The 144,179-nt window shown below is 36.7% G+C and overlaps 3 protein-coding genes, 2 long non-coding RNA genes and 3 pseudogenes across 5 annotated transcripts in view; 5 read left to right on the top strand and 3 right to left on the bottom strand.

Moving 5' to 3' along the window:
- Window positions 1–639, top strand: part of LOC109056090 — a 6,757-nt gene extending 6,118 nt beyond the window's left edge. The window contains exon 4 of the long non-coding RNA XR_006159840.1: window positions 453–639. This is a non-coding gene — a long non-coding RNA (uncharacterized LOC109056090). The remainder of the gene's footprint in view (window positions 1–452) is intronic.
- Window positions 640–653: 14 nt separating this feature from the next.
- LOC109099195 (fibrinogen-like protein 1) lies at window positions 654–9,426 on the top strand (the record flags this gene model as incomplete). Its single annotated transcript, XM_042755962.1, has 6 exons — window positions 654–983; window positions 3,615–3,849; window positions 5,144–5,281; window positions 6,401–6,617; window positions 6,750–6,945; window positions 7,929–9,426. Coding segments are annotated over 6 exons (1,263 nt in total), but the record flags the coding sequence as incomplete, so codon positions are not given.
- A 147-nt stretch (window positions 9,427–9,573) lies between these two features.
- On the bottom strand, window positions 9,574–28,660 carry LOC109052627 (sorting nexin-9-like). Its single transcript, XM_042755961.1, is given in 20 exon segments — window positions 9,574–10,396; window positions 10,487–10,578; window positions 11,533–11,647; window positions 11,854–11,943; window positions 13,314–13,390; window positions 13,592–13,669; window positions 14,232–14,335; window positions 14,424–14,530; window positions 14,680–14,810; window positions 14,895–15,012; window positions 15,102–15,227; window positions 15,715–15,796; window positions 16,769–16,907; window positions 19,168–19,330; window positions 20,738–20,809; window positions 23,691–23,714; window positions 23,716–23,790; window positions 25,825–25,899; window positions 26,012–26,098; window positions 28,364–28,660. Coding segments are annotated over 20 exon segments (1,815 nt in total). The 5' UTR covers window positions 28,376–28,660; the 3' UTR covers window positions 9,574–10,348.
- Window positions 28,661–38,819: 10,159 nt separating this feature from the next.
- LOC122144792 lies at window positions 38,820–54,624 on the top strand (annotated as a pseudogene).
- A 2,522-nt stretch (window positions 54,625–57,146) lies between these two features.
- On the top strand, window positions 57,147–58,278 carry LOC122134573 (DBH-like monooxygenase protein 2 homolog). The gene is made up of 3 exons (XM_042755946.1): window positions 57,147–57,496; window positions 57,911–58,060; window positions 58,264–58,278. Exons 1-3 carry the CDS (start codon window positions 57,230–57,232, stop codon window positions 58,276–58,278), a joined length of 432 nt encoding a protein of 143 aa, XP_042611880.1. The 5' UTR covers window positions 57,147–57,229.
- Window positions 58,279–60,129: 1,851 nt separating this feature from the next.
- LOC122144796 lies at window positions 60,130–63,236 on the top strand. The gene is made up of 3 exons (XR_006159839.1): window positions 60,130–60,181; window positions 62,124–62,220; window positions 63,144–63,236. It is a non-coding gene; the product is annotated as an uncharacterized LOC122144796 (long non-coding RNA).
- A 6,641-nt stretch (window positions 63,237–69,877) lies between these two features.
- Window positions 69,878–77,111, bottom strand: LOC122144791 (annotated as a pseudogene).
- Window positions 77,112–79,413: 2,302 nt separating this feature from the next.
- On the bottom strand, window positions 79,414–129,167 carry LOC109079036 (annotated as a pseudogene).
- Window positions 129,168–144,179: the final 15,012 nt, after the last annotated feature.

Below are 144,179 nucleotides of genomic sequence, written 5' to 3'. Positions count from 1 at the left end.
TCCAAATAATCCAAATACATTAATAAAAAAAATCAGTTCTAATAAAATATGATAGAATAATAAACATGAAATAAAATAATGAGTATATTCATATATGTAAATGAGACATTTTAAAGATATAATAAATATCTAAATAAATTAATAATAATAAATTGTAATAAAATATGATAGAAAACTTAACATGAAATAAAATAATTCGTATATTTATATATTTAAATATAAGACATTTTAGAAATATAATAAATATCTAAATTAATAATAAATAAATTCTAAAAATGATATGATATGATAGAAAAAAAAATAAACATGAAATATATATATGTCCTGCCCGGACATAATATATATATATATATATATATATATATATATATATATATATATATTTTTTTTTTTTATTTATTTTTTTTTTTATTTATTTATTTATTTTTACTGATTTTTGGTTTTGTTTTCAGGTGAATTGCATCAGAAACCGAGCATCAGAAACAGAGTCAATACAGTGTTCAGTGCTCAGTGTTCCTGTGTGACAAGTTCTCCTCAAGACTGGAGAGACTGGAGGTCAGAGAGCTTGTACCCTGGCCGTCTCCCCCAGGGTCCTTCCAACAAGGTGGGAAGGGGGGTCAGCCGAAGCGATCACATGGAGGCCAGGGCCTCTCTTGCACCTCTTGCTGGCCGTACTGTTTTTTCTGGCAACGAGTGCGAGCGATGATGACCACTCACTGCACAAGCATCAGGTCAGTACGGCTCAGTGTGGAGAATACAGCAATCAGGTCCTGGAGGATGGCATGTGTCGACTCATGGCCACGCTACCCCAGCTGGACGACCAACGCTGCCCGGACATGTTCCGCTGTACGGATGAAGTGTCATACTGGCTTCATGAGAACGAGGAACGCAAACAGCAGATTCTGGCCCTGCGGGAAACAGTGTCCGAACTTCAGGAGGAGCTTCGCAACCACCGTCATCGAGTCAAAGTCTTAGAACTACAGGTGTGTGGATATTTTGGACTTATATTGTTTCTATAATTGCTGGCTCAACTGCTACTATATATATATATATATATATATATATATATATATATATATATATATATATATATATATATATATATATATATATATATATATATATATATATAGTGTATATGTATATATGATTAATTGATTAATCGCATCCAAAATAAAAGTTTTTGTTTATATAATTTATGTGTGTGTACTGTGTATATTTTTATGTATATATAAAGACACACACACATACAGTATATATTTTGAAAATATTTACATGTAGGCCTATTTATATTCATATAATTTATATTTTTCTTAAATATATACATGCATGTGTGTGTATTTGTATATCCATAATAAATATACAGAGTACACACACACATATAGCCTATTATGTACATAAAAACTTTTATTTTGGATGCGATTAATCAGAATCAGAATCAGAATGAGCTTTATTGCCAGGTAAGTTTACACATACGAGGAATTTGCTTTCATGACAGAAGCTTCTGCAGTGCAACAGAATGACAGCGACAGAACAAAAAATACATAATAAAAGAATAAAAAATACAAATAAGTAGGTAAGGAATAACAATAAACAAATTGACAATTGTATGTGCAGGGATATTACAATAGGCAGTTTTGTATGTACAGGTATATTATGTGCAAATTTGAAGTGTAGACTAAGTATGTGTGTTAGATAAATAAGTGTATGTGTGTAGATAGTGTTGTGTGTTGCACAGTTATTATCAAGTGTTCATGAGATGGATTGCCTGGGGGAAGAAACTGTTCCTGTGTCTGGCCGTTCTGGTGCTCAGAGCTCTGTAGCGTCGACCAGATGGCAACAGTTCAAGGAGGAAGTATGCTGGATGTGAGGGGTCCAGAGTGATTTTGCTAACCCTTTTGCTCACTCTGGATGAATACAGTTCTTGAATAGAAGGGAGGGTTGTACCGATGATTCACTCAGCACTCCGGACTACCCTCTGTACTCTTCTGAGGTCAGATTTGGTAGCTGAGCTGAACCAGACAGTTACTGAAGTGCAGAGGACGGATTCAATGATGGCGGAGTAGAACTATTTCAGCAGTTCATTGCCCAGCAATAATAAGACGAACCGATTCAGTAGTCTGATTCGAATTTCTGACGTGACTTATGAAAGAGAGTTTAGGATGTTTAGGATGAACCGCTGTTGTATTATAGATCAGTGGTATGAACCGATTCAGTAGAATGACTTGAATTTCCGCTGCTACTTACTGAATTAAAGTAGGTCGTTTAGGACGAACCGATTCAGTAGACTGATTAGAACTTAAGAAGATAAGAATAAGAATAATTATAAATGTTATTCTTCTGATTTTAACATTTCTCCAACCCCTTATAAATGATGCATCAATAATGATAGTTAGACAAATTGTTTACAGTAATTGTTTATGTTTTGGAGCTGTTCAATCAAATCACTTTATTTTCACAAAAATATATTGATGTAATTTGACAGATAGCATGTTTTTGAGCATGTACCATAAAAATACCACTGATGTACCATGATATGTTTTGGACATATATTATAGTCATACCATTGTTTTTGGACATTATGAAGTATGATGGGAGTACCATTGCTTTTGGGCATTTACATAATACCATTTTTGGTATGTTGACCTGACTAACATAAAGTGTTACAATAATACTGTGGTTTTAGGATATGGACCATGGAAACATATACTATACACTACTATTTTACATGTACCAAGTTTTTGGGGGGGCATTGTATCATGTTACCTCCTTTGTGTTTAGTATATGTACTGTGATACTACCATGTTTTTCTCTTTTTTTTTTTAACTACTGTAATTATCATGTTGGTACCATGGTTTTTAGACATTTACTTTGTTAATACCATGGTATGTTGACAATAATAATACTATGTTTTTTGTACCATCGTAACATACATGCTGTGCACTAATATTTTACATATGCCAATTTTTCTTGGACATGGTATCTTGGTTTTACCATATTTTGAACATTGGTTTTACCATGTTATTTTGGACATTTACCATAATAATACCATTTAAATACATGTACTTGAATTTCAGTACCATGGTATATTTCAAAATACCATATATTGTCAAGGGTGGTAACACCATAGTGTTATTCAAAGTAGTGTACTTTGGAGTAGTATGAAAATATCATGGTATATCATAATCGCTAAATACCGTTGTACACAGTACTAGATTATTACCATCTGATGCCATCACTAGTGCTTTGTTGTACAGTAACTGTTCCCTTCTAGCGCTTCTGTAAATTCCTCGTCGCTCCGGCCAACTCGGCTTGACAGTTTTCAGTCTAAAGTCTCCTTGACCCGAGGTTAACGAGATTAACACCAGAGTCCTTACCGCTCTCCACGTGCCTTCATTAATACGCACCCTTAAGCTCTTCATGCTGTTAAACGAGGGGATGATTCACACGGACAGTTCCTGTCTGCCTCTCCCTCTCCTGGCCTTTTACGCAAGCACACACAATGTACTGCAGCCACTTGAGAAGGTCTCATTTTGCAAAAGCTAACAGGAATTGTTCTTCACATCACTTTTTTGATTAGGAGTCGTGATGTTTGTCTTTTTGGCCTTTCACAGAGTGAAGAGAAGAACCACAGTAATTCATCTATTGAGCAGCGCTTGCATGAGCTGGAGGATCATTACGCAGAGGCCACAACCTTGTTGCACATCCAGGGCTCATTGATCTATGACCTCCAGGCCCAGATTCAGAACCTCTCCCTGCTGGTGGAAAAAGTCAGACGTAACCCGGGCTGCATGATCAACATTGTCCGCACCAGCCCAATGCTCAGTGCACAGGAAGCCCTGCATCCTGGTAAGCCACATCTGGGAAATCTGGAAAAGCTTTATCCCAAAGCTGCGTGAGTAGTTTTTTCTTAACCAGTCAGTATGCAAAATCAGGACTTGGCAGTTCCTGTCAGCTAGTTTAGAAGCCTGGTTGGGACAACATCTTGCCAGCAGGTATAGTGTGTGTGTATATATATATATATATATATATATATATATATATATATATATATATATATATATATATATATATATACATATATAGTATACACATATATATATATATATATATATATATAGTATACACAGCCAATAGAGTGTGGACACCCCCTTCTAATCTCATAGCTTTTCTTTTCTATCATAAAAATATTCTTGTGATGCTTTAGTTTAGGATAAGTTTTCCCAAAAATGACATATTTATCATCATTTACTCATTCTCATGTCATTCCAAGCTTTGAGTAACCTTCAAAACACAAATTAAGGTATTTTTGATGATACCTGAGATGTTTCTGTCCCTCCAATGAACGGGGTGGCCATATGCGCCATTCATACGGGACACGTCCTGGCCAGGATTTTAATATTGCCTAAAATATCCAGGTTTTGGCTGTTTGCACTGTGCAGGTCGATCATTGTGTGACGTTCATGAGAGCTTAAGAGAGCAGAGCAGACGGATCCTTATGCTTTCGAATTGCTCTCACTCCTACTTTGGTGTCTTTTTTTGATCGGTGCGTAGAGACGCTTCAAACGAACGAACAAACACGTGCGCATATTTGCGTACCTTCTCACATGCAGCCCCACGATTGGTCGATTATGTACAATAATAAAATTTATTATTTTTTATTTTTAAACACATTATATTATATTCACGATTTTGACAGAGCTTTTCTTTTCTATCATGACTTTCAATGTTGTGAATCTTTTGGTGCAATAAAGGCATAGTTCACCGAGAAATTAAAGTTCCCTTTTTCATTTACTCACAAAATTACATTCCAAACCCATAAGACTTTGGTTAATCTTTGAAACACAAATTAAGATACCAAGGGGTATAGGTCTTATGGGTATGAGAATGAGTAAATGATGGCTGAATTTTCATTTTTGGGTGTACTATCCCTTTAAGTCTTTAGATAGTATTGAACTTTCGTCAGTTACTGGCCTGAACCAACAGAGGGTGACAAATCATAGCACAGTTTATGAGACAGCCAAACGTATGACCTCTTCATCATCTCATATGGTTTATTGGGAACTAAAATTGCTTAACCTTTATACAATGTATGTTTTTTATATTAATTATGTTAATATAGTTGTATGTGTTTTTACTCCAGAGGTGCAGCATGTCAGGAACTGCCCCATCGACTGTGCCTCCATCTACTATAACGGAGTGCGGCGCTCTGGGATCTACACCGTGGTGCCCTCACTAGGGGCCATGCCTGTTGAAGTCTACTGCGATATGGACACGGACGGTAAGAAACCACACAGCACATGCAGTAATGACTTTCCAGGACTCGTCAATAAAGATAGACCTGGTGGGTCAGCTAATGATCTTGATGATCTGTAGTAATATATATATACACTGTATATATAGAATTCAGATGCAAAAGCCTCTAAGCGCCATCTGAAATTTTCTTCTAAAATGAGCATTTTTTTTCCTCATGCTTCTATATTTATGTTCAGTTATTTCATTTGAATGGGAATGAAAAGAACCTGTTCATTGCCATTAAATTGAAATTGCTGAACCTACACATACAAGCCTGAGAGAAATACTCATTTTTTGGTAAATATATTTATAATTAAATTGAATATATAAATGTGTATTAAGTAAAAACATGTACACACACATACACACATTTATGAATGAAATCCAGCTATCTTTATTATATCTGATACAAAAAATCTTTTGTTCATATATATTTATTAAATTTAGATTATTTTACCACATATTTTTATCAAATGTATATAGAAATTGTAAAAATTCTAAAATATTACATATATGAATAAACTATAATTATTTGATTATTAAATAATTGATGTATTGTTTATTTTCTATTTAAATTAACATATTAATATAATTAATTTAAATTATGTTTTGTTTTTTGTCTTTTTGTGGGGCCAGTGAAAATGTTGGCAGTGAAAGTATGATGCTTATCGTTGTGGCCTGTGAAATGTTTTGCTGGATGTCTTTTGTGGATGAATCATTGGGTTATTTTTATATCATTTATAGGAAAATGTAGAGAGACTTTCAAAACTGTAGCAAAAGAAACTCTGATAATGAACGTCTAAATTACTTCTCTTTTATGTCTAAGACTTCAGTTTTGTGCTGAAATAGCACCGTTGGGGCACATGAGGAACCTTCTAAAGCTTAAAATAGGATGTGCAAATATCATTTTGATGACCTACAAAACACTTCCTGACCATAAGTATAATTGCAGTGGTCATAAGATGAAACCAAATGACTTGGCATGTGCATTAAACTCATAAAAAGAGATTTGATTGTCGAATGCTTGAACGTATACTCTTTTTACATTTTTCTTCCTAATAAAAACATGGTCATAATTGGAGCCCATGCATAATGTACATCTCAGGTGGCGGCTGGACTGTGATCCAGCGCAGGCAAGATGGCTCCGTGAACTTTGACCGTAGCTGGAAGGAGTATAAAGAGGGATTTGGAGACCTGCACACCGAATACTGGCTGGGAAATGAACACATCCATGACCTGAGCGGTCAGGGAAACTATACGCTCCGTATCGACCTGGAGGACTGGAGCGGGAAACACAAACACGCTGTTTATCAGAGTTTCAGGTGAGGAACATCCATCACTGATTGACTGGAAGTACTTCAAACGGACGCATAATGTTTAATAGTGATTAAACATCTGGCCTTGTAATTGAAAACACTTTAAACACTTGATAAACACTTGATGTGTGTTTGCAGTGTGGAGGCCGAGAGCACTCAGTACCGTCTACATGTGTCGGGCTTCAGCGGGACAGTGGAGGACTCCTTCAGCTGGTACCATGACAAGCAGAGCTTCAGCACACCCGACACGGGCAACATCTGTGCCGAGATCTCCCACGCTGGCTGGTGGTACAACCAGTGTTTCTACGCAAACCTCAATGGCATCTACTACAAGGTATGATGTGGCCTGTTGGTTATAGACACAAAGGTTGTAGGTTTAAGCCACAAAAGTTTAAAAATCATCAGCTACTGTTGTCTTCTATTAAAAAAGCACTGAACCCCTGGTAATAGGCAACAAAAATAAATAAATAAATAACAAAATTCAATAGTTAATAGAAAAAAATATAATATTATATATATATATATATATATATATATAATTTATTTTTATGTAGTTACATTTAAGTTTTTGGCAGTGTTATTTTAGTATCACTGATATACTATTACAGTTTTATTAATATTTTGAATTAGACTATTTTTATATTTTCTGTTTTCGTTTTAATTTGAGTTCACTTTTTTAAATGTCTTTTTTTTTGGTTTAGTTGTTGTAATACTTCATTAAACTAAACAAAAATTAGAAATGTTGGCCTGACAAATAGATAAAATAAAATACATTTCATTTTTTAAATTATTTTATTTCAGTTAACATTTATGTTAGGTACTAATTTTTTTATGGCTTTGGGTTTAGATTTTTGGGAATGTATTCTTGTTGTTTTTGTGTTTTGAAAACCTAATTTTTTTTTATGACTCTTTAAATTTCATTAAATTAATTTTTCAAAGTTCAAAGGGTCAAGTGATATGAACATCAAAACATACTGACCTAACGAAGTTATGAAGGTCTACAAAAGTCCTCTCTGTAATATAATATCATGTATATGAATTTCTTGCTACTTGAACAACAAAATGGTTACATTACATTGACATTTTTATGTAACTAGATTAATAATACAATTATGGCATATGACAAATATTTTGTCATTCAAGTTCAGGACTGTTACACTATACATTTTAACTACACAAAATTAACAAAATAAATTTTAGTTTAGAAAAACATACTGATGATAAAAGGTGTGCTCAAATCTTTCTCTGGATGAATAAATGCATAGACTTAAAAAGTGCAATGATGTCTAAGTGATGTTCGGTGATCCTGTTGGACAGGGCGGCCACTACTCGCTGAAGGGGAAGAACCCTCTTGGTCCGGACGGTATCGTGTGGTACACCTGGAAAGATTCAGATTACTACTCTCTGAGGAAGGTCAGCATGATGATCCGACCCAGAACCTTCCGACAGCATCTGTCACCCTGAATCAGGCCCAACCGATGAGCTTGGGCCCGTACGTCAACCAGCCAATCACAGTTCTCATAGCCACAGCGACACAGGACGGATGTATTCTTCCATGGTGAAACAGAGGAAAATCTGTGTATGGACTGAAGGTTTTCAAGAAGGCTGTGAAACCATATTTTAGGTTTATACCAAAGACAAGAGAAGGACTGCTCCTGAGACAGTGAAAACGATAATTGAAAGTCAGTGTTTGCCATTCAGTGAGTCTAAAGTGTTACATGCCTATATTTTCTATACCCATGGTTTTAAGAATTAAATATTTTGTTGACTTATTTTATAAATGTGCATTAAAAGTAGATTTAGTTTCTGTAGCATACAATGGGACCAAAGATTTTTTTTTTTTCTTCTTCTCCAAAGCCCTAAATAGCAACAAATATCCCACAGAACTTTCTTAAACGCCTGTTTGCCACTATCTCCTGATCAACATTTATTTGAAATAATCTTTTGTATTATAAATGTCTGTACTGTCACTTTTGATCAAATTAAATTAACATGTACATAAAAATATTTTACTGACCCCGGTATTATATAATTTTATTGAATAGAAATTTGTAAATATAAAAATATTTCTTTGAATTATGTATTTCTTGAGATTATGTAGAATCCCTGACGTCATCACAAAAACTTTGAGAGAAAAAAATACTTGAGTTTAGAGATTTTTTTTTTTTTGTAAACGTTAAATAAGTGGTTAACTGGTAAAAATATGTAAAAGGGTAGTATTTGGGGTAAAAAGCCCCCTAATTAAGGGGGCTCATAAGCCTCACAAAACAGCCAAAAACCGAAGCCAAAAACACTGTGGCACAATAAAATTTTCATTTGTGAAATATGCCTGTGATAATATTGTAGGTTCATGATGTACAGTACTGTGTTGAACTGGTCATTTTAAATTTGTTCTTATTTCTGCATATTACACACTTACCTGCAAATGATTTTTGGGTAACACTTTATTTTAAGGTGTCCTTGTTACATGTTACATGTACTTACTATTATAATAATAAATTATGCATAATTACATTCAAGTAACCCTAAGCCAAACCCCAATCTTTTAAGTACATGTAGTTAATTAATATTACTCAGTACTGAAATGTACATTTACACTGTAACGAGGACACCTTAAAATAAAGTGCAAGCGATTTCTGTTATATTATGAAACGTATAAACCACAAAATCACACAAAACATTGGTCTTATTGGTGTGGAAAGCACATTGAGACATAAAACAACACATCTTTTGACACTTCCTCATTCATATTGACCATAAACACAACGCTGACTCACCGTTCTCCATTTCGAAACCTCGAGAGCCAATTTCACTGTTAACAAAACAGCCTTCTTAACTAAGCAGAGTCACCATCTACATAGGCAGCTTGCTAGGTTTTAAGACACAGCCTCCATCTCAAGTTTCTTGTTATTCACAGTCTACATTCATTTTCAGACACTCGCACAGAAACAAATTCACTGCATAGCATACAAATCAGTATTTATTAAATCAATCTCAATCGTTTTGTCAATCTGTGTGCAAAAGACTTGCGAACACTGCTATACATACAAAATATATGAACAACATGCATCAGATGGAGTATAATTTCATTTTTACAGGATAAGAAATTGGTGATAATTGCACCGAGGTGGAAGCATCAAGCTGAGCACGATCTCTGTTTGTGATTTGGCTTTGGGGAGAGAGAAAAACAACCTCAAAATGTCTCTTATGGGGAAAAAGGACCAGCCCTCCTGTTATCATCTCCAGAAGCCTCCAAAGAAAATAATCGGGCTTGTTCTTGGCTGTGATCAAACACAAACAGGATGATGCATCTGAAAGGCCACAGTAAAGTGCAGTTGATAAAAAGCATGTTTTTTTGCAGGGTCTCTACAAAACAAGGCACAATCAAACTTGGCTTGGCCTCATATGTGCCTCAGAATAGGTTTAGATCACTTGTATAAAAGTACGTAAAGTTACGTCTCTCTCTGCATCTTTCATATTTATCAGAACTTGGAACATCTAAATCAGCAACTACATAATTATAATAATTAAAGGCCCATGTAATTGGATATTTATATATCTGTAGCTGCTTTTTAAAAACACTTGAGCTTGGCTTTCTTTGGCCTGAGATCAACAGGATATTTTTATGGCACTGACATCATGACACAGATAACATGAATAGAAACAGAGAATGAGAATAATCATGTAAGAGGAACAGAGAGAACGAGTGAGGCAGCTTCCAGACAGCCGCTCCGCCGTTACATAGTAGTGAACTGACTGTGAGCGTTTCGTAGTTTCTCTGCAATCTGCCAAAACAGAAAAACCAATTCAATGTTTTAACATCTCCCACCATTATGGAATGCTCTTTAACTTTTACTGTCGTTTCCACATTTTACCATCTCATAGAATTTGACTTGCTGCTCCAGGTACTGCTGCATCACCCTGTTGTAGTCATAGATACGGTTGCTATGGAAGTGGTTCATCTCCGCTGCATAGAGGACAGAATGAGTCAAATTCATCACTTCAAAGTTTGGAATTTACAGGATTTTTCTTTTTTCAGTTGTATTATTATAAACAGAAAAATTTAATATCTGAAGTGATTGACACATTACAACAGAACTTAAAAAAAACATTAAGAATTTAAATAAAAAAATATTTAGTTTTTTTTTATTACTATATACATACAGTGCCTTTCAAAATTTTGGGATCAGTAAGATATTTAATGTTTTTTTTTTTTTTTTTTTTTTTAAGTTTCTTATGCTCATCAAGGCTGCATTTATTTGATCAAAAATACAGAAAAAAGCCAGAATTTTGTGAAATATTATTGCAATTAAAAATAACAGTTTTCTATTTTAATATACTTTAAAATATAATTTATTCCTGTGAAACAAAGCTGGATTTTCAGCATCATTACTCCAGTCTTCAGTGTCACAAGATCCTTCAGAAATCATTCTAATATACTGATTTATAATCAATTTTGGAAACAGCTGCTTAATATTTTTTGGAACCTGTGATACAAAAAATAAATTATACATTAATAAATTATATATTAAAATATGAAACCAATATTAGAAATTGCAATAATATTTCACAATATTACTGTTTTTTCTTCTTCTGTTTTCAAGCATTATTTGAGCTTACTGAAAAATCTTACTGATCCCAAACTTTTGAACAGCACTATATATATAGTAATAAAACATTATTTTACAGTATAATAAGTAATCTTATTTTATAAAGTCACGTGCAGTGTAATAAAATACAACAAAATAAAATACAGTAACAGCAGTACAAGAAAAACCTCTTTATAGAATTTGTCTATTGAAAATTCTAGTTATGTTTCAGCATTCTAATATTGTGTTAAGATCATGTACAGTAAGACTTAGTGTAATTATGACTTATTCAGTGATATAATCATTTTAAAGGTGGTTTTGGAGTGACATACCTTGCAGAGCGTATGACATGGTGCTGGCACGTTTAGACATGGCGGTCTTCTCTGAGGTGGTGATTTTACCGGTGGCCACTAGTTTATCCCCTTCTTTCACTTTCTCTATGGCAGCCTGTGCGAAAGAAAGAGGGCTTAAAATACAGCCAATCAATTCTCCAATGTTCATATCTTTGTATCAAATCTACGGCTCTGTTAAAACACCTAGTGAGATGCCTACAAAAAGTTCACTTATGAGGTTCTATGTTACTCGCTAAGTTTTTAAACAGAGTTTGAGTCTATAAGGACTGCTAGCCTGAGTAGTCACCCTTTCTGGTGTACCTTGTGAACTCCAATAGTGTCAGGAAAGCATCCCAGCAGGCCTTTGTACTCATTGTTAGTTTCCATGAGGAAGTGAAGGTCTTTCTTGGGCTAGAGATAGGAAGACAGACATAACTGAATGATTACATCAGACGGTGCACAAACACACCCAGGGTCACCTTACTCAACCGCTCACAAACGTTTGCGTCACTCGCTTACATATGCATGCGGACGCACGGAAACACTCTCACTCACAGACAAGAATCAGAACTCAACTGGACTAAAACAGCCATTAACGGCTGAAGAAAATAGCAAACTCCCTTACAACTAGACTCAATTAATCATTAAACAACAGGCGATTCAGTTCCAGGCCTCTCATCCGATTGGACAACAGCAACAGAGTGTTCATAACTATTTGAATTGTTTAAATTTGAATTAAATGTAATTAAAAGAGATTCATGTAAACCAACTAAAGAACTTCAGTCTGACTCTGTTTACACTTGATGTGATCCAATCATATGCAGTCAGCATTTAAGGGTGTAAAAAAGGTTTTATGGTCCAATAACATTCAGAGACAGTCAGAAACGCATATGACACTGCATTTGTAGTGTTAACAGTAGTATCTATCTGTTGCATTTTTAATTTTATTATCTTTAAAGACGATTTCCATTTCGGTGCTAGATCACATGAAGGGTTAAGAGATCTCTGAAAATATTCAAGGCTACAATGACGACACAGAGCCACTTACCAGACAGTTTGGAGGCCAAACAACAAGCATGTTTTCATTCACTGCAAGTTTCAGTGGTAAGGTCGAAAACAAATAAGGCTAAATGAATGTGGATCACATAACTATGGCTTCCTTTCACCTATACAGCTGCTTTCAGGGTCCTGATCCTGATTATTTTGTGATAATAACCTTACATGCATTACTATTCAATCGTTTGGGATTAGTACTTTTTTTTTGTAAAGAAATACTTTTGATCACTGACAAAAAAAGACATTGCTAATGTTATAAAAGGTTTCTATTTTAAGTAAATTGTTCTTTTTTTTTTTTACTTTATATTCATCAGAGAATCTTGCGGGAAAAAGATGTATCGCTGTTTCCACAAAAATATTAAAGTGAATTACGGTTTTGATAAGAAATGTTTCTTGAACAGAAAGATTTCTGAAGGATCGTGTGACACTGAAGACTGGAGTAATGGCTGAAAATCAGTTGTAATTCAATTTAAGTAAATTACATTTTAAAATAAGAAAACGGTTCTTTTAAATTATAATAATATTTCACAACATAACTGCCGTTTTGATCAAATAAATGCAGACCTAATGAGCATAAGACTTCTTTCAAAAGCATTTTGACACTCATCTTGTAATATAAGGATGTTTTGATGCTCAAATGGTTACACTTCTTGTATAACACAAGAGGCTGTACGAGACATAACTTCCTAATATAAGAGAGAACTGGTTTTTTTTTTTCTTAATACCTGCTCCGCCACCATCTGAGCGATGTCCTCATAGGTCTTTCCTGCAGCCGTCAGCGCATCTGTGAGCGCAGCCTCTCCTTTGAGTCAAACCACACATTAAGAATAACAAAAATACTAACGGCTGATCATATTATACAAAGACTGCTGGTCGAATCTTGAGTGAGGTGAGTGAAAAAGGAACAAGAATATGCTAACAGTATCTAAGAACTAGACCAGATGTTAAAAAGAGAAGCGTTTTTTTTTTTCTTTACTAAGAGGAAACGAAGAGTTTCATATACCTTCATATCCACTGCTGGTGAACACTGAGGACAGGTTTTGGAAAGCTTTGCCAATCCGTTGATATTCCTTTGGAAGGGCTGAGAAAAAAAAAAAAAACAGGAAATAAGACTAATCAGCATGAAACTCTTAAAACTTAACGTATGTTATTTGCAGAGATTTTTATTTATTTATTTTTTAAAATAAAAATCACAATGCATTCTAGCTGAACTTTGTTTTTCAAAGTTGGACAGTGAAATATGAGCCCCTGTTTCTGAAGTACAAAAATATCGGAAATAGGCAAATTTTGCTCAAAATTACATACATTAAAAAGACAGTACAGAAATATTATTACAATTTCCTTTTTTAATATTTTGGAAAATGTCATTTATATCGGTGACGTGAAGCTGAATTTTTTTACTCCAGTCTTCAGTGTCACATGATTCTTCAGAAATCATTCTAAGACGCTGATTTGGTCGAATAGAAAGAACAACAGTGAATTAGAAATGTTTTGTAACAATGTAAAGCTTTATTGATTCATTGAATGCTTCCTTGCTGAATATATTATTATTATTATTATATAGTATTTTCATTTAAAAAATGTAATTTTCTATATAAATATATTCACATGTAGGCTAATGGAGGGTCATAAGTCATACTCACGGCCTGTGCAGCGTTTCCAGTGTTCATTTCCTACTGTCAGCAAGTCTTTCACACCGTCATCCATCGCCCTGGTGAAACGGTTGAACTGCTCACACTTCTGCTCTCTGAAGGCAACAAGACAACACAGATGAACTTATTAACAGCTAGATTTTCCATCAGGGAAGTGATCCTGAGGTGGGCTGTAGGACTTACACTTCAGTCAGGTCCAGGTCTGGCAGTCCCTCAGGCTCTATCGTGGAGAAAATCATGACACCGACTGTCTCGTCTTTTTCTGCTTTTCTCTTTCCTGTTTTCCAGTCCTGTAATACAGATTTAGAGTAAAATGCTGTAACAAAAACAAAGGCCATGTTTCAAAATCTACAGTAATTCGCTGAATATTTAGGTGGAAGATGGAAAAGAGATAAAGAAAAACGGATTAATCAACAGCTGTATATTTTTTTAGATTTACCTTCTCATCTTTGTAGGAGAGGAACAGCTGGAAGACTTCACTGCTGGAGATAACCGGATGCCGGCACATTCGCGACATCCAACCCTGAAGCCTCTCCATGCGCATTTTTATAAATTCCTCCTCAAATCGACCTAAAAATGGGGTATTAATGAACCATGTGTTATGTTCATTTTGAACTTCTTTACACCAAACAGTTTGTGATAAAAAGGGCTCACCTGTCACCTGTTTGTCAGGCAGGCAGGGGATTGGAATCGCTGAACCAAATTTATCCAAAAGCCTTTCATACAACCAATCAAAGTGCTTGTATCTGTGATTGACAGGCTTGTTTGTGGTCTGCAGAAACATTGGATCACATATAACAACATCACCTGGAATCACTAACATGGAGATGTTCATGCAGACATGATGCTTTCTGTACTTACAGTGGGTGTGACTTGGTACTCAATGTAACTCTTGAGGCCGTACATTTTGGAGCCCTTTTTAGGGTCAGCGACAACACAGTCCAGCTGATAGTCTGGATACGCCCACACTGGGCCAACCTCTCCCCCCTGAAATACAGTATATATACGCACTCACATCATATTAAATGATATAGCAATTTAAACCCTTTATGGAGCCTTGGATATCATTCTAGTATGTGGAAAAGCCTCAACGCAACAGATACATTACATAAGAAGTCTTGTTTTATGAAAAACTCGATCAAAATGAAGTGAGTTTATGATTAAAACAAGAACAAATATCTGCCAATGTACTAAGAAATATCAACTTAAACCCAAAATCACACTATTATTCCTCATTGACAGATGTTTGTTCCTGTTTTAAGCACCAACTTACTTAATTGTATTCAGTTTCTCAGAAAACAAGTCTTCAACTATGTATTTTAAGGATGTTTAGATATTTGAATTGGAATAGACTGCAAAAGGTCTTCATTCTTTTGCAGCGCATGCAAAATTTAATGCCATGACTATGAATTTCAGGCCTTAATTTGTGGAAAGGCAAATTGAGACTTTAAGACCTTTTTAAAGAGTGGCTTACGTAAACAGGCAACTTGGTTCCTTTGGCAGGCTGTTTGGACAGCAGGTACAGCTCAGGACCTGATTTAGAGAAGCCAGGGAATCTGCAAAGAGAAGATGCTTTTTACAATGGACGTAGGGCTGTGCAAAAAAATCGAATACGATTTTCATGCGCATCTCTTCAGTAAAGACGCTCCTGTAATTAGTAGTATATCTCCAGCATGTGCGTTCAGATCAGGGTTGCCAGGTTTTCACAACAAATCCTGCCCAGTCGCTTCTCAAAACTAGTCCAAAACTAGCCCAATCGCGTTTCCAGGAGGTTCCCCGATAAAAATTGCATCCCGGGGTTAAAATGTACGTTTTTCGGCAGGGTTCCCTTTGTAATATTCACATTTTAGGGGCTAAATATCACGTTATTGGTATTGGGGTCGCTTCAACCCGCGGACATGAAAAACAACCACAGACTTGGCAACACTGGTTGGCATTTACTACACAGAGCCGTAATTCACTGACAGTCTACAAAAAAAACGATTTTAAAATCGCAGGCGATTCTTTGTCGATTTTGAAAGCGATTTTGTGTAGCTTGTCGGTGGACTACGGCTCTGTGTAGTAAATGCCGCTCCACCTGAACCAGTGTTGCCAAGTCTGTGGTTGTTTTCATCACTGGGACCACTCCATCTTTGAGTATCAAACGATATACAAATCTAGCATCGAACGGGGCCTTGTTTATAAAACATTCATCACCGAAATGACGGGAACAAACTAACACACTTGCAAATCTCCATTGCTACCCTGCTAAAACAAACTGCTTCCACTGTTCACATAATGCTGGGTTCTTATCATTCCCTTTAACAGACTTCGTTAGAGACATTCTTCTCAAGCAAGTCCTGTGCAGCGTTGCTGACAATGTATGCAAACCCGGAAGGACTGTATTTGACACTCTGAATGCATGAAATAGCATTAGACTCCCTTTAATAAATTCCATTATTGGAATCCAGAAAGCATGAAAAAGCACATGAACTAGATTACTTGACTCTTGGATGTGTGTCCAATCTGTGAGGTGTGATCTGACTTACTTGTTGAGGGCAATTTTCATAGATGAACCATGAGCTCCGCCTCTGTTTATAGCCCCGCCCTCTCCAGCCTCAGATTCAGCATAGCCACCCGATGACTTCACGTCATCCCACTCCTCATCCCACTCATCGTCTTCTGCACCTATAAACAGTCATTACACACACTTCAAACATACTTCAAAATAAGAAAACATGGTAAGAACCAGCTGTTAGTTATCCAAACACACTCAGGACAAATCAGCCATGCTAACTAATCTTGATGAATCTTAGGTTATAACAATTTGTGCAAAAACATTTTTTTTTTTTGGGACAAATTCAAATCCTGAAAGTCTAGGTGAAACAATAAAATCTATATAGAAGAGGTATTTAAAAAGTACTAAAAAATAAATGAAGGAATGCTAAAAAGTCACGACCATTTAACAAAACATAAAACACACACACACACACACACTTAAATATGTTAGTTTTAATAAACCCCCTGGACAAAAGTCCCTGCACTAGAAGAAATGATCATAAACTGAGGCTGTGTTACATAAACAACAAAATTCACAGCAAGAAAATCCCTACAAAACACTCTCATGCACATTCTTGTGAGTTTCTGGTACCTCCTGAGCTCATGCAGCTTGTTATTAAAACCACATGAAAGCCCTCACATGAATATCATGGTTTACCTGACAGATCAATAAGACATGGGTAGGGGTAAATGTCTTCAGAAAAAAGGAAAAGATTGTTTGTTACAATAAGTTTGTTTATTTTTAACAACAAATATCACCTCTACACATTCTCTCATGTGCATTATGCACTTCCTTTTCAAACTGTTGAACTGATTGCACAAGCGCTCAGTGGAAAAATCCAACCATATTTAATTCCCAGAACATTATTAGTTGAGTAATTCGGTGAAAGAGTGCTTATGGAAATAAATCAGTTTTCAGGGGAAAACTTCTCTAAAACAAATCCACATGCTCTGCTTGTCTTTATAGGACACAGACTTGTAGAAGCTGTTTTTTTCAGCACATGGAAATGGTGAATTTCAGCTCCTTATGACTCCAAAACAGACCAAAACTGACGATCTTCCAAAGATGACATCATTGCTGGCACACTTTAGTTTAACACATGACTCAAAGTAACATAGAGATCACTGAACCACGCCCACATATTCCACAACTACTCATAAAACAACTTTCATATTTTTTCATACTTTCTTATACAACAATATATACAAAATACTATGCATTCCAGCTGCCTTTCCATTTTTGGTGTTACTAATGAAAGTAATATCAGCCTTTTCTAAGATCTGACTGCCAAGAGTTACAAAAAAAAATCTGTGCAACTAGGAAAAAGTACTAGGAAATATACTGCTTATACTGCATATACTGCTTATGCTAGTTTTCCACTATGAATGTATTCTTACTCTCTTGTAATTTGTTTTGGTAATAAAAATTCTGCCAAGAACATCCATGTAACAATAAGCAGCACTTTGGCTCCTCACAAACTGCAGAAGCTTCTTGTTTTCTAAATATGCTGGACTGAAACCCTTAAAAGAGGAATGTAATAGCTCCCAGTCAGGAATAAACATTATGATAAGTATTTTTGCCTTGTGGCTGTGGTGTTCAGTTTTCCATTTAAGACACAAGCAAGAAGACAAATTGCATTGAAAGACATTTAACAATGAAATTACTGCAGATTATTACTTGCACTATATAACATCCAGGGTTCCCACACTTTTTGACCAGTGCATTTTTCTAAGACCTCTCTATTCATTGGCAATTACTGAATAAGGACTTTAAAAAATCAAATTGATTCAGACTTGTTTGTTAATGAATCATTAGGCCAATAAAAGTACAAAAATTGTAAGTTTTAGTCCAATGTGATAACAGTACCTAAGACAACAAGAGGGCTAAAATAAGATACAACAAGCAATAAAATAAGCTAAAACAACTAAAATGAAATATTTCTTATTTTAATTTTAAGTCTTGGATATATGAGGCCAAGTGTGATTTTAGATATGGAATATTAATAAAATCTTTAAACACCATGGGAATTTATATAATTATACATTTTTAGAGCTTATGTTGAGCTCTAAAATGTTTTATTTTGTAGAAATTGTAATTGAGAATATTTTTTAAAAATCTGTATCCTTAATTCTTTCTCACTAAATCAAGAATGACTTTTATGGAAGATATGGAAATTGATTGGTTAAAAAGAGTGAGAACTGTGAAAAACATTCAACTTCTAATATTTCTGAAAAGTAATTATTTTAATTTTAAGTAAATGCACAAAAACTATGAGGTCCTAAAGATTAAAACAATTTTTGTGGACAACGGCGTGCCTTTGAAGGCAAGAAGTTTGAGAACCACTGGTCTAGACTGAATAATCCAACACAGGTTTATTTGAGTTGTTACCTGCACCCTGGTAGGCCTGCGGATGCACGTGTCCTCCAGAATGCCATGCATTGCTGCTGGTTTTCCCGGTCTCTGTGCCCTCTGGCTGAGCTGCCCAGTTATTAGAAACACCCCCAGACGCATTATTGTCAAACACCGCCCATGGGTCATTACCATTACTTGTCTGAAATAAGAAAAAAAAAAAAAAACAACAACAAAAATTTTACAATTAGTAAGAAACAAAAAAGCATTAAAAAGGAGCATTTCACTAGTGGTCTCAGAGCAAGCAATGCATTTCAACCATTTACAAATAATATTATCATTTTAAAAGGTTGAACATTTCCTGGATACCAGCGAAAAGGTCTTTTAACTGTGAAACTCTCAAAAACTGATACAAAATGCCCACTCACATCCAATGAAAAGCACTCTAATAACCTTTGGTTGTTATTATATTATCGTGAAAGACTCCATTTGAGCAGCTATTTTCAGATGTCAACTGATTCAAGGACTTCCAAAGAAAGCCCATGAAATGGGAATATACACATATAGATGGACATGATGAAAGGAAAGAGATGTTTACCTTCCTGATGCATGCTTCAGCTTGTCAACACTGAACAATTGACTCTCAATGGACCTCTAGCCTTGATGAAACAAAAGCCCAGAGCCACAGAGACACAAACCATAAGCTCTGTGCTTTCGGATCATCATCTGGGCCACCACAACACACCCATCATCCAAGCCTAATTCATGTTATTATCTAGTCACAATAAATATCACATCTGAAAAAACTTTGACCTATTGCTCCGAGCACGGCATGTATTTTCTGGCAAATGCATGTCAAATGATAGCTGCAGGTATCATTCTGTTATTTTACCACAGTTGACAACAGACAGGCATCCAAATCAAACACTATCTGTTTGGTTGCCTACTTTATTATTTGCTCATGCCAAAACTGCATGTCATGCATTGAGAATGTAGCACCATGCGGCGAAAGTGTGTTTATGTGGATTTGTGTGTTTGGAATTTAAAAGGCAATGTTTTGGAAATTTCTGTCCGATATACAGATTCAGACTCTACTTATCTGACTTGCATTAAACCTAATTCAATAAAGGGCTAATTTTGCTTTAGAAAATGTGTTAAACATTTCTGCTTTTTCTCAGTTCGTCATACTGTTTATCAGTTTGCAGGTAGCTAAAAACGCAGTCTTAATTCCAGACCAGCTTTCAGTTAAACAATAAACACATGAAAAACAAAACTGTGTCATAAATAGAAAAGAATTGCAACTATTTCTGTAACATAAAAAGCAAATTCTGCAACATAAATCAGAAGCGGCTATCCAGCAGATGATTGAATCATTGCATGTATGTTTTAAAAGCTGGCAGATAGACAGTGATGTAGCCATTTCGCTGAAACAGTGCTGATCAGTTTGATCGATGTGTGATTTGTAGTTGTCTGGTGTGATCAGTGGGGTCTGATTCAATCTGAAAGCATTCAGAACCCGAGAACAGGGTGTTTAGGTTTTGGTCTTGTTAGTGAGGTCTCCTAAATCGAGCATGCGAGGCGTCCGTCATGCCAAATGCATTAAGGGTACCTCATCATGGGAGGTGGGGGAAAATCCTGGGGTAACTGGGGTGACTGGGGTTTCCGGTTGAGCTACATCCACCTTTAGGGGAAAGACGTTACATCATCATAATGCACTGAAAGGGAAGGGTTACCCTGACATGACCCTAAAGACAAGACCTTCTTCATCAAACCACTGAGGCCCAGCTGAGACCTGCAAGGGTTTATAATACACACAGTTCGAAAACTAGCACAAAAACATTATTCATCAAATAAATAGTTTTAAAGCAGAGTGCTAATACACAGTCATGCAACTTCACCATCAGTGTCCACTTCATTTCTGATACATTTCCCAAGGCCACAGCTGCTCCATTATTTTAATTGTTTTCAAATCAGCTAATTATTGTAGTATGATCCATTTCAGACAATTCTGTCCTCCATTGGTACATGCTCAAAAAATATTTTGTCCTAAATTTAACATTTATGCATCTGAATTTCATCTAAAATTCCCATCCATTTGGATTATACAGTTTTAACCTACAGGAATTAACAAGCTAAATAAGTAAATAAATGAAACAAGCAAAAGGTAAAACAACAAAAACAAAAATATTTCTGTATGAACATTTCTGTTTCTGTATTATGAAGGTAATATTTCAGTATGAATAAACTGAATGCATTTTAAATACATAATTTAAATGTATATATTTTTGATCAATAAATCTAATTAGTTTTTTAACCAACCAATTAACCAAATGAATAAATTTTAACCAACAGAATAATGCTTGTTCCATAGCGAGCCATAATTTTAACCATGTTCACACTTTTAACTAAATAAATGTAATTGTTTTCACAATATTTAAGCATAAATGCATTTTAAAAATTTGATTATTTTACTAAAATAAAATAAATGGAAATTTTTGATTTAGGTGCAGGCTGTTTCTTGTCTGTATGATTAAATATGCATCATATTTAATTTAATAGATCATGTTAAAAACAGTATAATCCAAATGAAATCCAAATTTAAAAACATAATTTAGGGCTAAATATTTTTTGAGTGCACAGAAACAAAACTATTTATGGTGGACCAGTTTACATGTCACCGTCATCCACCCCACCCCCATCTCTTTCTACCTAATTTTACCATGACTCAAATATCTCACACTGCTGCTAGTTTCACAACTGTTATCAGTGATTCATCAAGCACACGCAGACTACAGCTACTAGGTTAAAGTCTGTCCCTTGACTAGCCAATCAGCTTCAGGCTTTGAGATGACACCATAAACAACTGCTTGTCATCAGGGATGGTTTTACATGATCAGTTCTGATGAACTTGAAGACAACATGAACTCAACATTGATCCTATTAATGGTCTCAATAAATGTAATTGTTTCTTGTAAGCATGATTCATAATTAAAAGAATTTCATAATTTTTAACCAATTTTAGCCAACAATTTAACTACATTTTAGGGCTGGACGATATGACCTAAAATCAAAATCTCGATTAACTGAACATTTTACCTTGCTTAGAATTAATGAGCAATTATTTTATTTATTTATTTATTTGCCCTCGTAGTTCATTGATAAGGTTTGTACTGTAAATATTCTCAACTATTAAATGTGGGATAGTGCATTTCTTATCTTTGTGATTTTAAAATAATTGAAGAAAACATTGATTGAATATTTTGAACAACTGAAATCAAAGCACACATTTCTTGAAATAAAACCGTCTTATGAAAAAAGCCACATTTCAGTTTGAACGTAAAAAGGATATTTTCACATTAAAAAAAAATGTAAAACGCATATTTTTACACTGCTCTGGTTGCTCAGATGACTCTGGGTTCAAGGTTGATGTTGCAGCCACGGGTTGTTTTTTTAGTCCTTTTATTTATTAAAGCACTCGCCGTTAGTGTGATTTTGATGGAGGGGACACATGAGCGAAACTCAGAGAAAAAACATGATTGGTCTAGTTTTGAATGGCAATCAGGCTTGTTTTGTTCTGCGGACCTAGCAACCCTGGGGAAAAGATTGAAAAACTGATACTACCAACATGGGAAAATCATGCCAGTTAGAGGTCCTGAATTTCGATTACTTTTCGATGAATTGTCCAGCCCTACAACATATCCTGAGTATTCTATCAATGTAAAATATTTCACCCTAATATTAGCTCCTGCGGAATGTTCTGAAATGTGTCACTTAATGGAAGTCAGATGAAAGTGGTTTCATGTTGTCTTTAATACTGCTAAAATCTCTTCAAAACTAAAGCCAATGGCAGGGCCACTGGAAACAAATGAAGAGTTCAGATGCAAACGCCTCTAAATGCCGTTTGAAATTTTCTTCTAAAATGAGCATTTTAACCAGGCTCCTATGTGTAGGTTCAGTCATTTCATTTTAACAGCAATGAATAGGTTCTTTTCATTGCTATTTAAGTGAAATAAACGAACATAAACAAACAGCACTTACAGTACAGGCTTTTGCATCTGAACTCTTCAAATTTTCTGCAACTAAAGGCTTCCCACTCTTAAAAATGCTGCTGATCAAATCATGGTTCCTCCAAAAAAACAAAGCATCCCACTCAAAGAAAACTTCAGTCTCAGCACTGAAGGCCAAACCCACAGTATCTCACTACCATATGGTAGAATCCAAACACTAAATCCTGCATGTTAATTAAAAATCATCATCCTTCACATTTGGCTCCTCGCTGATCCTCTGAATAAGCGACACAGGATGTTTTATTCTCAGTCTGAGAGTTTGCTTGCACACACATTTTTACATTATGAGTAAGACATTTTATGCTTTGGAACTGGAATCTCCCTTCCTGCTCACTTCCTCTCAGGAAGTTAAACAGTGGGAGAAAAGCACTGAGAAGGAGCGTTACACAAAGAATGAACAGAAAAGCGTGTTAAACAGACATGATAAATAAAACCAACTAGTTTATGTGCGGCATTAGTCAACAGAAATGTACCATCTTAATCACAAAGGCTTACCTGTGCAGTGCTGGCCGGGGCCGGGTATGTGACTGTCAAAGAGCGAAAGATCGAGGGATGCTGCATTTCCTCCAGAGGTAAAAGGTTGAGCCTGTTTAATCTAGAAAAACACGAAGAGACAAATTCACAAGGGTCAGTCCTTTTCAAATAAGAATTAAATAAGCGTGTTGGTACACTAACTCAGATCTTTGTGTTATCTGAGACTAAATGCAAGTTTTGTAAAACATTTTAGATTTTATAGCATATAATATTTTTAGTATAATACAGGAATGCCTCCTTTCTTAAATTTTAATCTTTACTATTTCATTTATTTTTTTTTTTTTTTGACCCCTAAAATTTGCTTGGCATCTGGGAATATGATATCTCATGCATTATGGTTGCTGGTATCATATGAATTGGTAGATGCATAGGCAGACTTTTTCAAGTCCAAATAGTTGAAAGCCTCCTCCTGCTGAAGTTGAAGAAAAGTGACATTTACAGACACATTAGGATTAAAAATATCCATAAAAAGGCCAATACATTTTGGTCTTCAAAAAACATAAGCCTTGATTGACTTTGTCAACTCGAAATGTGAGATTAAAGTTTTGGTTTAGTACAGTGTGATATTTTGCTCACTTTGAGGCACTCATTAGACAAAATATTGCCCCCAGATGACTTTATATGAAAGTCTGGACTAGTTAAAGGCATATTTTCAGTTATTTTTCCTACTTCTTATTCATAAACATTTAAGAAATGCCTTTTACTTCTATTTAAAAAAAAAAAGAGAAAAACATCAAAATCCAAGCATTAACATCTCAATCAAAAACAGCTTTGGGTGCGCAAAAAATGTGAATTTGGAGAAGTGTGAACATGCGGTCATTTGTTTGGCTCTGAGAACAGAGAAATTAAGGAAGCACGTGAGTTTGTACGATAGTGCAGCTGTGAGTTCGGGTCAGGAGGGAAATTGAAAATGTATGTCTGTGGCCAGCAGCAGGCGGAATCACTTCACAGCCTATTTATACAGAGAGTAAAACTGTTTACCATGTCTCCATGTGCACGACTGCCTCAGGATGGCTTTATAATGTGATCATGTTCAGCTACACATTATGATACTCTTTAACACAAAGACACTGCTGCATCTTTATTGATAAACAACTGGATGTTCAGATTTCCAAATTCTTTTTTGGCTTAATTGTCTATAAACAATACTGGTATAACTCTTGTATTTTTAAAATAGCAAGGAAAATCCTATTTTTCCATACCAAGTATTGTGAAATAAAGCGAGCATATTCATTCAGCCGTACATTAAGCCTGAAAATGAACAACACTAACACACTTCAAATCTGGCTGGCCACAGGAAAAGAAAACACTTCCTGTCGATCAAACAGGCCACATTCCAGCAGCGTTAGTTTCTCTGTCCTTTTGGTTTCAAAACACTGCCAGATGTGCATTACAACACAAGAGAGACAATCATAATAAAACTACATTATATCCTTTATCATAGTGAAAGACGCCCAGGTACAGTACTTAATCAGCTAATGTTTGGAATTATTAGTTGACAAACAGATATTAGCTAAACTTCAGTATGCATATTTTCTGTTTTTAAATATTTGTTGGAGTTGTATCCAAGTATCTATTGTGTAAAATACACGTTCATTTATGTTTGTATATGTATGTTGTAAATCTTGTTTTAGCCATTACCGTCAGTAAAATAAAATTTTTGAAATAAGTCTCTTATGCTCAAAAAGGCTGCATTTATTTGATCAAAAATACAGCAAAAAACAGCAATATTGTGAATTATTACTATTTAAGATAACTTTTCTATTTGAATATATTTTAAAATGTAATTTTTTCCTGTGATGCAAAGCTGAATTTTCAGCATCATTACTCCAGTTTCAGTCACATGATCCTTTAGAAATCATTATAATATGCTGACATTTTTTTTTTATTATTGTTATTATCAATGTTGAAAATTGATGTGCTGCTTAATATTTTGAGGGTATTTTCAGGATTCTTTGATTTTATTTGAAATGGAAATCATGACAAATTTTTTTACATTAATTTATTTCTTTCTGACCCCAAGCTTTTCAAAAGTAGAGAATACACATACAGCATGTCGCCTTTGTAAAAGCCATTTTTGGAAACCACTGCATACCTCTATATAGTCCTCTGGTACCAATCCGACTTCTCCTCTAGAGTTCTTTGCCTCGATCCATCCTCCACCAACGTTCTGGGAACAGAAAAGAATGGATCACATTTACAAAGAAGGTTTTGATCCATCCATACACATGCAACAACTCTGAGCAGACATGGAGAGTCGGGTGTTATAAAAATAAACTCACCTGATTGGTTAATGTGATTGTCTCACCCTCTCGAACCGACAACTCATTATTTCCAGGCTCTGCTGTGAAATCATATAAAACCTGTGCCTGTGTGGAGACCAAACATGCTTAAATAAAACACATGCATAGACAGACACCAAGTGTGCTAAGCAATCATATATTAGTATTAGAACCCAATCAGCTACACTTGTTTGACTGGATTTCTTCTTGGACACCATTAAATTCACATGACCTCAGCATTAACCTGTTTAACATTTATCCAACACTGTTTCTGGGATTTTATTTTTGTACATGCGTATAATCAATGAATTTATGTCTTTTCAGATGAACAAATGTCACCATTGCTTTGGGTCATTTTTAGCACAAAATCATAAAAAAACATTAAATTATATATTATATAAAGCAAATTCAAGCTTATTTTGACCACTGCAATTTTAATATTTTTATAAGACAATTAATCATATTTTTCTGCATTGCCAAAAACCCTCTCATTCTCATTACTGTAATGGAATAAATAAATAATAATTGATTAAATTTAAGTAGATTTCTAGGGTACAATCATGGTAGTGTTTTCTGAATGCAATTAATGCTGAGTTTAATAAAAAAAAACATTTAGTTTAAACAGGATATTTTTTCAGTAATAAGAGTTTGGGGGTTGAAAGGTTCTTAAAGTCACTGTATTAATTATTTTTTTTTTAAGTGCAAAATCTTATTCAAAATCTCTTTCCTTTACTTTTAGGGTAAATTATAAAACAAATAAAAAGAATAGATAATGAAGAAAAAAACGGAACTACACAGAGCACATTTTTGTGATGAAAAGCATACAAATGGACACAAAGCAGAATCAATTCCACTGTACACTGCGAAAAAAAAAAAAAAAACACCTTCCACAAAGCTCTCGTTATTCTAACACACACACATCCTGAAACTATCGAAACGGCAAACAGTGAGGTCTGTATGAACAGTGAGACAGGCTCTCTCTATGTAGGAACTCACAACCACGACTCCTCGATGCTCAGACATAGAGTCTGTGTGTGAGGGAATACAGCACTTTAAAAACAGTGATGGATACGCCACAAAATCGTCTGATGTCATAAATGTGCATAACCATTTACACAAGTCTTCCAGAAAAACAAAACGAAGTGATGATGAAAATCAAATTATGATATGCGAGACAAAAGGAGGATATACGATGAGGAACAGTGATAAAATAACAGAAAAAAAATCATAATGGCAGGATCTGTGAATTCAGTCTTGCAGCAGGAGTGAGCTCATGAAATCCTCCATCATTAGAAACATCCTCATACAGACAGTCAAGGGAGCAGGACTTAATTAGAGTCTAAAGCAGGGTGAATTTATTAAAACCGAAAGTGATTACTAATTTAAAAATAAGGCTAAATTAAAACAACGCAATTTTAAATCAAGTCAAGTCACCTTTATTTGTTTAGGGCTTGCATATACAGATTATATCAAAGCTGCTTCACACAGATAAGCTGTAATTTTAATTGTAAAACAATTTTTCCTATCATACTTTGAGAATACTTTTACAGACAGGAAAAAATATAATTTTCTGTTTAGCCCTGTTAATGATAAACTAACTAATATAAAATTACAGAAATGAGTAGTCTTTTAAATAAAGGTCATTAGGCATGTGAGTTAAAGTGAGTCTGTTTTTACAGTTAAGGAATAGTATTGATACAGAGACAAAAGTAATTGAAAGCAAATTTATTTGAGGTCATTTACAGGTAAACACGTACAAAAGAAAATGCTGAAATTACCAAAAACTATTTCACTTTTAAGGCATCAGAAGTACAATAACTGACCAGGAATATGATCTGTTTTAAGCAATATCTGAATATATAAATGTAATTATGACATACGCTCATTAATGGGTCCCATAAGACTTAACATATTATCCCAAGGAGAATTGACATTAAGAGACCTAAGCTCTCACTTATGTGGATAATTAGTTAGTGTGGTGGTTCTAAGATTAACTAAACTTGGTGAATGATTGATCAATTAAAATTTAACTACATATCCCAGTATGCATTGCAGATGACGTCATGGCCCCACTAAAATGTCACAAGACCCTTAATGATCCATATTTTCCTACGTTCACCAAAAAAACCTTAAATATCGTTAAAAAAACAACAAGGATACATATTAGGCCCATTTCGGAGTGTTAAACAGGTCGGTTATGATGCACATGACGGTTATAAACACTTAAGAGCAAATATATCGGCGTGTTTGGGAATACTTTTCCAGTTCAAACCCAGTATGATCTTAGTGCAAAGACATGACAAACAGATCAGACACAAAGTTTAACCCAAAATACGACAAATAAGTCCTTACCTTCGTCTCCATTATACCCACATTAACCAGTCATTACAGAAACCTGCAGTTTAATGGCGATAAACTCTCTCTTCTTCATCCAGACATTTTTCTTCTGCCAGAAACGGTCCTTCACAAAATAGTTTATTTACATCACCAAATACACTTTACTCTCTTGTTAGAACCCGACAGACTCAAATGAAGTGGTTCAGAAATGTGTGTAAATCCAAACTCGTCGTTTCCAGCAGACACGAGCTGTTCAGCTTGACTGCAGCGGAGTGTGTTACACATAAGAGACACAACCGGAAACAAACTCACTGATCGAGTGGCCTGAAAAAACTCACAGCTGCTGGGAATAAAATAATAAATAAAAAATATAGCACACATAACATTTATGTAGTGTATATAATACATAAACACATTACACATATTTATTGTTATTATTATTATTATTATTATCATCATATATAGCATTAAGGTTTAATATAGGCTTATGCTGTATGTATATATTGTATATTCTCTATAGTATGTTAGGCTGCAGTGTAGGACTTTTAGGATCACATTTTAGACTAATAATAAGAAAAAAGATGCTAATGTTAAATAAGGTAGTGATAAATACAAATACGAAGTTTTTGTTTTGTTTGGTTCAAGTGGATATTTTAGCTTTTGTGCCCATAAATGTTTTCATTTATGACTGTGTCAGCTTTTCTAACTTTGGTCAAGTTCAATCTGAGAGGGCGTGCTGAAACTACAGATGTGTGAGTTTAGAGCGGCCTCTAGTGGAAATGTGTAGTATTTAAAAAATACATGACAGCGGTAAAAACGACACGAGTTACGAATAATAATTTGTTTTTTTTTTCGGTTTTATTGGACGGAGCACACGTGACTATTCGTGATTTTCCCGGGCATGCGCGTGAAACTGAGAATTTTAGTTCATGCTCCTTGTATTTAAGGAAAAAAGGTAAATTTATTTCTAGCGTCGTACAAACTTATGCATGAACTGAATTTGTTCAACTTTCCCTAACAGTTTATAATATTTTTTTCTAGTTAGATGTACACCTTTTTGTTCACACAAACGTTGCACGTTTTGTGCATTCGTCCTGACGGAATGATTAAATTCTTTGATTGGCATTCTTTGTTTAATGTTTGGGTTTATTTTTTTTGCAAAATGAAATTTCATTGTTTTTTCATGTTTCCAATAGGCTATAAAACATTTAAACTTTTACAAACAAATATAAATTAACAAATGAAGATTAACAAAAACATCTGGATGATTACATCTACACTGATTTCCAATAGTGATATGTGCACCAACTACTGTACCATTTCATTTATTTATTGCTACGCTCTTATGTTACCTTTTAAATATTAAACAATCTTCCTCTGGCAATGAGTTAAATGACATTCACCACCATATCAGTGGCCTAATAAACGTTTTGCAACCTACACTGATGTTATTCTCTGTCATCTGTTCTTTGTGTTGCACACCTGGATGATACACAGTGATTATCACTGCTACAAATGCATGGTTTATTTTGATGCATATCAAATACTCATTCAACATAATTTATAAGTCATAAAGTTTCCTAAACATACATATTCTTAATTAGGTTTTAATTAGAGGCACTTTTTATAAATAATAAATAAAGATTGGATTATTGTCTTAATTAGATGTTGTTAGATGTTGGTATAACATTGATGTGTTTGATATTATTTGAGACAGTTTTTAAAAATATGAATTCAATAGTGATTCACACTCAAAGGAAAATGTTAGCTATGGAGGATGGCTGCAAGTAATAAACTAAAGTTTTCCTGAATTTTAGGTATGAACCACTATTGAATTGTTACAAACTAAAAAGATTTGTATGCACCAAAACAAGACATCACAGGAGTCAAGAGATGGTGATGTAAACACCCTTGTTGAATCTGCTAGTAAATTAAAAAAAAAAAAAAAAAAACAACATACAAAAAGCTATTATTCCAAGATCATATTTACGATATGTTAGCCAAAAAAGAATGACAGATAGTCATGTTACATGTCATTTGAAAGGTCTCTCACCAAGTAGAAATAAAAACAAGCATAATTGTCATAATTTTTGGAAAATAAATCACCATAATCTGTCTTTTGGATCTAAAGATACTACTCATTGAGTTATAACACATAAAACCCCATAGGCACATATGTTTTAACTTTCACATGGGTTTTACGCTTGCCATTTCATGAAACATGCTCCGATCATGGAAAATAGCATCATTATTTGCATCATATTCTCATGATTAAAATGTGTAAAAAATCAAACAATACACTGCATCTTCCATGTGTAAATCATACCTAAACTTATGAATTGAATACATCAGTTGGAAAGCTTTATTAAACACTTGGCAAGCAAAACGTAAAAACCAGCATGTTCCAGTCTATCGTTTTATAACTTTTTTTATATAACTAGGTACCATTTTAAAGCTTAGAAATTCAGCTTTCGAATGCATACAACCTTTTTTATCAACTCTTAACAAGTGCTAAGTAGTCCTATAAACCAGAATGTACCGCCAGTGTTTTCAAAGAAGCCTGAAGGACCTGATTAGCTGGATCAGGTAATTAGGGTTGAGCTCATGGGCTGTGGCAGGAACTGAGTTTGACACGCCTGCCCTAGATCAACACAAAATAGATGTCATTTGAAAGCTACAGTCTGACCTTTACAATGCATGGCCACTTTGATTAACTGCTGAAAAAAAAAATTGTTTTCATATATGAAATGTTTTTTGTGCCATGCACTCTATGATGTCAAAAACATCATACAGCTCAGATAGTCATGTGTCATATGAAAGGTCTCACAGAGTAGAATAAAACAAACATAACTGTTTGGGGCTTTGACTAAACTTTAACGAGGCATTACTTCAAATTCAAAACAACAATTTCAAAATTGTCAAGGGCTATGAAAAAGGCTACCTTTAAATCTGAATAAAAATGTTGATCATAAAAAAAAAGAAAAAAAAAAGGCTACCTTGATTCCAAATGCTGTAACTTTTGATAACTTCATGATATCGCCAAAGATTTAAATCACATACAGCCCACATGTTGGGAACATCACAAAAAAAAGAAAGAAGTTTTTTCTCTTACCGTATTTACGTTCCTGAGATATTGAATATCAAATAAGAAAGATATAAAAAATTTCCCTTGAACACAGTTTTTTTCTTATATTTTTATCATCTATTTCTCAATTAAAATTCTCAGTTCTACATGCATGTCCAGGGAAACTCCTGAATATTCATGTGTGCTCCGCCCACTGAAACCGAAAATCTTGTAAAAAACCGGCTGGAAACAGATTTGTACACAGATATCTATACATATCTATGTTTGGAAAGCTAGTACAATGTGTGGATTTCCTAAAATGGGCATGGCTTGTGTATTGTACATACATAGCCTACATAAATACATTTATGTTATAATTTGCTTATATTTCGATATTTATTATTTCTAAATATTTTGTTTTTATTTTTATATTTTTCTTTCTTTTAATATATGCTGCTTGAATGTATTGCATTTGTGTTTAGCAATAATAATTTCAATAATGATAATGCCTGTTTGTTATTTTAACAGGTGTAATAATGGTAAAAAAGAAAAAAAAAAGAAAATATAAACTATAGCTATTGCTCAGAATCAGAACACTGCAGCCATGTTTGTTACTTTTTCTCATCAGGACCAAATCACAGTCAGGTGTGATTACTTGATTTTTTAAAAGTTAGATGTAAGACAAAGTAAGAAAAATTTCTAAGATTTGAATGTGGATCAATTCGGCTGTATTCATTAATCCTTAAAACAGCTATTCCTTTATTTTTTTTTTATTTGGTTTTCATGGTATAGATCATAACTCCAGTCCTGAGGGTTTTCTCCCATTCTTAAGAGAATATATAGAGTTTGTTCAAACAGAAAAAGCAACATACATCCATCAGGTTAAATAATCAAACTAACCTAAAAAAAACTGTGGGAATGATGACGCCATGTTTTTATCTGCTCCATGTGCCCGGTCCACTTGCTCTTCCACAACTTCATCATTAGCTTTAGTGAAATAACCCGGGGAAAGCTGGGGATTTTGCTGAATAACTCATATCTTTTCTTTCTTAACTCATTTCTTTTCGTTTTTGAGCCTCTCTCTCTCAGTATAGCCAGGGCTATACTGAGAGAGAAAAAATTAAGACCTCACTGGGACTTACTGTAGGGCCCCCCATCACAATAATGATATTTATATATATAGCTTAAGATAGGATTTGATGCAGTGCAATTTCATAGTACTTGTTGCCAATTTCAGTATGTAAATTTTTTTTTTTTAAAAAACTAGCCTACGTAAAAACAAAACTTACTGAAGACAAGTTAACATTCATGAATTACAATAGAACAAAGAATTGACCTACAAACACTTAAAAAGCACCGAATAAGAAATATTATATTGTATAAAATAATAAACTACAAACAGCCTGAACAGTCTTCATTGTATACATTTAATAAACACTATTTTACAAAAGTGATTCGGTCAAGGACATTGAGTGATTTTCTTTCTAATGTTTAATTTACATTTTTGACACAAATGACAACAGCAGGTATATTAGGCTGCTTTGGAGGAATAATTATGTCGTTGTTCTAAACCTGTATGAGTTTCCTTGTGCTGTTAAATGCAAAAGGTATATATGACAATTCGGAAGTCACAGACTCCACTTTATGGGAAACTTTTAAAGTTGTAGATTCGGGGTCACATAATATCTTTTGAATCTTCTCTGAAAAACGCAAACGGCGTAAGCGACTGTCAGAAATCGAAATTGAACTATCGCAGTTGGAACTTGTCTATAGGACCTCCTCCAGCCCTTCCCACCTTACAAAATATTCTTAAACTCAAATATGAATATAACACTATACTTTCCAATCAGATATGTGATCAATTGTTTAAGATCAGGCAGAAACATTTCGAGTTGGGGGATAAGCCCCCTAAAATTGTTGGCCCAACAGTTGAGAGGCTTGCAAGCTAGTAGAGCCATTCATAAGATTAAATCAAAGACTGGAGATCTAGTTATTGATCCTAAAAAGATAAACGATCGTTTTAGGGAATATTATGAAGAGTTATATAGGTCAAAAGCAAAAGGGAATGTTTTCTGACTGGATGGAGCATCTAAGACTCCCTAAATTAAGTGCGGCTGCTTGTGAAGCTTTGAATTCTGACATTACCACGCAGGAGATTTTGGATGCTTTAAAATCATTTCCCAATGGCAAGGCTGCTGGCCCAGATGGTTTCGAAATTGAACTGTATAAAAAATTTTCTATGAAGGTTGCTCCTCTTCTTTTGAGGATGTTCAATCATTCATTTTGGAGTCCAGAAATTTCCGCCCACATTGTATGAAGCTAATATTTCATTGTTATTAAAAGAAGGTAGGGACGAAGCTGAACCTTCATCGTTTTCGTCCTATCGCACTACTGAACTCAGACATTAAAATTTTTTACCAAGTTACTAGCAAACAGGTTTAAATAAATATATATATCTTTCCATCATTCACACTGATCAAACTGGCTTTGTCCCAAATAGATATTCCTTTTTTAATGTCAGAAGATTGATGAATATAATGTATCATAAGTATAGTAAGGGCTCGAAGGTGGCTGCCCTTTGCCTAGATGCGGAAAAGGCATTCGATCAAGTAGAATGGGCATATATGGTAAAGGCCTTGGAGGAGTTTGGATTTGGTCGTCAATTTGTATCGTGGATTACAATGCTATATGCCGCATCCATCTTCCTCCATTCTCACGAATCAAGAAAGATCATTGCCGTTCCGATTACACCGCGGGACACGCCAGGGCTGCCCCCTCAGCCCATTGCTCTTTTGCCATTGCCATTGAGCCTCTTGCCATTAGTATCAGGAATCACGCTTCTATTGAACCCATCCGACTGGGTAATGTGGATCACCATATTTCCCTATATGCGGACGATGTTGTTCTTTTTATATCACAACCAGAAAAATCAGTTCCTGTATTGCTGGATCTTATTAAAACATTTGGTGAGGTTTTCCGGATACACAATTAACTGGCAGAAGAGTGAGTTCATGTCACTGGTCGCGGGATCTCAACACTGAATTTTTGCATAATCTCCCGTTCAAAATTACAAACAGGCTGAAGTATCTTGGTGTAGTTTTTGCCGAAAGACCAGAAACTAATTTTTAAGATGAATTTTCTTGAGAAACTGGAGAAAAACTGAGGAGGGACATTGAAAAATGGAGGACTCTCCCTCTTTCTATGGTGGGTCGTATAAAATTCCATTAAGATGGTTTCCCTGACGAGGTTCTTGTATCTCTTTCAAAAGTTACCTATTTTTTTGGCACGATCTTTTTTCAAATCGTTGGATTCGATAATTCTTCCTTTTATTTGGGGCTTTTAAAGCACACAGAATTTCAAAAACTCATTTACATAAACCAGGGAAAATGGGTGGGTTAGGACTGCCGAATTTTCCTGCATTATTACTGGGCAGCGAATGCTAGAGCCCTGGTTTATTGGCAGGAAGGATATAATATGGAGGTATCTGCCGAGACTCCCCCATGGGTTTGCCATTGAAATGAGTGATGTCAAAAATGGCTCTCTTCCAGCACTTCTTTTCTCAACACCCAGACCTCCTGCAACTGTTAAGATGGATAATATGATTATCTTTAATTGCTTAAAAATATGGCAGCAAATTAGGAAAGACTGCCGACTACCAGGCACTTCTATCCATGCTCCGGTGTAATCGCAATCATGCATTCTCTCCATCCCTCTCGGACGGGTCTTTTAACAGTTGGGAGGCTAAAGGGTGTGGTCACTTTGAAAGACCTGTATGTTAATAAAAAGTTTGCCACATTTGCACAGTTTACAAAATAAGTTTTCTCTTCCCGCAACACATTTTTTTCAGATATTTGCAGATTAGGAATTATGTTTCGTCAATGTGTGCCTAACTTTGAGTCTCTTCCGGAAGATAAAAGGATCTATAAGCTTTTGTTGGGCCCACTTGATTCTAGAAAATTGGTCTCTGGCTTTGTAAATATATTCTCTGAACGAACAGTTTATGCTACACACCTTTTTGAAAAACTCCTGGGAGGAGGAGCTGGGAATGCAGATTGGCGATGATGTTTGGAGGGAGGGTCTTGCTAGGATCCGATCTTGTTCTCTATTAGCACCAGACATCAGTTAATCCAATTTAAGGTGATGCACAGGCTTCACTACTCAAAGACCAAATTGCACAGAATTTTTCCCACCATTTCATCACTTTGTGACCGATGTAAATCTGCAGAGGGCTCCCTGACTCACATCTTTGGGACATGCCCGAAACTGAATAATTTTTGGTGTAGCATATTTAAGTGGTTCTCTGACATGTACAGCTGTATATTTGAGCCTGACCCAATGATTGCATTGTTTGGGGTTTCCTCCTTCTTTACTTAATCACAGAGTTCCGATGCAAAGCACAATTATGTATGGAATGGTAGTTGCAAAGAAAATGATTTTAAAAACTTTGGAAGTCAGATACTGCGCCTCATTTTAGGATCTGGTTAAGTGAGCTTATTGGTATATTGCATATGGAGAAGGTCCGCTATGGCATGATGGACAATCTTAATAAATTTTCAGATATTTGGGAGCCATTTTTGGCTCACCTTGACAAATATAACACTGAGTTGGAGCAGCAAGGGAGTTCATAGAGTGCCAACCACCTTTATCATCTCTGTTTAGTACTTGTGTTGAGATTCTAATGTCAGTGGTGCAGCAGTGTACTTAATTACTGTTGTTTTTAAATATGCCCTGTTTGTTTTTTTTGTTTTTTTTGTTTGTTTTTGGTGTTTTGGTGTCTGTGTTTCTGTTTTGCTTGTGTGTTTCTATTCTGTATATTTTTTTCTGTCTGTTTTTTCTTCTGTTACTTGTATACAAAATTCTAATAAAATATATAATTAAAAAAAAATGCAAACGTATATATTTGGAACAATACTGGTAACCAAACAGTTTCTGTCAGGGGCGTTCGGGACTGGGGGTAAAACCAGTACTGATTACCAGGGCCCCAAAGAAAGAGAGGTCCTTGAAAGTCTGGAATATCTTTTATTTTTCCTGGATATTTTCATGGGGGGGGGGCATGGGGGCCCATCAGGACTGCCTATGCATAGGACCCGGGATCTTGTGCAACGCCCCTGGTTTCTGTGCCCCCATGACTTCCATAGTATGAAAAAAAAAGAAAAGAGAACCCTATTGGAATCAAAACAGGGACCAGAAACTTTCTGGTGGTTATAATTCCTCAAAAATCTTCTTCTACGTTGGGGAGAACATAGAAATTCCATACAGGTTCAGAACAACTTGAAACTGAGTAAATGATGAACAGTATTTTAATTTTTATATATTCTTGTATACCAATAGTTGACATTTTTACTTATCGAAGATTGTTCTTTGCATGACCATTTCTAGACTAACTACCAGAATGAAGTGAAGAGAGGTGGAATGCAGACATAGGCGCAGCCATCACCTGATAGGAGATACTTGCACATTTTGTTCAGGAGTACAATATATAATAAATGCATTTGGATCGGTAAACTACCAAATTCAAATGTGACGTTTTGATCTCTTAGGGCAAGTTTTTTATTTTTCATTGGCTCAAGTTAAAAATAAAGTGAATCATTACCCTATTTTTTTTTTTTAATTGGGATGAATGAAACATTTTTTTTTTCAGTGTATTTATTGCATCAAAATGTGTTTATACTTTAGGTACTAGGCTATAGGTTAGGGGTGGATAATTTTATCAGTTGTTTATTATTCATGCAACAATACATATTACTGTTATAGTTAGGCTTATAGATAACTTTGTCTAGTGCTCTTATAAATGTTTTAGCATGACTTTAACTACTATACTGAAAGAAAATAGCATAAAGTTCTTAATAGGGCTAGAGTTTGCATATTTCATTTCATTCTCTAACCCACAGATCTGTGTACTAGTGTTAAAATTCTTTACTGGTTTGTGATAACGTTTCTAACAGATAATATCATGATTTTTTTTTTTTTTTTTGCGTTTGCCTTATGGCATCATGTCAACAATAACCTGACCGTGGGATTTTTTGATTACTGTTAGTTTAAGTGCCGGCAATCAGTGTTGCAAGATATTTCTATGAAAACAAATAAAAAACCTTAAAATAAATGTATATAAATATAAATAAACCAAAATTATTTTAAAATACTTTGCAAATAAGATAAGCTTAAATTATCCCTATCACTAAAACCAAAACAACAACTTTTCACTTTGTTAACTTTCTAAAGTGTCAAATTAAGTGGAATAGACAAGTCCAAAGACGCTTATATCTGTGCCCATGCCCAACACCGGCAGAGGACGCGAAAACATTCTTGCAAAAACTGTCTAAACATGCGGACACTCATATAATATAAGCAAATTTGTCATTCAGAAAACATCTGTATTGCTGAACATGAAAAATGTACAGAGGTCCGGACCTCTGTGACCTCATGGCTATGGGCAATAGGGCGTGGTGGGGATCTGGCGATACTGACGGCCAGTCCATCTACTACACAGCAAATCATGGGCCCCCCTCCCCTGGTCGGGCCCCGAGGCTTCCCCTAGCCAGGCCACCTAGCCCTAGTTTAATAAAGCTGCATATTTCTACAGGGTTATCTCCCAACCCTTAAGAGATAATATAGCCTATAGCCTACTTCAAAAGCACATAGTACATCCTGCTTATAGCAGGTTAATAATCAAACTACCCTAAAATTTTAATGTGGGGATGATGATTTGGGTACATGCACGGCTTAAGTCGTTCAAAATTCTCTTTTAAAGTCAAATATATGAAGAAACGTAATGTAAGTTGTGATTGGCTAAAAACCAAATTTAGATGTTATCTCTAATGGTAAATGCAAGGAATTTAGGGAATTAGTCAATCTATTTCACAGCCAATCAATCATTCACGGGGCCCTCTCTTTGCTCATGGCCCCGGGGCTTCAGCCCAGCCTAGCCCAATTGTTTACTGAGCGCCTTGGTCCTGGACCTCTACTCCTTTGCATTGCTTTGAAGATACAGCAACGCAAAAAAAAACAAAAAAAAACAACAACAACAAAACAACGCTGATAAACGTGGATTTGCGCAGCTTGTCAGTATGTGAAATCACGGAATTGCATCCAAATCATGGAATTTACCGCTGATTAGAGAACCGGTTTTTACTGACCAGATGAGACCGATATTTATCGTGCACCCCTACTTTTCTTTAGAGCTTATGTAACATCATTAACTAATCCATCTCTGGGACATAGTCCATCATGAATTAGTAAATGCCACTATTCTGGACTTTCTGTTCACCCCAACAGCGTCAGCCCTAAAATAAATATTTATTTAATAAAAAGACATTTTTGAATGCTTGTTTAATGAAAAGATGAAAAACGTGCTTTTAAAAGCTGATCGTATCTCTCTCTTAGCCAATAATACTGGAAAATCAGGTGATGAGGAACCTGATTCACCAGACCGGAGTGAGAGGAGGAGAAAAGATATCAGGTGAAGGGGGGGGGGGGGGGGGTTTACAGACAGCTTAAATAGATCTGTTAAAGTGCCAGTTTTATCATGTCACTGCCTTCTCAAACACCTTACAAAAGACAGCATTTGTCAGATTTTGAAAAGCAAACATGGTCAAATTAGCTCTTGTTCGACTTCTGCTTTCCAAGTTCCAGTGAGTCCTGGGCTCTGGAAGCCCCTCTTCTGCCTTTCTCTGAACACCTGGACCCTAGAGCACAAGGTGCAGCTGAAGTGGGGATTGATGAGATCAAGGGCACAATCTTGTTCGAGCTCACGGTCAAGCACCAGCGGCTGGGTACGTTTTTGGCTTCAGTCCCAAGGAGGAATGACTGGAGCCGATATCGTTATTGGACTGAGTTGGACCCAAAGGCAGTTACAACTTCACGGTAAGAACTGATAACTGTCAAAAGTCACTTACAGTGGAATTAACAACTAATAGTATTTTCGCACTATGATCACATTCATATTTCCAATTAGTTATATTTTATCTTCTATTTGGGTTTTTTTCTTAGTTGTTCGCATCCTCAAGATTGAGACTAATACTGTCACTTACAGTTGGAGTTCCAAATATTTTTATCTTTTTTGATATTTAATTCTTTATATTATTTTTATCATATATTTGGATATAATCTACTCTGACACAGACATCTGATATTACTCAATCTTGTGTTTTTTGAACTATTGATTGTCAGAGTGTTAATTGATAGCCCAGTTTAAACTGCACTGGGATCTGTACATCTATAACTACAACATCATAAGCATACATACTTCATTTCTCTTTTCTGTATTCAGGACCGGTCATGCTGTGGGGTTTTCAATTCCTTTGGTTGGACAAAGCAACAGAACTACAAACTCCTGTCTCTGACCGAGTCTGATGGAAAATAAAGTCATGAAGTTTAGAGGTCCTCACTCTTGTGATGAAAATGATTTACCCATCACTGTGAGTTTAATCATTATATATATATTATATATATATATATATATTCATTACAAAGAAAAAGTATTTAACACAATATTTAAACTGCAGTGTGCATGTGGCCCAAAGAGCTTCTCATTTCAAGTAGAAGACATCAAAGGTAAAAGTGTTTTTAGTACATTATCGGAATCTCCCCATGAAGCTGATCTATGCGTATGGACCAGGACCATTAATCTGAGTGCAAATCCAAGTACCACAGCACACCGAAGAGGCACAAAGGATCTGAACCTGTTGACAGTACAAGCCTCGTGTCAACCCTCCAAACAGCAAGTATTTCGACGTGACTTTGATCAATGTAAGAAAGACTTTTACTTTGTTGTTTTGTTGTTTCTGTCTGTTAACCACAGTTTTTCTGTTGCTGGCATTTTAAGAGCAACATTTCAAAATAGCAGCAGTAAATATTTACGTGAGAAACAATCAGTAACATCTTTCTATTCAGAATTTGTTGAAGAATAGAAACTCAAGAGAGCCGCATTTTAAAACGGATCAAAATAATCTGTAACGTTTTAAATATGTCACTTTTGGTCAATTTAATGTGTGGCTTGTTGAACAAGTATACATTTTATAAAAATAAAATAAAAAAAATGAATAAAAAACCTGACGTGTAGGGAGGACCCCCTAATGGTTTACAGTGGGGCCAAAACCATAGTTTCAAAAGATTGTTTATTCGTTTACTCTATTTAAAGTGGCGTAGACGATTGTCAACTTTGAACATGTTGCTACACTTACCAAATCAGTTCAAGCTCAAATTACCAGCCAACCAGAACGCCTACTAATCACTAGGCAAGACCACGGAAGCCCTCCAACATTTTTGTCGCAAACAGCACCTTTAGATGGTGGTTGGTTTGTGGGGATGTTGTTTCGGCGTAAGTGAGTTTAAGAACTTTAACAAACACATGAAGCTCGACTAAGCCAGAGAAGCCTGTCAATCATCTCTGACTTTATTATCATTTCTCTGCATGTGTGGACCACTGGGATCACAAACAGGGGATGTCCTGGTGTTGCTCGCGGGTCCAGGGTGCGCGGTGCGTGGGCTGTACCTTCTGGGGGCCCTCCGAAGGGGCGAGCGTGACCAAGCCTATTTGAGGCGGAGTGTTATGTTGGAGTGGATGCAAAAGTGGTATAGGAGGCCGTGGACTGTGTGGGTGTGTAATTGTGCGGAGGGGTAAGTCCTCCACCCCTGTGACTTAGGTTGAAAGCATTTTTTCATGTGAAAACAACCAGATTTAAGCCAATTAATGTACCTGAATAAATCGTAAAACTGCTTTGTGAACGCACATCATTTAATCAGGAATTGTATGCAGTTTTTGAATTCTTAAGTGAATCATTCTGAGCCATGTTTTCTGAACTGATTCACATGAAAGATCCACAGCCGGCGGCTCAATGGGGAGAATTCATTTTTCAGCTTTATTAGCAATGTATAATTACTAGGCCTCGGAAATTGTCCACACATGTTAATGATGTAACTTTTCGATTACATTAATTTTTCGCAAGCTTTTGAATTTCCTGAATGGCAGGACTACAATGGAGGAAAAGTGATGATTTTTCTACAAGTTGAAGTGCTTCACGAACACCCCCAACAAACTTCAGGTCCTCAGAGAGTGGTTTACCAATGCTGAAAATAACCACACTGTGATGACCTTTAAAGGTCGTTCAATAAACAATACTTTCTTGTCTGCACGGTCGAGGTGAAACTCAGGTCTGCGATTCTGATTACACATCTGAACTCCGTCACACGATGCAGGTAGTCTGATAACGGGCTTGCGATCTGATTGAGAGGCCCCGTGGGACGCCATCCCCCGGGAGAGAACCCACAAAACTGGCCCAAAAATCCTTCTACGTGACTCGCCTAAGAACTAAATAAGAGGCCCTAAAAAGGTGTGACTCGCGCTTATAGTTCCAAAGGTTTGTATGGATGTTTCATCGACTCCTACTCTCGTCTGTATATCCATATTCAGCAGATGACTGGATGAGCCTGTGTTCTGTGCTCTACACGGTATGAAGACCCATGTGATCTTCCGAAGTGTTCTCTTTGATGCTGCAGCACAAACCCAACAATTATCTGGGGCGTGACAGTAAAACAAGCTACGAGTCGACACTTCAGGTAACCATTTTTAACCAATGACTGACTTCCGGACATAATTAGAATATTACAAACCTGTTCGTTTTCTTTTTCTAATTGTGTTCATAGTTTAATGTTATTGTAAATAATTATTTCTTTTCTTTCTTGGCAAATTCCTATCCTCTTTCAGAGGAGGTAAACAGATGCGATCTTCAGGTGCTGCTGTGGATGAAAACTATGATGTTGAAAGCAACAAGCACACCAAATTTGGGTAAAACTAAGACAGTGAAGTTGGTAAGTGCTAAAAAGTTACCATGCTGTTAAGTTCTCAGGGATTTCAAGTCTCATGTATACAGTATTTACAAAATAAGTGAACTAAATAAGTGAAGTTAAGGAACATGTTGGTCTTTCAGGGTGACAAATTGCTGGTGGAGTGCACCTATAATACCGAAAACCGCAACAAACTCACATGGGTTAGTACTGGGAAAATTTTACACAGGGGCTCATATCACTTTTTTTAAATTTAAGGTTTTCTTCAAATTTTCACTGATTTTCTTTCCTTAAAAATCCAATTTTATATTAAAAATAAAATTTCGGGTGGGTGCACAAAATTTTCAAATAATTTTAAAAATTTCCGGGCCGGTTCTAAATTCTTTTTTCCTTTTTGGGCTATTCTTAAAAAGCATGCGGCATTATGTGATTTTGTAGGACAAACTGAAAGTTATTACCCACCCTGGTTCCCTTAAAAAACACTCATTTGTTTTTCCCCCCATAAACTTCGGTTTTTTGCGGAATACTCTGGGGCTAAAAAATTTTTAATTCTAACCCAGTTTGAAAAAATTCACAATATTGTCCAAAATTAAACTTGCGCCTTTAAACTTCTGACAATCTTATAGTCTTAAAAAAAAACTTTTCCCTAAACTTTTGAGAGAAGGTTTGAAAAAGCATGTTTTTAACACAATGGGCTAAACAAATTGACTAGGGGAGTAAATGATTTTCCACCGTTCACCATGATATTACCTGTTCACAAGCCCTTTAAAAATTTAAAAAAATTAAAGGGGTTTTAAACTTATTTTTTAGTTTTGTTTCCCAAAATAAAAGGGGAAAAAATTTTCACCAAGACCTATAACCCGGCTTTTAAAAACCAAAAAACCCATTAAAAAACCCCCCCACCTTTTTTGGGGACCCTCTGGACAAAAACTTTAGTTGCCAAAAACCCCATCCCTGCAAACTCTTTTTGTCTAATTTTTTAAAAAAGGGGAAAAATGATGTTAAACCCCCTTTTTCGCCCGCGGGGGGGTTTCTCATTTAAAAGATGAATTTTTTGGGCCTTTCCCCTCTCACTATCCAGCTAGAACTGAGCTCGGGAAACCCTTTTCCTAACCCAGCATTTTAAATGTCAAAAATTTGGGAGCAAGGATACAGCGTAATCTCATTTAAAACCTTTTTTTTTCAAATATTATCCTAATGAAATGACTTTTTTTTTTTGGGTTTTAATTTTTGGCAGTCTTGGCTCAAATGTGTCCGGAAGATTTGGGAAGGACAGGTCAAAATAAATCATACCAAAAAACACTGAAGAGAATTCGACCAGCCCCGTCATGGCCCATGGACTCAGGAAAAGTGTCCCCACCTCCAAAATAAAAGGTTTTCCCAAACTGAACTGCTTCCCTTTTCCTGATCACAGCTGCTTTTACCGGACCTTTTTTCCAGGGTTATTTCCAGAAAAAAAATATAAAACAACACAGGCGATTCCTAAACCTAAAATCCCCCGTCTGCACCCGTAAACCCGGCAGGCCCCCGGGATTTTTGCTTCACCCTCAGACCCGAAGGGGGGTTTTGCCTTTTTAAAAATCTTGCCTCCCCTTTTTTAAAATTTAAAGGGAAAACGCACAAAAAAAAATAGAACAGATATACTTTTAAACAATGTTTAAGTTTTTTTTTTTTTCATTTTTTGGGGGGTTTTCGGGTACAAAAAGGCAAATGTAAAATGAAAATGTCTTAAACAGTATAAATTTAAATTAATTAATTCTTGTTAAAACTGAAAAGGGAAAAAAAGCGTGATGTTTCCCCTTCGGGAAAACGCACACCCTTTGGGCCCCGGGTAAACTTCCCCCATTTTTCACCTCACACCGACGGCCCCGTTTGCCAATCGCTGCCCCCTTTTTTGGCAGGGGACCCCAACCCTATTTTTTTCCATTGTCTGAAAAAAGGGGTCAATCTTTTTAATGGAACAAAAACTCCGGGTCAATAGACATTTAAAGCAACCTGAAAACAAAAAAATTTTGAGAAAACCCTATTTGAAATTTTTAAATCATATAAAGATGGAATGGACTTTACCATACGTTTTTCCCATACCTTTCTTTTTTCATTCTCAATATAAAAACCTTTTTAAATTTAATTTTAGATTAAAGGGGTCTTCCAGCCCCTTTTAAACCCAAATTTGATATAAATCTTTAGGGTCTTAATGAAATTCATAACAAAATTTTTGGGAAAAATTTTTCCCTCAAGGGTATGAAAACAAAAAGGGTTTTTCCCCCCTGTCAAAAACATTTTTTTTCACAGCAACCGTTTCAGTAAATTTTTCCCTTTTAAAAATGCAAATGATTTCTGTATCCCTCCCCCTTCTCCCCCTTTGGGGGTTTGCAGTTCTCTGAGAGCCTGAAAAACTTTAAAAAAAGGGTTCATTGTGAAACTTGCTAACTACACTTTATTGGAAAAGGGCGATTTGCTAATTTTTTGGAAAAGCATCCCTCCCCTTTTCTGGGGGTTAAAACTGAATCACAAATGATTAGCCAAAACAGCTGTAAATGGCACGTTTGATATGTGCCCTCAAATTTGAAAACACCTGCTGACTTGCTTGTTTAAAGGGGTTTTTAAAACCGTTTGCTAAAAAAACATTTTTTTTGTGTTTTTGGTGTAATGCAATTTTTTTTATGGGGTTTAAAGGGTTTCCCAAAACCCAAATTTTTTTTTCCCCCAAAATCCTTACATTTTTTTTCTCCTCTATCCCCGGGGTCTTTTTAAAACCGCGTTGATTTTTAAAAAAGCCATTGGTCCTTAAAAGGGGTGGCTCTGTTTGGGCCAGCTACCCGGGTTGGGCTTTGTTTGGGCCGAAGGCCTCAAGTGTGTAAACGAAATATTACACCCCTCAAACCCTACTGTGATGCGTGTGGGCCCCCGGGTCGAAAGCCCAAAAAAAATAAAACCCATTACAACGGGGTTTGTTTTCTCCATGGGGGCCCCCCACTGATTTTTAATGAAAATTTTTTTAAAAACGTCAAAGCCGTTCGCCCACATAAACATAAAACCCTTTCCCGCCTTTGTGACGGAAAACCAACACAAACAAAAAGCTCTAAAACTGCTCAAACTCACTTTTTAATTTATTTATGCAAAACCCTTTTCTTTTTAAAACGTTATTTCAGGCCCTTTGGGGGAAAATGCCAAACTGTCCTTGCCAAATTGGGGGGTTTTCCCCCCCTTTTTTTGGGAAAAAGACCGGCCTTTTAGGGTTTCCCACAGGAAACCCCCCCTTTCCCTCCGCAATATCCCGCACACCTCCCGAATATTTTGGTTAACTATCCAGAACATGTTGTAAATACAGGGCTTTTTCAAAAAATTAGAAGGCCTGGAAAAGGGGTTTTTTATTCAGTAATTCAACTAAATTGAATCTTTTCCCATTTAAAAAAATTCAATTCCAGCCCGAAGAGTTTAAGTTTTTTTTTGATTTACTGAGAAAACATATAACTTTTAGTTTTTGAGGCGGAGTGTTAACTGGGGTGGGTTTTAGAGTGTATGGGGAAACCTTTTGGGGTATGGGGGGGTGGGGGGAGGGGTTAGCTCCCTGTGCCCAAAGGGGTTTTTAAAACATTTTTTTAAAAAGTTGGGGGAAAAAGGGCCAAAACCCCTTTCAAAGAACCATTAACCCCTTTTAAGCAATTAGGGGAATTTATTAAAAAAAAGTATTGGACACATTGATTCTTTTAAACGAAATTTCCCGCCGGGTTTTTTTTTAAATTTATTCGCTATTTATTAAAGAAACTTCCTCAAAATAATAATAAATTTTTTTTAGCTTTTTTAACAAAGGTACCTTAATTGGGTTTTTTAAAATAAAGGGCCTATTAACAGTAAAATTCAGAAATAAAATTACTGATTGAAATTTTTGTGCCTTTTAATTTATTTTTTTTCAAGGCTTTTAATTTTTCCCGAGGGGGCAGGACTTCCATTGGTACAGTAAAAATGTAATTTTAGTTAAATTATTGGCAAAAGTGAAATAAAACAATTTTTTTGGGTCTTTTTGGGTGACAAATTTTCTGGGGGAGTGCACCTATATAAAGGGATCCTTTTAAAAAATTAAAGCCAAATAAACTGATGTAAATTTTTTTTCTTTTCACTGTCTGAATAAAAAGTCAATATTTTAAAGATTTAAAAACTCCCTGGCTCCCGCCACAGAAAATTTGAGCAGGGTAAATAACTTTTTTTTTTTTTTTAAATCATTAATAGAAAAGGCCTTTTAAAATTTTTTTTTGCATTCCCACAAAAAGGGAAAAACCCGTACATTTTTTGATTTTAAAAAATTCTCGAAAACCATGATTCCCGAATATTTCCTTGGGAAATTTTAATTTTTTTCAAAAAAGGGAATAATAAAAAAAATTTCCCTTCGTAAGAAATTTTAAATTAAAGGGTATAGTGTTTTTTGGCATGCATGGGGATGTTTAAAGGAAAAATGAGGGTTTTCATAACCTCTTATTAAAAGGGAAAACCGACTGCTTTCTAAAAGAAAAGTTTACCTTTCCCAAAAAAAAAAAACCAAATCATCAATTTTCATCTTTTACATGTTTTACACATCTGTAATTCTGTTTTCTGTTTTTTTTTTTTTTTTGGTTTAAAATCCCGGGTACCTTTTAGGGCCCATAGTTTTGTAACCCTTTACAAAGAAAAACAAAACAAAAAAAACAACATTTCGGTTTTTTAAAAAAACAAAAACAAAAACCCGTTCTTCTGAAATCAGAAACATTTCCTTTTGGAACCCGGGCCTTTCACAAAAGGGGGGGGAATTTTTTTTTGAATTGAAAGGGAAACTGACCATATTTTCCAAAATTTAAATTGAAACCCGTGGGGGAGGGGTTCCAAAGACTCGAATCTTTTTAAACCTTCTAAAACCTTTGTCCCTTTTTTTTACCTTTTTTAAACTATTTTACAACCGGGTTTTTTATTAAAAATTTTTATTTGGGAAACAAATTTTAAGGGGGAAAAATATCATAAAATATGTAAATTTTTTCACAAAAAATTTTTTTGCTCCGCAACATTCACAAAAACTTTTTGACAGTCCTTCCTGAAATAATCCCCTTTGGATTTGCTTTCCCCGGGAAACCCTTAAAATATTAACCCTTTCTTGTCCTTCTGTGGGTTTTTCTTAAAATTCCTTTTAAAATAATTATTTACTATAAGGTATTTTCCCTTTCACTTTTTCCCCTTTTTTTTGGTTTTTTAAGGGAAATCTTGACCTCTGCTCTTTTTCTTTGATGTAATACTTAAAAAGGCAAAAAAACCCCCACTGGTTTTTTAAATTGCTCATGAACATCATTAACAAAACCATCTCGCCATATCATTAAATTAGGAACGTCACTATTTTGTCTTACAGTTCCCCACAGCTCTAAAATTTAAAATTTTTTTAAAAATATTATTTTTTGGGAAAGCTTGTTCTTAAAAAATAAAATCCTTTAAAGTTGATTGGAATCTTTTTTGCCAAAAATACTGTAACAAACCCGTGTGGGAACCTGATTTCCCCAGACCGGGGTGAATAAGAAACGAAATCCGGGGAAGGGGGGGGGGGGGGGGGTTAAGACAAACTTAAAAAAGCTTTAAATGCTTTTCATTCACTGCCTTTTCAAACACCTTACAAAAACACTTTTTTTCAAATTTTTAAACGGAAACTGCATTTTTAAACTCTTGTTTTTGCCTTTTTGCTTTTTATCCAGGGGTCCTGGGGTCTGGAAGAAACCCCCCTTCTGCCTTTCCCCAACCCCCTGGCCCCCCAACAAGGGGGCAGCGAAGTGGGGGATTTGATGGGGAAACCCAAGGGACAATCTTTTGGCTCACGGGGATTTTACACCAGCGGCGGGTCGGTTTTTTTGGGTTCATCCCCCCAAAAGGGGAATGGGCGGGGGCCGATAAACGTTATTGGGGAGGATTGGAGCCAAAGGGCCGTTTCTTCACGGAAAAACACTGGGTAAATGTCCCCCGGCATTACATTTAAAATTTTTACTTTAAATTTTAAATTTTTTTGATATTTTTTTCTTTATGTGCTTAAATTCCCCTTTTTCATGGTTTAAAATTTTTTATTTTTGTTTTTTTTAAATTTGTGTTTTTAAACCCGATTAATTTTTAAGTCGTTTTAAATGGAGTTCCCAAAAATTTTTTTATTCTTTTGATATTTAGTTTTTGTAACCCGTCAATTCTAATTTATCATGAAATTTTCCCCATTTAGTTCATTTTCTATAATTCTAATCGTTTTAAAAAATTTCAGTAGGGTTTCTTTTTAGCCTTTCAATCATCAGAACCTGAAAATTCATAATAAATTTAAACCCCCCGGGAAGGTTTCAAACTCTACAAATCAAAATTTTTATTTAATCCCAATTTTTTATTTTTTTTATTTTTATTCGGTTTTAAACTAATGTTTTTCATGTATTTGCCTTAAATTAAAGAAATACATTTTAGTTTTTTCTGTTTCTGTAAAAAGGATTTGTATAATTAACAAACCCTTTAAAAGAGTAAACCCTTTTACTTTTATTTCACCCCTAAATTGTTTTATTTAAAATTTTTTTTTCAAAGTGATGTTGTAAAAATAACCTGATTTACTGTAAAAGGTTTTATCAAAGGGTTTAACTGATAGCCCTCTTAAATGGATTTGGGAAAAGGCCCCCTACCAAATATAAGGGAGCACAAAAATTTCACCTGTTCCAAAGCCCCCCCGGGATTTCTTAATTTCTCTTTCTTTTTTCCCTGTTCCCGGGTCCTCCCCGCTCGGGGGAATTTAATGCCTGTGGGTTTACAAACAAAGAACTACAAAATCTTGTCTCTGACCGGTCTGATGGGAAAACAGTTCCCCTTAATTTCAGAGGTCCATCAGTTCCTGGGGAAAATGATTTACCCTCACGGGGACCTGTTTAAAACCATTTTTGGGATAAAAAAAAAAAAAACAGTATTTTTTTTTTTTTTCCAATATATTTACAAAGGTAAAGGGAAAAAAAATTAAATTTAAAACCCCCCCTGTAAATTTTATTTTGTGTTGAAGAAAATATAGTATTGGATTTTTTAATTTTTCATTTTGATTTTATTTTAAAATCTGAAGCAAAACAGAATTTTTCTATTTTAAAGCTTTTTTAAATTAATGCTTACCATAAAACCCTGCTGAAAAAAAACCTCGGGAAAAGTGCCAAAAAAACCTCTGGCCCGTGGGGGGGGCTTATGCCAAAAACGGTAAAATGAAGGGGAAAATAAAAAAAAAATGCCCTCTAAAAGTTTCTAAACCCCCCACCCCGAAATTAAAAATTTAAGGGGTTTTTCTTTTTCCCTTTTTCTTTAGTAAAATTTAAAACCCTAAAACCCCCGGTTCCCGTCCACAGGCCCCGGGCCATTCACCGCTCATGGCCACCCGGGCCCACCCCCCTCCCTTTTTTTACCAGGGGGTGTGGGCCCCAAAACGGCCATTTTAAGGCCGGCTTTTTCCCGGGTTAAGGGGAAGAAAGGGAAAACGGGGCCCGGCCCCTTTTTTCCCGGGGCCCCGAAAACAAGGGGTTTTTTCCAAATGTAAAAACCTTTCCCCCACACCCTTTTTAATATCTACCCGGGGGTGGGGGTGCCGGCGGGACACCCGACGGGCCTTTCCCCCCCACCAAAGCTGGAATCTCAAAAATTTTAGTAAAAAACCCCCGGGGCCACGGGAAAATGCGAAATTTTTTTTTTCCGGGGAAAGGGGGGAAGGGAGCCCCTTTTTTGGGGGGTAGATTCCCTTTAAACCCCCCCAAACCGGGGTTCAGGCCCTAAAAGAGGCCAAAAATTTTCCTGCAGAGGTTTTCAGACCTCGGAAAAGGTCCCCAACCACCCCCCCGGGCAACCCCCCACATGCCACTCCCGCAAACCCCCAACTTTTGGGTTTGGGCCGCCTTATTTTTAGAAACCTGGCCCATTCCCAACATGGGGAGCAACTTTTTCCCTTTCCCCCATGCAACCTGGGGGGAAACCCGGGCACCCATGCAGGGTATACACCGGGGCGAATCCCTCCCGAAAATATGAATTCCCCTTTTTGGCGGGCAGGGGTTTTTGCCCCGGGGCACCCTTCCCCCTTTTTTCCCTACAGACCAAAGGAAACCCCGACAGTTTTTGTCCAAATTTTCCCCCAAACTTTGCTCACCTTTAAAAGCGTTTCCTGGGTAGAAACCCGCTAATAACACAAAGCAAGAAAATCAGTAAATAAAAAAATCCCCAACCCAAATTTTTCTTTCCCTTTACAAAACCCGCATTCAGCAAATCAACCCTGACTTTTCCTTACAACTGAAACCGCGCAGCCTAGGGGCTGAAGGGGAAAATCTTTTACGGGGAAAAAAAAGAAAGCCGTTTTGGGGGACCCCAGGGGTAAATAGGGGGGGTCCCCATTTGGGGGCGATTTGGTTCATTCTTCCGACATTTTTGGTGTAAATTGGGGTTTCATTGTCCCAACATGCCCCGGGGGGACCCATAGTGAGATACCGAGTTTCGGTTTTTAAAAAAGAACCCTGCAAACTAGACAAAAAAAACTAAAAATTAGTTTCAAAGGGGCCACATCAAAACGCAAACTTTTTTCATCCGAACTGCATTTTTAAAGGCAGTGGCATGCGGGAAAAGAGCTCTCATTTTTAAAAAAGACATCAGTAAAAGTGTTTTTTTTTACATTATCCCCCAAACTCCCCATGAACTGATCTATGCATTGACAGACTGATGAAATCACTTTCCAAAGCCCCCAAATAGGCCAAAGGAGCTGAAACCCTTTTAAGTACAGCCTCTTTTCAACCCTCCAAACAGGAAAATTTTTTGACATAAATTGGTTAAGGGAAGAAAGATTTTACTTTGTTTCCCTTTTCTGTTCGTCTTTTAAAACCTTTTTTTTGTTAAAAAATGGCCCCCAAAAAAAAGACTTTAAAATTTTACTAAAATTTGAGCAAAAAGTTTTCAATGTTGTTTTTTTTAAAAAATAACTGCTTTTGCAAAAGTTTGGGGGGTTTAAACTTTTTTTTTTTTTTTTTAAACTTAAAAAGTTTTTTTTTTTTTTTTGTTTTTTTTGCTCACCATGCTGCATTTTTTTTTATAAAACGTTTAATAATTAAATTAAAAAACAGCAGCATTATTTATTTTTATAATTTTTTATATTATTAATAATTTAAAAAATTTTTGCAGTTTTAAAAACAATTAAATTTTGTATTTTAAAAAATTTCTTTTTTAAAAATTTTAAAAGTAATTTATTTTCCCCCCTTTTTCAAACTGAAAATTTTAGCAGCCTTATTTCCCGGCTCATTGATCCTTCGAAACATTCTAATTCCCGATTAGCCCGCTTTAACAACTTTATTTCAGGTTGAAAAAAAGACAATTTTTTTTTAGGGTTTTTGATGAATAGAAAGTTTTAAAAAAACAGCATTTTTTTTAAATAAAATATTTAAATGTCTTTTTCTGTAACCGTTGGGGCGTTTTAAAGTTTCCTTGAGAAAAAAAAATTCTTACGACCCCCCATAACCTAACTTTTTAAAAGAAATTTTTCAAAAATTGTGTTACAGTAGCTTTATCTCAAACATGCAAAGAAAATCTCTTTAAATTTAGTGATTACTTTCCCTTTTCCTTTTTTTACATTTTCATCTCATTTCAGGGTTTACTGACCACCAAACCAACCCCACACCGCAAGATCAAAAGCCCCAACATTTGATCACAAAAAGGGACATTTATCGCGTAAGTGATTTTTAAAAACTTAAAACAAAAATCATCCAAACATCTACAAACATGACAGTATTCGACTTACTTTCCCCCATTCCCCCGATTGAGCCGGGGATCCAACAAACTTTGACCTCGGCATCATTTTGCTTTCTGAAACCCCTGCCCCCCCGAGCGTGACGAAGCCGTTTGAAGGGGGAGGTTATACTGGGGTGGGGAGAGTGTATGGAGACGGGGGCGGTGTGGGGAGTTGGGGGAGGGGGGTTTGTCCTCACCTTGAACCTGTGACTTTTGGGGTTTAAAACAATTTTCCCTTTTGAAAACAACCAGAGTTAATTTTAACCTTCAAAATCCTTTTAAAATCTTAACCCCATCATTAATCAAGAATCATCAGGTTTTTACAGTTTTATTCACTGAAAAAGTTCCGCCTCCAAGATGATTCCTTTTTTTAAAATTTAAATTAAACAATTATACTTTATTAGGCCTATTTAAATAGCATTATATGTAAAACTTTATTAATGAGATAAAATTACTGATTAACTTTTCCTTAAATCATATTTTTCAAGGCTTGTGAATTTTCCTGAAGTGGCAGGACTTCCACTGGAAGGAATGTTAGTGATTTTTTTCTAGGCTTGAAGTGCATTACAACAACCCCAATAAAACTGCAGGTCAGTCAGGAGTGGTTTACAATGTGAAATACCACACTGTTGATGAACATTTAAGTTCTTTTGATATGATAAAACAATACTTTCTTGTCTGCACAGGTCGAGTTGATAACTCAGGTCTGGCGATTCTATTACACATCTGAACTCCGTCATCAGCACGATGCAGCTGTTCTGATGACAGGGCTTGCGTTAGGCAGCCCTTGGTACGCCATCCCCCCCAAGCCAAATCCTTCCTCACTGTCTGGCATGTGTGACACTGCTTATATTCCAAAGGTTTGAATGTATGTTTATCTACTCAGTCCTCTCCTCGATCAGATTCAGCATCAATGACTGATGATCCTGTGTTCTGTGCTCTACAGGTTCTGGAGACACCACATGATCTTCAGGTGTTCTCTGTGATGCTGCACACACACTTAACTGGATACGGAAGGTCTCGAGTCGGACACTTCAGGTAAACCTGTGTGCAGATCTTTCTTCTGTGGTTCATAACCTAATCTTTAATGCAACTAAATACTTTTTTTTTAATTCCTATCCTCTTCAGAGGAGGTAAACAGATCGATCTTCTAGCTGTGGATGAAAACTATGATTTTGAATAACATCAGGAAGTGACAAAACTTGGGTAAAACCAAGACTGTGAAGTTGGTAAGTGCTTGGTTTGAAAAGGATACCATGCTGTTAAGTTTACAGGGGATTTCAAGCATAAACATCAAAATATATGCACTGCACAAAACCACATTTCAAGATATTAGTCTATTTATTATTGTATATACTGTAACTATTGGCAATAAGTTAAATAAAAGAAACATTTTGGTCTTTCAGGGTGACAAATTGCTGGTGGAATGCACCTATAATAATTGAACTGCATAATAAACTCACATGGGTTAGTACATTTTACACAGAGGCTCATATTGTCTTTTCCTTTAATGGCATGTATCTTCAGAATCTTGACTGATTCTCATATTATATTGATATTGGTCAGAGTGTGGTGGGTGTTAAGTATGTTTTCATTTTCCTGAGTCCTGTTCCTGCACTTCTCCTATATTTTCCTGTTGGCTACCCAGTAAAAAGATACAGAACATAGTACATGGAGTGCTGCAGTGAAAGGACATTTGTGGGCCAAAAACAAGAAGTTAACATCACCCTGGTTGCCTTGACAAAAATCCTACCACAATTTTTTTCCATTGACTTTTTTGGATTACTGCATAAAATAAGCTCTGTGGCCATCAAAAGTGTCAGATTCTTCCTCATGATAATCTTCACAAATTAACTTTCATGAATTTTAAGCCTAAATGCAAACATAATACACCACATTCTTGCAGGACTTCCTACATCACTGCCATTAAGTTTGTCAACTCTTTTAGTTTTTTTTTTTTTTTTTTTTGTAATTCCCTAAAAGTTTGAGGTTAGGAATTATTTTTGCAAGACTGGGAATAAAAACACGCGAGACTGGAAAAAAGTGTAACAAATACGACCTTATTTCAGGCATGGAACCAAAAACCCATTCAAAATTATCTTAAGAACCAGAACCAGAATACTACAAGCGCTCTGTTTATGTAATCGCTAAAATAGAGAGGAAAGATGTAAAACTCCCCTTTCTGCCTGTAGGGGGTCTCTCAACTTCAGATGAGATGTGTTTGGCCTTCCTCTTCTACTATCCAGCTTGAGTCTGAGTGCCTGTGTGAGCTTCCCCTGATGTAACATCTTACAATCTGCAATGGGAGCAACAGATGCAGGGTAATCATTGAAAACCGATTATCAATACATTTAGCTCTTTAAATTTGCCCTAATGATTATGTGCTATTTGTTTGATAACAGCAGTACTGGCTCAATATGATGTCCACAAAGACTTGGAATGACACCACGCCTATCAATCAATACCAACAAACACCTGAATAGAATCGCACCAGCACGCTCTGGGCTCAAGTGAACTCAAATGTAAGTGTCCACACCTCCACACATCAAGCTTTCAAACTGAACTGCTTCCTCGCTCTGATCACAGCTGCGCTTTACCTGACACTCTTTTCCATGTGTATTTCCAGAACAACGGATCATACAATAAAGGGACATTTTCCTGACCTAAAAGTAATCCCATCTGCACCCTGCATGAGCTGCAGAAAGCACCAAAAGTCTTGCTTTGCCATCGCTGCTCCTCTCTGTTTGCAGTGCAGGGGGCATCCTTTTGAAACATTAATGCAACATAGAACTGATGTAACTTGTTCTTTCATTGTCTGAATAAATGTCACAAATTTTAAGAGTAAAACTCCTGGCTCACAGGGACAAAAAAAAATTGAGCAAGCTTATATGTAATTTTTTATATTTTATTTTTTATTATTAGATGGAAATGGACTTCACACTTTACTTTTAATGTTTTTACTTGTCTTATATGCATTCTACAATATGAAAACCTTTTAAATAAGTTCACATTGAGAATATGATTCAGAATGATTGAATTTGAATTGATGAATTGACTGATGAATGACCTTGAATTTTAAGTAAAAAAAACAACAAAATTAATAATAATACTTGCAATATTATTCATAATACAAAACACAGATGACATATGTCAAGTGGTATGTAAACAGATAAAATAATTGATATGCTGGGCTGCCAGGTCCCAGAATTTTTTTCCTTTTATTCTTTCTTTCATTTAATTTTCAGCACTTTTAATGAAAAACATTTAAAATTAGGGGCTAGGTGATATGTAAAACCAACAACATTACAGCAGCATTTTAAAGATGTTTTCATTGGATTGTTTGCATTCTCGAAAAATAATATAGGAAAATATAACAGTTTAACCATGGTATTTGTAGTACAAAATTTGGTTATACAAGTGGTAATCTACACTAGATTTTTACTATAATAAAACCATGGTTAAGATTTGTATGTATATACTTTATTTTTCTTTATATTGTTTTTATAACTGTACTGCCTTAATGATTTGATGTTTTGTACTGTTTACTAAAAAAGGAAACAAATCAGAAAAAAATTGTGATACGTGCTCTGAAGTGCTTAATCTGAATCAAAAGATTCATGAACCAGCTCGAAGTCCCGATCTGAATCAAATGATTCGGGATATATGCTCCAGAGTTCCAAACAATCTGCGCTCTGAAGTGCCGATCTGAATCAAAACATTCATGAACCTACTCTGAAGTTCCCATATAAATCAAATGATTTGCCCAAACCCACTCTGAAGTACCAATCTGAATAATGATTCATGAACCCGCTCCTCAAGTCCTGATCTAAATCAAATCAGTTGCAAAACCCACTCTGAAGTCCCAATCTGAATAATGACTATGATAAAATAAATAGTTGAGAAATTGTTTTTATCTGGATTGTATTCAAAATCCATATAGAGTGATAGTCAATGTAAAAAGAGAAAATGGGAGAAGCAGAAGAACACAAAACAGCTAGTGAAGGTTTGATTTTGACATTCAACTAATCCCTACATTTTCACATTTATGATAGACTTTTAACCAAAGTTTCAGGTCATCTGAAGTATATTGCAACATACTCATAATTAATAATGAGAGCTTTTTATGTTAGCATATTCATCAGACAATAATTACACAATTTTGATTATGTAAAACCAAAGACACTAGAAGCCAAGCCGGCAACCTTTAGCCAAAAAACGCTAATGGAAAGGAGACCAGAGGCATTTTGTTTCAATGGATGTCAATGAAGGAGAGGCTTCACTATGCTAAATAACCACGGAACTTACGGAACTTCTCATTTATTCCTGTGGTATTCATAAACGGAGATTGAGTGTCGACAACTGACTGAAATTTTGTGACGCCAAGGCTGTAATGTGATTGGTTATTAAGGCACACGCGGATCCAAGTTGACTGTTAAGCTTTCTCCAATAGTAAGTAATACCAAAGGTCCCTTTAAGGGTATTCTATTTGGTAATACAGACCCTCTCATCCCCCTATAGAAAGATAAAACCTGGTAAAACCAACATTACAGCAGCATGAGAGTGTCCGAATGTCTTAATTAGGGCTGCATATCATTTTATTTTAATATTAAAAATGAATTGGGCCAATGATGAATCTAGCAGAAAACTGCCCGACCTTACTGTTGCTATAGTAAAGAATGATTCAGTGTTGTTGTTGTTTAATTAATTAATTTAGTGGATACTTTAGGTAACAGTTTGCATCACTCAACTGAACTGTGCATATAATATGTCAGATGCGGCTGAAAATACAACAGCGATTACATATTTAATTGTTTGATCAAAATTATTGCTAGGGAGAATTTAGTAGTAAGCTGGATATTGGTAGGGACATGTCCCGAAGCGCCCCTACTAAATCTACGCCCTTGGATTAAATATTTTTTTGCAAGCAACATTATAATTGCATATAATAATACATATAATGTCCATCCATCAAAATTTAACAAAAGTTTATTTGTATTTTTTTTACAATCATACACTTTACAATCCACGATCCTTTCTAATAAAATTTATGATGCAATTTAAAATAATACTGTAACTGGAATGAGGAACCTGATTCACCAGACCGGAGTGAGAGGAGGAGAACTGAGATCAGGTAGGTGTGTGTGTGTGGGGGGGGGGCTTACAGACAGCTTAAATAGGGCTGTTAAAGTGACTACAGAGCAGTTTCATGTCACTGCCTTCTCAAACACTATACAAAGACAGCATTTGTCAGATTTTGAAAAGGAAACATGGACATTTTATCTCTTGTTCTGCTTCTGCTTTCAGTCCAGTGGTCCTGGGCTCTGGAAGACCCTCTTCTGCCTTTCTCTGAACACCTGGACCCCGAGCACAAGGTGCAGCTGAAGTGGGGATTTGATGAGATCCAGGGCACAATCTTGTTTGAGCTCACGGTCAACACCAGCGGCTGGGTCGGTTTTGGCTTCAGCCCCAAAGGAGGAATGACTGGAGCCGATATCGTTATTGGAGGAGTTGGAGCCAAAGGCAGTTACTTCACGGTAAAGACTGATAACTGTCAAAGTCACTTACAGTGGATAATAGTTTATTCTTTTGATATTTCATTCTTTATATTCTTTATTCTGATTCATATGCATTTCATGCAGTAGGTCAGTAGAATTTTTATAATTGGGTTTCATTGTGAGATAAGATTTCGATATCTTATTTTAATCTGAGAAGGTGGCAACTAAGCAATTTTGCATTAAACCAGATATTAAAATGATTAATATCTGCATATTGCATGAAATACTGTAAAACAACCCTTACATAAGTGTGAGTTCTTTAGCCTTTTTAACCAGATATTTCCAGATAGTTATCTGTTATACGAGTATGTAAATAAATGATGTAGAGCATATCACACAAATATATGTTGTTATGACTGAAAATATACACAGTTTATCATTAATGTTGTTCAGGATCGTCATGCTGGGGGGAATTCAATGCCAGTGATTGACCAGAAACCGAACTACAAAACTCCTGTCTCTGGATTTGAGACTGATGGGAAAACGGTCATGAAATTTCAGAGGTCCATCGAGGCTTGTGATGAAAACGACTTAACCATCACTGTGAGTCCTGGAACAACATTCCCACATTTTTACTCAGCAAGGACACATTAAAATGATCAAAAGTGACAGTAAAGACACTTATAGTGTTACAAAATATTTCTATTTCAAATAAATGCTTTAACAATAATATCAACCTACAAATTAGCATTTTTAGAGACAGTTAAGATTAAGGTTTGGATAGTTGAACAAATTTGTTATTCCAGACCAACAACAGATAATGCAGGAACACTTCCTATTTGACACCTACAGTGAACAGGTTGGATAAATGTACTGTTCCTGGAACTGGTCTAATGATAAACCTAACACCTACTTACTGAATTTTATATCAATTTTCCACAAAATTACACCCAAGGTATGTGTGCAATCTAGAAACTGTGATGCAACTACAAAGAAAAGTAGTTACAACACTGTCAGTTTTAAGCTCTCCACTTTATTGTATAGCACTCAGTAGTTTGATCCAGTAAACAATGTGAGCAAACCACAGCATAGTTAAGCCTTTAGGAGTGATGTGGGTGTCCTCTTTCAGGTAGCTTTTATACTGGGAATCTGCACAATGCTATACTCACTGGGACCAGGAAGTCAGTACTGATCCTGTTTGTTTAGGGACCCTCAATTGTTGTTGAAATGCCTTTTTAAACAGATGAACTGAACTCAAAAACCCTGAAAGTCCAGGATCAGAACTTATAGATAAAAATGTTTTGGTTCAGGTGTGGATCAGGTGTTTTAAAATGCCTATAAATGATGGGCTCTTGTTTTATTGCATGATCAGAATCTCCCATGAAGCTGATCTATGCGTCTGGGACAGACTGATGACATCATGTACCACAGCACCCAAAGAGGCATCTAAGGGCTGAGCCTGTTGAGAGTACATGCCTCGGGTCAACCCTCCAAACAGCAAGTATTTCGACATGACTATGATCAATGTAAGAAGAATTTTTACTTTTTGTTTTGCTTTATTTACTTCATTTAATTAAACAGAGAATCTCCAATTCATACTTTAAGCTTAATGTGTGGTGAAAAAATATGCCAGAATATTTAGGCAATACAATGTTTAGATGATAGATTATAGCATAGACTAGAGTTTACCTGTAAAAGTGAATTAATGGAACAGCTCACCTTAAAATGAAAATCCACTCAAAACCTGTGTAATGAAGAACTCTACAACTTGGCTGGCCTGAGGGGTGAGTAATACATTTTCACTTTTTGGGTGAGATTTAGCTATGACATTTTATATTATCCCTGGGAATCGAACCAATGACCTTGACATTGCTAGTGCCTGTTCTACTGTTTGAGCTACAGTCATTTATATTTTAATGATTTTTGCAAAAACCTCTAACTTTTGGGACATGGTGTTGTTAAAACGACGTAGAGTTGCAGCAAAAAAATGTCAATGATTCTATAGGCTGTTGCTATTCATTGCTCTGAAATTATCCCCATGCTGCTTTTGACTAAATACCTCATGTGAACTTCACTTTCACGTTGATTAATATTTACAATAAATCATTTCGGTCACGTACCAAGCCAAACAGAGACCACCTATCCACTGCCAAGGGTCATGAAAGCGCCAACATTTGATCGCAAAAAGCACATTTATCGCGTAAGGGAGTCTATGAACTTAACACACATGATCCTGAACTATCCAAGATCTTCAATCATCTTCAGTCTCTGACTTGCTTTCATTACTGCCCCGATTGAGCCGGTGATGCACAAACTTTGGACACGCTCGGGCATCATACTGCTGCCGAGTAACCGCTGCCAACTCCGAGCGTGACCGAGCCGTTTGAGGCGGGAGTGTTTGCCACATCGTTAAAGAACCAACTTGGCGTAGGCAGGGACCATATGGCACAGTGTGGGGATTTGGATGGAGTGGGTTAGTCGACTGTTTCTTGCCATCAGAAACCATACATCTCATCTCAGGCTTGTCTTAAATGATTCCCGTTAAAATATTGGTTGAACAGGACTGAGCTATTTGTGGGTTTCTCTGAGTGACACGTATCGGCATGTGTTCTGTGCTCTTTTCCAAAGGTTTGAATGGATTTATCACCACACTGATCTTCAGGTGTTCTCGGTGATGCTGCACACACACTTAGCTGGGCGGAAGGTGCGAGTCGGACACTTCAGGTGAACATTTTTAACCAATGACTGACCTAAAGCAAGAATTCACCCAAAAATAAAAATTTACATAACTCATATGTAAATATCACTCAAATATATCATACAAGCAAATATGGCTCTTTGCGTGCGATGCCGGAGAAGATTAGCAGTTAATACTGATTTAAATTACAGTCTGTTCCTCACACAGCTATCATATGACTTGAACTACAGCACACAACTCACACTGCTATTAGACAAAAAGAACAAACCGCTTCCCTGTACCACAATGACAACAAAAGACTCAAAGCTCATGCTGAGCTCATAAGACGTCTCAGTTGTACCTTTAATGTGATTTAAGAGTACAATACAATGCATTTAAGGTAAGACAAACAAATTAACCAGATTTCCAACAACAAAATGAACACTTCAAGGAACAGTTCACCCTCAAGTAGCACTTGCTCACCAGCGGATCCTCTGCAGTGAATGGGTGCCGTCAGAATGAAAGACCAAACACCACCACTCCACTCCAGTCCATTAAATAATGTCCTGTGAAAGTACTGTAGGGCTGCACGATTATGACAAAATCATAATCATCGATTATTCCCTTGAAATTGTAATTGCAATTTTTAATTACGATTAACACAATTTACATTGAATGTTTATACCACTGTTTGATAAAAATACTGCATGCCGTATTTATATTTGAAAATAAACAAGCTGAAAACACTCTAACTGAAAAACATTTAGTACTTTTCTATAGTATTAAGCCTCAAATGTCAATTACATCAGAAATACATCGGATTGGTTTCTTCTTTAAATTATAAAAAAGTAAAAATATGAATGGTATTAAAATGTTATACTAAAATTAAAATAATGGGAAAAACAATTAACATATAGAAAGGAAAAAAAAAACAACATCTTAACCGTGCAGAATAACATAAGTGGACTTTGAATGATTAATTGCCACTTTGAACGATTAAGTAATTGTGGCATCGATAATTGTAATCGCGATTAGAAATGCGATTAATTGTGCAGTCCTACTGTGAAGTGAAAGGCTGCATATTTGTAATAAATAAATCCTTTAATCCATCCATTGATTCTGGCTAAAATACAAGTCTTCTATGCATAATAATGCTTTCTCCAGAGAGCCAGTCGACTTTGAATCAATGAAGTGAATAAAGTGAGTGAAAACAGTTTCAAACAAAATATGTCAGTGGAATTTGATGTGAGAGGACAACCAGGGATGAACTTTTTCACTAGAGGAAGCATTATTATGGGTTATGGACTTGTATTTTGGTTAATAATCTTAATAATGGATTTGTTTCTTACTAACACAGCTTTTCACTTCACAAGGTGCCAATTGCGTCGTGTGGATTACTTGTGGAAGACTGTTTTTATCAGCTGTTTGGACTTTGTTTTTGACAACATCCATTCACTGCAGAGGATCCATTGGTGAGCAAGCGATGTAATGCTAAATCTCTGCTAAATGGGTGCTGTCAGAAAGAGAGTCCAAACCCATAAGGTGATAAAAACATCACAATAATCCACAAGTAATCCACACCACTCCCGTCCATAAATTAACATCTTCTGAAGCAAAAAATCTCAGTGTTTGTAAGAAACCAATTTATCAGTGTTTTTATCAGCTGTTTTGGACTCTCATTCTGACAGAGGATCCATTAGTGAGCAAGTGATGTAATGCTATACTTCCCCAATCTGTTCCCATGAAGAAACAAACTCATTTTGGATATCTGAGAGTGAGTAAATTTTTAGCAAATTATTATTTTTGTGTTAACTATTCCCTTAACTGTGCATAAAAAGTGCATTAGATAGCTCCAGCCAGGTCATGAAGATAACTCACCACATTTTCATTTTATTTGCAGTGCAAAAATTTAATTGGATTGGAAACGATGATCTTGCTCAAAATGTATCTAGGGGAAAAAAAGGTTTAGTAGATTGTTGTCTATTTCAGAGGGGAGAAACAGATTGATTTCTTAGCTGTGGATGAAAACTATGATTTTGAATACCAGGACGTGACAAATTTGGGCAAAACTAAGACAGTGAAGTTGGTGAGTATGAAATGATTCGAATAGTTGAACAGCTTACAATGCTGTTCAGTTTACAGTGATTTCAAGCATATATATATAGTATGAAATATATGCACATTCGTCACATTTATATGTTCTCTTTTTGGCAGGTCTTCCAACCAGTTCTATCATACCTTTACAATTAATCCAGAACGTGGCAGCAGAGATTAATTTTTAATGAGCCGAAAAAGAATACATGTCACACCTCTGTTTTATCAATTTGCACTGGCTACCAAAAGCTGCTCGCATAAAATTCAAGGCATTGATGTTTGCCTACAAAACCACCACTGGCTCTGCACCCCTTTACCTAAATTCATTACTTCAGACTCATGTGCCCTCTAGAAGCTTGCATTCTGCAAGTGAACGTCACTTGATTGTGCCATCCCAAAGAAGCACAAAAGTCACTTTTACGGACTTTTAAATCAAATGTTCCCTCCTGGTGGAATGACCTGCCCAACTCAATCCGAGCAGTCCATCTTTATTTGACCCTCTAACTTTTGCACTCACTATTCTTATTCTATTTAAAAAAATAAAATAAAAAAATCTAACTACCTTTTCTAATCTTTTTGTATTCTATCTATTTTTTTTTTCTTTTTTCATTTATTATACAATTATAAAAAAAAGACCTCTTACACTAGCTTGCTCTATTCTCTTTCTATTCTATCTGTTTTTCTTTTTTATTTATTATATTATTTAAAAACCCCTTGCTACGTATACTGCGTTTAGACTAACTGAGACTTGTTATAGCACTTATATATCATTGCTCTTTTGTTTGTTTTGATTGCTTCCATTGTCCTCATTTGTAAGTCGCTTTGGATAAAAGCGTCTGCTAAATGACTAAATGTAAATGTCTTAGTTTATCAGTGTATAATTATTAATAGCATACAGTCTTTTTGGACTTTCAGGGTGACAAATTGCTGGTGGAGTGCACTTATAGCACTGAAAACCGCAGCACACTCACATGGGTTAGTATTAATATAATTACTGTTCTTCATGCAGCTTCATAATCAACTTGCTTCTCTAAATATTAACTTGACATTTTTTTTGGTCTGCCACCGCAGGGGGGGCTCTCAACTACAGATGAGATGTGTTTGGCCTTCCCATATTTACTATCCAGCTATTGCGTCGTGAGCGTCTGTATGAGCTTCCTAATACAACTACTTTAAGATCTGAAATGGGAACGCCAGTTCTAAAGTAAATCTGCCTATTTAAAAACACTAGCTCTCAAGCTTAATGTCATCCATGAATGCATTTAGCTCTATTAATGACGCATTGGGTGGTCGCGTTTTATTGTGATAATTGCAGTAACTTGGGCTCAATATGAATGGTCACAGAAGACTTGGAATGACAACGTCTTATCAAATCGAATACCAAACAAACACTGAAGAGAATCGAACAGCTCAGTCGTAATTGCTGATTACGATTTGTTAAGTGTCCCACACCTCCACAACATACATCATCTCTTAGTTTTCCCGTAAATTTGTTAACAATGTTTTTGTATGATTTTTTTTCAGAAAGCCTATAGCGCTGTCAAGCCAGGGCTGATATTCCGTAAACCGCAGTGGCCATTCCGCGTCTGCACCCAGGCATAGAGTCGTTTGTGACACCAAGAAATCTTGCTCCTTACTATGGCTGCTTCTCTGTTTGTTAGTGGCATGAAAAAATCCTGGCAAAAATACAACGGTATGTAACCTGTGCTTTCATATTTCAGGTCAAAGAGTAAAACTCGAATCAATCTAGATTAGGAGCTCCTTGCAGCTCCACCGCTATAAATGTGTGCGTAAGGATCTTGGTTTCATGGCTTATACAAAATGGAGCCTATAGCGTGTGTTGGTTAGGTGGGGGGCTTTAGGGGCAGTCTATCAGATGCAGGGCCGATGAGGGAACAGACTATAAGAAGATGAGCTGGGTTTGAGTTTGTTTTGTTGTGCTAAAATAACAGTCATTTATGAGTGACAGGGCGCCAGAATTGTGGCATATTTTTTGCTCTAATGATCGCTCTTGCACGGTGACAAGTTCAAGGTAGAACAAGTGAACACAGTAAGAACTTACTCGTGACAAAACAGGTAAAAAAGGGCAACAACTAACTAAGCAGTGTTTAGCACTGAGCCAGGCCATGTGAAAATGAAGGCCATCAAAACAGTGGCGTTTGTGCCGCGTTTTTTGCTGTTGGAGTTAATTATTTTTTGTGTTTAATAGGGTTTTTTTAGGGATGAATTAAAGAAATGGACTACAAATATTCATTGGCTTAAACACTTGTAAATAAATAACATTCAATGGGTTGATTTGACAATTTTATAACCTGTTTTGCAAGGGTCTGAAAAGCCATGTTAAAATAAATGGAAAAAATGATTATCGTATCTATATATATACTATATATATAATATATATATATATATATATTTATATATGTATTTTAATTTATTTTACATGTCCTATTATATATATAGTATATATAGAGTATATTATATATATAGTCACACACACACCACATCGCATATATACACACACAAAAACACACACACACACACACCACACACAGGCCCAGCACACCTATATATATATATAGATATCTATATATATATAATATCTATAGATAATATGATTATAATATATATATATAGTATAAATATGCACACGCGGGCCGCCGGGGGGCGGCTGTCAGCTACCTTTTTTTTTTACTGTCGGAATGTTGGCGTCAGAGCTTTTGATAGTAGCTGCTTGGAGCACAAAAGTGTGACAACTAGCCCCGGTCACCTCCTACTATGGTAGAATGTTTGCTTGTTTTAAGATTGCATAAGAGAAACAGACGTATTATTGATGTAGACAACTTGTATTGATCAGTCACACGCTGACACGTCCCTTAAAGGCAATGCGCGCGATTCATTCTCATAAGGTATGGTGCGTATAATCATATTGTCGCTGTGACGAACGCAAAGGCTTCTATGTACAGCAGCATCCGCAGCATACTACGGAACATCTCTGATCATGACGCACAGCTTTCGTTCGGCCGCCTCCGCCGCAAACTTTCTCGTTGGGTCGAACCGCTCGCCAACCTCGCCGGACTGCGGCCTGTCCTTCACAAACCCAGCATTATATTTCCTTGGCCGGAGAATGGCATCATACACTGCTGTTGCTTGTAGAATCCCAACCACTCGAGGCACGAACAGCGGTCCAGAGTCTCCTCCTGCATCACATCAGCATAGTGGACCCCTTCACTCCGACGAGTCTGCCTCGATGCCATATCCCGGCCTTCCTGAGCATCGTGGAGGAATCCAGTGCTAACAGGGGAGGTGATGGGATCAGACGCGCTTTATAGCAACCCCTCTATAGAACAGTCCCATGGGCGAACTCAAACAGTCTAACAGCTTACTTTTCACACCATATTTAATAAGTTAGACGAGACGTAATTTTTGTACTTACTATGCTTATCTCTAGTAATGGATAGCATCCGTTTTTCCTGTAAACCAAGTTCTCTTCCGCAAGGGGGGCGCTTGGCGGGGAAACAACCGAATTCTCCATTAACGTTTTAAATTTTATTTTTTTTTTTTTCACCACCCCCTATTGAAGACATTACCACACTAAAAAGAATAAAAGTAGTAATGGTTCAAATCTCTCTCTCTCTCAAATATTTAATTGTTGATACCAGCAATTTGCTCCAACATAGATAGTTAAAACACAACGTTTTTTAAACCTTGTAACATACGGCTCTTATTGGTCAAACCGACAGCGCGGAGAACAGTAACAGATTCCCGTGACGCGGCCGATGGCTTACATGAAAACTGCCCCAAACTAGCCAGTTACCCCCGTTAAAATCGCGTCCCGGAGGGTGTATGGTTACCCAACTGTTAAAAGTACGCATTCCTGGTCTTCTAGTTCACGTTTATTTGAGTCGCTTCAAACCCGCGGTCATGAAAAACCACACGCGGCAACAGCCGTTAAGTAGCCCGAATTCCGCGGGAATCACCGCGGACTTGGCACGTGGCTCTCCGCTGACTGTGAAGCTCCCTCGTGGACTGTGTTTCATACAATAATTTAACATCTAAATTACTTCAGTACTATAATATTTTTTTATTATATTAATGAATTGTAACTAATTTGATCTAGAAATCGAATTGAAAACACAGCAAAGATACAATACTAATACAAGACTTATGCATTTGTAGTAGCTATTTATATACAAGTATTTGTATTTCCTTTTTAAGAAAGAGTAAAAGTGTGGTATAAAACGTGTAAACAATGGTTGACTGGTGGGCAATCTCACTAGGTCAAAGACAATTTTATATCCATTTGTCATAAATGCTTAATAAATTATGCATAGGTCGCTTTATTGAAACCGGAAAGTGCTAGCTCAAAACTTTATTTCCAAATAAGTCCCTTCTCTCCTCTCTATTGTGTTGTGTCGTATATAGCTTACACCCACACACTTTATCAGTTTGTGTAACAATAATATTTTGTTTGTAAGTGTCAACCAATTTTGTTGGGTTAGTGTGTTCATAACAACTGGCTTCAGCCAGATAAAAATCATGATTTTGGTTCTTTGTGCTCCTCAGGCCGTTGGCGGTTCACTGCATGCATGGTCATGGCAGGACGGGGACCATGCTGGCCTGCTACCTGGGTGTGAAAAACAAGGACGCATCTCAGGGTCTGGAAGCCATCAAGCGAAATCCGACGCCTGTCGAAAAGGGTCCATTGAGACAAAAGAGCAGGAGAAAGCAGATGATAGAGTTTCATAAATACATTCAAAACTGTGTCTCAAAACTGTTGTCAAAAACATTAAGTTTTTTTTTTACTTGTATTTAAAAGTCCAGTTAATATATACAACAATAATGTATATTGGTTCAAAAAATGCTTATGTTTTGTATTCAGATCAACAAAACTTCTTCAAAATGCATTAAAAATAAAAATGAAGTCGACAATGACTTGATTTCATTCCTTTTCTTACCGCGACGTTTTCATGTTCTAAATTAAAATCCTATTGTGATTTTTTTTTTGGTGATGGTTCAAAGTAGAAAACTGTTGGTGGTATAACTGTCTTGTATTGTAATGGAAAAAAATTAAAGGTTAAAAGGCTGAGGGGGTATTAATAGTATATTGTTTTTGCCAGCATAATCATTATTTTCTTTACTTAAAAAGAAGTGAAGATATATATAGTATATATAGAAACTAAGTCAGCGTAAATATCTTAGAGATGTGCTTTTTTTCCACGTTAACACAATAGTACTCATATACCTAGTGTATATATATTATTTTTTATTTAAAATAATTATATTTCTCAATATTATTAAGTATATAACCTCTATAAACCTTCAATATTCTATCAGCATAATCAAAAAAACAACTTACAGAAACGTGCTGCCGCTACACTCACAAACATACATTTATTCTCACAGAAACAGAGACAATTTTTCTGCTTAGTTTGTAACAATCCATATTTATTTATGATTACAAAAGCCTAGGGGTAACAACCATTAAAAAACGATCTCAAATGAAATCTCATCTTTACACCTAAAATGAAAACGTGTCGACGGTGTGTGTGTGTGGTGTGGCGTGTATATGTGTCAGTTTATGTTGTGTCAAAGTGGCAAAAAAGAACTAACGGATATTGACATTACCCGTATGGCATCATTTGATTTACCAAACACTCGTCTGTGTTCTCTGGAAAATTATTTACATACGGGCGCCAACAGGTCTAGACTACAAAAGGGTGAAAAGACACAGGTGCTTCGGGGGTACGACTGAAGAGACAGTCGACCTCCATGGGTATCCTCCATTAAAATAAACATCTGCAATACTGTGGCTGAGGGAAGCAGTTTTAATGCACAACCAAACAGCAGATAGTGGGGCCTAGGATGTGTTTAAATCTCACGTTTGTCACTCATCCATCAAAACGAATCTGGCAGCAGATGCTATCCAGACTTATAAAAACAAACAAAATCTGTCACTAATGTCAGTAAGGTTCAATAAATACCTGCTAATCAACTGCATCTCCTTTCCCAAAACCTCTTTTCCTCAAAGTCGTCTCTTTTTATTAAACACATCATACTACCACCAAACTTTGCTTCATGCCAAACAAGTTCAGGCTGGCTACTTCGCCCGTTGCTGCATTTAAAGCAAAAAACTCCTAAACGTTTTATAAAAGTGCGGGGGGTAACCTCAGCGCTCTTACGGAAGGACAGACTTGCAGACGGTGCATTAAAAATAATCAGAAAAAGTTGACTACATTTCTCAACACGGATATTCACAAATGGTGCTAACAAGGATGCTCGTTTTCCGAGCAAAATCATTTAAGGCAGACACGAGATTTGCAGAAAGGTGCCTGTGTATCCATTAAGCGGAAGAAACCAGATATCTGGAAAAATAAAATAATAAAGAGTGCGACAAATAAAACGTCTTGAGCCTCCTATATAAGTTTAGTTCACGCGCTACTGTTGAGCTGTTCGATAATATCGGGGCCAATGCGGACCCCTATTCTGTACTGAGAGCTGTTTACATTGGTCTATTACTGTATATCGGCACTTACTTCCAAAAGAAAAAAAAAATTAGTAGAAAGAGAATAAAATAACACCATAAAAATATCCCACATTACTTGCCTATTAAAAAAAAAATTAATGAGCAAAGAATCCGTTCATTTTTTGAGTAACATTTCACAAAAACAAAAAATACCCCCTTCATGTCATTTCAGTTTTGTATTAATTATAATTAAAACAATTACAGTGCTTTATTATAACATATCTTTCACAGGGAATTTATGGAATATCGTCTCTTATTGCAGCTAAATGATACTTACTCATGCCAGTTATTCAAAGAAAACCCAAAAAGAAGTTTGGAAATGACTGGGAAGACCGTAGCATGGATGTGTTTTGTGTTTTTTTTTTTTTTCTCCAGGGATGGGTCACATATTGGCAATTAGTCCTGCTAGGTGGCTCTTCGCTACTGTTTTATGTTCGTTCGTTTTCCAGTTTCCATGAGCTTCCGGGACGCTTTCACTTTATTCGAACACTTCCTTTCCCTGTGGAGAAGAGTCTCTGGCGCTCCTTAAATGTCAGGTCCTTTCTGAGCTCCTCCTATTTGTGTTCTCCTGATCGGGGGCCGCTGCAATTACACAGTTCACGCAATCATTTGTTAGTCTAGGAAATGCGGTATTTAAGAAATAATTACCCGACAAATTAAACATGGAATATACTTACTAAGCTAATGTATGCAGATTTGACCACCAGATAATTAACTTCAATTTCCGACTTTTACCATGAGAAGACTTGAAAGTGTAGCACAAGCAATCAAAATTGTCTACCTCTATGGTATTTTAAAGATGTTTTGTTTCATTTTTTAAAGCTGACAGGCCACCATGTCCCCATTATATAAAGCAAGGATCTTCTGCTAAATATCATCTCTTGTGTTTCCACTAACAGTTAAAAAATCAAGTTATGTACAGATTTGGAACAACATGAAGGTCAGTAAATTATGACTGAAGTTTCCTTTTTTAAGCAAAAAACTAGTCCCTTTAACTTTGTCTACAAAGTGTTTTAAACAATTTAAAGCACTGAATAAATGTCCGAAGTAGACGGGTTCTTCTGTTAGGTTTGGGTGGTTCTTCTACCGCACCCAAAGCTGTGAGCTCAGAGTTTTAGTGAAGGGATCAACTGATGTTTGTGGAGGCGCTTACTGACAAAAACCACAGCTTACAGTCCCACCCAAGCCACTTCCCAACATCTTTAGTTTATATGCATCATACAAGCACAACGTTTTGGGTTTCAAAAACAACATTCCAGGTGGCATTGGAGTGCGTTCCTCACCCTTTTGTCCACTTTGGTCTCTCGCGGGGTCTTTGTAAATCTCTCCTGATCCTAGTCCTGTTGTGTTTTCCAGTGTATGAATTAAATCCTGTTTTAATTTTGTCAAATGTAAAAACAACGTGAATTTCACAAGAAACATCAACAATGGCATTTCAAGAGCGATTATTAGCAAGATAATTGCAAAAGCTGCTGGGCTAATTATGGTGACCTAGCGCATGTATATACAATTTAAATAAATACATATATTAAATTTAATTAAATTCAAAGTTTTATATATATATATGAGAGAAATTTAAACACACACACACACACACAAAGCATGCATTTTTTAAATACTATTATATTACATTATATTATGTTATATATCATAATACTACTATATATTATATTATTGATAAAAAATTATATATAAAAAAGAACTTATGACATTATACAAATATATTTTGCCTTAACTTTTTTTATTTTTAAGTTTAATTACTGAAATAAAAACTAAAATAAAGCTAAACAGAATAAATAAAAAAACAAACAAAAAAAAGCTTTTTATATAAATATAAAACTAATTTGTAAACCAAGTGCTTTTGTCATTTTTAGTTAGTTTATTAGTTTTCGTTGTTTTTAAAATATTTCTGTTTAGCTTTGTTATTCATTTTAATTTGAGTAATTTTACTTCCTCAACCTTTATTTTCATTTACTTGCCAAGGTAAGATTTCAGTTTTTTTTTTTTTTAAAGTTTTAAGTTAAGTTAAAGTTTTCATGTAATAGTTTGCTGTGTGTGTGTGTTTGTGTTATATATATATATTATTTCTTTTTCAAGTAATTTTATATTATATTCAGCTTTATTTCAATTACAATTTAATTTCAATTTGATTATCAACTAGCTTTAGTACTAATATGTTAATACCAATATATATGTTAATATTAATAACATACTTTAAATTTTCTATATAAAGTAAAACAGGACGACATCCATTTTTGTTGACTTATCCCCAAAGCATAGACTTGATCTCGTTCAACCACTGGGCAGATCAACCACACCACTGGCATCCAGCAAAATCTGCTTCCAACATCACTCCACAGACCAGAAGCTGAGACAGCTAGAAGAAAAAGAAGCTGGTTTAGTTAGTGTTAAAAGCATTCCAAAGCACACCTGACATGAGGTCTGTGGATCACAGGTCAAAGGTGGAGGTCAAGCCCACAGCTGTTTCTAAACTGGTCTTGTGTTGAGGAACGTCTGTAAGAGAGAGCGCTCCCCAACTCTGCACAGCTGGCCTGCACAACGACCCCCACCGCTGACCTACCGTAGGCATCACCTGTGAGGCTCACGTGTCCTTGTGTCTGTCAGGCCCGAAGGGACGGTCCGCACTGAACCAGAGAATGGCAGTTTGATTCTAACCAATGGGGTGCAAGAGCACCGCCACAATCCAAAATGCATGTGGATGGTGTTTCACTGATTGACTGATAATGGAATGAGTTTGGGCCGGAGGGAGAAAGACACAAGCCCCACACATTGACTTGTGAACCAAAAAAAAAAAAAAAAAACCTTCTCCACTGGTGACGACCAAGTACTTCAAGAGCAAAACAGGGCAGCTGGTGGTTTAGAAAGAAAGAAAAGAAAGGCTCAATTAGAAGCAAATCAGGTTTTGTTTCTGTAGACACCAATGTGTTTCAATACTGTGGTTTTGAATACAATCACAAAATATGAAGCAATGGTCTGTACTTAGTTTGTGTAGTGTTTAAATCACAGCTGTTCAGTTTGTATTCATAAAACCTGGACGAGAATGACTGATCCCCTCAGGAACATTTAAGGGTTTTTAATGGTGGTTTTTGATTTCTGAGCAAACTAAGATCCGTGGTTCACATTACTTAGACATTTTTCTATTAACATTTCCACAGTCAGACCTCAAAAATACATTTTGAAACCTTGTTTGCTTTATAATTTTAAGTTTTGACATAAGCACTACAAGGATATGCCAAGCACGTAAACTCACATTTTTATTGTAGTTATAAATCCTTGTGTACACAGAAAAAGTGTGGCAAAATGTGCTTGTTGAAATTTGCTGAAATTGAAATTTGTGTTTTGGAAAGAAGCTTTTTAAAGTACAACACTAGTTAAATACAAAGTAATATTTTGTAAGTATTTCAGCATGTTTTATTCTTAATTAAACTGTATCCTTAAGGAAATTAATTGTACCCTTTGAAAAAATAATGCAATACATTTTAATTGCATCATATAATATATATAAAACCATTTAGGGGTAAATTAGTAAATACATAACTGCCACCTAGTGACAGGTCTTGCACACCTAAAGGAACAAAAACGGTCAATTTTTACCTTTTTTTTTTTCCTGAGAGGGTTGTGTCTCCATTTGAGGCATGATTGTGTATAAATGTTGTCAAAAATAAAATTAAAGTTTTTTTTTTTTTTTTTAAGTAATGTTGATTAAAACACTTTACCTTTACTCATAAAATTTAAAAATGCTTTCTAAAAACCCATTAAAATTCCCATGGGAATGCAAGTCACATTAGCCTACAAACTAATGCCATGACTGAACAGTAGTATATAGCTGTGCAATTTATTTTTTTACTTCATTAAATCCTGCAAAGCCAAAAAATGTAATTTTTATTTTTTATTATCATTTAACAAAACAACAGGAAGAAAAATGAACATTAAAAAAGACTGAAAGTCCACAGTTTGCGATCCTTTTTTAGCTCAGAGACTTTGGTTGGTCCCCCAGCAGGGGTCAATGGCACCTTCTCAAGAGAAGGTGATGGGAGGGGCTGGGAATCTCATGATCCATGCAGTCCAATGTGAGAGGAAGCAGGGGAGGGTGGGTGGAGCCAAGCAAATGATGATGCCAGACACATATAAAGATAACCAAAGAGCAAGACAGAGATAAGAAGATAAGAGTGAGAACTACAACACAGCTGAAAACCAAGCAAAATCCCAATACTGTCAATGCTAAAGCTCTGTTCCCAATAACCTAGTGAGTTGCCTTTTAAGGTGGCATATTAAGTGAGAGCGGAAACTCAAAAGGTGACTGGTTTGAGGTGCTTACATAGGCAGCAACTCAAAAGATAAAGTAGCATGCTTTTCTTAACCAGTGTAATCTCATACACCCCATTCATCTCATACATAAAATTATTTTTCGTTCTGTCAATTTACATTAACACATAAATATATCAATAATAATTCATTTGTTATGTATATTGTATATAATAATATATATACTTATTCTATATTATGTAAATAATTATTATGCATGCTTATATTTTTTGATATTTTCAGTTAAAAATTGTAATATTTTAAATAACATTTTATAATTAAACATTTTTATTGAATTCATATAATATGGACTGCATATATACACAGACATGTGTGTATAGATATATATGTGTGTGTGTGTGTCTGTGTGTATATATATATATATAAAATCAAAACTAGTTTTTTATATATGTCAAAGTAATTGGTGAAATATTTATATTAACATTTAATATACATATAAATAATAATAAAAAAGAACAAAAAAAATATATATATATCATTATTTTATTATTAACATTATATTACAACATTTATCTAGACTTGTCTACCATCTTGGATTAACATTCTATACTAGTCAAAGAGATGTTTCCTTACAACAGTTCCCTAAGTAGGCGCAGCTTATTAGGTTTTTTGGAACCAAGTCAATACATTATGTAAAAAAAAAAAATCAAAGGGTGTGTATGAAACATCTAGAGTGCACTAGTCTGGGTGGCAACACCTTTGAGGGCTGTTAGATTGAACTGGTTTGTGGTTCCATGAGAGGCTTCAGCAGTGTTGCAGACAGGTATGACGATGTTGATTTGGTAAGAGACACATTAAGCAAAGAAGGCAGCGAATTGCAGTGGTTGATTTGTGGCTTGAAAAGCTACAGTCAGTCTGAGCATGGAGGAATGCCGTGCTTTTTGATTGGTTGATTAATGCAATGTTTAGTTCCTCGATAAGCGTAAATGCATTTTTTAATCACAACAGGCCCAATGAACATTAAGTAGGGGGAAGCTTTGTGCAGTAGGCATTTACATGCAAGGTCGGGATACACTGGGCATCTTTGTGAAATAGGGTTTGAACTGCTTTTTTTTTTCGCAACCACATGACTGTTTAAAAGTTTGACATCTGATATGATATGTTGCATAAGTTACTTTAAAAGTACAGACATAGCAAATTCTAAAAAAATTATAAAAATTAAAAGTTTTGAAAAAGTTAAACAAGGACTCAGTAGCTACATTTTTTCCCTAAAAGTAATAAACTTAAGAAAAGTGCTTGGTTATTAAAATAAAAAATATGAATATAAATAAAGTATTTATTTAAATAGCATTCATATGTATTTTTTATTCATACTCATATTAAAAATACAACAAACTGTATTAATATAATCAAATTTATAATAATTTTTTAATACCATTTTATTTGAGGAAAAAATACTGAGTGCAATTTCAAAGTTATATGAACTTGAAACTGATATAAAAATATTACTTAATGTTAAAACTTGTGTTGTACTTAAATAATCTACTTTTAAACATCTATTTTTTTTCACACAGTTTTGACTTGCACTCATGTAAAAGTGAACACTTGAGAAGCAAAGCCAAAATCAAAGAGAGACTGTCTGCACCAAGGTTGCTATTATCCCAGTGCTGTACAAAAAACCATTCAGATGGCTTTTAAACCGCTAGTCAAAGCCCAAAAAAGCGCCTCATCCGACAGATCTTTTCCCCTTTGCCAAGTGTAAATTCAGGACCGTGAGGAGGAGGTGCATGTGTTGAGCCCCACCCCTGCAAGTGCAAGAAGCCAGTGTCTCGTTCCCTGAGCTGATAATGGACGGGCAGGGCCAGCGTCTAGCTGCTGAGGCCCGGCACTACCCCAAAGCAGATCACACACACATGAAACGGCTGGCAACACCAAACAGTACTTGGACTGATTTTGGACCGCAACCAGCGACTCACGAAGTCTACTGACTGTTTGTACGGCGCTAGGATGATTCGAGGAAGAGGAATCGGGGAAATATGGTGATATCACGAAAACAAACAAACAAAAACTCTAATTACTATTTAAAAGGAACATTCCAGGTTCAAAACAAGTTAAGCTCAATCGATTGCAATTGTTTCATGAAAATCAGTTTGATACCTTTACATAAAACTGAAAAACGTAAATAATAATAATATATTGCATTTAAATTAAGGTTAAATTATGTTCTTAAGGCTCAAGGCTACAGTCTGGCAAACTTAGTACCTGCTGAACTCAATGTAAATTCAAGGAAGTTATGTCACTTTGCTTGTATTTCTGTGCACAAACATTTTGCAAAAAAAATTATGTCCCTATAGTTTATAGGGACTTTCTTTTTACAGCAGTTAAATCATCGTGGCAACAAAGTTTGGTTGTAATTTTATACCCAGACAGGTTAGCAAGCGATTTTTTATCACACAAGCCTTACATTAACACACAAAAAAATGTGTTTTCTTTTAACATGTATACCTTTTCAAAGTTTGGGGCCGATAATGGTTTTTATTTTGATGTTTTTGAAAGAAGTTTTTCTGATACTCCCCAAGTCTGTATTTATTTGATTGAACACTACAGCAAAACAGTACAGATCTGTGAAATATTATTACAATTTATAAAATAACTTTTCTATTTGAATAATATTGTTAAAATGTCTATTTAATTCCTGGGATGGCAAAGCTACATTTTCATAAATCCTTCAGAAATCGTTCTAATATGCCGATTTTGGGCTCAATAAAATTTTTTGATGACAATGTTGACAACAATTGTGCTGCTTAATTTTTTTTTGAAAAACACACCTACATCTGATGATGTAAGAGTGTCATGATATTGTCATTTTCGCTCAATTGTATGCATCCTTGCTGAATAAAAGTATTTTTGTTTTCTTTCTTTTTTCAATCCCGGAAGACTGAGCCCAAACTTTAAACGGTTAGCCAGTATTGTCAGGTTAATCGAACAACTGCAGTCAGTTGAGCTCAACATGAACCTAGAAGATTCCCTCTAAAACGGAAGGATAAAATGAAAAAAACCAACATAACCATAATATGATAGAAACCAGGACATATGATTCGACTGATTGGCTTTGATACTACGAAAATTTACAGATAGAAAGGTCGAGGGAATGTGGAAAAACGGAGAGCCCTGCGTCTCCACTGGAAAATAGGAAAAGGAACAAACGAACACCAAAAAAATAAAAACATGAAAACGAATGAACAATAATAAATGGAGGATAAGCGGGCTGAGGTGGGGCCCTTTTCTCTCCTCAGCGTCTCTACCTTTCGAGTTGGCCGATGGGATGAAGCTGGGTTTGGTGGGAGGGAGAGGGGGCTGCCCTGCCTTTGGAGCAGTACTGTTGGCATTGGCCGCTGTGGGCAGCTGGAATGAGTTGGACAGAAAGATGCCATCTGAGGGACGGGGCTTGCGCGCGGTTGGCGGCGGGCTGGGGTTGGGGGCGGGCGGAAGGTCACCGTAGGACTTCCGGGTGGCCGAGAGCTTAACCTGACCTGTTAGCCCCGCGTCCTCCTCAGCCTCCTCCTCCTCCTCCTCGTCATTGTATGAGAACTTGGCAGTGTATACGGTGTCGGGGGAGGTGACCTGGGTTTTGAGGTAGGAGGTGTTTCTCTGAGGCGGGGGCGGAGGGGCGCTGTTGTTGTTAGTGGCGGGGGTGCTTGCGGGAGAAGGGGGCTGGTAGTCCGGTAGGGGGGGTCTGTACAGACCAGGCTCGTCTGGCGTCAGCAGCTTGCGCTCGGCTTCCTCGGCTGCTGCCGGCGCCCGCTCTGCCTCCAGGCGGGTGTAGTACTCTTCCTCCTGTCTCCCTCTGAAGGGGGGAACATGGGAAGAGCTGGTTTAGAGCTGCCTATGCTCGCCCACGCAGACTGCGAGGCTCTGGGTCAAAGCTAACGCTGCTCTGGCCTAATGGATGAACCAATGTAGTAAAGCTAACATTGTAGTAGAAGAAATGTGTTTGCTGATATGATGTAATGATGCTTCTGAGTGAATCGACTAGCTAAAACGGACTCCTGCATGTTGGGGAAGTAAGCCATTGGTTTTATTTTAACATGGCTACACCTGCAAGCACGCAACCATCGCAAACTAGACGGAAACGGAACACCAGCCCTGTCTATAACTGAAGTGCTGCTTGTAGCATAGAGACGTTTTGTTGATTATAATGCAAGTGGTTTTCGCAAACATTCAGTCCACTTTGCAGCTTATTCCATGTCAGACTGTAAATGACAATGAAAAGCAAACAATCTTTTTTTTTTTTTTTCACATTCCATTCAGGGGTAGTTTTATCTGAAATAGTCAGTAACACAGAAATAGGCCTGTGCGAGGGGGGGAAAAAAGGTAAAAAATTTTATCAAAATTTAACATGCTTTTTTTTTTTTTTTTTTTTTTTTTTTTTTTTTAAAGGGATTTGTGAGCAAATCTAAATATTTCATAAAAAAAATGAATATTTAATAAACCTTTTAAAATATTCACAAAATGTTAAATTCATATTTTATTATAATTTAAAGACTATATGAATTAATGAATGAATAATATTATTATAATTATATGAATTCATATTATTAAATGGTACCCCAATCATTTTCTATACGAAATGTCATTTTTGAGTGACATGAAAAGGGACTTTGTTTTGTTTTGCTGTTCAATCAAGAGGTGAGTTCATCTGAAATAGTTTATAACACAGACAGTCTGTTGTCAGGGAAAATGTACATTTTACAAAAAAAATATATTACATTTAAAAAATAACTTTAATGAAACATTTAAAAAAAAAGAAACAATAAAATTTCTAATGTAATTAAATATTTAATTTAGAATCTGAATTAATATAATATTATTTATCAACATAATTTAATATATATAGTATGGTCAGCATCATTGTACAAAAAATAAAAACATAAAAAACAACAGTGGTAAGTGTCAAAAGTCATATGTACAGATTATATATGAGAAATGGCTTGTTTACTAAACCTAAAAAACTCCTTTGAAGATTTAAATCCTTTGATTAAACCTTCTTTATAAATGCTAATTATATGAATGCAATCTAGTTTAGTTTGCATTGTGCTGCTTGCTTGCAGTGCAAACATTGTAAGACTTGACTTTGACTGTAAGCACACCAGATGGTGCTAAAGAGGAGCAAGTCACTACAGTTCACAAATATATGGAATAAAAAAAAAGCCTGGAGCGCATGTCACTGTTACAAGCTCCAGTTGAAGGTCTGGTTGGCATTTGGTGGTTAAGCTTTGGAGAAAAATACCCAGTGGCTGGCTACTCTGGTCTCTGTGCATGGATCCCCTGGTTAATATGTGGTGGTGGGAATGTCTCTTTATGAGAGCATGTGGAGGCAAAACACACATGAGCTAGTTCAATCTGGGACAACCTCCACGAAAAACCAAGGCGGGCCCATTTCCAACAGCACTTCCAAGCAATGTTGTATGGAATGGCAAAAGGTCTCCCAACAAAATGCTGGAGTGTTGTGTAAAGATCTGACATGTGACTCATGCGTTTCTTTGAAGTGGATGGGGATACATCACAAAACACAAGAGAGGAGATGTTGTGAAGACATTGCAGTTGGACATCACAACTGGGCTCTAAAATTACCAGTGGTCTGAAAATGACGCACACAGACACAAATAAAACTGGATGGTCACATAGAGGGGACAATGTTTAGGTCACATTTTAGATGTATGAATGTAAATTCAGACCCACTGGTAAACTGATGACCCGCTGAGGGCATTCTAAAAGTGTAACACATGGGCGTTAAACAAACTTAATTTAGCCTCTGTCAGTTAACAGATCATTACTAACTCCGGAACTGCTGTTAACCTTATTATTATCAGCACATACAGTACTGTATATATATACATAGATACACATTATTTTAAATTAAGCACAAGAGGCTGTGATCTCGTACAGTCTGACACATTAAATATCAGCTGCTGTCTCCAATCACACCCACTTACAAGATCGTGAGGAACCATCCACACGGAAATCGGGCCAAAACCTTGAAAAAGCTTGACGTTAGCATGAATTAACATAGCTGATCACATACGTCTCTATCAGGAAATTATGCCAAAAATCGATTTACTGTATATGGGTACAGATATTGTTTTGGGAATTTGCTCCAAAACAAAATCAAGATCTCACTGTAATTAACCTGACTAATCAGTAGCAAGAGAACTGCTCTGGGACATTCAAATCTATCTGCTGTTGTCGTGACTTGCATTTAAGGCCTGGTTGAGTGGGCAAAAAAGGAAAAGATAATCTGCATCTCATAAGAAGTGTTCTAAAATGTATCTGCAACTTGCATTTTTACACAAAAACGTATTTCTTGACTCTAAGTCCTTTTGTCATCAAAATCATCTTTATTGCATTTAACTACTTATAGAAGTTCCTAGATGTCGCTGGTCCGTTCCGATCACAATACCTTCTCCTCTGCCTCTCGTCTGGCTCTCTCCTCCTCTCTCCAGCGTCTCTCCTCCTCCTGTTTAGCTCGCTCTTCTGCCTCACGCTTAACGATTTCCTCCAACTGCTGTTTCCGTCGTCGCTCCTCGTCCTGCAGCTGAGGTGCACAATGCATAATCAGGGTTAGTTTGAAAAACGCTGGACCAAAGAGAGCATGATGGACTGGACTGACTGCAACTCATGGTCCTAAATATAAAAGACTGATTTGAAATTAAAATGATCCTAAATTTAAATCATTTTGATGTCAATTCCAACCCTAGTTGTAAAACTACTGATATATTTAAACTTAAATTTAAAAACGAACCCAGAGAAACTTAAACTTACACTTCCATTCAAAATAAAAGACATTTATAACATCACAAAAAATTTCAACAAAAAAAAAATCCTGTTAATAAAACATCACAAAAGATTTCTACCTGAAATAAATCCTGTTCTTTTTATTGTTACAAAATATTTCTATTCTTCAAAAAAATGCTGTTCTTTAGAACTTTCTATTGAAAGTATCCTGAAAAAAATATATCACTGTTTCAACAAAAACATTAAGCAGCACAACTGTTTTCAACATTGATAATAATAAATGTTTCTTGTTCACCAAATCATTTCTGAATGATTTCTAAAGGATCATGTGACACTGAAGTGATGTTGCTGAAAATTCAGCTTTACCATCACATGAATAAACTGCGTTTTAAATTATATTAAAATAGAAACCAGTTTATTAAATAATATTCCACAATATTGATGTTTTTTACTGTATTTTTGATCAAACGTAAACACAAATAACTTCTTTCAAAAACATACAAATTACAAACCCAAAACTTTTGAACAATAGTGTAACACATAACATGTATGTTAACTTATAAACCGATATTCAAACCTAAATGTTTAATTTAATTTAATGTTTCAATTTAAAATGGTAACCTAGATTAGCCTACAATTTTCAAACGGCCAACCTGAGGACTGTCAGTCTTTGTAGCACAAAATCTTATTCAAATTAGCCTGCTGTGGTAATTTGTAAAAATGTGTTTGTCAGTGTGGCCCCTGTGACGAGAGGCATCGTGCACTTCACACCATCACACACAGAATCACATGCACACACAGCTGCATGCAAAACAACTTACTGACAGAATTGCAACTTGCAACCTTCTTCACATCTACAGAAAATCATTCAAAGGGTAATCCAAACACCTCGATCAAACTTCATACACAATACAAATACAATTCTCGACAGGTAAGGAAATACAAAACACGGCCATACACCTTTCCCTCCAGAATCAGAAGGAAGCGGACATAAACAGAGACATGTCCAGTAGTCAGGATAGGGGAAGAGGAAACCCAGCACAGAAAACCATGGAGAAACGCAGAGTAAATGAGCGGCAAAGCGCCAGGGTCAATACAGACACCGGAGAGCAATGATGAGTGGAGTAGATGAAGAAACATAGCGATCATGGCACAGAAATGAGGCCCACATGCAAGCAAGCTCAGGGCCGGAGAGACTGGGCTGGAAGAAAGCATGCGCCAACCCACCCCTCATGATGACACTGCACTGAAACAACGGCTGCCAAACCAGCAGAGCATTATCATGTTCATCAAGTGGAAAAAGAGCTTCCAAAGCTTTCTTTGGAATTAATTTTCTGGTTTTCTAAAAGCAAATGTTCATGTTCACAAGGCTGCTGTCATGTGCACATTTAAAGCTGAAGTGTGTGTGTGTGTGTGTGTGGTGTGTGTGTGTGTGTGTGTGTGTGTGTGTGTTTTTATATATATAATAAAGGAATAATAAATACAGGATTCATGGCATGGCATAATGCTGAGTATCACTAAAATTAGTTTTAACTAGTACCTCTATTTCAAAAACCTGGGTTACAGTGAGACATTTAAAATGGAAGTGAATGGGGCGTTAAAATGCACATGGTTTCAATAGTATAGACAAAAAAGACAAAATAAGTATTAACATGATTTCAGTGTGAAAAAAAACCACATTTAACTTTTTTTTTGGTAATTTATATCCGTTTTACAATTTTGTTAATTTAAATGTAGTGACTATACATTATTTTCATTGTCTTATAAATAAGAATAAGACAATAATTTGGTGACACTGGCTTAGAAAGGACAAACTTCAGCTTTAAATATGCATTTTCTCTGATGCCTTTCCTTACAGATCCATTCAGCTCATCTATACGTTTACGCAGCAGTTTTCCAGTGGAGCATAATGAACATCCCAAGATGGAGTGACCAAGATGGTGTCCCATGCTTGAAAAAGTGGAACATCTCTCTCTAAATAATTCCCATGGGTAAAGGAGCTACCACGGCCAAATGAAGGGAGGGAGGTAGTGAACAAGAGGAGACACAGGTGGAGCCGAAACAGGAAGAGAGGCAAAGAGCATAAAGAACATACCAAGTCTAGTACAGAGATTGCTGGAACAGCAGTCTGCTGCAAGAGAAACAAAACATACAGAGCAACCAAAGGGGTGGGAGAGAGAGAATAAATAAAGAAGTAAGAAATAAAGAAAATGAGGGGTTTTCGAGAAGATAAAAGCCAAAAAAAAAGAAAGTGGGCCGGGACGCAGTGATGTGCTGCCAAGAACATTCCAAGGCAGTATGGGTCTGATTAGCGCCAACGGTCCACTTTCCTTCCACAAACACTTCAGCTGGTGAGGAATTTCCCCATCATTCCACGTCTCCCCCACTGAAGCACTGGCAAGATTTTTCCTTCAAACACACGGGATTGTGTTGACCTTCCCTTAGACGGCTCGACCTGCCAACTCCTCAGAGATGGAGCGATATCAAACGCAGCTTCCAGCAGTGTGCTACACTCAGCAGACTCTCAGGTGGATGCTATGCTTCGCATGACAGCTGCTACAGCAGGTGTTGGAGGAGAGAACGCTAGTGGGGGCTGAAGTTTGTGCTAGCACTGAAAGACTCAGACTTGGAAAGCACAAGGAAGCTGTTTGGAAATGCTGCACATACGCCAGCCCACCAAGAAGTCAAGAGCCTGAATTAAACCGCACTAAACTCACGGTTTTGACATTAGAGGCTCATTAAAGGCTGTTTTCTGGACAAAGATTAAGCCTTTAGTAACTAAAAGGGCTGGGTGATATATCTAATATTTATTTTACATCAAATTTTTGGAGATATTAAATCAATTGGCAAATTTGAATATTTAACACATTTAGCCATTATGCATCGTAAAAAATCACAACAAATCAGTTTCATTTGAAAGGTACATTTCAATGATTTGTTAGTCAATACTCAATGTTAAGTTTTATAAAATAGATTATTATAAGGTTATTATACTCTATATATATTAAACTGTATAGTGGTGCAATATATATACATATACACACACATTTTCTAAAATGTAAAAAATATTTATTTTGTTAATATGTTTTTAATTTTATTATTTCAACAAAAGTGCAATAAAATTAATTTTTATATTTAATTAAAAAATGTTTTTTTTTTTATATGTATTTTTGGAGCCTAGGTGTGCTGACTTTTTCCATTATCAATATTTTTTGTGGCACACCCCGTCTGAGATTTTTTTCCAGTGATGTGCCTGCTTTTGTTTTCATTTTAATGAATGTGCTACAGAAATAAAATGTGATTATTAAAAAAAAACTTATATTTACATAATTATATTTACGTATTTTTGTATCACCCAACCCTAGTTACTACCAAAATCAATGTTAAATCAAGTGTTAATTCTTCACAAGACTTAATATGTGCCTGAAAAGGCCTTGCATGTAAAAAAAACACAAAAAAAAAAACATATGGTCATGTCTTGTTACAAACTGTAAGCACATTTCAAATGATCCTGATTCTGATCCTAAGATGTTGGTTAGCCAGTAGCAACAGGTCAGAAATGATTCCATCGCTGATTTATTTTAGAAGTTAAATGAATATTTCATTTTTAAATGGCAGATGAGATCAGGAGAGATGTACTGATCTGGACGAGGCAGGTTGATGCTGGTGCAAGCAGTGGAATCGGCTCCAGTGCTTGGCATCGGAAAGCCCTGCTCCTCCCCTCCGTCAGCGCAGCATATATATACATCAGCAGTGCAGCATGGAAAAGCAATGACATAGGCATGTTGCAGGAGCACATGGCAAAACATTCATTATAACAGCGGAGACTAAAGCATCACGCAGAGAATCCCAGGTTAGTTGTTAATGATTCCATCACCAGTCTGTCCTGCTGCTGACTGCGGATTCAAACGTAACGCAAGAGTCTACAAACATAATCACAAAAAAGACCTGCAATTCGACTTCAATCAGCATTGCAGAAGTTCACAACTATCTCACGGTAGATTTAAGATCCCAAACTTTTCAACAGTAGTGTATCTCATTTGCCGTAAACTTTAGGTTCCCATGTTTTAACATTACATGAATTTCCATTATTTTTTCGAATCAAATATTCCATTCAAATTTTCCTTGTCATTTCTAAATAAGCAAATGCACTCACAGTGCAGATTTTCCTTACAAAATACTTTGAAACTGAGCATAACTAGAACAATTTATATTCAATAAAGATGACTTCACAATTTTAAATGTTTTTGTCGATGGAACCACCGGACCCTGAGTATTATACTACCTTATCTCACAATCTCACATTATAGCAATCAGCAATTAACAAAAACTGTATATTTTACTATAGCTTAATATGCAGTGACAACTACTATACCATTTGTAGATTAGTTACTGGGTGGTTCCAGATGTGGAATAAGTTTACAAAGACTTTTATGGATAAATCATTACCAAATTAGACCAAGACTTTGCATTAAGAAAGGAAATGTGGTGAGTTTTTGATTTCATGTTGACTTTTAAAAAAAATTTATCCACCCAATAAACTCTAGCTATCCCACTTCCCATGTCTGCTCACCCGTGCTCTCTTCTCAGCCTCCAGTCTCTGCATAATTAGCGTGGTGTCTACATCTTCGTCATCCTCCTCCTCCTCATCCTCCTCGTTCTGCTTGGACTCCTGCAGTCTCTTCTGGAACTGCCACTCCAGCATAAGTTTGCGCAGACGGTCGTTCTCCTCAGCCGTGCGTTCAGGTTTGGCCTGAAGCTCCTGGATCTCCTTGTCTAGAAGGTCCACGATGTGAAGCTGCTGCTGCTTCTCCAGTTTCTCTCGGGCATCCCTCTTCCAGGGGTCGGGCGATAGGCTATCACTGGCGGACAGCTCGTCTTTGCTGATGGTGATGTATTGCAGGTCACGTCTTTCGATGGTGCGTGGCTGCTGCTGGGGCAAGAGGTCACGAATTACTGTGTCTTGTGGCGGTTGGCGGGGAAGGCTGGATAGCTTGTCGGGTCGAGCGGGTTGTGGCTGTGGCGGTTGGGCCAACTGGACCGGGGGAAGGTACGGTTGGGGCATCAGCATGGGGGGCTGTGGATGGGGCATCTGTTGGTGCTGAGGGGCGGGTGGCAATGGGCCGTGCTGGTTGTTGTGCATGACTGGGCCGGGAGGGTTGCGAATTTGCACCAGCTTCCTCTCCTGATCTCTTCTCTTCCTCTCTCGCTCCTCTTCAAGCCGGGCTTTTTCCTTCTCATACCAGCGTTGTTGCTCCTCGTGCCCCTTGCGGTCAGCCATGGCTGCGGCGGCCGCTGCCTGTTGCTGTGTAACAGAGGGCGGTGGAGGGAGCGGCAGGTCAGTTTGTGGCTCGTAGTCGTAGTGCACAGGAGGAGGAGGAGGAGGTGGAAGATCTGAACGGGAAGGTTGGGAGACCCCACGGAGCCGGAATGGGGTGCTATCGGGGTTTTCCAGCGGCCAGGGCCACTCTTGTGGTTGCCTTGTATCCTAGAGCCAGAAGACGACGAGTAGTTGAGGTGCTCTTGGCTGGAGTTGCTGGACTCCACCGAGGAGGACATCTGGTGGTTCCAGTGCTCCCCACTGCCTCGCTGGTACTCGGCGTCACGCTGCTGCTGCTGCTGCAGGTGCATCAGGTCTTCCTGGCGCAGGCGTTCACCTGGGTACCCACCCGGCATCTCACACAGCTCCTCCTGAGAGCGCGCTACCCGCTAGTAGGGCACAATGACACCGCAGTGAGACTCATATTTATGCAAAAATGTGATATATATGTAACATTAATGTAACATAGCCTTAAAAAGCTAGCAAAGTAATGCAAAAATTGGGTTTTGCAGACAAATTTAAATTGTGCCTACATAGGAATTACACATGAAAAAGTAGGCCCAAAATTTAATAGATACACCAAAGTAAAACTAGATAAATATATATTTATAAAAAAAATATAAATATGTTATAATTTCAAATGACAAAATGTCATAAAATAAAAAAAAATCATTTGAAAAGCACATTTAAAGGATGCTGTCCTTAGGCATGCTTAATATAATTTAAATTACTAGTTAAATAATGCACAATTAAACAAAATTAAAAGATTTAACAAAAAAAAAAAAAAAAAATCAAATAAATGATTTTTAAACTGACATTTTGGCAAAGCATATTAGAAAGCTACAATATACACTACAGATAAAAAGCTTCCAGTCTGTGGTTGTTTCTTTTCTCTTTTTGATGTTCTTAAAAGATGTATCTTAGGCTTACGAAGGCTGCATTTACTTGATCAAAACTATAGTAAAAACTGTGAAATATTAAAATTTAAAGGCCTGTTCACACTAAGGATGATAACTATAAAGATAACGATAAAGATATAGTTCTAAAAATCGTTCTCAACATTAAAGAAAAGCAGAGTCCACACTACAACTATAACGATAAAGGCACAGAGTAACTATATTGTTGGAATCATTTTCAGAACAATTTTTTCCAGCTTATGAATGATGCAAACATTGACAGCCAATCAGAATCCATCCTGCTATAACAACTCGAGAATTTAAAGCGGCAGATGCACGTGCGCTTAGAATAAATAGACGATATCATTCGCTGGTCTGGACGCTAATATTGTTCTCTTTATAGTTATCGTTCTTGGTGTGAACAGGGCTTAAAGCAACTGTTTTCTATTTGAATATATCTTAAAACAATTTACTCCTGTGATGCTAAGCAGAATTTTCAGCAGCCTTTTCTTCAGTCTTCAGTATATTTTCAAGATTCATGATTCATTTTTACATGAATATAAACTTCAAAAGAGAAGCATTTATATGAAATATAAATCTTTTGTAACATTATAAAGATCTTTACTGTCACTTTTGATCAATCTAGTGCATCCTTGCTGAAAAAAGTATTTATTTCTTTCAAAATAGTCTTACTGATCTCATTTTTTTAAATGGTAGTGTTCATTATAACAATATAGGTTACTATACATTATCTTACCAATAAATAAATAAAAAAACAAGCATTAAATAATGTACAGTTATCGTGCTAGTGTTGAAAAATACTGTGGTACTGCCAGTGTTTTGAGTCATGATACCACTATGGCACCAGGACACCACACAGCACTCATATGCTTTCTCTTCCTAAAAAGGCTAACCTGCATAGCCATGCTGTTGTTAGAGTGGTTATCCATAGCGGGGAGAGGCTCCGGTTCATTGTTTTGCCAGGGCTGGCCAGGGCCCATCCTATCCTGAGATTTGGAGGCTGGGAAAGTGAAGTATTCCCTTGGGTATGTCTGAGTGGGGATGGGATACGCCTCTGGATGGGGTGGAGAGGGCTCCTCCTGTCGGACAAACAGGGTAAAGACAGATTAGACTGAGCTGTGACAGTCTAGATTCATTTTCCATCTCTTTTTAGTGCATTATTATTGATAACAGAAACTAGCATAAGAGTTTGCATGTACAGCATGTGTATAAATCAAAGACAATCAAGGAATGTGGATCAAAGAGTGATTGGCCAATCAGAATGTGGTTACAGACATGATTAGGATTAATTACAACAAGAACACAACAAAGTGTCACGATTCAGGTTTTTATTAGGCTTCTATTAGGCTGCAGTTTTAGAGTCAAAAAAACATGTTCTAGTGTGTGTTTGGATTTGAGAGTTTCTGGTGATTTGATTAAAACCAGAGGAGGCTTCATTGAAGAAGACCCAACCACATTACAAAAAAACAAGTGCAACACATTTTAGCATTAACTATTCTCATGTTCTTCTGGATATAAAGTAGTAACACATATAAGAGATGGCACTACTAACTTACATATTTCAGCAGTGTGTCACTAGCTTAGCAGTGTACAAAATCATTTAGCTTCTCTAGCAATGAGTCATTTTTCAAATTAACTAGGTAGCATGACAAAATACTACGATTCACTTTAGGGTTGGTTTTAAAAGGTTCATTGCAATTTGTTGAGGTCACACAGCAGTGTTCCCAGAAGTCCAGTGAAGCAATCTTACGTCTTCTTTTTTCAAACAAAATATATTTTTGTGTCAAACACTGCTATTTATACGTTTTCAATTCAGTTATAGGGTGTAGGTTGCTGTTATTTTCCCCAGTAGCCCCTTACTCGTACTTACTCGGAATCGTCCAGAATTGATTCAATTCTACGTACATATTTCGTTGATTTACTAAAAAGAACCAGCTCGTAAGAGTAATTTGCTTAAGAACTTGTTAAACTACACTAGTCATGCTGTATGTTTTGATTCACTAAAAAAGAACCAACTCATAAGACTCCCATCCATTTGGAAAGTGGTTGAACTATACTTTTCATACAGTATTTTTTTTTTTTTAATCGTTAAAAAGAACCAGCTCTTTAGAGTAATTTGTTTGTGAATTGATTAAACTACACTGGCCATGCTGTATGTTTCTGATTCAGCAAATAAGGAATCAACTCATAAGATTCATTTGCTTGAGAATCGATTGGACTGTACTTTTCACATGGTATGTTTTTAATTAATTAAAAAAAAAAGAATAATATGGTTAAACTATACTGTTCATGCTGTATGTTTTGATTTGACAAAAAACAAATCAAGTGATAAGACTCATTTGTTTGGGAATCGGTTGGAATATAATTTTCACATGGTAGGTTTTTTAATTTGCCAAGAAGAATCAAGTCAAAAGACTCATTTCTTCAGAAACTGGTTTGGACTGTACTTTTCACACTGTACTGTATGTTTCCAACTCATGCCTTTGGACAATGGTTGATCTGCACTTTTCATGTGGTATACTATTGAATTGTTAAAAAAAAAAAAAAAAAAAAAAGGGCTCGTAAGATTCATTTGTTCTGGAATCAGCTGACCTTATTCCACTGATTCACTTATTCTTTAAAAATGAGTTAGACAACACAGGTTGCACTGTAGATCCAATGCCAGTGTTGCTAAATAGCAGTGCTAGAAACACTTTTAATTCACTAGGGAAAGAGAGTTTTGGCACAAATGTGCAACATTCATCTCAGAGGTGCCGATGACTGTGTGTACTCACATCAGGGCAGAGGTTACCCGTCGAGACCGAAGTGATCTTTCCTGGGGCTCCTGGGTAAACAGGCTTCCCGCCTGGACTCTGGGCCTGGTCTTTGAGGGAAAAAATGAAATAAAAAATACATGTTAATATAATGTCAACCACTTTAAAATGAACCACACTGACAAATACGCCAAGCGTTTTGAAGTGGCACACTTACTAGCCACATTTGGGCTTGATCGGTGGTCTGCACGGTTCTTCAACAACCTGTCCTCCTTCTTTGGTTCAGGATAGGTGTCCCAAGTGCCCTGGGGGCTCTCAGGTGAGCCGTTCTGCACAGAGTTGTTGTAGAGCTCAAAGCCCTCGCTCTTTGGTCTCATCTTTCCCTTGTCTCCACGCCCACGGTCTGATGCTGCGGAGATGAAAAAGAGGCTTGAATTAAACCAAATTCAGCACTGGAAAAGTGCCCATCTCTATGAAATGGGGGAAATCATCCACAATGCACCAAATCAGAATCACTACCAGACATATGTCAAAAGCATTTATATTTAACGCAAACTCTTGAACCGTTTCATGTGTGACTGGGAACGCTGCGGGTGCCAGATCCACCACATTTCCACCTCTTTAAGGAATTAGTCACGCTAGCACGCTGTGTGGCAGCCTCTGATATTTTTTAAGCGGAACACTGCAGCTCCCACACGCAAGCCCGCTAGAGATTTAAATATATATTCGTGCCGCAGTTGCTTACCACGGGTCATCATGGGGGATGGCTGGTTGAGGAGCGTGGCCAGGCCGTGGTAAATGGCTCCCTGTTTGGCCACCTCGAGTGTTACAACAGAGCCGGTTCGTGTCATCAATTCCGCCGCCCTACAAAACAAGAGACATGTTTGAGTAAAACACACAAAACTGCAGACTATGATGAACGAATTTCACGTTCAAAGCATTACTTGTGCAATCCCACAAGAGATTATTTAAAGAGACTAATCTCATAGAATGTCTGTTTGGATTTGCCGTCGGCTAACTGTAAACAAGAGACGGAGGCTGGAACGAATCCCAAAGGCAACTCAAGTTGTGTCCATTCACAAGTGGTTTTGAGCCATATGTTTCTCATTTAACTCGAATCCACAGATTTAAGAGTTTCATCAATTCCACCACATCTCAAAACTACAGGCATTAATGCAATTTTTCTGACAGAAATGAGAACATTTTTTTAAGCTGTTTTGACTTTGCAAACAAAAGGTGCTTTGTGCTGCACAGCTTAATGCCTGAAAACTAGGAATAATTACGCTTTCAAGTCAAATCCAGGATAAATTACAAGAAAAACCACTGTGTGAGAAACTCAACTTCTCAGTGATAATATTTTAAAGAGTGCATTTTTTTGTAAAAGCATATTAAAAAAATGTACGTTATTCATCATGACAAATACTTTAATAATCCCACTAATGATACCCAGAACTTATTCAAATGTTCCGTTAAGAGTCATTTTTGCCCGACGATGTTCTAAAGACTGAGAGACGTCAGTCATATCTTGTTCTTACGCCACTTAATTGTGTATATTAATTGTGCGGGGCAGCTGTGGCCTAACGGTGAGAGATTTGGACTTGAAACCAGAAGGTCGCAGGTTCGAGTCTCGGTGCTGGCAGGAGTTGTAGGTGGGAGGGAGTGATTTTTGAACACGCTCTCTTCCACCCTCAATACCCATGGCTGAAGTGCCCTTGAGCAAGGCACTGAACCCCCAGTTGCTCCCATGCTGGATCTATAGCTGCCCACTGCTCCGGGTGTGTTTCACGGTGTGTTCACTTCGACTGCTTGTGTGTACACTTGGATGGGTTAAATGCAGAGCCGGATTTTGAGTATGGGTCACCATACCTGTAAGTCATTTCACTTTCCACTTATTAGGAAAATCCTTGCTTATGTGGTGTAATGAAAATGGTTTCTAGCATGCAATCCTTTTTGTTTATTTAACCGAGTCCTCTTAGACATAGCCGGTATATTGCATGCTATACCTGTAAGTCCATTTCAAATTTATTAAAATCCCATTATTAAAGGTCTAAATGCTACAGAATTACCTCTCCTGCGAGAGGCCAACCAGACTTCTTCCATCCACGCTGAGCAACTGGTCTCCGGCAGCCAGACGCCCATCCTAAAAAGAAAACAAGACTCAAACAGTCATAAAACAGCAAGGTTGAAAAAGATTTTTACTTTTTATGATTTATGATTTTACAGCTTTAACTCCAAATATAGTACTGAGTACTATCAATAACACTAGTAAGTATGCAAAATCAAATGAGGTCATAGCATCTGCATTTGCCCATAAAGAACATCACAATAAAAACCAAGCCAAACTCACTATGTCTGCCGCACCTCCTTTGACAACAGACTTGATGTAAATACCAAGCTTGTCCTGTCCGGCCACCCTAAAAAAACACAAAAGAAAGAGCGAAACTGTTTATTAGCACTCTGAGAAAAGATCTAAGTGTAATTTACAGGCTCCACCAGTTCCGCTGTGGAAACTGCTGTACGAAGAAAAAACCAGGCATTCATTCATGAAAGACTATAAATCTGGAGCCAGCAGTGAAGACATTCATATAAAATAAACTCATTCATAAATTCAGACCAGATCTGAAGTAGTTTTTGTTCAAACTAGCCATGATTAACCCTCTCTAAAATCTTCATCCTATATCCCGGGTCAGAGGTCATCATCTGACACGGGCCATCTGGCTGTAGGACTGTGCACTCATTGAGATATCAGCTCGACCTAAATGGCACTGCATGCTAGAAAAGCATCTTTCAAAATAAAATCTAGTAATTAACTTCAAGATAAAACGATGCATTCATTGAAGCACATCCTGTAGACTTGAAATAGTAATGCCATACAAGTTTCAACACTCAAACATAACATTTCTAACACGTAATGCTCCATAACTCGGAGTTAAATGGTCTGTTCAAAGCTTTAAGCTGACGGAGTTCCAGCGACATGAGCTTTAAAAGGTTTTTATTTGAGGACTGCGGTTTAAAGTTAGTATCATTTGTTTTTTCCCGATGGCTGGATTTGCTATTTGAGCAAGCAAGTACCCAAAATCCCCTGGCTGCTGCCAGCGGTTCTATTTGAGGGGGATCTTGCTAAAAGTTAACTCTAAAAATGTGAGGTCTGTATTACATTCCCAGCCACCTCTGCCGTTTTCTCATACAGAAACAAACTGCTCATACTCATACACCTGACAAGTAATTTTGACAAACACTCACATCAGCACAAATATAGCAAAACCAGCACTGACCTAAATTCAATTTTTTGTCTTTTTTCTTTTAAAAAAGAAAAAGAAAATTCAATACTTTACTCTTTTGTGTATATTTGCATTAATAATAAACTCATAAAACACACAAGAATTAATGATGTTTGATGTGAAACCAGGTTGAAAGTGTCTAGAAGCACCATGTTCGAATATGTGCACAATCTGAAATATTAACCTAGTAAATGTCTGCTGTTGTACAGAAACTTATCCTATGACGATTTGAAAAGACTTAACAAAAGAGTAGAGTCTGTAAGGTTTTGTTTTTGCTTTTTTTTGTTCAAAAATGTCAGAAGTGACAGTAAAGACTATTATAATTTTTTTTTAAAAAGAAAAACAGTTATGTTAAATGGCAGAAATATTTTGCAATATTACTGTTTTCATTGTGTTTTCTGATCAAATAAATGCAGTCTTGGTGAACATAAGACACTTCTTTCAAAAACATTATAATTAGTGCTGTCAAACAATTAACCATGATTAAATCACATCCAAAACAAAAGTTTTTGTTTACATAATATGTGTGTGTATTGTGTATATTTATTATGTACATATAAATACAAACACGCATTTATACATTTAATAAAAATATGGTACGTTTAAATAATAAATACATTTATATATAATGAACATGAATTTACATGAATATAAATATATGCATGTAAATACAGGTAAATATTTTCAAAAAATATGCTGTATGTGTGTGTATTTATATATACATAAACATATACACACTGTAAAAAAAAATCTGTATTTTGGATGCGATTAATCGTGATTAATCGTTTGACAATGCTAAATATAATAAAGCCTAATCAACCCCAAATATTTAAACGGTACTATATATAGCACACAAATCATATGGACTACTTTAAAGCACTTTTAAATGGTACTTTTACCCATTTCTGGAGCTTGACAAACCCAGTCCCCATCCACTTTCACTGTACGAAAAAGAACTAAATAACTGCACTTCTGTTAAATGGAAAATAGGAAGTAATGCTCCTTTAGAAGTCAACATACATCTACTGTGTTCTAGCAGCCTCATATGAACTCTTTCAACAGTAAAGTATGTACTTCTGAATTCCAGGGCCAGATCTCTAAAAGCCCATGCCAAACTCCAAATGATGGTTTCATGGTCATAACAAACCATTTACTAAATGGCACGCCACCCAAGTCTACAACATTCCCGCCATGTAGGCTCTAGGCTGAGCCCGCTAGATCTGGTTTCTCTTCTGGTTTATGAAAAACCCATGCCGATCAGCAAGCTATGAGTGTGCCGACTACATTTACCATAGTATTCTGCTGTTGTATGTGTTGTTTTTAGGCTCTCTGAAAAGATTCACACACACTCAAATGTTAATAACAATGTAACTTGTGCAGAAACTTTAAACTGAACCAGCAACCTCTTTTATTCTGCCCTCTGAAAATAAAGCCAATGTTAGCCACAGACCCCCATAACCCACTCACATTACACTGGCATAAACACATCCTATAATTCAAACACAGCCGAAACATGAACACCACACGAATATCATTCAGAAATCTCAGTTAACATTCAGGACTTAACCACAAATATAAGAAAAATATCAACATGTACTGTGCGCTTACAGGCCACTAAAATGATTGAGGTCATGCCAGTTACAAAGCAATCGGCCAATCTGAATTTTAACATTCTTTACAGTCTAAAAAAAAAAGAAGTAAAAAACCACAAAGTTCCAAAAAACCACACAGCATTAATTCAAGGGTGTGGTCCCCAAATACAGATAGATGAGCCATTTGCATGCAAATCACATTCAAAAGACAATAACGTTTTATAACACGATTAAAATGCTACAAAACCAGTCTAAATGTGAGAACAGGTAATGGAATAAGGAAAACAGCAATGGGAAAACATGCAATCAGATGTCATAAATCATCTTGTGGTGCACATGTATAAAAACCACCTAACGCAATGTGCTCTAAAGACCTATAGCACAAATAACTTCTATCCTGTATGTTGTGATGGCATTATGATATGATCCTGGACAATGACTCCTCCTCATAGTGAGTATGCACAACAAACAGGGTGGATTGGTGGGAATACTAACCAAGTTTTGGAAAGCTACTTTAAACTGCAGTATTCCAAGCTACAATGAACTGATAATTAGGGATGTAACGATTAACTCAACTCACAAAAAAATTCGATTCACAGTTTTGATTTCACGATTTGATTCACAATTTTATTAGATTTTTTAAACAAAATGAGATTTAAGATAAATTATAAATTAAATGTGTCCTTTTATTATTGCTTTGACAAAATGCTGCACATTTCTTTGTGAAATTGAAATATAATTATGATAATATACTAATATAGCTCTTTTGTTGGTTTTGATTGCTTCTTTTGTCCTCAGTTGTATGTGGGCTTTGGATAAAAGCATCTGCTGAATGACGAAATTTAAATATAATGTAAATGTATGAAAATGTAAATGTTAAAACAAGCCCCAAATAAAATAAATAACACAAATAAAATAAATCTCTTCATATAAACAAAATAAGGCTTTGTCTGTGTTCTTTCCATTTAAAATTAGAGGCAACCACTGCATTTTAATCATGATCAGAACAAAGATGCTGCATACATGCAACATGAACAGTTTTTAATCTAAATTAGAATGTATAATTTCGAAATTTTGAAGCAAAAACAGAATGGTTTGACTTCAGTTTTGTGAAACTATACATAAAAATATCTGCATGAAACAGCAGACGAGCTGAATGAGACGCAGATTCACTCTCTGCCAGTAGGTGGCTCTTAATGTGTTTCACTGGTGTCTGCTGTAAACAAAACTTTTTTTTTCTTTCTTTTTAACAGTGCTGCACATATGAAGTTTAATATGCATTATACAGAGGCTAGATGAAAAGTACCATATAAGTAAAAAAAATACCATCTAAACCCTTCTAAAGACAGTATGTTCCCCTCAGACATGCATTCATATAAACTCTTACCCCTAAATGAATCGCGATTTGTTTACCATCTAATCCGATTTGAATAGTCACAAATTTAATCCGTCTTCAACCAGCTCGCAGTTAATCGTTACATCCCTACCGATAATTTAAAGTATTAAAACTACAGTCAAGCAACCATTTATAAAAAAATAAAATAAATAAATAAATAAATAGTTAGTGACATTTCAAGCGCCTAACAAAAAGTAGTTTTAACTTTATTGAAACTAAGGAGACAATTTAATTATTGGTGTAATAAATATTGTTATGTTAGGTATCAAATGTGTTCTGATTGGCTGCTTGTGTCACACTGTATTAGGTATTATAATAGATACATCTGCATTTCATTGTCAGTGTAACCAATGATAAAATAATTATCGGCCTGAAACTCTGAGTATGCCATTTCACAAGAGGCATCAAGGCCTGCAACACACTGCCTAATGCAACACATTGGACACTGAGTGCTTATTATCAACGAGTTAAAAAAAACTAAAATACAGATGCCAATCTTGTGCACGTGAACCACTTCTCATCTGCTGTAAGTTCTCAACTTGCCCAAGTCCTGAGGGAGATAGATGTCGCCTAGCAAAGCCCAAAATCTCTCTGATGAGACTTTAAAAGCACGTATTATGCTGTGATGAGAAACAACCATTCAAAAACCAGTCTCCCCACATTAAAGAGTGAACCCGCGGTAAAAGACACATGAGAAGCCCTGAGGCTGGGCGGTTTCCAGGCCGTCTGAACACAGCTGATGCAGGAGTCTTGTGCAGACCTAGTGGGAGAGCACCTCAGCTGACCTTTCATCAGGAAACCTGCATCAAACTTGCTTTGATCAAAGCTGAAAACCTGGCGTGCATAACATGAAACAGAGCATGGTCTATAAAAGCCACTGATAAAAAACAGATGCATGTTAACAAGAGAACTAATTGCTACTGTTTTTAAAACAAGGGGTGAGGTGATACTGGCACAGTTCATCACTACGTACTGGAAAGCTAAAGAAGTCAATTTACTAAAAATAGAGCTCTTTTCTTTCGAAAATAAATGACTATATCACTAGACTGTATGCAACAACAGAGCATGGTTGAAATGTTTCCATTGAGAATATTGTCATCAAATTTAATGAGCTCACTTTTAAAGTTTGTTATTTCCTGTGACAACCAAATAGTCATTGGCAGTGCACTCAAACACTCCCTGCAAGTACACAAGCCCAAAATCTCATTTAACACGTTGTTGCATTACAAAATGAGAACACTGAGAATGTAACAGATATTTGTGTTTTACGAATAGAGTTGCTGCATGGGGGCTCTAGCGGAAACTGTCTTCCATGGTCACTCTTCTCTTTAAGGTCAAGTAGTGTCACGACAGAGCAACAGTTTGAAGAGCAAACTTGTGGACGATTTAGAACTGAATTTTGAATGGCCTTAAATCAAAATAAAATTAACTGAGTTAACTGCAGTTTTATTTGAGATAGCAAACAGAATGGATAACTGCAAATAAAATAATATGAAATGTATATAACTTAGGACAAACTTTGAATGTTAGATTAAGATCTGAAGGTTTATAGGCCTTATGGACAGTATGATAGATAGATTTAATGATAAAGACAATGATAGACAAACTATAGACAGATAATAAGAGAGACAGACAAGCAGATGGATAGATGGACAGATGATAGAATGATAGACAGATTCACAGATAGACAGAATGATAGATAACAGATAGATAAAGCAAGAAGACATACAGATAAAATGATAGACAGACAGAAAGATAAAAAAATACACAGACAGACTTATAAACTATAGACCGAACAATAGATGGAACAACGACAAACAGACATAATGAAAGACAAATAGATAGACAAAACAATAAGACAGACAGCTACAGAGATGGACAGATAGATAAAATGACAGAACTATAGACAGTAAGATAAAATGACAGATAAGTTTATTTATTTACTTTTTAATGCCATGCCAGCATTAAGGCTATTTTCATGGCGATCTCTGAATAAATTATAAATGACAGGTAAAATGACAGATAAGACAGACTTATAAATGATAGACATAAAAGACAGATAGTTAAACGTATAAATGATAGGACAGACAGACGGACAGGATAGATCGATAAGATAGATAGATAGACATACAGACAGACTTATTAATGACAAGACAAACAGACAAACAGGATAGATAGATAAGGTAGATAGATAGACAGACAGATAGATTTATTAATGATAGGACAGACAGACAAATATATAGATATTCCTCACTGTCCAATCAGAATTAACAGTTCAGAAGTTACTCACAACAAAAACACCACCTTACCTTCTAAGTTCAACACCCATTGCGTAAGTGTGCATGTCGCTAAGCGTGTGGTGTGTGGATTGTATTCGAGGTGTGGTTGTTTTCACGTTCATCTTTCCAGGGACACTGCCAGAAGCACAGTTCAAAGGCAATTATAATGTCTGTGCGGCTAAAAGACATCTTGGCATATCCAAATGTGTGCATATCCACATCTTGTGCTGTAAATAATATTTCACAGGTGCTAAATGCCTTATAAGCAAAAATATAGAAACCGTTATCCCTGCAGGCTTCTTCACAGTAGAAGGTTTTTTGCCTTTCAGTGTTTCAAAGGGGATAAAGGTCAGTAAACTTGGGGATGAACTGACGCCGTTTCTTTGAGGACTAGCAGCGGCTACAAGAACTTCTTCACACACAACAGGGATGCCACAAAAAAGAAAGTTCAAGCATATATTTACCCTGCAAGCTGCTGTCTGGCATAGTCGGCATGCAAAAATACACGTGCATCTGCAGTGCAGACATTAGACATTAACAGGAAGGTGTTGAAGTCTGAAGGTGTTCACTGATAACAGTACTTGGAGCAGATGCTCAAATCACAGAACTCCAGCTTCCTTTGAAGGTCCTAAAACCACATGGAAACAAAGTCTACAGCTTCGAGGTCCCACCCCTGATGCTTCCTGTCCACGGAAAAGCTTCCCAAACCTGCCATTGCAAATACAGGAAATTGGAAACCCAGCTTAGGCAAGACGAGTGCTTTGCAACAGAGGTAGAACTGAACTTCAGTCTTCACCCCCTTTAGTCTCAAAACACTTGTGGCATACTCTCTGTGGAATCATATGCCAAACGCACAGCTTCCTGTTAAGGGTTTACAGTTGTGATTGGTGAATGAAGCCTTCAAGGAGCTGCACGTGTAGGCATAAACGATCTTGAGTAATTTGTTAACAGCCCCAGGGAGTCAAAGTAGTGCCTGACCTCTGACCGAGAAGGTGGAGTCCACGCTGCACTAGGAAAACAGAAAATACATCTATTCACACTGAAACTTGACCCGCCACCATCATTTCCTGCCCCGATTAATCACCCACAACAAACACAGCAGTCAGGAAAAAAGCAGCCAGGACAGTAGTTTGCTCCTGAAGGTAGCTGGTCCTTACCGTCACGTCTAGACGGAGGGAAGACAGATGGACTGCCGAGGCTGTCGGCTAATGGTGTGTGCAAAATATCATGACTAACACAAGAGGCTTTCAATAATGAGCTGCTTTCAGCTGACGGTCTTCATCACGTCTGAGTGGCCTCCATTCCAGCTCTAATGATCTGCAGACTCTTGGGCTGCTTGCTTCAGTTAAGAAAGACCAAACAAAGAGGTCTGTCTTCCTTCACGGTCCTCTGGTGGTGCGTTTAAAAAGCAGCTCCATTTTTTTGGACACAAAGGAAAAACATGTCTCCTATGAAACTTTTATTGTAAAGGGACAGCATTATGTCCAAGACATGAGTCACAACATAATTTAAGGGTTTGGTTGTACATGCAAGCTTGACATCCTTTTGCTTCAAACATAAGAATGTCCCCAAGTTTTACTAACTAACAACTTGGGACTGTCCTCTCATATACTAAAATCGTGCAGCCCTTGCAGAATGGCATAATAGAAGATAGTCTCCCAAAGGGTCTTGATTCCCGTCCGCTCTCTCTGGACATGCAGAGTCAAGGCACGAAACTTCAAAAACGTGATCATTTTGATGAACGCAAGGTGACAGCTTGAAGCAACTCTATTTAGACAATCGTAGGTGCTTGTCAGGTTACATTTTGCCTGAGGACTGAAGTGAACTAGTTCTTGAGTATGGGCTGCACCCACAACTGTCAAAAGATCCTATCCTGAGCAACTAGAAAGAAGTGTTTTCATGGTCATGTTTTCTTTTGAACCTGCAAACCAAAACAGAGTCTTTGGTACACCGCCACAGTGAGTTTCTCTTCGTTTCAATTCAGATTAATAAAAGATTAGGGGACATAACGTTGCATAGACTCCATGTTGGTCTGATTTTCTGTTCTCCACTCTCCGAGTCCTCAGGAAATCCAGGACTCGCGTATGGGAGTCACATCCTTCAATTGTTGTCGTACATGAGATCAAGAAGCGCACAAAGAAGGAAGTCAGTGAGCTATTGTGCGCCAAGTACACAAACAAACAAAAATGAGTTTTGCTTTGAAAAGAAAGGTTTGGCGATAAAACAGAAAATTGATCCTGAAGGCTTTGATTCTTGTGGCAACAAGTCATTTCAGGGGTTGAAGAACAACGAATCCAGAAACGTGGGAAAATGTCAGGTAGGCACTCGTCAATGTGAAGTACGGAGGTCAGGATTTCCCTTGTTGTTCCCCCAGAAACTCAACACCATCCCAAAAGAGCTGTTATCGCGCAAACATCTGCAGCCTGAGCAAAACAAGCCCTGTGATGGTAGCACGGCCATCCAGCTGGACTGACCCCGTCAGATTGTTTGCAACAAGTGATGATGAGTCACTAGCACTGCGGTATATGATGGAGAACTCAGTGTTCAGTGCTTGTAAACATTATCCCTGTGACCCTGATTGCATGATACCGCAGTGAGCACAACCCATCACATCTAAGGCTGAAAATGTAGAAACATACAGTACAAATTTATCTCAAACTAGCACAGAATGAAATGGAGATATGTACCTTGCTTTATCTGTACAGTCACTCTTATGTGTGTTTTTGTACGTAAACTGATATAGTTTTAAAAAATGTACCATCTGTACAATGTGTACGTGCATGTTTGTGCACTCTGGTCTCATGACACTGTTTACATTGGCAAAACCTTGCTTTCTCTCACTTGATAAGAGTCACTGGAATAAATGTGTGCAAGTGTACATGTCCTCGTCCGGAATTTATAGTACCATGATTAGGGCATAAAAACTCAATTTTACAATAATCTTGATACCACTAACTAGTAAGCTAAAATGAAAGAACAATGAACAGTACTTTTACAAAAATTTATTAATCTTGATTAATGTTAATTTTTACTTATGCTAAAATATTTCTATTGTATAGATTAACATTAATTGAATGAAACTGAATTAACAACAAACAATAGGCCTCGCAAATTTATGAATGAAAAGTTAACCAGTGCTAATGAACACTGGGCCTTATGTAGTTTATGATAAACAATGCATTAACTAATGTTAACTTTACTTTTAAGTGCAATCCCGATGGCAAACAAACTGAAACCACCGTGCTGACTTTTTAGCACACCATTAATCTCTCAGCGTTTACTTACTCTCCCACATTAAAAAAGACACACACTCCATGTCAAGTGGTTTCTTACCGGGCTCCTTCCTCCCGACCACAGAGAACCACATGGTGCTGCGCTCCGGAGAATGAACGGAGGAATCAACTAATAGCACTCCAGGAAAACGTATTCAACTCTTTCAAAAGCAGGCAGGTCTACTGAGGAGCGACTCCTGGGCTACATGCTAAACACAATATGCAAATATCTGAAGCCAGAGTAGTCATATAAGAGAAACTCCCACGACTCACTAACAGTTAGGTGAAGTTTTAACGGTGCTCCCAGCTGTGTTCCAGCTCAACACCGGGACAAACCGCCCCTTCTCTTTAGATCCTCCCCTTTGTCCCAGAGCATGCCTTACACCACTTTCTTCACTCCTCCTTTCCTTCTCCTCCCATTTTCACTCCTTCCCTCCCTCTTTTTTCCTCCATTCTACCGCTACCAAACTTTATGCTTCCTTGGAGACACTCACAGATGAAAATAGAAGCACTAAAGGGAAGGTTTTGCTTTGAAAATAAACAGTTCCTGTTAACCCCCTTTTCCTCCCACTATACCTCCCTTGCTTTCCTCTTCTCTGTCGAACCTGAACCTGAAACACATCGGTTGGGAAAAACGCTCTTCAGTCCACCAAAAGTGGTGAAACACAGGCTACTCAACTGAAACTGTGTTCCATATAACCCACTAAAAAATCCCAATTTGAAAAAGAAAGAAATATTTACTTGCACAGTAAAATTGTAAACTGGTCCATGTTGGATCTGTAAGCACTTTGTAACAGCATATTAGTCAAACTGGTAAGTTTTGAGTATAAACAAAACCTTAATTTGCAATGTTGACATCGAAACTAACGAAACGAATCGAAACTTTTTATGCTTGACCAGCTCAACTGGTGGAATCATGCAAAACACTTAATATTTTAGCCTATTAACTGTGATGTAAACTCCAACATAAAAGACTGCATTTTGTAAAAAGGGTGATGACCCAGAAGACATTTCCTACTGCGGAAAGCAGCAGACTAGAACAGCGCTCAGTCCAACAAGGAAACAGAAAGATTTGCTTATGACTCCGTTTTGTATTTGAATGTTTGACAAGCACACAGACCAGTTTGTGACTGAATCAAACAAAAGCATGTCCTCTTGATCTGAGCCTAGGAAACCATGGCACACCTTTACTTCCCACTCAGAACAAGGCATCCACCAACATCAGAAACCAAAAACCAATCCTCAAAAAATTAAAACTGTTCTCATTAACTGTGTCAAACTAACCAGATCTAGTTCTATGCCAAAACCAGATGCCCTCCTCAAGGATTTAGGGATTCATTCACTTACTCTCTAGATGAATATTTATCACTTCTACAGCAGTCAGATCCATGCAAGATGATCACAGATTTTGAAAGTGGAGCAATATTACGCAATTAACATCACTAAAAAAGAAATAAAATAATCAGTTCTTACCTTGGCCGCCACAATACTGAGGCCCATCCCATTGTGTTTCTTCAAAGTCACTGTCACAATTTCCGGTTCCTTCCGCATTGGCTGTAGAGAGAGCAGACAGGTGATTTAACTTGGGGGAAAAAAGTCACTACTGTAACTTCAGCTTTAGGTCCACGCTGCGTCTGGAAGCTGTGTCTGATGGCCGTTTCTAGAGCAAACTGAGCTAAGACGAGGAGGAGGAGTAGAGAAAAATTAGGGAGGTTCTGCCACTGCTGGTTCTCAGAGCACAGCCGACCGCAGAGCGAAACGGCGGGCCCTGGAGACGAGTCAAGAATTAAAGCCACATGCGTCGGCTCCAGAGTGCATCAGGCCTCAGTGAGCTTGCTTACGCACAGAGAGGGCCTGGGAGAAAGAGACCAGCTTTTCGTGCCATGGCCTCTCCTTAAGCAAGCCCCAGTGCGTAAATGGTGCACATAGCATGCATTCATTGTACAGGGAACTTTAACTATGCTGCCAATCTGAATTGTTGTGTACAGCTTGGGGGGTGTGAGCAGAGCTGGTTTAAAGCGCAGTGGAGCTTTATGAACACTGATGGGTAATGCAAGGAAACTCTCTGGGTGCCTTTATTAAGGTTTACAAAAGCAACAGAGCAAGCTTTTTTAGCTTAGTTAAAGAATGTTTCCTTCGAAAAAGGATTTTTTGGCATAGCTATCTTAACGAACACACAGACTACTAAAATCACAACTACAACAGTCACCAAAAACAGTGTCTAAATACCCATTTTGCTATTGGTCAACATTTCTTCTGGCCTAGATGATGTCTGTCAAAAAGGATAGATGCTTCAAAGTGATCAATTTTTTTTTAAAATCTTTAAAATAATGTGTGGTAATGCACAGTATTGTTCAGAAACTGCAAACCAGGTCGATTTTGATTTCATGCCAAAATCTCATGTGAGTTTACGGTAAGCATTGGTCCTGGGATGGTTGTAAGAAAGGGATGTGGGAGTGGGTGGGTTGGTTTGGCACACGATCAAGTTGTGTTCATAAGATTTCTCTGTGGTATTTAAATGTGCTCCAAGCTCCAGCTCTGTCTGCTATAGGGCGGACCGACATTACGTAAAAAATTAAAAATAAGATTGTGACATTACATTAACAAATCCCTTATGTAAAAATACGAAAGACAGTAAAAACCAGACTAATTACAGGGGAGGAGGAGCATTAAAGGGCTTTGTGTGCTCAGGGTGAGGAGAAAGATATCATGTATAGCCAGTGCTTGGGCACTATGGTCAAATATTGCCCTCTGCGGTGTAACTAGTGTTGGCTGGAATATAAGAGAATGTTAACTTGACAGAACACACTCTATCAACTGACATTAAATATTCCCTGGTGCTGTTTTGCAAATATCGGTTTAGTATTTGGGCTTTATATTAAAAATTCAAATGTAAAAAATTCTAATTCAAATGCAAAATTCTGTTTTCTAATGCCCTCAAAGACTAATCCATCTACAAATCTACCCATCTATGTATCTATGTATCTATCCATCCATCTACCCGTCTATCTATCTATCTATCCATCCATCTACCGTCTATCTATCTATCTATCGCTCTATCTATCTATCTATCTATCTATCTATCTATCTATCTATCTATCTATCTATCTATCTATCTATCTATCTATCGATCTATCTATCTATCTATCGATCTATCTATCGATCTGGCATAATAACTTACCAGTTCTGACGTGTCAGCTGAGAAGTGACTGTCGCAATCAGCTCCTTCGAAATGGATGGTCCAAGTTCCTGGAGAGCGTGGATGAGGTGTCAATCGACAAAAACCTGGAGGACAACGAACAGATCAGAACACATCCACTAAACGTTAAAACTTTAAATCCACTGGTCTCTCACTGTCTTTGTCACACACCTGTAAAAACACACACACACACAGTTTCGCTCTCTTGCAAAAACAAATAGACTGCTGAACACAACCTTAACAAACCACATTCCAATGGCATCACGTCAGCCTTAAACAAACAAAGACAACAACCTCTGATTCACCATCCACCTGATACTTATTGTGCGCACCGCAACTGACATCAAATGCTCTGAAACTTATTTAGAATGGCAGCACTTTGTTTATCATCCATACCTCTCTGGCAAAGTGGCTCTAGGAACTCTTGGAATCCGTTGGGAATGTTCCGCACCACGTCGCATGAGTAGCCATCCTCGGGCAGTAGGAAAGGCAGCTGGAGGTCAGGGTCCTCTTCAAGCTGTACTTCCCTCCCATCGCTTCGGGCCAGTTCGTCCGCCGTGTTCTCGGCCACAGCCACCACGTGATCAATCAGCTCCTGTGAGCATGAAGGGAACAATGATCATAATGTTATATAAGAACTCTACTAAAAACTTGACATGCTGCTGCTCTTCACCTCCATCTCTGATTTGCTTTGAAGGGTGAGTTTTGGAAAGATGGGGTGCATCTGAGAGATGTTCTAGAACAGCTAACATCAGTTACAGCACCTTTTACAGTAATGAGTTTTAATATTTCACATCAGACAAGAAGGTCACATTATGAGAAACCCTGAGGTTAGAGGAAATAAGCAGAGCTACTGTGAAAGTGCAGAACACCTGGTTTGGTTTATCTCAAAAAGGACACATGTCATCAGACCAGGACTACACAGCCAAAATGAGACAGTTCACTCACAGGAGGAATGTAGGGTTCATCAGGAGCGCAGTGGTAGTTGCTCAGCAGAGCGTTGAGCTGCAGAGAGTTGAGCTTGAAGCAGGTGTTGTTGATGTTCTGCACATCTTGCATGGAGTATTTGTCCATGGTGAGGAGGGTCGTTGCCTAGAGAGACACGGGGACAGTTACTGGTTCATATTCCATGTAACTAGGACTGAGGGTTTTAAAACTTTCAGGCCAAGTGCCACCTTTGTTCAAACTAGAACATCCTAGAAGTACCCTGTAGACACTACCAATATTCTCTCCAAGAATGAATATAGTCTATGTATTACCATGTTATACAGACAAATGGTATATATTACAAATAAGAAAATATAATATTTAATTTGAATAAACATACTATTAACACTAGTAGTCCTTCTACTACTAGTAATAAAAAAGTATTTCACCACAGATTTCTACAATAATACAGTTATATGTATATAGTTTGTTTGCACTAAATTTGCTGTTGGGAAAAATAAAAACCCCTCAATTTGCCAAATTTCAAACTTTTTTTTTTAATTCTTCGGTGTCATCATGTTCTACTAGTTCTACAGCTTCAGTTTCGGAACTTTCACGCTTAGTAACATACAGCTGTGCTCTCACCACAGTGCAACGGTGAAAAGAGACCTCTCTCAAAAAGTGTCGTGTTCCGAACATTGTTTAAACGACATACACTGGTATTGAGGTATTTTAAAAATTCAATTCTTAAGAAAAATAAACGAAGGTATTCGGTATGAACCCAGCACTACTAAATTGCTAAAAGGTGTCTGTAAGGGATTGATAGTGCAGTAAACATAGCATAAACTATAGCTTAACTCAAATGGCTTAACTATAAAAACAACTCTGTGAAAGACTGATATATATATCTGCATGTGGTACCTGGACTATGCGACTGAGGTGGCAGTCTGCGGCCAACTCCAAACCCTGTTTCTCAGCCCACGCCTCGATGTGGCTGAGCTGCTGTCGCAGGATGGCGCCCCAGTAGTGCGAACACAGGCCCGAGTCGGCCTCCGTCACCAGCTTGTTAAAGAGCCACATGTTGATGAAGTGGAAGAGCTGTGAAAAAAGCTGAATGGTGAGGGCCGCATTGACACGGCACCGCCGCAGAAGAGACATGGCGCCCGTTAGTGTGTGCAGAACGTCCTCTGTGGAAAAGAGGAAAGTCAGGGCCTTTAATACAATATAAACAGAAACAATACAATCATTCCTTTACTTGCAATTATAATGGTGCAATGTTAAGAACTACCTCTATTAGCTGGAACAGATATTTATACAAAAGGTTGAAAAACATTTAAAATACATGTTTTTTTTATATTCTCCTTGAACGCTTGTTGTTGTTTTTTCTTTTTGTGGTTAGTCCCTGATGTGCATCACATTGTTCCTTGTCAAAAGGGTTAGGAAACACTCTTCTAGAGAACTAAAAGTGCTGCTATATTGCTTAAGATGTTTTGCATGGTTCTGGTTCATTTCAGCATATTTCTGTGTTGCTTAAGACATTGATACTGCTCTAGTCAAGAGGGCATGTTTGTCCATTTGTCCAAGTCATTTAGTTGAAATAGAGACTACATTTAGTTGTTTAGACTACTTCAAATTCTACAGTGATCAAGACAAAGAAATTAAGATGTTGTAAGTTACTGTAAAGGAACTAAAAGATATCACTGTTTTGGGTAGAATATATCTGCTGTTTAGTTTCAAAACCACCAGTAGGTGGCCCCATATAACTCTTTCAATTGTGATTCCTTTAACAAAATCCACTAATTTACTCAACTTTATACACGATGGCTGAAAAACTGCATCTGTTGATGAATCATACACAGTTACTAAACTGAACTAAAGCAAAACTGAACTGACTTGAGCTGAATAATGACACCATTGTCTTAGAGCTGCTTTACATGGCAGAATTAGTTTATTCCTTTATTAGTTTATTACCTAAAGCTGCTCTTTATACTATCTGTTTTATAAAAAGCACTATATAAATAAAGGTGACTTGCATCTGAAAACATGAGACTGGGTCTCTGCTCACCTATCTTGGGCCTCTGTGGGTTCTGTTCATCGGGATCTTCCAGGAAAGCTGGCATGTAGTTATTCAGATCCGACTGCAAGCAGTGCACCAGGTATCTGCAGGAACACACATTATTTAGTGTCCATATATCCACCATCAAGGGCCTAAAGGAACTTCCTGAAGAATCCCACAGTAAATCTGAGACCTGGCCGCTTCACAAACCGCACAACCCGCACAAAAGCGCAGTTGTTTCAGCTGGTCATTCCAATGCTTAAAGGAAACGGAGGCGCTCCGACCACATTGTTTATGCTGAAAACCAGCCCCAGGACCATAACTCTCTCTCATACACCCAAACTACAGCTCAGCCAACACAAGCCAGACCCAAAACATTCCTTACATTCAGCACATCCTGCCGCCTGATAATGGTTACAGGAACACAGTATGAACTTATTTGACAAATCACTTTTGTAATTGACCAGTTACAGTTAAATTATGTAATGATCAATTACAATTAAATGGATTGTTTTCACATGATATGTAAATAGTCCTGAAATTTATCTAGAATGTAATATTTAAAGGTTAAATTTGCATTTTATTTACAATATTTAATTTAAATACATACATATTTATTTTATAACATTTTATATAACAAACCTGTTTTTTAATTGAACATTTTATTTACTCTATATCTACATATTATATACACTACTTGGTTAATATATATTTATATATACACATTGTATATTAATATGTACACATAAATACACACATATACATGGATATATTTAAGAAAAAAAAAAATTATATATATATATATATATATATATATATAATGTATATATATATATATATATATATATATATATATAATATATATATATATATATAATATAAATTATATGAATATAAATATATACATATAAATATTTTCTAAATATATACTATATGTGTGTTTCTATATAAATATATGCATAATAAATATACACAGTACACTCACATATATCATGTACCCAAAAACTTTTACTTTGGATGTGATTAATAGCGATTAATCATTGCCCAGAACTTTAAATTTTATTTTAATAAACATATAAATTTAAATATGCTGTATAAGATCTCAGCTCACTAGGTTTTGAAACACGGGTAATGTTTATTGTAAATATGCATGTGCATGCAAACACTCACTTAAAAGCCATCTGAACCAGGTGAGCGAGGACATCCTGTGCATCTAGCGTGATGCGACTCAGATCCTTGTCCTGTTTGATGAAGTTCAGCAGCTCTGAGGCGTTAGCCATCCAGAAGGCCAGAGCCCCGGCGATGTTCTTCTGTTTCTGTAATGCACAGAGATGGGCCGTTACACACAGCTAAAGCAAAACAATCTGACGTACAAACAACAAAGAAAAGAGTTACAGCCATGAGAAGCACTGAGTAGCACTCCCGGGATAGACATGTGCCTCTGTCCAACCCTCCCGGCCTCCAACAACCAGTCACCGCGTCCAGACAGAGTAGAAATCATTCACATGTTAGAGTTAGCTCAAGCTAGGCACGACTGACTGGGAAGCTGCGGTGACTGGTTGCTCTGGATCCCAAATCCCTGCAACACAGAGAAGGGATACACACGGTCCAGAAGCAACTGGACCTCTGTGTATACCTGCACACGTCTATCCCACGTGACGACGACAGCAACCCCCCACCCCGACCCTCCCGAATACGTCATACTGGCCACAGGACGCATCCATAAGAACAATGACGTTAACCACAGATATGAAGTCAAATGAAAAGGAAATTTAAAGTTTCCAAACAAAGCAAAAGAACATGGGGTAGTCTCTCATCCACACTGAAGTGCAGTAAGCAGAGGTCAAAAATGGAAGATGCCGCAATTAAAATGTTGCCGCAATCAGAGTTTGTTTTTTAGTATCACATGGTCCAGGTTGAGTCGTAATGAGGGGTTATGAACGATTGCGTCCAGCTGTAGGAGGAGGGATTACTTAGTTGGCTTGGGTTGTTTGCTTTCTGTTATGGGGGGATAAAAGAGGCATGGAAGACGGAGCCAAGCCGACAGATAGAACAGAGAGAGAGAGAGAAACAGGAAGAATGAGACGCCTCCCTAGCAGTGCAAACTCCTACCTGATCACCTTCAGCAATCTCCTGTAGAGATAGTAGGTGTGGGGGAAGAGGGGGTGGGGGGACAGACATCCGACAGGACAGAGAGAGAGACTGTCAACAACAGCCATGGCATGGGACAGAATTCACAGGCATGTAAACACAGACATTCACACTCACACAGGACAGGTCACATCATCATCTTCTCACACTCACTGCTTTACGGGACGTCCAAGTCATCTAGAGCAATTTTATTTGATTTGATAATTAATGCTGAAGTGTAAAGATACAGCTGCTTTTCTGTGATGCCAAGGATGACATTTACAGATCACTAGATAAATGCTCTTTTTTAACTTCAGTAAGAAATATTTCTTAAGCACCATATCAGCTATTAAAATGATTTCTGTAGGATCATGTGACATTGAAGACTGGAGCTTCATGATGCTGAACATTCAGCTTTGCATCACAATACTACATTACGATAATATAATATAATCTAAATAATGTTACTATTTTACTGTATTTTTTGATCAAATAATGCATAATTTTTTGGTAAGCATAATATACTACTTTCAAAATATTTTTAAAATCTTTTGAACAATAGTGCAAATGTGCTAGTGAAATCATGAAAGGTTAAAAAAAAAAAAGATAACTGTCTATAATAAATAGCAATAACAAGCAGCAAATGTTTATTTTTGTTTTAAGAGAAAACTATGATTTTAAAACTATGTTAACAATCAGGATTTGACTAATGACAAACCTACTACTGAACATTTTGATATGAGTAGATAAAAAGTTACTTCAAATAACAAAGAAAAAAAAATCCAAATATCCTAATCTCTTGCTACCGAGCCTTACATTAATTCCCTCTCTTTCTGAGATTATGTTTCTTGTTTTCTAAGTTTAGGTCCTTTAACATGTGAGGCTTAAGATTTTTGATTAACCAAAAATTCAGAAAAAGAAAATAAACATTTGAATTAATTATGACACTAATGCTTTTTTTTTTTTAGAGAGAGAGAGACAGACTGTATCCGTTTATATAAACAACAGTCTGTTTTCTCATTTTAGATGCTAAACTCAATCTGGTCTTGTAACCAGCAGTCTTTTCAATTGTTAAATGGAAGATCTATTAAAAAAAAAAAAAAAAAAAAAAAAAAAATATTTGCATTTGAAAATTGCTGTCAGACTATGAGATATAAATTTTGAATACTTGGGTGGGCCACTCAAAACCTGCAGGCGCTGACCAAACAAGATAAACAAACAGAGAGCATGTGGACCTCATTTCTGAACTGTAAAGAGGCGTTTATATAGTTATTTGTGGTGAGCAAATGATAGAAGTGAACATTGGCGATCCAATGAGGCCGTATGCAGTGACTTGACAGTCGAGAAGAAAGGTTTAACTTTATGCAAATAAGCAACGACTCCTCGTTCATGTTACTGTGAGCGATTTCACTGTTCTGTAGAATTTGTGCCTGGCCATAATTTGTAATCATTATCATTGAGTGTGATTCATGATTCACTGAGTTTGATTCAAGCACTGATAATCAGTCTTGTTCATTATATTTACAAGAAGGGTTGGGATAGAGCACAATTCTTTTTTCTTTTTTTTTAAAGAAACTGAATACTTTTATTCAGCAAGGATGCATTAAATTGATCCAAATTGACAGTGAAGACATTTGTAATGTTACAAAAGATTTGAACTTTCTATTCATCAAAGAATCTTGAAAAAAATTAGCAAAAGGCTTAAACAAATGCTTTCAATGAAAGCATAACTGTTTCAAGCAGCAAATCTGCATATTATTTCCAAGGATTTCTGTAAATTACATTTTAAAACACACTCTTATAGAAAACTGAAACTTTGAATTATAATAATATGTATGTATTTTTTGATCAAATAAATGCAGACTTGGTGAGAATAAGAAACTACTTTCAAATACATTTAAAAAAAACCTTGCAGACTCCAAACGTTTAAACAATAATGTATATACAAACATTTCTTCTTCCAGAGGCAACAAGAAAATCTTGTATCGCGAGAGAAAAAAAGTCAATTTTTTAAATTTTCCATATCAATATGGCAACTTGGTGACAATCAGAAGCTGTTGAACCATGGGCTGCTGGGAAAATATGGTGCATGAATCAGGTAAAACAAGGCACAGAGACACAAACACACATACACACGTACAGACATCCACATACAAACAAACACAGGGGGAACACTGAGTGCAGTAGTTTTAGCACTGTTTGCTGAGGCAATGACCTGAATCGATGAAAGCAGAGTGAAACAAGCTTTAACACTACAACTACAAAAGCATGTATAATGTAACTTCACAGACAAATCTCTACATCAGAGCTACAGCGATATCTCTAAAGTATAAATAATACAGTTATAATATAATAAAGTCACAACTTTCACTGTAAAAAATTATTCAGATCAATAATTACTATCAGAAGATTATTCTAGTAAAAATGGCCAACACCCACCTGGATAACTCCTTCCATCATGCTCACCATCTTGTTGACAATGGCAATGACCTTGTGCGTTCGCTCAGAGGGGCTGATGTCGGGCCGGTATTGGCTGGACATGACGTAGCGGCAGGTCATGTACAGCACATAGGTGGGAGACAGCTTGAAATGCACCGTTGAGCTGTTGGTGTAGTTAATGATGGCAGACAGGAAGGCATCCTCGGCTACATGGGGGAATCATGGGATAGAGAAAGCAGCTCTGATGAATGATGTTAGCATGCAAATTTAATTTACCATTAAAGTTGCACATGCAAGTTTTTTTCTTTTTTAGCCTGTCACCTGAGCTGTTAACTCCACGTTACTGATCATCACACTATATTATAGCTCACAGTGAAAAGCATGTGGAAACATCTACTGTAGTATAATAGTTCATTACAATAGAATTCATTTTGCAAAGTATACGTGTTGTTTGAAAACATGTATGTAGATATATTTTTATAAGCTGCTCAGCTATATCAGATTTGAAGACTGAAACTAAAATAACACATAAAAACAACACAGCCATAACATAAACAAAGACATAACATAACACAACAAAACAAACCACAACACATTTCATAACGCAACATACCTATATCACATCATAACACAAAACATGACTGTCATGACACATAACACTCATAACATAACACCACAAAACCATAACATTTCAAAACATATAAACACAACATGACACCGTAACACCTAACATATTTCATAACACAACAGATAATATGAGACATAACATGACGCATAAGACACAACATACAACCACAAGACATAAAGTAACAACACATAACAGGAGTTTGTCATCTTATTTTGTGATGCTTTGAGCTAAATAGGAAAACTGTAATGTACAAATGCGAATGAAACATATAGTGGGTGATTATCTGCTCTGGGTTTTGATATGCCAGCGGTACTAGGCTCAGTCCATCCATGCATCTACACAAAAGGAAACTGCTGGCTTCTGGCATAATACTCACTCCTGCCACCTAATGGCATGGTGGGACAACTAAATATTCTATTATCATTTCGACATTTTTTTTTTTTCTGATTTCCGATATTTTGGACAGACAAAATTTGTTAATTACAATATAATTTATCTTGAACTGACTTAATGATAAAACCAGTTTTCTAGCAGTCATCAATAATTCCCATCCACTGATCTATGAGGCAGCAAACCATGCGATTTCTATAATTAGCTGGCTTTTTTGCTTTATAATCAGCAGAGCCAGTAAAAGAAACTACATGAAGGCATTAACCAGGTCAAGTGGAAATACTATGTTGTGTCTGCAACACCCGGCAAAAACCAATGACAAAACATGAAAACAAACAGAACATTAAAAAGCTGCCACACACCAGACAACTCACATGACCCAGTTCAGATCAGATCGCTGAAATTAAACCAGCACAGATCAATTGGTTTTGCTTTGCACATGGATGTGGTACTCACAGTTTTCCCTGAACTCGATGCTGGCCGGCAGAATGAGTTCTGGGCCATCCTGGGACCTGCGGGGAAAGAATTGTTGCTCGATGAACCAGTTGAGATAGGACAGATTGACACCACTGTCTACAGACGCCCACCGCTCTAGAGACCCTGCTCCTGTCCTGCCGTACAACATCCTGTCACAGATGCCAAACTGTGCGGTGTGTGTTTGAATGAGCATTCTCATCTTCACTGGATTATTGATGACAAGACTGAAGCCAGGTGAGCGGCGGGCTCAGGTGTCTCAGGTTCAGACAGAGGAAGAGTGTTAGGTTACATATAGAAACCTGTACCCAGCGCTGACTCCATAGAGACCCTCACTGACTGACAAGCTGACGTGCACAAAACCTGCTGTTACTAAACAGAGAATGTAACTAGCATGGCATTGCTTTCTGCGTCAATAACTACAAAATTTGTTTTCACATTTTCTACTCTGTCTGCAGAGGAAAATCCACAGAATTCTTAATTATGCATTTACAAGATCATCCTAATAAAAGATAATAAATAAAAAGATTACAATAATAACGATTTGTGAAAAATAAGGGTAGGATCATTTACTTAATAAAAAAGAATAAATATTTCACTTTATTTTTTATTTAAAAATTGTAAAAAATAAAAGGTTTTAATAAAATAATAATAATTTATTTTTAATTTAAAGTAATTCATTTTTTTACAGTAATAATAATAATAATAATAATTTATTATCATTATTATTACTACTACTTTCTAAAAAAAAATGCCCCAGCTTTACTTTGCATTATTCATTTACATAATTATTTGATTATTTCCTCTTTCTTTTGGAACATTATGAACACAACCCAACAGGTTGCTTTTATTTTCTTCCCACTATTCTTAGAAAAATACATAATAATAAAACGTGTTGTGCAATTAAATAACGTAAAATGTGTTAATAATGCTACACTCATATTTGCACAATAATAATCAAAATAATGAATCAAAATAATTTAAATAATCAATATAGCCAAAAAAAAAAATTACATTTTACATGGAATGTCAAGGCTAACTATTATATACAAACACACAGTTTTGCGTAATTCTGAAGAAATGATCAGAACCCTAAAGGCTGACAGGTCAAGACATTTAAGTCGAGACATTTAACAAAAATCCTGTATCAAACTGAATAAATACACATATAAGCTTGTTTTCTTTCTGAATTACATAGAATTAATTGCAGTTAAATATTTTAAATGTTTGATGGCCTCAAAAGTCAATTTGGCCCAACTATAAAAACGAAGCACACAGTGTCAACAGAATTCTTACCTTCCGTCATGTTTGTTAAAGTCCTGCTGTTCTCCTCTAATCATGGGTTTCACCAGGCCTCTTTCACTGTTTCCTGTGCGCTCCATCTCCAGCTTCCCTGAGCTCTGAAACCACCAAATATCCCATCAGAGACAGAACACACAAAAACATGCACAGAGAGCTGAAAGCAGCAGGCAGATGTGGCACCTTGCTTGTAGGGAGAGCAGAGCCACCATGAACGTCCCCGTGAAGGTCAAAGGTCGTCTCTGGCACACTTCTGAGACAGAGAGAAACACAAAAAGGGGGTGGGAGGAGTTAATAATTTCAGCAGATGACAAGGAAGTAAACAGGATCAGTGGCCAAACAAACAGACACACACAATATTACCACCTGCGTATGCTCTAAAACACACAATTACATAAAACCTGAGCTGAATGGAAAGTCAAACAAAAGCAGCGGCCCACAGCCTCATGAACACCCGGATACATTTGTGTGTGTTTATGAGCACCGAAGACAATCAATAACACGCCGGCATTCTGACCAGTCTAAATGAATGAGCAGAACCCCACAGCCTAAAGATACAGCCACACAGTGTTTGAACAAAATTACCGTAAATTACAAAATTACAAGGCTACTGTGTTTCCAGCTCTTTGGGTTCAGATGTAGAGACGTAGTATATTCAGGTATCATCTATACTGCAGCTTGGGAGTCATTTCCATGACATTCATTACATTTCCAGCTAGAAACACTTTACATATTAAATAACCATGTTGTAATATACATTTTGGATAATCCAGTGAATTGAATACTTTACAAATGAAAAGTACAGTACTTTTAAAGGGAACTTGATGGACTCAAACCAAAAGACATGATTATACTGATAATAAATTAAGCTTGGCAACAATGTGAAAACAGCTTTACATTATGTAACTCCAAACAGTACAAGTAACATTACAAAATGTAGAGTTCTGACTCTATTAAGCCACAAAAACAGCCTGTATTGTGGTGTTTTAATGCGACAAGTGACAATGGCAACCACAAACAACTTAATTTCTTAAATTCAAAACATGCCCTGCTCTGAATTTTCACTCTCTTACATGCAAATCATGCAGCTGTCCTACTCACTGATAGTGATCAGAATGATACCTGAAAATTTCAGCTTTGCCATCACAGGAATAAATGACATTTAAAAATAGATTTAAATAGCAAACAATCATTTTAAATTTGGGTTAAGGTTAAATATTTGTGTTTTTACATTATTTTCTATCAAATAAATGCAGCCTTGATGAGAGCAAGAAACCTATTTTTTTTTTAATTCTACCCATCCCAAACTGTCGAAAAGTAGCGCATATGGAACTATTCTTTGCATTTACCTGCAGTATGAGTAAACATGCCATCCAGCCTACATGCTTCCACATAACACAAATCAGTAAAATCAGATATTACAAGGACTGAGCCATCAGCAAGCGTCTATGTGCAGTGCTGTTATCCAGCAGAACATCAGGACACCAGATTAGAGACTCAGATTAGCTTACCGCCACAAACACTTTCAACAAGGAGACGTTTTCACATCAAATCAATGCAGGAAATGAACCTAACTGAACCTAGACATTATGGACGAATGACCTGAAATGAACGCAGATTTAATTACTGCATATTCACATGCATGTCAATAGGATGCACATGGGATTACTTTGCATTAAAAGTTGTGTTAAAAAAACTCAGAAACCCAAAACAAGAAACAGGAATTAAATTCTAGAAAAGCTTTATAAAGAAGCTAAACAGGAGAAAGTTCACATGTTCTAACAAAGTCATAATAACAATAAGAATAAACTATTACTAATGAGGAGGGCTGGGAAAATTAGTGTATTATACAATTAATGTTGACTGTTCAACGCATTAAAATGAATGCAATCAATGTACTGTAGAAACATTTTTTCCTCCATATCCTGAGGCTATGCTGTTTTTCCCCACTTTTCACACAAACAATAAACTTATGAATCCATATATATTATGTTACATTATATTATATTATATTATCATTTGGGGATTTTTTTTTAAAGAAATTAATACTTTTATTTAGCAAAAATGTATCTATTTGATCAGAAATGACAGTAAAGAAATGTATGTTACAAAAGATCTCTTTTTTAAATAAATGCTGTTCTTATGAACAGTATCATGCTTTAAAAAAATCTTGTTGACCCCAAACTTTTGAATGGTAGTGTATGTGAATGTGTGTGTATGCATTTGTATACACACACACACACACACACACACACACACACACACACACACACACACACACACACACACACACACACACATCAACCAATATTACTTAAAAACACAGGTTTCTGAACAAACCTACATGTTTAATTAACGTTAAAACAATGTTTTAATTAGCATTTTATGATTAGATAAACAAAAACACGGCACTGTTAATAGTTTTGCTTTATAACAAACAAGCACAACAAATCTTCATAGTCACCTGATAACTCAAGTGAAGCGTTTATGCTCCATGAAACACGTGTAAAATGTGGATGAACTCACCAGGACAGCTCTACACTCCTCTTGCTCCTGTCTGATATGTTTAACAGCGGAGTACAGTGAAGAGTGTGTGTGTGTTGGTGGGAACGTCACTACACTCCGCCCTGTCTCAAACACACTGTTTCTCTCTGAAATGACACTGGGACACACCCCTCTCCAACCCACACTGATCAGATTATAGAGTCTCTCAGCGCCTGTGGCCAACATAACCTTCCACTCACCCTCTCCGGGTCACTCTCCCAGCCTCTTTTCCAACAGTTCTCACAGTAAAGGCTGCATTTAACACTAGAAATCTGACAGGACGGTCACTGCAGAGAAAATCCACATGCAAAACCTGAAAAACTCCTGTTGCCATGGCAGCAGAGCATCCCATAACACAACTCGCACTGGTCGTTCAGAGAGACACCAGAGTTAAACACACATGCATCATAAAGTGAGAACAAACAAACCAGAACACGCAAGCAAGACACTTAGACATTGAAATACTGCCATCTAATGGCTCCACAAGTACAGAACACCTCATAAGCAACTGTGTGTTTTCTCCACTTTTGAAGAATTTTGACATCAACTTATAATGTTATTAAACCTTTCTTGCACCACAAAAGAGGCATTATTACGTTATTTCATAATCACTTTCAAGTGTCACTCCATCTCTTGGAACTAAACCATCGGTTTTTGCTACTGTACCTTTAAGATTACTATTTTCACCCAGATACTGGGGTCAAAACTTAATTAATTATCTGCTCTGTTCCTGTGACATGTGTAAACTGTGTCTGTAAAGAACCTGCATATCACTAGAGCTCTTAAAGCCTGAATTAAAACTTCAAAAAAACTTTCTATTAAATCACAAAATCCTGAAAAAAATATGACACAATAAACAGGCTCTCCTAAACTGTCCTTAAATGTAGCACTGAAAAGTTAGATTAATTTAGGTGAATGGCATCATACAAATGATTCATCTGAATCAAGTGATTTAAAAGAATGATTCACGATCCATTCCATGATCTGCAGAAGTCAGAGTTGGTTTATACATTATTTTTATAGTTAAAGGTGGCTGTTCAACATGTTTTTGACTCTGATATAGAAACTAAAGTGTTTCATAGTTGTGTTAGTTGCATTTAGTATCAATTCACCTATTCATTCTCATGCTGTCATCCAAGCTAAGATCCTTTTATAAAGATATTAAATATCTTCAATGTACTTAGCTACTTTTTGTTAGTAGCTTTAAATACAGCTAATGACTTTTTTTTTTTTTTTTTTTTTTTAAGTAGCTTGGCAAGCTATAGTTTTCAAAGAAGCTTCCCCATCACTGTGTCTAATGTTACACAGTACAACAGATGGCTCATTGTGCTACGCTGCCACAGCTGGTCAGTAAGGGATCAGACAATTGTATGAGTTCAAATCTTTCTGGACACACTCAATGTGATTCGTATCAGGTTATATTTGCTTTTCAGCTCTTTTTGGGTAAAAAATTAATATGACTCACCCTGATTTGTGTCTGCCCTTCATCATGGGCCCTGGGTCTCTCTTGGACATGCTGTGGTCATAGCTGGGGTCTACGAATTTGAAGACGTGAGTGGCTCCGAACTGGAGCGTCACGCCGCTGCGCAGAACCGTAGTGTCGGAGATCCGCTGTCCATCCACGAACGTCTCAGCGTCCAAACTGACAGGGGTCACGGTCACAAGCCCTTCCGCATGCATCAGGTCACAGTGGTGAGGCAGAATCCCAGGCCCAAACAGCTGCGGTGCGACAAAATCAGGGATGTGTTTTTAAACGTATTTTCACCATTCACTCTTCTTCACTACTTCGCTGAAAATGTCATCTTACTTGAATGTTTCCATCTTCACTTCGTTCAGATCCGACCTCAGTGACGCTGTGCTGAAGTCTGTAAAGTTTGGGTTTATCCCTGGAGTCTGAGCCATCTGCAGAGCAGCCACAGAGCAGTGAGACACACACGTTTGCGTTTGTCTGCATTTCACTCACACTCGATTCAAAACACAAGCATTCTTGCACAACTCATTAGTGTCACTTCTGTGCTTTGGGCCATGTAATTAAGAATATGTAAAACTATGTTTCTAAATTCGTCTAGTCAATGGGCTAACTAAACTACTGTGCAATTAGGCTGTTTTCCATCCTGAACTTAAAGACGCAACTCCTCCGAGAGGGTTTTCCAGGGTTGTACAGTATGCTAATTAAAGCACTGACACTAAAAATACACCACCGTTCAAAACTCAGTGAGAAAGTAATACTTCTATTCAGCAAGAACGCATTAAAATGATAAAAAAGGGACAGTTATAATGTAACAAAAGAATTAAAGAAGTAAATGTTATTCTCCTGAACTTTCTATTAATCAAAGAAACCAGAAAAATGTATCAACATTTATCATTTATTACAGACATTTATCATTTTTTCACATTCTTAATAATAAGAAATGTTTCCTATGCAGCAAATCAACATATAAGAATGTTTTCTGAAGCATCACGTGACACTAAAGACTGGAGTAATGATGCTGAAAATTCAGCTTTTCCATCAGAGGAATTAACTGCATTTTAGAAAATATGTAAATAATAATAATAAAAAAAAGGTAAAATTTCACAATATTACTGTTTATTGTACTTTTGATCAAATAAATGTAGCCTTGCTAAGCATAAGAGACTTTTCAAAAACATTAAAAAAAATCTTACTGACCCCAAACTTTAGAATGGTATTGTATATAAATACTGACCTCACTAATCAACTAGTTGGTCATTAAATGTCTAGTCATCCCTCGTGACATATCCTTACTAATAATCATCAAATACCTTCCATGAACACTGAGCAAAAACATAGACACTTCTGCTATCCGAAATTGGAATTTGATCAGAATTCTTAGAACTTGCTGAGAAACAATGAACTTTAATAGGAAATCCTGGGTTGTAAATGATGATGGGATGGTTAGGTTTGTATTAAAATTCTTAGATTAGTGAGATGATTGGCAATTAGGAGTTGTAAGCAAAATGCAAAGCACAGACAGTAAAAGAAGGGAATAGGGCTTAAAATATGACATTGTGTCAAAATATCTTCATAATACTGATGTTAGAGCACCGTTTGTATATATTTTGGGAAAAGTATATTTTCCAGTCGACAGCCTAGGCGACTTTATAGTTATTTTATGACACTTTGTTAAATCAAAAATACAGACTTTTAGGCAAGGATCTCTTACCATGAATACACTGTAAATAATACCCTATGATATTTACACTTACGTAAGAGTCTAAGTGGGGAATGCTGGGAACTTTGTACCAATACAAGGAACAATAGGGCCCTTCGCACCGCAGGAACCTTTTCATAGTACCAGAACTAATTGTGGAACTACCCACTTTTGGGCGTTTTCGCACCACAGGAACTGGGTGCAATTTTAGCACCGGACTGGCTTTTTCAAGAACCAAATTAGCTCCTACTCCAGAGCAGGGTCTAACCAGCACAACTGGTACTACCCGTGATGTAAGTAGACATTGATTGGCCAGATGCTACGAAAACGCCCTCATCCGCCATGATTTAAAACACTGTGTAACATACTGTAAACATTGTATCAACTTATTTACCAAGTATGACAAACAGCGATAAATATATGGAGACTGAAGTGCAGGCACTTGTAGCAAATATAGCACTGCCAGTTGTTGTTGGAGATTCTTAGTCCTGCTTTCCATTTTTTCAATCGCTTTACGTATACGTCAACATTCCATGTCCATTATTGTGAAACCCACGAGACAACAAAAAAACACAGCTCCGATCACAGAGTCCTCCCTCCTCCTGTTGTTAAAGTTGTTCTTCTTTGCTTTCATTGTTGAATACCATGCACAAATGACATCGCTGTCGACCGGCTTACGTCATGTCCTAGTACACACTATCGGTGCGCATGCAACCCTTTAAATGGTACTGGGAACTAGTTCGCGCAAAATCGTCCCAGTACTTTAGTACCGTACATTTAGTTCTGGAACTGAAGCGGTGCGAAAGGCCCTAAGGTGCTATAAAACTATATGCTTTACCAGAAAGTACCACATCCATCTCCTCTTGTGCCAACAATTTGACCACATAACTGCACACATTACTTTTAGGGCACAAAAACACCAAGTAGGTCAGTGAGTTTTCATTTTGCAGAAGTGTTTAATAGCTTCTCTTTCGGAGCGTGTGAGAGAGAGAGAGAGTAGAGCTGGGGGAGGGTGGGATGTGCAGGCTGGTTTGTGTTACCTTCATGATGACGGTAGTAGTAGGCATAGTGACTCCCTCGCCCTAGGATGGGACACATGCACAGGAGCCAGGAGCAGACAGAACGGCGGGACACACACCGACACACGCCAACAAAACGCCAGAGAGAGAGAGAGAGAGAGAGAGAGAAAGCGAGAGTGATACAGAGAGAGGAAAAGCCAAAGAGTACCAAACGCAGCAAGAAAGAGAAAAAAGCGCCGTAAGCAAGTGGTCAGTCTGTCAGCTGACACACACTCCAGAGAGGAGTGAATATGTCAATCAAATCTCAATTTCCAAGGCCCAGAGAACCCTCACGACCAATACTACACCATATCTACATCGGACAACAGCACGTCACAATATGACAAAACCATAATTCTCCCATTATAATCAACAAACAGTCTACACTAGAAGCAATTTGGCTAAGGATTGTGCAGTTTCTTTTTTTTTTCGTGAAAGTGTAAATCAATAATTTGATTTGGTATGACTTGTGTATTTATTTTAAAAAAAATACTAAAAAAAAAAATAATATAAAAGTACTTTATGAGTATTTTATTAAGTATTTTTCTTTCCTCTCTATATATTCTAAAACAATACAATGTAATATAAAATAAAAAAAAAATAATAAATGATATAAAATAACGTTAACTGAGTATATAATCATTTAAAAATAATGTAATATACTGTAATATAAAACATAAGACTTGTTTACATACATAAATACATAATATATATAAATATATAAAGTATATTTAGTATAATAAAAATAGTATAATAGTATATTAAACAAACAATTTGGTATAAAGTATAATATTAAATAAAGAAATTATTATAAGTTTTATTAATATTAAAATATATTATAATATCATAGTATTTATTATGTAATACATAAAACTGAATAAATACATAGTACATAGTATATTATTAAATAGAAAAGTCAAAATTAATAATATCAAATAATATACCATAAAATAATATTTAAACAAAATAAATTGCTTATTATTAAACAAAATAATATACAGTCATTTAATATAACAACAATATAATACAGATAAAGTTCGTAGAAATTACTTAAATGTTTTTATATTATAAAATATCTCATGCAAAGTACAATTGTTTTTTGTTGTAAATAAAATAAAAGTCACCCAATGAATTGTTCCTGAAGTTATCATTGATTGGTTAGTGAACTTTTGAAGTGAGCTTTCATTGTAGACAGCCTTTTTTGTCTATGCAATGCGACGTTGGTTGCCTCTAGTATAGATACAGTGTCATTACACATCAGGAGAGTTCCTGCTCAACTCTTTGCGGTTAAAAAGCATTGGTTATAAATGCAGTGACAGGGTTAGTTGTGGCCGTAGCAGGGGGAGGAACAGTATGCAAGAAGCAGTTAGACTGAGAGACAGCGTTAGTGAGGGTCAGATCTAGATGATGTGAATTTTCAAGTCTAAAAAAAACAACTTGAGTGAAACTAAGGTATATTTAAGGGATCTCACTAGTTGACTCTACAGTGGTCCAGATACTGAACTCATCTGTTGGCCATAGCTCTACTCATGTGTGAATGTCAGCGGGCAATCAGTGGGCCGCTCTTCACAGCTGTCACATCAGTGCAACTGAAACTCCAGTGCAGGCTTACATCAACACGACTGATCCAGGAACAGCTCTGCTAGCATTCAATGACTCTGCTTCTGCTCTAAAGTTCCTGGAAAGAGGATGTCCTGTTATAGTATATGTTTGTGTGTGTCACCTGGGCTCAGTTCAACCAGGTAGGGCAGTTTCTCTGGAGGAATGGATCCGTGAGGCGGCCCCATCCTGTTGTCGGGTTTACGTCCTTTCCTTGGTGCGTAGTCTGGAGGACGCTTTTTCAGCTGGAATACTAAGGCCTCTGTGAAATTGACATAGTAGCACATTAAAGTCAACAGGGGGCGGTATAACATGGTGTAAATGAGAGGCTCATGTCTTATACTTATTCAAATACTTTAAGCATGTAAAAATAAGGCATAAATAATATAAAATGTATCTAAACTACAGTTCAAAAGTTTGGGATCAATAAGATTTATTCTTTAAAAAAAAAATCTTCTGAGCAAGGATGCATTTAATTAAATATTTCTTTTTTTTTTCTTTTTTTTTTTAAAGAAGAAGAATCCTAAAAGAAAAGAAGACTTGTTTCCACAGAAATATTAGGGAACACATTTTCAAAACTGATAACAAAAAAATATTCTTGAGCACCCAATCAGCATATTAGAATGATTTCTGAAGGATCGTGTGACATTGAAGACTGGAGTAATGATGCTGAAAATTCAGCTTTGCATCACAGGAATAAATTAGATTTAAATATAAAACAGTTCTTCTAAATCGCAATATTTCACAATATTACTGTTTTTACTGTATTTTTATCAAATAAATGTAGTCTTTGAGCTCAGAAAAACTTTTGAAAAACATCAACACCAAACTTTTGAAACATGTTCCAAAAAGCTCCAGAATTTGTCCAAAAATTAGCTTAAGAAATGGCATGTGGCTGACCTTTATCGCTTGTCCAGTCTCTGAGGATCTGCAGAGGGCAATCTGTGTCGTCTAGTATGGCCTCCTTCACTGGTTTATCATTTACATGAATCACCTGCACAAAGCAAACATGCACACACTTTCAGAGTCTTAAAAATGCAACTTTTTTACCCAACAAACTAAAGCTTGACTTCTTTGGCAGAGCATGCCAATATTTCACAGTGCGCACTCCAGGCAGGCATTAGACACCTGTTTTAGTGACAGGTACACACTCCCTGTGCCATGATTTAACAGCAGCTTTATGGACGAGCTGTGTATGTAATTAATATTGGCCAGAGTGATGGAGAGGATATTACAATGCCACAGAAACTCTCGGTGTGATTGGCTGAGACGGCGTCTGAAAAGAGCTGGTGAGCAACAGCGATGTTTGCCATTCGCTGACAGCAGATTAGACCGGCCACTTCAAGCACTTCCTGCTCTCCTCCTCTACACTTCCTCCTCATCCCCACATCTCTCAGTGCAGTGCTAAACGTGCGCAGGCGGGGCACCTTACAACTGCACAATTCAATTACTCTCAGCAGAGGTGAAGCAGATGTCAGCTCCTGGCTTTAATCTGGAAGACAGATCGTGCAGAGGCCTGATTTGATCACAAGAGGAGGAGGAGGGGTCCACGGAGAGAGCCGGACACGCCAGAGACATTCAATCAGCTTTATAACTCTACAGCACACCCACATGGTGTTCTGAAGAAACTTACACAGATTTCCACAGAACTGAAAGGTCCATTGTTAATGATTATTTTACATGCCCTATGTTCATCAGTTCATCCATCCTGCAGATTTTAAAAACACTTTCTGACAGAGCTGCATTTATCATAGGAAAGTACAACTCACTGAAAGCATTTGAAAACTCACACCGTGTTAAACCCCACCTGGGCAATGCAGTAATCTCTGGGATTTTCCTTCTCCAGTCCGTATTTCTCCAGAGCCTCGGCCACAGCAAAGTCCGCCATATCAGTAGTTGAGAGCAGGATGGTCTTGTAGGGAATGTTTGGCTTCAGACTATCAGCGTAGATCCTCAGAGTCCCTCCTGAAAGAGAGAGATTGTGTGAAACTAATAAACTAATAGTGTAGCTTTAATCATTAATTAATCAGATGATACCTGGCTTTTCAAGATTACTAAAATTGGCTGATAATAGAAGAGAATTAAGAACTAATAGTGCAGATTAGTGGCCAATTTATCAGAACTGGCTGATAATCATGCCCATTAACTCCATGCACAGCTACCTTGTGTCAGATCCAATGAAGGCAGGCTGATATAATGGCAAGGCCTTTATTGATGGCCTAGTAAATGAATTATAAATATTTAGGGTACCAGCATTAGCACAGAAAATATTCCTCTTAAAACAACATCCTATGTTCTGAATTTTGGCTGTGTCCAATGTAGGTTGAAGGACTTTATTAGTATGGCAGCACACAGCGTGAGAACTCAAACATCCCCAACACTGGGATCTAAACCCAGCCGCGTGCTCGACTAAGCCTCTTTAACCAGTTCACACACTGCTTAACTCTTACCGGACGGGGTGAATGTGATGAGTAACTAAAACCCTCTACTACTTTCACCACAATAATTATCCTCCTCTCTAAAAAACCCTCGGCTACAGACATGCGTTATTATCCTGATTACATAAGCTTGGAAAATCTAAATATCCGTGTCTGTCCAGGACAGAGAGGCTATTTTAGGCGTCAGTGTGAACAGAGCTTAGAAATAAAGTTTTATGTTGAGGTCTGGAATGGTTTTCCACTTGAAAGTAGGTGGTTCATTGGCAGAAAGTCCCAACAAGTGCAATGGAGTTGCCAGGGCTCTGGTTTAGTGCTCTCTTTATATAATTACAGTTTTCACTGCCCCATGGAGACAAACTGCTGACATCATAGCCTATTTTACATGAAAAACAAATACTAAGCTATTTTTGCACCAAACAGTCTCTAGACACACATATAGAGCAATAAAATTAGTCTATTTATCTTCCAGAAAAGCTCAATGACCATAGATTTAATTCTTACAATGCACCAAAATTAAATGTGCACAGTTATAATATGCTCATGTCTGTGTCCTGTTCTGAATGAACTACTTTTGTAATTTGGTTTCCATATATGATCATAAGAATTCCATATGCAAATATTCTCTGTTATGATTGGCTAGGCTCTTTGCATGTGGAATGATAACAAAGCCTCCTACTAAATAATCACTTAGGAGTTCATATGTAGATCTGGGCAGTTGTATGTCAGTGTAGATTATGTCGATGTATTAAGGCACACAAACCTGAGTCCGGTCGACCGTCTCCACTGCGGAATTCTTGCATCCTCTTCTCCAGCTTCTGCTGTCGTCTCCTCTTCATCACCACCTCAGGGTTAGAAATGGTCCTTGTGAAACTGGTCTCTGGCATGTCTTTATATACTTCAGCAGCCAATCTGGAGTTCTCTCTAGCAGAAAGAGGAACAAAAGTAAGTCAATTCTACATAAAGAGAAACCAAAAAAATCCTTTCACGAATAATTAAGGCAAGAGACACAAAAAAAATGAATGGATTTAGTTTTAAAGATGCTCTTATATGATTTCCCTTTTAAAAGGACTATTGCCTTTATGTGCATGTCTATCATACAAGCCCAATTAGTTGATACTCCTCACCCATCCTCGCGGTTCAGTGTGTGATCGTCTCCATCTGGAATTCTGGAAAAGGCCTCCTTCTCCCTCTTCTTCTCTTTCTTCTTCTCCTTCTTGGACAGTGTTCTTTTGAAGTTCTGGATCACCCCCTCCTTCTCTTTCTCAGGGCCATTTGTCAGTGTTCTCTGGTGGAGAGATCAAGAGGAAAAATAAAGAAAAAGATGTTGAGAAAAATTGCAGTGGGATATCAAACGGAGTAGGCTACAACTCGGTTTAAAAAATTAGAATGAATTCTTAGCATCTTCTTTAATGTTTATTTGTCTTTCGCTTAGTGGAACTTTATTTTGAAAAAAATGTTTAAAAATGAAACTGCATCACTTGCTTTATTTAAAAAAAAATGAATTAATTGTTTTATTTGAAATGTGCATTAACTTATTTTTAATTTTTTTAATTATGCAAATGATTTTAAATGATAGTTTTTATTCATTCTTGTTATAATACTAATAGTTTACAACATTATTTTAAATGTTTTTACATTTTTAATAATTCTCTGAATCATTATTATTATTATAGTTAATATTATTTTCATTTAAGATTACTACATTGTTATTGAATATTTATTTAATTTATTTTTAATTATTAATTGCATTAGTAACACATACAATTTTAAAGGGTGAAAGTTTACAGCTAAATTATGTGGAACAATGTGTTTCTATTGACCTGAGCTCTTAACACAGCTGTGATTTTGCAATACATCATAGGAAACACTCCAAAGATTTACAAGAGGATTTCAAAATATTGCGTTATGAGTGAATAGTGAGAGCCAAAGCAAGGATTGCAGAGTTCAAATTCAAGCGTGCTGAACAATTTACTCTACAAGAGAGCGGCCAGACAGATGTCACAACATCACTTCAACTCCACATCATCAAATGGTTGAGCTGAAAGCAACTAAGCAGCAGACTTTTAGAACGTTTTCAGTTCACAGTTGAAAAAAGCAATCCGTCCTAATCACAATTTGCACACTTATGGTCACACTTATCCACCTTAGTAGTAAGCCACTAGTGCTTACTTTGATGACTCAAACATATCGTGGTTCAGAAGGTAGAACAATCAAACAAAGAGTCAAACAGCCTAAAATGCAGAAAGTTGTTGGGATCTACCACCCACACACCCAAACTCACATTCCTGCAGACTCAGACACTCCTAGCTCTTATTTTATGTCTCTTTGGGGAGCCTTGCTGCACACAACACTAAGAGACACTGAAGTGGAGAAAGAGGGAGAGAGAGAGAGAGAGAGAGAGAGAGACAGACGGAGTAAAACGAAAAGAAAAAAAAATTGATCTGCTCCACTTAAGTGAGGAAATGAAGTGTCTGCTGATGCCTGTGTGTTTTTATGTCCTGAGAGGGTTTTTAACTGACGTGCAATGGGTCGGCTTGTGGAGAAGATGGTTTCAGGGGCCGTCTGAGCAGCAGGGGACTAAAAAAGCTGTTCCAACATAACCAAGAGCAGAAAACCCAACAGGAACAAACACAGACACCCTCTGTGAATCGTCGTAAAACTATAGCTTCTGCTTTCAAGCAGAACAAACCACAGAACCAGGCTCTGTGAAAGCAAGACGGGTTTGTTTTCTAACTTTTGGTCTGCATCCACGTTTTCCTCACCTTGGGCATGATGTCGTTCTCGTTCTTGAGCACGAAGCGGCCCTCTCTGTCGTCTTTGTTCCAGTTCAGCTGTACGACCAGCGGTTTCTCGTCCAAGTCTAGTTTCCTCTCTTCTGTCACAGAGAAAGATTATGCCAGTCAGAAAATCACCTCTCTATGAACTTGAATCAGAGTGGACTGAAACCAAAATAAGGCTACAATCCAGATGAGTATCATTTATGAGAAAAAAGAGAAGAAAAAAAACACCACAAGGAATTTCAAAAACCCATTCTTTTCCAAATTACTGCATTTAATTAAATATGACATTTACTCAAAAATGACATTTACTCAGAGAAAGGGTTTACAAACTTTTACAGAAATTTAATGTCAATGTTGTAATATGACTTTTTTTTTTTTTTTTTTTTTTTTTTTTACACAAACTACAGATATTTTTGTCCACTGAAAATTTGTAGAAAGTCACATTTTCAGTGTTTTATCAGGTGAACAACTGATAATATACTGAACAGTCTAAACCTTAATAAAGCTCTCACTTACTAAAAACAAGCAAAAAAGAGGCCTTCCTGACATTGTTTATGCAAAAGACAGAATGTTTTCTAGAATTAAAGTAAGAGCAAATATTAAATGTGGCAGCAAATGCAACCAGATAAACTAAAACATTAGGGTCAGAAACATACTCTGGAAGTACGCAGCTATATGCAATGTTGCATTATGAACTGCATTTTGACTTTTCCCTAATGCAACAATGTGACAATTAATACTTTTATTCAGCAAGGGAGCACAAAAATAACAGTAAGGACATAAAATGTTACAAAGAAAATCATCATGGTAAACATATTAATGTTTTTAACACTAATAATAAGAAAACAATTTTGAGCCGCAAATAAGCATATAAATAAGATTTCTGAAGGATCATGTAGGACTGAAGACTGAAGTAATGATTACAGGAGTAAATTACATTTTAAAATGTAATGAAATAAAAAAATAAATTTAAATACTTCACAATATTACCGTTTTTACTGTATTTTTGATCAAATAAAGGTAGCCTTGGTGAACATCAGACTTCTTTCAAAAATAAATATTTTAAAAATCTTACCAACCCCAAACTTACAAAAAAAAAAAAAAAAAAAAAAAACAGTAAAAAGTCACAAAATGGCATTTTGATGATATTTGTGTTCCTGAACCTCACCGCCACTGACGTGGACCTCATAGAGGGAGTATTTTGGAGAAGACAGCATCCTCATATCCGGTCTGAACTTTTCCGCCAGTGTCTCGATCACATCCTGCGTGGTCGCTGTGCTGGACACTCGGATACACTTTGTGGCAAAGTTCCCCGCCACTCGATCCTGGAAGTAAAAACGCATCACGCCATGGAACTCCAAGTCCTGAAAGAAGAAAAAGAATATAACATTTATTTTCCCATTTCATTACACATTCCCCTTCCAATACATACACTTTTAAAGAGCAACTACATCATGCAGATTCACCATAAGGCTGCCGCAAAAGTTCATCTCTCCCCATCTGCAGTTTACGATTAAATCTAGCAGGAGGCTACATCTGTACAACCTCTGTTGTGTGAAAAAACCCAGCAGCTCTGTGTGGCAACATTAAACTCGTAACCTGCAGCGGAGGCTGATATTTGAGCTGGCCGAGCAGGATGTATCTGGGACGAGAGGAAAGCAGCCTTAGGACAACAGCGAAGACATGCTTGAAGAAACCTTTGTGAGTGAATAATAGAGGAGCAGGCGTATCTGCATTCACTGATATTGTCTGATTATACCACAGCAATATGAGCATCAAGAGTGTTTTATAGCACACTACAGATACACAACTCATTCACACTATACTGTACAGTGCTGTTTCCGGACACACATGACCATACGCCTGCTTGCGTGCCACACATACGAGATTTCTAGACCTTCAGGGTCATGATGAGGCAACACTGACATCAAACTACAGACAAACAACACAGACCACTTTCAACATATTTAGCAGCGCTAAATATAATACTGAACCCCTAATCATAAGTATTAAAATTGTCAGCACTTATATATGTGTTTTTATTTTTGATAAAGTGATCAGACAATTTTGCCAGTAAGATGACAAGAACAATTCAAAATGTAGTTAATTACTATTGCATTATAATAAAGCCATACAAGCCAATGTACCTAAAACATAATGAAAAAGAGATAAACTACATAAAACAGCAGTAGCAATGTATCTAATTCCTATAATATGATGCCTATAATATGATGATCCTTAAATGTTCCAATTGTTCAATCTATATATTTAGATATGTTTTGTTTTAGAATAATATGCACTGATAAATAAACTGAAAAAATAAGACCAAGAACCTTCAATAAGGAAAAAGGGGTAAATTCAAGATTTTGCATTGTTATATTTATAGCACTTTTCCCAATCTGTGTTGCTTCAATAGCTGCTTCAGAGAACAAGTGCTTAATGTCTAAAAGCCACCAATGAGCATTGTATTGGAGGAAAACAAAAGGAAACAAAAGCTCATTTCTGAGCATGATAATTACACAAAACACAGATAAGGGAAGACATTTTAGGCTTCTAATCCCTGAAATGTGAATGTGTGTGCATAAGGTGTGACTTCAAACATCAAGAGAACAAATGCCATGGCAACCAGAACAATGAGTGTCAGGAGAGTCACCGTGTGTTTCCTCAAAACACAAAGGGCCATTTCCTGTCAGCTTCAGCGTGTGCACCAACTAAAATAATCAACTCCCATTATAGTGAATTTGCCAGAGTTATGGGCAATTGCTAAGTAAAGCAAAACAAAAAACAAAACAAAATAAATTAAATGTTCAATAAATCACTCAATTTCTTAATAAATCCCAAAGAAATGAGATTTTATAGCCAAAACTATCAGTTTAGCATGCCAGATTGTACTAGACTTCATATAGTTCAATTATCTAGCGTGCACAGACACAGGAAGACAGGACACACTCTTTGGCTTCACACAAGAATGTCTTTGAAGCCCGGTAAGAGGGTTTGATGATGAAAAGGAGACATATGAGCGCTACGGCTGACTGTTTGCCCCCCGCCGTCCCACCTTTGACCTAAGAACTCTAAACCATGCTGGAGAAAACTCATCCCAGCTTTATCATCATGCGTGCAGAGGGACGAGCGCACAGTCTGAAGCCCTGGACTGTGCCGTGGAGCTCATAAATCAGTTATTGGACAGGATGCGGTCTTTCATCTCTTATCCAGTTGAATTTCTGGAATTCCGCAGCCGAGTCAAACCTTCCATCCAGGCTGATATCATCACGCTCGTCCGCTGAGGAACATAAATATGTCAATTGTCACCGCTCTCGGCACATGGAAAAACATGTGCGGAGCAACTGGAGAAATAGAAGAGGTGGAATTTGAAACCTTCCCAAAAACATTGACGATAGCTGATCCATTCAGGGAGGCTGGGTCCCTCGGTGGTGGTTAAACTCTAGTTTAGGCCAGTTTTACTGTAGTATCACTCAGATACTATAATAGTCTTCATTAGTATTTTGAATTTGTCTTATGTTTCTATTTTCCATTTACATTTTATTTGTAGTTTAGTTTTATGTCATAGTAATTTTGTTGTGTTTGTCATTTTTGCTATACAGTCTTTATTCATTTTTCTTCGTAACATTTACTTTAGTACACCAAGTTTCACTAAAGCTGAAGCTGTACTAAAGCTAAAATAAAATTCCGTTTTCTTGTATATAGCTTTTATTAACTTTTATTGCAGTTTTAGTTATTGAATGAAATTAAACTAAATTAAAATGTTTTAAATTTGTTTTAAAGTAAAATTTTATTTAATTTTAATACAGGTAATGTTTATTTTATTCTATTACGCTTTTCTAGCGATGGAAACTGCACATTTGATAAACACTGTGCTTTATGCACTGAAAGATCCTATCAGTTGCAGTGCCAAAAAAAACTATTCACATTGCTCGGAAATGCCCATGTCCTTTAAAGAATGGTAAAATCCTACCAGCAGGGTGCGACGACAGGTTATTACAGCCTTCATGCAAATCATCAGACAGTTTGACAAGGACAATCTTATGAGCTCATAGCTTTATTTCGAAGTGGAGGAAAAGCATAATAAAACATGTCAGTGTAGAATTTCGGTCAAGCTTGTGGTGACCCGAACTGACGATCACACCCTGAATAACTGAAAACACATGGGACTGCTGACACCTCCCAATTCACACCACACAAAGCATTTTAAAGCATTTATCTTCCCTGAAAGTGGCGTTTGCTGAAAACAGGACAAAATTTTTTTGCAAAAAAGACTGTGAGTGATTTGCATTGCTATGTGGTTGGCAAGATGTTCTGAATGCTTTTACATTTACATTTGATATGCTATAATGAAAAGCGGCTTCATTCGAGATATAGTTTATCAGTTTATGCATTCCCTGGGAATCAAAAACACTATTTTGGAATTGCTTGTGCTATGCTATACGCCCCGAAATGTCTTGTTGAAATCCCTGTTTATAAGCAATAACAATAGTGATGCTTGCCTTCACCAACAGGCTATAAAGAAAAAAGGCTGTCATCAGTACAAAACAATAGTGGAGAATGCAAACAGGCTATTCTGCTCGGCACACACTGCGTATGACTAAACATTTCTATGTAGCAAACCGACAGTTCAGACAGTTAAGATAGGACTGAGTCAACAACTTCAGCCTGCATCCATCTGCAACGTCTACATACGAGAATGACCCTTTAGACCGCGAGGTCAGCATTCATCTCTGCCCGAGCGCAATTAGCATACTAATAGCCCAGCTCTGTTCTTGACAGTCAGGCTCACTGATGTGCAAACAGCCTCCTGCCTATCAATCACCATAAAGAGAAACAAGAACCAGTCACTTGTAAGACACGAGCAGGCTGCTTCTGCTCTACCAGAGTCATATCATGGAAAAACAATACTTTTTTTGCTTTTTTGAAATAATAGTAGGGATGCACATTATATTAGAATACCATATTAATGGATATTTGAATGTGATTGCTTAATTCAACCTTTTTTCAGGTTTTAGACTACTTTAGCAGTCATGTAACACACTATCATCAGCATAATCTTCCATTATCCCATTTAAATATACTCCCTATTCAGTATTTAGCAACTAGTCCTTCTCTGATGAACAACACTGGTCACTTACGTATAAAAGTATAAAATGTACAGTAGTAAAAACTGTTCAATTCTAAGATATAGAGTGAGAATCAGAAGTGTCATCTAAACCTCAATTATGATGTTTTTGGTGCAAGGAACCTTGACTAACATTGTAAGCAGATTTTAAAGACTTCAAAAAAAAAATTGAAATGCTAAAATTGGGATACAATACGGCCCCCTTTAAATGTTCAGATAATTAAAACCTAGTAAAGTACTAGAGAGGTCAACGGGTTATATTAAAGGGGTGCTATTATGCTTTTTCACTTTTTCAACTTTAGTTAGTCTGTAATGTTGCTGTTTGAGCATAAAAAAGATCTGCAAAGTTACAAAGCTCAAAGTCCAATTCAAAAGCAGATATTTTATTTAACAGAAATCACTTTTTTCAAAAACTACAACGAATGACTCGTTTGGACTACAACACAATATTTTACAGGATTTGTGATATCAGCAGGACACCTCGCTCGCTGAGACAGAGGGCAAATTACCAACACAACTTAGACAAACATTTTCCTTATTTTCCAACAGAAAATATCTGGGCTCAAAATTAATGACTTCAAAAGAAGAAATTAAAAAGGAAGCAGCTGATTTTGCTGTTATGTTAGGTGTCCTAAATCAGATGAGGACAGACCAAAGCAGAAGTTGAAAATCTAATTATATTACATAATACAAGCAGCAAATCTTTATGTAAACAACACTCTAAAGGCTAATAAACACATACTGGGATGACAGAGAGAGATAATCTAAAGAATGTCAATATGAGCGAACAGGAAGAAGAAAAAATGGACCGCAGAGAGAGAGAGAGAGAGAGAGAGAGAGAGAGAGAGAGAGCACAAGCAGAAACTCCTGTAGTTCGGTCTCTGAGGGCAAGAGAGCTGCCCAATGTCATATCACACCCCATCTCATCTCAAATACTGAGAGATGACATTTCAAGCGAAGACGGTTTCAATGCACGTCACTTTTACTGTTGGCAATCTTTCTCTGCAACACAAGTCACAGGAAGAGTCGAGCAAGGATGAACATTAAATTTGCTTCTGTATCAATCAATTAAACTGTGTAGAAAAAAACATTTCTTTATTTATATATATATTTTATTATTATTTCAATAAAAAGTTTAATCCTTAGATTATTCATTTTGAATAAAATTAAGCAATATAAAATAATGAATTAAAAAAATGGTTTCTCCATTCAAAAATGGCTGTTGTTTATCAATTACATTTTATTCCAGGCAAACAAAGAGAGAAATGTGTGATACTAACAAAGACTCCTCGGTTTAATTTATCAGTAACATCTTCTCCACCCACATTCATCTCCCGTTTAGTCATTTCTATCTATGAAACTATTACAAACACTGTTTCTGCTATAGTGTTAAGTGATTCACACACACACAATGCTTCTTCATTCAGTGTTGCAGATGTAGTAACCAGTTTACTCCAGAGCTCTGGGTGAGGGTTTATTCACGAGTCTGTGACAGAGTTGTCAGACGAACAATGAGCCATGGATGAGGTAAGCGTGTGGAAATGCAAAACACATGACATCATAGGAAGATAAACGCCACAGGACCACAGCCCTGAGCGACAGATCTATAATCACAGGTTTGAAAGTAGGTTAATCGCCACTGTGCTTTTTAAAACAGCCGCTTTGCACAAGACGACCTCAAAAAAAATTATAATTAAAGTTTTTTTTAATCAAATTTGACATTTATAGAGGAAAATACCCCAGTAAACTTCTTACAAGTATATGAAAGGAATAACCAGCACCTGAGCCAACAAACTGTTAGGGAAGCACTGATATAGATATACAGAGTTCATGTTCATAGTAAAACTAATTTTATTGTCAATTTGCAAAACTGAAAATAATGGACAGCAGTGAACAAAAATGTATATCTGCTCAGCCTGTAACCTGGCATAGAAAATGAACCAACATCCAAATCAGTCCAATAAAATAAAATCACATACAAACCATGTACTATCATAATCGTGTGTTAATTAGCTTCATATTTCGTGTGTAGAAGCATTTCTCTGGGTTTATGTATGGAATAGAATGCGGAAGAGATATAGAAGCTCGTCATCGGAAGAGCTTCATCTGAGTCACAACAGCGTTCACGGAAGAGAAAATGCAGGCAGGCAGCGCTAGAAGCTGCTAATGCTCATCAGATCACATAAATCAGTGGAAAATGAATAGAAATTATGATTCTGTGTAAAGAAATATCAAGTAAACATGTATAAAGATACCAGTATTTCTCCAAATATGCACACTTTTGGACTAAAAAACCTAGTGGACACTGTTCAATGACACTTGCATGTGATTGCCTGTCTGAGTTTTGTGGACAACCAGAGGCAGCACAAAATTTGGAGGCCCCCTCATAATTCTCTATGCAGGAAAAACCCTGAATAATAATATTTAACTAAATTAAATATTTTTAAATAAAACCAGATTTTAAAAATAATTAGGATTTTTAAAATAAAAGTTGTAATAAATAAAAACATTTAAAATAAATATTTTTTAAATAATAATAAAAAAAAAACATTTAATAAATATTTTTCTAAATAAATGACAGAAAACTACTAATTGAGCATGCACCAAAGTTCATAAAAGGCTAATATACAAAGGCTAAAAATGCAAAATGAGGAGGTCGGGATGAACACATCCGCCGGCGAGGTGATGAAAGCATCTGCTGACCAAATCAGCACTGCTCGGTTCTCTGAGGAGCCGTAAACGAATGTGACAGAGAGCTGAGAGCAGGAAACAGAAAGACGCAGAGAAAGTGTAAGTGGCAACAGAGGGGAGACAGGAGAGGTTGGGGGAGTTGGTATGTGAAGTCGGGTCACAGAGAGTGGACTTCTGTGACTTTCATGTTTTAACCAACACATTGCTTATTCTCCAAAGCCTGTGGGACTGTCCTGATTATCACTAAACTCTAAGTGAACTTTCCACTTTAAAGAGCTCCAAGAATTTTACATATTCCAGAGACTCAAAAATAATGATTGACTAGTAATTAAAGTTAATCATGTAAAATCACGCATATAATAATCACTACAAGTACTATTGACTATTGGAAAGACTGTTGTCCACTGGTGTGCATTAGGAGTGAAAATACATTTTTTCACTCCTACGAGCCATTCACACTTGCCGCACTCACACAGCCCGTTTCGTAACGCTCGGTTATATTCACACACGGCCCTTCACCGCAAATCTCCACGAGCGCATCTGGCAGTATGGATCAGGTTTGACTCGCGCCTGGCTCGGCGTTTAAAACGAATGTAAATTCAGTCTAACTGCTTGCTAATTTCACTTGGATGAAATGAAACATTCAGCACATTTTCCACTTGTTCTTAAAATCCCAAATACAATGTAACACGTAATACTTTAATAATTTAATAAAAAATAAATCTTTCCAGTGAAATTCAGTAATTAAGTTAATTCTGTAAAAGTAGTTATACCATTATAATCTTGTCTGCTGAAATATATATATAGAACCCCTCCCAAAACAAAATTGAAAATTGAATGGATTTCAGGGATATAATGGGAATTGTATTGGTTTTAATGTAAACTATAATGGTGTCTATTTGATGGATTCTGTTGGTGGGATGTAATATGGTAGATGGCAACCAATATAACAACAGTAATTCCTATTGGAATAATGGCAAAAACAAAAAGGAATTTTGTAATGGTTTAATGGAAACTGTAAGAATTTCTGCTTTCTTTTTTTTCAGCAGGGTAATGATACTCATACTGTGCATATTGACAATACTGAGCTGAAGCTTGACTTTGCAAATTTAAAATCGCAAATCAAATCGCAATATCTGTCCAAAAAAAAATAAAAAATTGCAATTAGATATTTTCCCCATATCGCACAGCCCTAGTCATGATGCTAAAAGCAGCCAAGTTGCTTGTTTAAATCACCTAGTGTTCAGTGTTCTAGAGCTTCAATTACAGACGCAGTAAAAGCATCAACCTTTCTTCAGATTTTTAAACCTTACACTTTACAAGCTCCAGCAATTCTTTATACATCCAAGCAGCTTAATGTAAAACGCTGAGCTACTCGAGACTCTCCACTCGGTCCAGGGAGGACTGAATTTCTGATGGAAATAGACCATGTCCAGCTATAAACAGTCTGCTTGCATCCCAGAATAGAAACATATTTGAGCATCCTCACGGTTTGCCCTGCTGGCAGCTTGCAGATCTGGCCGGGAGCTCGTGGTGAGGATGCTGTTAACCCCCTGCAGCGGACGGGACGCTCACAGAACACTGGGCTGCTGATAAAAACACCTCTTATATATCATCCTGGGAAGGAAAACCAACTGGGTGACTCTAGAAAACTTTTGAGAATTAACATGGAAGGAAAGGATGCAATCTCAGCATGTAGAAAGAAATCTAAAGTTTTTGTCATTTTAAATGAATATTTATTTATATAGAGTGTGCATGCATTTATATATGTAAGTATATGTAGGTGCATATACCTGATTTTTAGGTTTCTAAGAAAATTACAGCAGTTTCCAATTAATTTCATTCATAACAGTAGTGGGAAAAGAATTTATAAACGGGCCTCCGGAACAGACTCCTGCTGATTGGACCGTTCAGGCGGGAAGACTAATCCTGACGCTGTCTGATCTCACATGACCAGTCTTCCAGACCTGGAGTCTCACGTTCTTGTGTTTATCCATGCAAACAAATGCTTTAAGATGGGATAAGTGGACAAGTTTGTGGCTTATTTAATTATTTTACAGACACACACACACAAAAAAAAAAAAAAAACTCAGAAATAATAATAACATAAATACAACATAATATAACATAACATAAAATAAAAAAATCATATAAAATAAAAAAAAAAAAAATTTACATTTTTAATAAGAATTTAAAATACAATTTATTTTATTATTTTAATAGAATTTATATTACAATTAGGAAGTATTCATGTTTAGTACTTCTGTAGTATGGGACAGTATTCTGTTATATCAATTATTATTAATATAAATTATCATGAATATTAAGAATAAAAATAATTATTATATTAATAATAAGAACAATAACAATGTATTAAACATAAACGATTGTTATTATTATTAATAATAATAATAAATAAATAAAAATAACCACCATTATTACTGTTATTAAATAAAGGAAGTTGAAAGGAAAACAAATGCTACAAAGGACGTGATGTAATTCCTAACAGAATTCTCTCTCTTGATATCCAGGAGCACTAAAATGTGACAAAATCTAATTCTGAGCAAAATAAAGCATGTTTTGTGTACTGGTCAGTCCAACTAAATGGTAATTCGTTTTGTTTCCTCAGGACATGAAAACGTCAAACCTAACTAACCAATTAATTTGGATAATCTACAAAAAAGCAAATCTCTTAATCTATCAAATCAGCCTGACTCAATAGCAGCCCCATGTCCTGACAGCACACCAGAGACCACCTGTTCCTCTGTGTATCAAACACTGCATGCATGTGCGCGTCTTTGTGTGTGTTAATGCATCAGTGTTACCCTCGGCTAAAAACTCAGCTGCTAGAAGGACCAATGTCACACTTTCTTGCGTCAGCATAACACATCTGGGTCTCCATCTGTCACTCCGATCTCTAAAAGAACTCAGACTTGCACACACACACACTGTTTACGACTCTTACTCCTAAATCTTATGTTCTAGATGCACGTAACCAGAATACAAGATGGAGTGTTTAGCTGTTTCTAATAACATAGGATTTAGTACAACCACATGACTAGTGCGAAAACACTTCATGTTGCTCGGCCAATCAGCTTAGAGCTGCAAGCCTGTTCAGCCAATCAGGACGCAGTATTTTTCCCCCTTCACCTCATCCAGGTCTAGCTGTTTGAGAAGGGAGTGGCCGTGAGCCAAACACAGCCCTGATAAATCTGATTAGCAGCTTGTTTGTGTAGCAGGATTAGGCGTACCTCGCGGTCTGGTCCTCGTGGCCCGGGTGTTCCTTGCGGTTCGGTTTAAAAGCTTGAGGACGCGTCCGAGAATAAAAAGCTAACCGCGTTAATAATGCACGGTTGACCACGCCCTTCCCCCATGGTCTCCTCCTGCTAATATCAGAGATGAATGTTGGATTGCTTACACTGGTGCAACAAAGGCAAACTGGAAAAACACTTAGGAACAGTCCAAAGATGGCATAATTTTTTATTTTGTTGCAATAGAGGGAAAGTAGTAAGGTCTTAAGTGCTCGATGAGAGATGAATCTTTAAAATGTGGACATTCACTACCAGATATTAATTTTTGGAAAGAGGGCATACCTCCCCCCAATGACAGGAATCCTGTAATGGCCTCATGCCCTCTTGTTCGATACAAACACAGTGCTTGCACAGCATTAACTCAGTTCAGTAGGATCTGGACACAAACCCACAGACATTAACATACAAACATGAACACACACCAGAGCAGAGGAGCATACAATATTTTGTTGACTGTCATGTAGGGCTGCACAATTAATCGAATTTCTAATCACGATTACAATTATGGATACCACAATTACATAATCATTCAAAGCGGCAATTAATCATTCAAAGTCCACTAATGTTATTCCGTGTGCTTAATATGTGTTTTTTTCTACGTTATCCTAAGGGTTTTTCCCATTATTTTAATTTTAGTTTTAGTATAACATTATAATACCATTCATATTTGAACTTTTTTAGAATTTAAAGAAGCAAACCGATGTATAATAACATCTGAGGCTTAATACTATAGAAAAGCACTTAAAGTTTTTTCAATTAGAGTGTTTTCAGTTTGTTTATTTTCATATAAAAATATGGCATGCAGTTGCATCAAACAATGGTATAAACATCATTCAATATAAATGGTAATATTCGTAATTAATAATCGACAATTATGATTTTTGTCATAATTGTTCAGCCCTGCTGTCACAATTACATAATGGATTATTAAATGGTGCATTATGTAATCTTAAAATTATACCTATTATTAGAACAACAATATGGCCATTAAAAATGTGAACATGCACAGCATGTATTAATGCTAACCAAAGGAAAGAAGCAGTACATGAGAAATACAGGCAGATGTGTACAATATCAATCACTAACTGATCTGACAACATGACTTTTGACCCAAGCTATACAAAACATATGCCCAATCACCTCACACAAATCCTGCAATTTAACAGCAAATGCAACTGAGTCAAGGATGAAGTGACTGTACAGAAACAGATGCTTTTCCTACACCGGAAAACCAGAGATGGGCCAGACGAGAAGGTTTCCTTTTTCTGTTACACTGGGGAAAAAGAGAGATTCTAAAACACAAATATGTCTTGGCTAGAAATGACTGCAATAATCAAAACAAATCACTGTGCATATTGCGTCAGTGCACATTATTACAAAGAGAAAAAACATTGGTCTTCATTATCCTTCATCAAAAGGAAGCTCATCATATTTGCTCCACTTCTAAAAACAACTTTGCATTTCTGATAAAACTTTGTTTCAAGCACTTTCTTTCAAGCAAACAAATTAATCAATTTCCAATTGACAACACCAAATCCCACCAAGTTCAACCCCAAAAAGTGATGGACTGTAATTAATTTATCAAAACACTGAGAAGGAAATTACAGTTTTCATTTAACAAAAAACAGAAACCAATAATAATAATAATATTAAATAATGAAATAATGAATCATGAAAATAATGAAATTTATTTAATAGATCAACACTCAAATACAAACTGAGCTGTAAATGACTGAAATTAAATTAAGGCCACTTTTATTTAAATATTTTAATTATATAATTAAACATTTACATAGTGGCTGTAATAAAAACAATTTTTTAAGATTTAGTCAAAGACACATTAAGTGTGACAAAAAGGTTAAGTAAAAGATTTTGTAATACAGTGCATATATTTAGCAAAATACTTCTTTTTAGAGAGGGTTTTTTTTTTTTTTTTTTGGGCTTACTAGCAAGTTTATCTGCATTGAATTGATTTACTGAGGTAAATGTAACAGTATATGTTTAGAAGACATTTTGTTGACTTAAGTCTAAACATGCCAATCGGAGAAGCGACAATTAAAATGTCACTATTTATTTTTCGTCCAAATATTTTCACTATTGCTTCACTACTAGCAATTCTAGTGGCACTTTAATCAGGCAGTCCCATCCAAAACTCAAAGTCAGTTTGACAGATCATGCAAACATCTCCTGAAATCTTGTCCACAAGCATTCTAAAAGCAAAAATAGTTCAACCCCAAAATGACTCTTTTTCCACCCATCCATTTAATTTGTCACTGTTATCAACTCCTTTCAGTGAGAACAACCAGAAACATTCACTGCATTTCCTGCAGAGCAAGAATCAAAGCATCAACTTGCTTAAATTTGACGACAAAAACATGCTCTGTCAGCTTAAATGTTCAACAAAACCCAGCATCAGCAGAGGACATTCAATACATACACCCACGAGGACCACGACCACTATTAGTCAGTGCACCAGGGCCCTCGTTTACAGCAGGGACCCAGCAGCTGTTATAAGAGGGGTGATTTGGAGCCCGTCTGGTAGGCTTACAGTCGTTCCAGTGTGATGGGCTGAGTGTTGACGGCTTCTCTCCACGGAGAGGAACAATGAGCCTCTCTCATGCCGAACACTTGTTGCTTTCGAGCCAAAGCCCCCCTGCATGAGTCAACCCCTCCCAGAATCCTCAACGAGATAGAGAGTGGTTTCGGTCTGTCCTAAAAGAGAGGCAAAGAAAGAACGGGGGGCGGGAAACAAGATGCAGAGAGCGAGAGAGGGAGGAATAGTTGTAAATCTAACTCTTACACATTCCTTTCCCAATACTCGCAGTCGACAGTTCAGGAGTGGTTTGTCAAGGGTCACACTTAACCACAGAAATAAAGCGAGAGAAGAGTGCAAGGTAATGAGAAACTTAAAGGACACTGATTTACCGAAAGGAATGTGGGCCGCGCATCTCCGAGTGAGTCAGTCAAGCCTATCCGCAGAGCTATTCCTCCTTTCAGCTATGTGCTGGTTAGCACGGTCACGCAGGATAAATGGCATGGAGAGAAAAACAAAAGACCTGGTGCATGCTGGGATACTAGAGAGCAGCCCTGATCTTGTGCCCAAGATCGGTGCTTGAATTCAACGAGGGGCACAGAGTCATGACTGAGAGGTGAGAACGAAGCCAAGCTCATTTCTCATGTGTGACTACACAAAGAGCACAGGAAACATGGATGAAAGTTCACAGAATGGCCACATCCTGCAGGTCCAGGCACCACCCTATGGGTCTGATGAGTGAATCCATGACTCTTACACCTTGGTTTTCTTATTTCCAGTTTTGAGAGGATTCTGCAAGCATGAGACAAGCACAACAGTAACGCATACAGATTGACAATACACTCTTAGATCTTCCCTCTCATTTTTCCCATTTTGGATGTAAGAAGTTGCTTAAAGTGACTTTCAAACCCTAAATACAGCAATCCAGATCTCCCAAAAGCATCTTTCACAGCTAAATAGGGTTAAGCAGGTCACAATGGGTAACAACTCAACTAGCTGATTAGTGATCTAGCGGTTTTTAAAGTCTTACACTAAAAATACACAGTCATTTGAAGCCAGTTTTTTGATGGAACAGCAGGAAGGAAAGGCAACAGAAATGAAAACAAGTTGTGAGCGTTCATAAAAGATTACGAAACAAAGGCCTCTCCACACACACCAAAATTTCAAGCTTGTTTCCATCTGTGTCTAAATTCTCTGTGTCTCCATAGGAACTGATAAAACCTGAATACCTCAGTGGATTAGGAAATGTGCATGTCAGAACAGGAACTTGAGAAAACAGTGGTATGCAAATTCAAGAGCCAGCCCTCATGATTATTGCAGAAACACTATGTTATAAATACTCTTAATCAGCCATAGCAGCTCATGTCAGCGCTACATCAACGTCCGTATTCGAGACAGTATAGTTCTGTTCCAGACCCCAGTGAGCACAGTCTACATTCTATGCAGCTAGGGAGGCACCAATATTAAAACTCTGCCTAATACAATAAGGTAAGTATTATTTTAATGCTATGGCTGATAACAATAAATAGCATATATTAAAATTCTACAATGTTTTATATAAAATGAAATAAAAGTTCTTAAATATTTTATTTATATTTACATATATTATGTTCCATAACATATATAATAAATTATATAACTAGTAATGTTATATAAAAAATTCCATAATTACTTAATGTTATTTTTATCATTGAAGTATAAAATACTAAAAATAACAAAAACATACCACACACAGATATGGCTGAACTATATGGTTCACTAGCCTACAGTTGGGGTTATTTTCTATGGATACTTACATAGATCTATCTATAGATACTTAACAAAATATATTTTACTATATTTTAAATTATTTAAATAAAAAAAAAAAATTGGCATTAATTCTGCATACCAAAGCTTTCCTGCATTCTGGCATTGCATTTTCAATGAAAGGTGAATGCAACACAAGATACAACCACAATTTTCCTACATACTGATTAACATGCTCAAAATGCTACAAATGTTGTCTAGATAGGCTAGAAACATGTTAAGGTAGATCTGTGAATGCTCTCATCCTCGGTATGGTTCTTGTATATGTACAGCAAATTGAAATATCTCAATCTTATGTTATAAGATACTGCCCATGTTTCTTGCAGTTATATGGAAAACAGCTGCAGCACAGCGCATCTGTGCAGCTCCAGGCAAGTTGTCTCAGACAGGACAAGTGTAAAAGCTGAGCATCAGTCTCCAGGGCCCATCCATCAGGGTGGAGGGTGAAGGGGGAAGGGCTGGTCCCTCGGGGTCTCTCCATCATCATCCAGGCAGGAATGGGGAAGGGAAGGAGGGTCCGCTATCGTCAACTCTCCACACTCTGGGCCTCTGGGGAACACATGCGTCTGATGACCATCCCTCACATCTACATGTACTTCAACAGTGAAGGAGGATCGGGCTCTGACCATCCTTAGCCTGCCAAAAGTGAGTGTCCGCATGTAATCAGGATGTCCCAGAGAACAACATTAAGCAGAATTCAAATATCCAGTAATGAATCTCAGGGTGAACACAATCCTTGCTGTTATGGTTTCCAGGCACTTCGAGATAAGGTTACAGCACTGAAGGCCTCCTTGGCTTCCATCAAAACCATGGAATGCTGTGCTGCAAATGGACAGGTGTGCTGAAGGAAAACAACTTAGGAGGAAACCTGCTCTTGACCTTTTAATCACCAAGAGCAAACCACAATTTCCTCTCCGTGGAGAGTTTTGACTAAGC

The sequence above is a fragment of the Cyprinus carpio genome, unplaced genomic scaffold, assembly GCF_018340385.1.
Source record: "Cyprinus carpio isolate SPL01 unplaced genomic scaffold, ASM1834038v1 S000006759, whole genome shotgun sequence".
In the NCBI taxonomy this organism is placed as follows: domain Eukaryota; kingdom Metazoa; phylum Chordata; class Actinopteri; order Cypriniformes; family Cyprinidae; genus Cyprinus; species Cyprinus carpio.
This window is presented reverse-complemented; position numbering and strand designations above follow the sequence as displayed.

What these genes read in the sequence shown, in the direction of transcription:
- LOC122134573 (XM_042755946.1), top strand. Translation starts at nt 57,230, where the DNA reads ATGGACATTTTATCTCTTGTTCTGCTTCTGCTTTCAGTCCAGTGGTCC. An exon ending in CCAAAGGCAGTTACTTCACG is followed by an intron (nt 57,497 to 57,910) that starts GTAAAGACTGAT and finishes AATGTTGTTCAG; the next exon opens with GATCGTCATGCTGGGGGGAA.